Below are 144,179 nucleotides of genomic sequence, written 5' to 3' on the forward strand. Positions count from 1 at the left end.
CACCTCGATGTGCCCCACCTTAGACCCCAAGGCCTTTTTCCATCTCTTTCCAGGTTTAGTATTCTTGCTCTGCTGCCATTTTAACATGATACAACTGTGGCTTTTTTTCAGTTATTCTTCCTGGGTAGAATGCAGTAGATCACATCAAGTCAACAAAGTTTGCAACCGCTAATAAAAATAGATGACTTATATATACCCTATTTTGAAAGACATGAGAGAGTGCAAAACTAATGAGAACTAAAATGAATTAAAATTCACGGAGAAGTGAACTTGGATTTTTGATGTGTTGAAATTCACAGGAGATTCTCTCCCTTGAAGGTATTTTTCCATTCTGGATGTGAGCCAATAATCAGACTTGGCAAAAGCTGAGGGTGTCTACTAAAGGAAAGAGAAAATAGTGTTTTTGTTTTAATACACAGGTTGATAAAACAGATTAGAATATAGTACAGCCCCCAAACACACAGCTGGATCCTCCCACGGGCATTTGCTGAATTTGGGGTGGCATGGGAGTATGGGTAGCTAGATCAAAAGCTGCAAAAAACAGCAAGAAATCTATTATGGTCTCACAGTGTTTTAAAAATAAAGTCCAACCTGAAAGACACAACCCATGACTAGTCTCTACTGAGGAATTTGAGTAGGAAACTGAATAACTAAAATTAAAACTCTAGAGGGTAGTAGAGATCCTCTCTGTTTTCCAGACCTAGGTCAAAAGCCCAAGGATGTCATATTCTGCAAACAGAGATAACTCAAAGGTGAACAGAGCCTTATGGAGACTACAGCTCAAGAAAGAACATGTGGACCCCTGGTTGTAGTGATCAGTTGCTCATTCTCTACCAATAGGTTAAACATTCCCTGGGGGAATATAGCATCATTTCCAGTTTCTATGGTTCTTTTTACCTTAAAAAAATCGTAAACATGAACATGTTTAAGAGGCAGGACGATGTATCTGAAAATCAAGAGAAAAGGTTCAATGGAAACAGACTTGCAGATAATCTAAATAGTGGTTTCAGGTGACAAATACTTTATCTGCCTATTTTAAACACATGAATCTTCTTAGGGTTTGTTGAGTTTCTTTGGTATCTGTCAATATTTCTGGAATTTGTTTCAACTGTTGTCATTTCAAATTCTACCTTTTGCCCATTGTTGGCTCTAGAACTCTGTTTAGATATATGGTGGTCTACGCTCTTTATGTTGAAGTCTTGAAGTCCAGTCTTATCACCCAGGCATAATGCCCCTCTCAAAACAAATACTCCAGATTGTTTCAATGAATTGTATAATGACCACCTAGCACACACCCACATAGCTGTGAAAACATGTGAGTAATGGGCCTTCTCCTCTCTGAAGCTAACCATGAATGGAAGAAGAGAGAGAAACCACTCCATTGAGTATTATAGTTTTGTTTGGTTTACTCTTTTGTTTTCTAAATGGACTAGTTGCTGATCTGACTGGTTCTGCAACACACCAAAGGGTAAACCTGGTGACAGACGTGGGAAGGTGAGGGGGTGGGGGAAAAGGGTTGTTCAGTGGATTTTCCCAAGGAAAGTCTATGTATCAACAGTAGCCTACCCAACTTAGGGGAAAAAAAAAAAAAAAGGAAAAATGAACCCTCAGCATTTTACTGCCTAAGCAATGCAAAGGAGGCCATTGGCTCACTATTTCAGGACAGGAGAGGTGCAGTGTGAGGTCACATCTACTTAATTGGAGAGTACAGCTTATCCTGGAAAGGGGTACACAGGTGACCTGCACAGCAATGTCTTCAATATCATGGGTGTTAGAAATGCCAACTTCGCTTTGACTTTCATGACACATGCTGTTCCTTTTCCTGCAAGGGCAAAAATTTGGAGCAAAGTATTATAAACAAGACCCTTTCTCCAGGATGATCCTGCAAAAGTGAACTCATGGTTGCTTTAAAGTTTAAAACAGCTCTTTAAAGAGGCAGCCTATGGAATTCTTAGAACTGTCATGAACAAAATGGTCTTTTCATTGGAATATAGTGGAGAGATTATTCAACTCACAATGATGGGATTTTTCTTTATGCCACATCTAGTGATGGCAGCCTGTATTCTACTCTGTGAGGATCTTGGGTTTTGTGTAGACATTTATGAGATGAGACAGGAGAGAGCTGTACCTGAGGACATGCATCTTAGGACGAAGCTCTAATTTGCCCATTTACATTAATCAGCAAGCAGCAGAAATGGTTTATCAAAGAGGTAGCCCTACATTTCTCTTCCTTTCCATATGTTTTGCACTTCCCATAGAAAATGCTCCTCCCCTGGTTGCAGCTTTCTGTAGTCAGAGGGCCCTGTGTATACTTTCTTGCCTTACTTTGTACATCCAGCTGAGCAAAGTTTATTCTGTTTTATGTACCATAATCTGTCATGGCTGAGTTTGTTATAACAAGATCTGAACAGATGGGGAATGGTTTGCTCAAGAATTACTTGCATATGAGTGACCTACAGAAAAAAACTGGAAGCTGGAATGCAATCCCTGCAATAAAATCCCAAACTCGTTATCCTCCCCACAGGACGCCCGTGTATCTCGCCCCCACATGAAGGTGTTAATGACTATTCCAAAGACCTAGAAAAGAGTGTAGTCCTCTGGTAGATAGCATACATACAAATAAAGGAGTCATACAGCAACAGAGAAAGGCAGCAACAATTTTTTGTCATAACTTGCCTTTCTAGTACATATTTTTTTTTCCTATCAAGTGACACATACTTGAAAGATACAAACACAATCAGTTAACAAGGGAATGAAAATACTGCAAATAAAGCAATTTCCTTAGAACTGGAAAATCTCCAGAATTAGATAGATTCTCATCAGCATTTAATAAACTTTTTTTAACACCTACTGAGTCCAATTTCATAGTCCTCCAAAGTTCTTGCTAAGCATAACAGAGAAGATAATCAGAAATCCTTATGGACAATATGCTGTCTAAAAGAGTATTAAAAAAAAAAAAAACAGTTCAGGCAATGAGGGCGCCATTAATCCTCTAATCCAACTGCCTGTATTTCTGTTGATTTCAGGAAAAAAATGCCATATTAAGTTGTTAATGCCCTCTACTCCAAAGAGATCATACAAATACATTTTAAAAATCCTTGTCTGCACAAGTTCTTTGTGGTTTAGTATGTTTTACAGTGACTGCTCAATTAGATCCAGCCTGAAGCCATTTCTACATTAAAAAAACTACAGCATTAACCATATGATCTTTCAACAGCATTTATGGTCCAACTACATATTCTCTGCAGGATCTAAAATAACATGAATGGAGAAAATGAAGAAAATAAAGAGAAAATGAAATTTTACTTTTTATGAGATTCTTTCATGGGCTCCTCCTTTTGAAATGTACCATGTCTTTTAATCTACTTACCCACATCTTGGGTACTTTTCATCTCTGTCAAACCTGCTCTGACATCTGTTTTACATATCAAAACTAGGGCATCGTTTTTTTGCCAGTATCTCAAAAGTTAACACTTGATTAAACTAAACCTCTATTGTCCTTTTCTGTTTTAGGTGAAATAGTTTCTTCTGTACAAGTAACATTGATTTCTTGAAGGTTAAAAACCATTGACTTTCATCTTCTATAGTTAACACTAAATATCATGGAAATAAATAAGTGCTAATTTCCATAGTTAATAGTAGAAGACCGATGTCTAAATTTCCTGTCTTATGGCCAAACAATTCACACCACGCCTCCTGAAAAACAGCACAAGGAATAGGAAGCTGTTTACTGAATAATTAGAACTGAATATTTTTCATGAGTTTTGGCAACAGCAGATTTGAAGGTGCACTTTCTAGATTTCGCACTACTCCACAGGTAGCTTAATGTTTTCTGAAAAGTTGAGCTTCAAACTTAGCATCTTGAAATTTTAATTGGTGCTCTACACTCTGAGTTCAGCATGGTTAGAAATCCAGAGTTTTAACACTGGAAACTTTCCCCACTGTGACTCACAAACTTTGCCAATCATATTCCAAAGCTACTCTAAAAAATGAGTCACCCGGGTAATGACACTTAACATTTCAACAGCTCTTTGTCCCTGTTAGTTAATTATCCTGCAACACAGAAAATGACAATGGTTCTTATTTAAGAGGAAAATGAATGGTTTTGCTAAATTGAGAAAGTTGGTGAAATTGGACCCTAGAACACTGGGCATTTTGCCTCATATAGTCCTGAGGGGATACATTTGCTCACTTCTTCATTCTCTCCTCCCTAGCCATCCTAGCAACAAGAACTTTTCCTCTCAGCTATGCTGGCCTCCATTTACCAAGAATTCAGGCAATTATTCTTTCATCAAACTTTTCTTGCATTGCTTCCATGAACAAAGTAAATGACAGTGAGCAACTTTAGCATCAGACCAATGATTCTCAGCTTTGCCTAAAATTAGGAAAACAATCATGGCTTAAACAGAAGAAGCAGCTGAAGGAAAAATGCACAAGGGCTTGCTGGTTTCCCACCAAATCTTTCACCTACCTAAGCACTGTCACTTACTCATCAACCCACCATCATCACCATCCCCATGGCTACACACAGACACATATACACACCGTGAATTACATATCGAGGGTTTTCAAAATGTGCTTTAAATATACATACTGTATCATATTCTATGTATTGTTTTATAACTCACTTTTTTCTTAACATTATGCACTATAAATTTCTCCAGAAGAGAAAGAGAGAGAGAGAGAAAGGGAGAAAGAGAGAAAAGAGGAAGGAAAGAAAGAAGAAAAGGGAAGGGAAAGGAAGGGAAGGGAAGCAGGAAAAAATAGAGAAGAAAGGAAAGAAGGAAGAAAATTTATTTATTTCAAATGCTCTAAAGTACTTCACTGTGAGACTCTGTTACATTTTATTAATTAAAACTTAGTGTCCTAATAATTCATCATTAGGTTTGTTCCAGGGTATTTTCACAATTGCATACAATGTGTCCATGCTGGATGTGATGTGTGACCTTTTTAATCCTGCATCATTTATTAGTTTATCTTTACCTCACTGATTTACTATTTTATAAATAAGGAAATTTTTATGCCATTATCTTTTTAAATATTCCTTCTTCCCAGTTCTCATTTACCTCATGTTTTTGAACTGTAAGAAATGTTTTGGATCTTCCTAGATATCTTCTGTCTCTCCTAACTTCTTTTTTCTTTCTTCTGTCTCTTTATATTTTAGGCTACATTCTTGATGATTATTCAGATCTATGATCTAGTTCATTAACTTTTTCTTTAGCTGTGATATTTTTCCATTTAACTCATATTGAGCTGTTATTTCTTTTCTTCTTTTTAAAATTTAACTTTCTTTTTTAAAATATCAACATTTATTGTAGGATGGGGGAGTACATGTGCAGGTTTGTTACATGGATATCCTGCACACAGGTAATGAGCATAGTACCCAATGGGTAGTTTTTCAACCCTTTTCCCTCTAGTAGTCCCAGGTCTCTTGTTCCCATCTTTATGTCCACATGGACTTAAATGCCTGGCTCGCACTTCTAAGCGAGAACATGCACTTTTGATTTTCTGTTCCTGGGTTAATTCACTTAGGATAATGACTTCCAGCTGCATCCATGTTGCTGCAAATGACATGATTTTGTTCTTTATTATGGCTGCGTAGTATTTGATGGCATATACGTACCACATTTTCTTTACCCAGTCCATTATTGAAAGGCTTCTAGATTGATTCCATATCTTTCTTGTTGTAAATAGTGCTGTGATGAACATATGTGTGCATGTGTCTCTGTGGTAAAATGATTTATATTTCTGTGGGAGTATACCCAATTATGGAATTGCTGAGCTGAATGGTAATTCTGCTTTGAGTTCTTTGAGAAATTACCAAACTGCTTTATCCAATGGCTGAACTAGTTCACATTAACACCAGCAGTGTATAAGCGTTCCCTTTTCTCTGCAACCACACCTGCATCGGTTATTTTTTGACTTTTTAATAATAGCCATTCTAACTGATGTGAGAGGAGATCTCATTGTGGTTTCGATTTGCATTTCCATAACAAATAGTAATGCTGATCATTTTTTAATATGTCTGTTGGCTGCATGTATGTCTTCCTTTGTAAAGTGTCCGTGGCCAGGCGCTGTGGCTAACGCCTGTAATCCCAGCACTTTGGGAGGCCGAGGAGGGCAGATCATGAGGTCAGGAGATTGAGAACATCCCTGCAAACGTGGTGAAATCCCATCTCTACTAAAAATACAAAAATTAGCTGGGCGTGGTGGTGAGCACCTGTAATCCCAGCTACTCAGGAAGCTGAGGCAAGAGAATGGTTGAACCAGGGAGTCGGAGGTTGCAGTGAGCCAAGATCGTGCCTTTGCACTCCAGCCTGGCCACAGAGCAAGACTCTGTTTCAAAAAAGGAAAGGGAAAGGGAAAGGGAAAGGGAAAGGGAAAGGGACTGTCCGTGTCCTTTACCCACTTTTTAATAGGGTTGTTTTTTGCTTATTGAATTGTTTAAATTCCTTATAGATTCTGGATATTATACATTTGTTGCATGCACAGTTTGTGAATATTTTCTGCATTCTGTAGGGTGTCTGTTAAATCTGTTGATAGTTTCTTGTGCTGTGCAGAAGCTCTTTAATTTAATTAGGTCCCACTTGTCAATGTTTTGTTGTCGTTGCTTTTGAGGACTTAGTCATGAATTTCCAAGGCTGATGTCCAGGATGGTGTTTCTTAGGATTTCTTCTAGGATTGTTATAGTTTTATATCTTACATTTAAGTCTTTAATCCATCTTGAGTTAATTTTTGTATATGATGAAAGGTAGTGGTCCAGTTTTATTCTCTTGCACATGGCTAGCCAGTTATCCCACCACCGTTTACTGAAAATGGAGTCCCTTCCCCATTTCTTGTTTTTGTCAACTTTGTTGAAGATCAAATGGTTGTAGGTGGGTAGGCTTCATTTATGGGTTTTCTATCCTGTTCAGTTGGTCTATGTGTCTATATTTGTATCAGACTGAAGCCTTTTAGTATAGTCTGAAGTTCGGTAATGTGATGCCTCTGGCTTTGTTCTTTTTGCTTAGGATTATTTTAGCTATTATTCAGGCTCGTTTTTGTTTCCAGTGAATTTTAGAATAGTTTTTTCTATTTCAGTGAAAAGTGATGTTGGTAGTTTGATAGAAATAGCATTGAATCTGTATATTGCTTTGGGCATATGGTCATTTTAACAATATTGATTCTTTCAATCCATGAGCATGGAATGTTTTTCCATTTGTTTGTGTCCTCTATGATTTCTTTCAGCAGTGTTTTGCAGTTGTCCTTGTAGAGATCTTTCACCTCCTTGGTTAGATGTATTCCTTTGTATTTTTTTTTCTGGCTATTGTAAATGGAATTGCATTCTTGATTTGTCTCTCAGCTTAAACATTATTGGTGTACAGAAATACTACTGATTTTTGTACATCGACTTTGTATTCTGAAACTTTACTGAAGTCATTTAAAAATTCTAGAAGCCTTTTGACTGAGTCTTTAGAGTTTTCTAGGTATAAAATCATATTATCAATAAAGAGAGATAATTTGATTTTTCTTTTACTATTTGAAATCCTTTTATTTCTTTCTCTTGCCTGATTGCTCTGGCTAGGACTTCCAGTGCTATGCTGAATAGGGGTGGGGAGACTTGGCATGCTTCTCTCCCTCCAGTTCTCATGGGGAATGCTTCTAGATTTTGCCCATCCAGTATGATGTTGGCTGTGGGTTTATCATAGATGGCTCTCATTATTTTGAGGTATATTCCTTCAATGCCTAGTTTGTTGAGGGTTTTTATCATGAAGGGATTTTTTTTTAAATTTTATTGAAAGCTTTTTCTGTGTCTGTTGAGATGATCATATGCTTTTTGTTTTTAACTCTGTTTATGTGGTGAATCACATTTGTTGATTTGCATATGTTGAACCAATCCTGCATCCCAGGAATAAAGCCCACTTGATCATGGTGAATTAACTTTTTGATGTCCTGCTGGATTCGGTTTGTTAGTATTTTTGTCAAGAATTTTTGCATCTATGTTCATCAGGGATATTGGCTCATAGCTTTCTTCTCGTGTTTTTTCCTGATTTTTGTATCAGAGTGATGCTGGCTTCATAGGGTGAGTTGAAAAGGAGTCCCTTCTCCTTGGTTTCTGGAAATAGTTTTAGTAGAATATGTACCAGATCTTCCATGTATATCTGGTAGAATTCAGCTGTGAATCCATCTAGTATGAGGCTCTTTTTGGTTGGTAGGTTTTCTGTTAGTGATTCAACTTCAGAACTCAATATCGGTCTGTTCAGGGTTTTAATTTCTTCTTGATTCAGTCTTGAAAGGTTGAGTGTTTCCAGGAATTTAACCATTTCCTTTAGATGTTCTAGTTTGCATGCATAGAGGTGTTCATAATAATCTCCGAGGATCTTTATTTCTGTGGGATCAGTTGTAACGTCACCTTTGTCATTTGTGATTGCAGATATTTGGATATTCTCTGTTTTTTGTTAACCTAGCTAGCAGTCTATCAATCTTGTTTATCCTTTCAAAGAAACAGATTTTGGTTTTGTTTATCCTTTGTATGGATTTTGAGGTCTCACTTTTATTCAGTTTTGTGAACGCTTCAAATCTTGTCTCTTATTTGTTTTCATTTCATTGGCTGTATTTGTTATTGGTTGAAGTTTTTTGCTCCTAATATCCTCTTTTTTGGTTAATAGGCTCTATTTTCTTTATCTCATTGAAAATTAGAAACATACTTTTTTCATTTTCTCTTTATTGTTGTTCTTTTAGCTCTGGTGTTAGCTTGTAAATTCTCCTGTTTATTGAATCTATTACTTTTTGCCCAAACCAATGGTATTTCTCATATGTTTCTAATTATTTTCTCATGAGCTTTTCTTGGTAGAAGATATCTTACTTGAGAATAGGATTCTGAAGTAAATCCTATACTTGTCCTTTCAAGTTTTGAATCCTGAAGGAAAAGTACATTTGTTTTAACACAAGTAACTTATTTTTCACTCTTGGCCTAGGCCATGTGACTTACTTTTACAGTGTGTTCAAATCTCAATGGGCAATGCTTCTTTATGCTACAATATCTAAAGGGCTATAATTTATACAGTAATCCGAGTTCCCACTTCTTCCTCCATACAGTGCCTGCAGCATTGACATCTACACCAACATAGGCAGACATCCTTAAGTATGAATCTATAGTCCTCTTGGTGCTAATGTCTAATCTTCATGAATTTAAGTTTCGTCTTCATTTCTGGCACTAGAAATATATTTTAATTAATTTGAATGTCTTCTATTAGTTTAAAATTGGGCATGTGGGATGGAGGCTTTCTTCCCAGATCTACTTGGTTAGTTCTTAGTCTCTTTTCCTCCCCACATCCTTATATAAATCATATGCCATTTCCCTATAAATGCCTGGATCAGCCTCTTAACTCTTTTCCTTTCTGCTTATGTATTGGTTACCCTTACATTATTACCATAGTGTTTTAATTAATATACTACATAATATCTTAATATTTGAAAGGGCAAGATTCACTCACCCTGCTTACTGAAAATTCCCTTGGCTTTTCTTAAACCTTTAGTTCTCTGTAGGAATTGTGGAAAAGTCAGTTTGTGGTAGATTTATTATAATTTATTATTTATTGTTATTTATTATAATTATGGTAGCCATAACCACAAAGGTATAGGAAATCATACCCAGATAAATAGTTGTTGATGGCACCATGACCAATCCCACTCATAAGACTGCCTCATTACTAAATTAAAACAACAGGCTACTATGTGTGGTTTAACTTGAACTTTCTAAAGCAAATTGAAGTTCCACTTCTGTCCTCGTGTTCCTTAGAAACATAGCCAGAGTGGTACTGAGACAAGTGAGTAGGTAGCCTATCCATCAGTGGGAAGATGGACCTTTCAGAAATGAGCACATTATTCCTATAGAAAGGTTAGGACCTGAAAGTGCCAAGGCCTCGAAGAGCAACTCTATGGAGGAATCATTGCCATATCCACTTATTAAGGAAAGACAAACACCAGGATTATCCTCAGTTAATATTTGTAAGCTTCCAAGTTAAAGCAGTAACTGAGATTTTTGAACCCAAGAACAGTTCTCATTAAGTGCTTGGACATTGATAAAGGAAACTTGGACTGGGAGGTGTGGGAAGTTTATTCCTTTCACTGCATCATACCGCACCCCCCCCCCCTTTTTTTTTTTCCTGTACCTGTTCAACACAAGCAGCAAAACATCTTCCAGACTGCGACAATAAGAAAGGCGTCAGCCCGCACTGGGGTCGCAAGTGGAGGCTTTGTTCAGCTCTCAGAGCCTGGCTAATGTCTCAGTTCTGGGAAAAGTGGGGGTGTGTGGAGAATGTCAAGAAGGAGAATGAATCACCACGCAGATCTTCATCAATCTTACCCATGGCTTTTTAGCACAAATAGGAGCAGGTAACTGTGGTAACTCTAACCATGTTACAAGGACAGTGTATTATCACAAAATTACTAATTTGTTGAGGCGACAGTACAATTTACACATCTCCAGTCCCATCTCTAATTGTCTGACACTTATTTGGTGCTGAAAAGAAGCACACAGCAGGAGAGGTCCTGAGAGGCGAGCCAAACAGGGACAGCTTTCAGAAGCCACAGTGGGCTTACAGGACTTCCCAAGGAAAGGTGGCAAAAGGGGAAAAAGCCCCATTGCTGATGGGAAAAGAGATTTTTGAGACAGAAAGCAGTGTTTGATAGAGGTAATATAAAAATTGGGACCATATCTGCTTTTTCTTACTCATAGGGCTGCTGTGAGGGAATCTGAGATCCTGGAGAAATGCTTTATAAATCCAGAGTGTTGAGATGGGAGGGAGGCCGACGTATTTTTGGGGGCTTCCATCAGGGATGGAAGGTTAGCAGCTCCTCCATCTTATGGATAATTCATTGATTCCATTCTCCCCCTTGCTTTTATTGATTTTTTATCTTTTAAGACCTCTAAGTGGCTGATCAAGCCTAGGCTTCCTGCTTTTGTCCTGTAAATATTTTGGCAGACATGCAAAAATGACAAGTGGTGACAGCCGTCATCCGTTGTCACGAAGGCAACTGAGAGCTTTCCAAATTAATGGAATCTCACCCTAGATGGATTCAAGTCAGACTGAGCCATATGCAACAAAGAACACGGCCTCTTCTCAGCCCCCCAAAACCCCAAAAGTAAGGGGGAAAATAAACTTGGAACATCTCACCTTAGAAGTTAAATGCAAACAGCAGCCATTTAATGTTGCAAAGCAGAAAAAGATTCAAAAACCTATGACAATGTATCGCATGAATACTTGGTGGAATTAAAAGATAGCCCCTGCTAATAAGGAACTTCCAATATCTTACTGGAATGTATACACATAAGAATGCACACACATCTGTGCGTAAAGAAATTTGACATGACAAAGCAACATTATTCCTGATCAACTGTCAAATATAGGATGCTCACATAAAAATATGCTCTGAAATTTCACAGAAATTCTTTTCTGTTGATGAAGAAGCAAGCAAACAAGGCTCTGTAGAGGAGGCCTCAATAAAGAAGACCATGAAATACCTACATATATATGTTGTTGTTGCATGTTTCTTATTATTTGTGACTCCTAGGATACATATTGCTATGAATTCATATATATGTATGTATATATGAATGTATATATGTATATATGAATATATACATACATATATGAATACATAGCAATATATATCCTAGGAGTCACAAATAATAAGAAACAAACAAAAAAGAAGGCATTTAATGTCTTCATTTAATAATAAGAAACAAAAAGAAGGCATTTAATTTAATATATATTGCTATATATTAAATATATAGCATATATTATTATATATAGCATATATTATATATTATAATATATAATTCTATATAACATATAAATATATTGCTATATATTAAATATACATATATTGCTATGTATATATATGAATTCATATATATATGAATACATAGCAATATATATTCTAGGAGTCAAAAATAATAAGAAACAAACAAGAAGGCATTTAATGTCATGTCAAGGAATGGTAGGTTCCTTGAGAAAAAATTAAGCAGAGTGGGAGGGTAGAGAGTTACAGAGTCATTGTGATAAATAAGGTGGTCAAAGAAGGCCCGTGTAACATTTAGGAAGGAACTAGATTGATGTGTAAACAAAGAGAGGGGATGGGGAGGGGAGGGCAGATATAGACAGATCATTTGGAGATATCATTAGTGAGAGCTCTACAGTGAGGCTGAACAATGCTTATTAAGAAGACAGTGGAATCACATAAGTGGAAACAGAGGGTCTGTGGAAGAGAAAAGAGAAAAATTTTCAAGAGTAATTCAGTGAGATTGTGGAACATCCTCATACCAGGATACAAAGAAGAATCAAACGAATTAAGGAAGATATCAGTCCTTTGTCAGACACATAGTTTGCAGTCATTATATGAAAAAGACACTTGCACACACATTTATAGTAGCACAATTCACAATCACATTGTGAAAACATGGAACCAGCCTAAATATCTATCAACCAATGAGTGGATAAAGAAGATGTGTTATATATACACCATGGAATACTACTCAGTCATAAAAAGGAACAAAAATAATGGCATTCACAGCAACCTGGATGGCGTGGGAGGCCATTATTCTAAGTGGAGTAACTCAGGAATGGAAAACCAAATAATGTATGTTCTTACTTATAAGTGGGAGCTAAGCTATGAGGTTGTAAAGGCCTAAGAATAATATAATGGACTTCAGAGATTCAAGGAGAAGGGTGGGGGCACGTGTGGCGAAGGATAAAAGACTATACATTGGGTAGAGTGGACACTTCTTGGGTGATGGGTGCACCAAAATCTCAGAAATTACCACTAAAGAAATTATCCATGTAACCAAATACCACCAGCTCCCCCAAAACTATTAAGATTTAACATAAAAATAAAAAAGAAAGAATTAAGGAGGAGAGATTTAGTCATCATACACAGCACCAAGCACCCCCAACCACTGGTGGCAGCAAGTCAATGAAAGGAAGATGAGTCTCGGGCATATTAGAATTGATGCTTTACCCAGAGGTGGCTGGTCAATCATGTGTGATTTTAACTAAACGTTTGTAATTTATTGTAATATTTAGTGTTTCAATAGTTCTTATCAAATAAGCTTGTCGACAATATGCTTCACCTGGTGACAACTTCGTTGAATCATTTTTACTGCATCTCTGTAAGAGAATAAAGACTCTGGAGGAATCTGCAATGGGCATGACTTTCCATAACTTCAACAAGATTTTAATTCATTTAGAATGAAACTGTCAAAAAAACTAATTGGAAAAATAGTTTATATCTACCTCCTATCAAATTGTTAGTCATCAAGATAATTGAGGTTAAAAAGGCCAGCATGATGTGTAATCTAGGGAGATATATATGGGTTGCTGTGGCTCCCAAGCTCACTCTGCATTTTGCTATGCATATCACACTTTTATAGTGGCCATGAGCTAGGACTGAATAACTAATTAAGTGGCAAATGAAAAAATCAGAAACTATTCAATCTGTACTGGCTAAATTGCAATCATTAACTTGGCTTGCATTAAAAAAATACAAGAAACTTAAAGAATAGACAAAAGAAAAGTATGATTTCAACAATGGAAGACAGCATCTAAATGTTAATTTATTAGAATTGTTTATCCAGAGAGTTATCAAATAATATTTATCAAAAATATACATAAATTTAGCTAGAAATCCTAAGCAAATGAGCCTCCCCCAAATAAAAGCTGAGAGTAAAAATGATATTAAATGTTGGGAACTACATTTTAAGCTACATATTCACTTTATCCATAGATTCATTCATTCAGTAAACACTTATTGGTTGACTGTCATATAGTAATTACTATTTTAGGTATTGGACACACAGCAATGAACAAAAATAGTCTTCACATGGAGCTTATATTCTAGGAGACAAAAATAATAAGAAACAAATAAAATGAGGCATTTAATGTCATGTCAAGGAATGGTAATTTCCTTAAGGAAAATTAAGCAGAGTAGGAGGATAGAGTTAGAGGCAATTTATTAAATAAGATTGCCTAAAAAGGCCTGTGTAACATTTAGGAAGAAACCAGACTGAAGAGGGGAAGGTGGTCCTGAAAATACCTGGGGGAAGCTTATTATAGGTAGAAGCATTAGCAAGTACAAGTGTCTTCATAGGATCATGATTGCTGCAATGGAAGAGAAAAAAAGCCAGTGAAGCTGGAGCAGAGTGAGGAGGTAGAGAGTGGTGGATGAGTTACCCAGAAGCCCAAATATGGGTCATTGAATTCATGTTAGGACCTGGAATTTGAATGTAAATATGGCGGGAAGTATTAGAAAAGTGTTATGTAGAAGACTTACTTGATTCTTTACAGGTAGTTCATTCAAGCCTTTCTTTGAAAAATAAACTGAAGTAGGCAAGTATGAAAGTAGAGAAATCAGATATTATTGCCATAGTTTAGGTAGTAGGTTGTGGAAGCTTGAACTGTGGTGGTAGCTGTGGATATGGTGAAAGGTCTAAGTGTGGGAACAGATTTTGAAGTTAAGACCAACAGAATGGATCGATGCTGAGGGAGTGAGAAAAAGAAATAAAAACTGATACCAAAATTTTTGGTTCAAACAGGCTGAGCATCATATTTGGTTGGGAACCCTGAAGGGAGAGATCAAAGCGGGTGTGGAGGGAATTGATTGCTTGCTATGAAAATGTTAAGTATCTTGGAGAAAATACTCCGAGTGTGCTCATTTCTGAATGTATTCCTCTTTCTTTGATTTTTGTATCAGTCATTCCATTGCTTTTCATATATACCTGTAAGACATCCAAGTGGACAGACTGAGTAGGCACTTGATTATAAATCTGCAGGGGCCTATAGGTCTTCGGGAGATAGAAACATTTAAGAGACTTCAGCATGAAGATGCTAATTTAAAACAACGCAATTGGTTGAGAAGACATCCAACGTAAGCGTAGACAGAGAAGCAATTACGTGGCCAAACCCAGGCCATTTCAAAATTCACAGGTTGCAAAATTAAGCAGAAATCAGTCAAGTAGACTGCAAATATAGACCAGAAGATTAAAAGAATTGGTGAGAGGTGTCCCAGAGGCCAGGTGAAATGCTTCAAGAACGATGATGTGATAAATTGCACCAACTATAACTGATACATCAAATAAGAGAAGACTGAGAAATAATGATCCAGTCTTTAAATGGGAGTCATGGGTATAAGGGGAAAAAAATGTCAGTAGAAAAGTGAGTACAAAGGCTGAGTGCAGTGAGTTCAAGAGATAGTGAGAACAGAAAGTCCAGGAAGATTTGATGTGATAAAGAGAAGTGGGAAGATAACGGAAGGCAGAACTTGTTTTCTGATTCATTCTGTGTGGAAACTGGACAATTTATTGCACTTCAGAAAATGCAAGTATATCTCATCAAGTGGATAAAAACCCAACCCAAATTGGCTATTGTTCAATTACAGTAATGAATATCAGAGGTATTCTTTTAAATTTATTTTATTATTAAATCTATCAAACAGAAATGTGAGTATATATGTATTTATATATGCATTATATATGTACATACATATATATTTATATGGGTATATATGTATATATGTACATTATGTGAGAGAGAAAGAATGCATTCACATTTTAATGTAAAAATAAATACCATTGGCCGGGCATGGTGGCTCATGCCTATAATCCCAGTACTTTGGGAGGCTGAGGCGGGCAGATCACCTGAAGTCAGGAGTTCGAGACCAGCCTGGCCAACATGGTGAAACCCTGTCTCTACTAAAAATACAAAAATTGGCCAGGCGTGGTGGTGGGCACCTGTAATCCCAGCTACTTGGGAGGCAGAGGCAGGAGTATCACTTGAACCCAGGAGGCAGAGGTTGCAGTGAGCCGAGATCGTGCCACTTCACTCCAGCCTGGGCAAAAGAGCGAAACTCTGTCTCAAAATAAATAAATGAATAAAATTTAAAAATAAACACCATTTACCTTTCTCCGACCTTTAGGAATATAACCTCAGCAGCATCTAAGATATTCCAAGTGTGCTCATTTCTGAATGTATCCCTCTTTCTTTGATTTTTGTATCGATTATTCCATTGTTTTTCAAAAAGTTTTATCACATGTTAATTATCCCCAAAACAATGTTATTGTTTAGTTTGGTTTACTGTAATTTTACTTAAAAGAAAATACATAAGTTGACTTATGACTTACTTTTTCAATGGACATGGTATTTTTGAGATTAATTTATTTTGATTCATATAGCTACAGCCCATTAAACCTCACTATATATAATATTTATTGTGGTATATGAATGTAACAATATTTATATATCAATTTTATTACTAAAATTTTCAGTTGTTTCTAGTACTTTGCCCCGCAAAAAAAAAAAAGAATATTGCTATGTACTTTTTTGTATATAGCTTCTGATACACATGTACCACTTTCTCTTGGGTTTATACCTGTAAATTAAATTGAAAAGCCACAGAATTCACCCATTTTCAACTGCTTTTCAAAACTGCTGTAATAGTTTCCAGTCCTTGGCAGTTTATGGTGATTCTCATCACTTCAAAACCTTGCCAGCACTTGGTACTTTCAGACTTTAATTTTATTCATTTTGTGGGTATGAAATGGTAACATAATATAAGTTAATTTGCATTTCTCCTGGTGTTAATGACATTAAGCATCTTTTTCCATTTTTATATCCCATTCAGGTTTTCTGTTTTGTGGTGCCTGCTTTTTTTTCCCCCTGATTTTTCTCTTGGACTTTTAGTTTTGTGAGAATTCCTGTAATTGTAGCATCTAATCTCATTATGAATTATTCTATCTCCTACAACTTCTAAGTGCAGTAAGAGTGCAAGTCTGTGATAATCCTTCACAGGAAAAAAGAAAAAGGGCACTGGAAGGTTTTGCTCTGCTGTTTCATATTATTAATTGGGATGGTTTCAACTCCCAGAAAGAGAAAAGCAAGGCATGAGCACCCATGCTTATTGACTTTCTGGGCTCTAAGTGCAGTGGGTATTAACTGAGTGGATTGACTACAAGACTGCAGCCTTCTCTCGCCTTGCACTTCATCACTCGAAACGATGTCATTCCCAGTGCAGGACTGACAGGCACTCATGTCCAGCCTCGGCTCTATATCCCTAATCCATTAGTATTGGCTCGAGGTCAGCTTTTTGAAGACAAGATCAATTCTAATATAGTTACATTGACTTCTTTGTCTATCAGGGAGTAGATAGAAAGTTGAGAGGGATCAATAAATTCCAAACAACAAATCAGAAAATACGTAGCATATATAAGCCAGTTAGCATGCATGGATTTCTCTGTGCTAGTCATTGATTCAAATATAGGTAGTCCAGAAATAATGTGTTTGGATCCATACCTGAAAGCCAAAATGGAAATCAACTGTTCAAGCTACATCTTTAGCTGAATAGAAAATAGGAAACGACAAAATCCTTGGCCTTGGCCTCAAAATCTTACCTTTTCTGGGTCAGTGTTATCATTTCAGACTTAGTTTATGTCTTTTTAAAAGTGTTTTTCTCAGGCTAGTCTAATTTCCTTGTACAAGGCAGTATATGGTTCTTTGTACATATTTTCTGGACTTCACAAATTATTGCCCTTTACCTGTCAACTCCACCATCATCATAAATTCCTTCCCATCTCTTTTCTGCCTATCGAAACCATCCTCAACCCAAGGCCCTGCCCAAATCTGCGTCTTCTATGAAGTCTTTCTTCAACTTCATTGCTGTGAATAGACACTCAAGCTGCCAAAATCCTGTCGCACTTCTTATCATTAGCACTAATTTAGAGCATGTCTGCCTTATTATTCCTGCCTTGCATGGTTAGTTTTCTGTCTTTGTTTGTTACCCACCAAAATAAGGACACCTGAAAGTCTGGGACTGTATCTGAGGTATTGATGTATGTCTGACCCACATAGAATATTGCCTGAATAAAAGTACACGCCTAACTAAAACTCATTTGTTTGTATAGACATGAGCTTACTCTCATACCTCTCGGTGATAGCATGTTAATTAAAATTGACCAATCTCTTCCACTAAGATCCTGCTTTCCTTTTAACCTGAGGAGCCAAAGCCTGGCAATTTCTATATGCCTGTTCTGTTCTTCTTCCATCCATCCAGACTGTAGTTTTCTCTGTCAAGGTGAGTATTCTCTATTAAACAAAGAGTAATCAAGCTAAAAAGCCTATGTAGTCCTGGCTGAAATGTTTGACCTAACAAGCACCCTATTTCTTCCTAAGTTCTAGTGACACATCCTGGTATCTCAGTTTCTTAAATAAGAAACTCTAGTGTCCTATTTCTAAATCTCATTACAGATACCCTAAACCCTTCTAAAGGTAAGACAATCAAGTTCTTGTAGAATCTTGAGCTGTCTCTGAGTCTGATAACTCATGGAGATGATCGTTATTGTAATAGTAAACAACTTCTGTAAAAAAAAAAAAAAAAAGCTTCATATAATGCTTACTATACACTAGGTACAATTCCTAATGCTTTAAAAATATTAACTCATTGAATTTTCATTAAGAACTCCATTAGGCAGGTACTAGTACTGTGCTGAATATTCCCATCTCCCCCATTCTTCACTGGCTTCAGCCCCCCGGAGCCTGACCTCATCAACCAGTCTTCTTGGTTCTCTGACTCGTCATTGAGTTCAGCCTGTAGGAGACACCAACAGTATATGGAGGGTGGGAGGAGAGAAGAGTCAATATTTTACTTCATTAGCTTCCTTTCTGCAGCTGTACTTCATACTTTTCTCTGCCAAAGTCCACAACTCCATAGCTAGCCCACTCCTACAGTTACAACTCTTCTGAGAATCTATTCGCCACCCTCTCCCCTTGCCTCTTTAGACCTAGGCAGGATAAGATGTTTTTATTGTGAAAGTACTTTACTATTCGTTACTAGTTTTTCTTAAGCCTGCTCACAACTTTATGAATATTCCTTTTACTAAAATCTCTTACATTGCCCCTTTTATGATACTGTCTATCTGAACCCCAATCATTACAAGTCAGGAAACTGAGGCACAACAATATTAAGTTCCTTGCTTAAGATTATAAAACTAGTGAGTCACAGAGTAGCATTCAGATCCTGGCTGTGTGGTTCCACAGTATGTTCTCTTATCAGTACACTATGTTGTCTCTGAGTCTGTGTGTCTCCAAATGTAGGCAGACAACTGTCTTTCAGCTCTGAGAGAGGCCTCCAATTTCTCGTTGCCAGCTGAAGTCAAGAGTAAAGTAACGGCGTCTTCTTTTGCCAGGAGAGAAAGATCATCAGATCTATTTTAGAAAGAAATGTGGGCAGAGTTAACCATGAAAAAGGAAAGTTTCCCTTTGGGCAGTGGTTTTCTTAAAATCTTCTGGGTTCTACTGCTACCTGTTTTGCATTTAAACAGGACAGATAGGAACAAATTTAAGAATAATTAAGCAGAGAACAAAATTAAAAACAAGAGACAAGTGAGTAATAGAGAGCTAGAGTTGAAAGTCAAAATCCCAACTGGACACGTCAAAGGCTCAACCAGTCCTTAGTTCAAACTAAAACCAATAGTGAGTTTGAATTTTAATCTAGAAAGGGACTTTGGAAAGGAAACTCCCATAAAGTTACTCAAGGTGACTGATGAAACATTCCATTGAAATCCTACAACAAATCCCTCAAATTCTACAATTAAATTACAATGAACCACTGCAAATCAATTGCAATGGTTCTTCCGGCAATTTACCAACAAGACAATATTGTTTTAATGCCACTGTGTATTAAATGCCTACTCTATATGAAGAACTTTATCCACCTGCATATCATTGTTAAATTTCTCCACAGCCTTGAAAAGAATGTAAAATTAGCCCCATTTATCAGGTAGGCAGTGGAGGATCAACTTATTAAATTACTTTCTTAAAATCAAAATATGAGCACAGAACCAGGATACAAAATCACAAATGACCTTAAATATTGTGTGGTGTATGTGTTAATTATTACTATACTCACAGATGGAGAAGTACACAATCATTTAAAATCTGATGCCCTGGGAAAGATGAAAACCACTGTGAATTCTACTTAAGCTTTTTCCCAGTTCTGCAGTACATATGCCATTTTGCCTGACTTTTGAGATTATGCAAATGCAATAAAATGAATGTTTTATTGTTGCCTGAAAACAACCACAAGCAAGGTAAGAATAAAGCATTATTCCTTGTATATAGTTGCAATCTTCACACCTGAAAGCTAAAATAATTAAATGTGCTAGCTCTACCAAACTCTGTCAGTTGCAGGATATACTTGGCGTTTTGCAATGCACAGGTCTCTGAAATCTTTTATAACCTGAGTCTATCGGGAAATCCTTTCCTTTCCCTGATGACTTCTAAGACCACTTAAGAGTAAGCAGCCTCAATTTTTGATAGAACTCCTCTCATATTCTTTCCATCTTCTTTCCCTCATCCTTAGCAATGTGCTCAGCAGTAAATCAAGCACTTTATTAAATGTCATTTAATAAAAAATTACGGTTAGGTAGGCATAAGCCAAGAGTGCCTACATTGATTGTTCAGTTTTGAGAGATTTCAATAAACATAACCACAAGATCTGGTACACCGGCTTTCTCTTGCTGCATACAATTTTCTACCCAGAGGTAGAGAGATTGTAGACTTCTGCTGTTGTAGGCAGGGCTGCTAACAGTGTTTACAAAAATGGTTGAGAAAACCCATGTCTCTCTGACAGCTTTTTACCACATCAATTATAAATGCATTTTCCCTTGGGTGGTATTATCTCTCGCCCAAGGAATTTTCCACTGTCCTGGAGCATTTGCTGAGGAGAATTGATTAGGAAGGCGGCTTCCCGGTAGACGGAGAGAAACTGCAAATGCTTCTTTTTGTTGATGCTGTTGCCCTCGTAGCATAAGTACTGCAAGAATGTGAACAATTACAGCTGAAAATTCAAGCGGAAGCTGCTATGATAGAATTCGCAATTCACCCCTGAGGAGTGGAACAGACCCAGATATGTGAAGCTTGAATATATCTACCTGAGTAAAGTGATATTTGCTGGTAAGGGAATTATAGACATCAGTCATCTGTAGGGGCAGGAGAAAGGCACGTGTTTTGTTTGGGGTGGGATGGAATTATCTGGATTGGCCACACTGAACAATTTTTTCTCTGATTATGTTTGTATAGATCCAGTTTTCTTTTATTTTAAAAATTATGGTTATGTGGTATTTACTGTAAATTAATTATGAAGATGAGTTCCTATAAAAGTAATTTAACCAACTATGCATGTATTTTTAACCCTTTCTGTTTATATATGTGACTTTTAAAATTAGTAAATTTATTTACTTACTTTGATGATATAAAGCTAAGTTGAATTTGATTCTAAAGTAAGGTAATCGCATCTCAATCTTCCTTGCCACTCAATATTGGATTAGGGTGACAAAATTTTGTTTTATGAGACTTTCTCCATGGTATGTGGCTCAGGATCAATACATAGTAAGTGTTGAATTAATTAGCTTTAAAAATGTAGCTTAAGGTTATTGACTTATTCGAAAAAATTAATAAATATGAAAGCAAAAGTCTTGAAATTGTTCAACTTTTAAACTAGTAATCCCATGACTATGAACTTCTCTTCAGGAAATACACCAAAACTGTTGCCCAACACGGTAGCCACAAGTCACATAAAGCACATGAAATGTGATTAGCCTACGTTGACATGTGCTATTAGTGTAAATACTGAATTTAAAAGACAATACAAAAAATATGAAATATATCTTTAATAATTTTTACTTTCATCACAGTGGAAATAAAACATTTTGAATATATTAGATTATATAAAATATGTTATAAGAATTAACTTTGTCTGTCTCTTTTTACTTTTTATTTTTTTTTCTTTTGAGATGGAGTTTCACTCTGCCACTCAGGCTGGAGTGCAATGGCGCAATCTCGGCTCACTGCAACCTCTGCCTCCCAGGTTCAAGCAATTCTCCCACCTCAACCTCCCAAGTAGCTGGGATTACAGGCACCCGCCATCATGCCTGACTAATTTTTGTATTTTTGTAGAGATGAGGTTTCACCATGTTGGCCAGGCTGGTCTTGAACTTCTGACCTCAGGTGATCTTCCCTCCTCAGCCTCCCAAAGTGCTGGGATGACAGGTATGAGCCACCACGCCCAGCCTCTTTACTTTTTTAATGTGGCTATTAACAGTAGGATATTAAAGGAAATTTAACATTAGGTATGTGGCTCATATTTGTGCCTAGCATTTTATTTCTATTGAATAGATGTTCTAAAAGAAAGGACTACATGCATATAAAGATGCCTGCTATTACACTGTCTATCATGCAGGCATTTTAGCATGCAACTAAAATATTTATCAATGATAGAATGGCTATGAATATTATGATATTGATATATTGAATGGTATGCAGACAATGGGAATGGTAATTTAATGACTGTTGCAATATGAAACCTATGTAGGATGCATATATAAATAAGAAAGTAGAAAGAAAACTTGTATGTAAAATAGGTATAGAACTTTTTAAAAATATGTATGTGAACAGAAAAAAAAACTGAAAGCAAATATAAACAATAATACTTCTTATAAAGTAAGGTTTGGGAAGAGTTGCTTTTCTTTTTAAAAGCCCCATTATTGGTATTATACTATCATTTTCACAAGTAATACAAATGGAGTAAAAAGATAGAACTGGTATAGAAAGGGGTTTTAACCACAATCAAATCTTCTGGGTTAGGAGTTTTCAAGAATCCTGCAAACCTGGGTAGTCAATCATTCCTGCCAGGGAACAATTGGTACTTCTGGTATGGGAATGCAGTCTACATTTGATTCACCTTTGGACCTGATTGTGGAAATGCTAACCCTCCACAGCACCATCAAAGTACAGTTTGAATGATCTAGAAGAAATCACTTTCTTCACCCCCGCCAAACACAAATAAATTGTTCCATTTTAACCATTAAACTCACTAAACACAAATTCTCCCGCTAGCTGTCTCTACCAATCATTTCTATTTCAATTGCAACCCCTATATTTAAGCCCAATTATCCCATTGTCTCATGTTTTTATGACTTGATAATAGCATTCTCACTGAACTCCCTCCCTCTATTCTCCTATCACTCCAGTCTCTCCTAGACATACATAAGATCGGTTTCCCTAAAGTACTTCTCTTCCAAAGTTTTCCCCTTGCTATTAGGAAAAAAACATGAAAACATAAACAACGCTTTCTTATCTTTAGACTAAAAACCAGTTGCCTTTCTATGGGTTTTTATTCAATTTCACCATTCCTGTGCTCTCTCACCATGACTGCACATCAATCCCGATCTCCAGCTAACTGGGTCTGACTATGCTAGTCTACTTTCTGGTCTTCATGAATTAACACAATTTTCATCCCTTAAGTCCTAGCCCAAGTGTCACCTTTTAATAAAATACTCCATCTACTACATACCAGTTATTAATATTTGGGCAAAGATATAAAAATGAGGCACTTAATTTTAACAAACACATTGTATCTTTATCACTAAAATCTATTTAGACCTCATCATTCGAACCTGGAGCTCAAACCATTCTGCTGTCTCCTTTGATGAGTGCCCTCATGAAAGCACATTGTTTTCTGTTGGTTTTCTTCCAAAGAGCTTTCCATTTTACCTCTTCATCTCTACTTTTTGTCTGTTTTCCGCCTACCATCTTCATTATGCCTGGATTCTGGCGACTGCCTCTTAAAGCGTCTTATGTCCTCTGATCTTGTTGCATCAACCAAACCAGTCTCCGTGTAACCACTAAAGAATTATTCCTAAAACACACGTCTGATGAGTCATTCCGCTCATTGAAGGCCTTTATTTACTTGAAATCACCTTCAAGGTGATGTTTGTAGTGGTTTACGAAGCTCTTCATTATCAGCCCTATCTATCTAGTGACCTCTCTCAGCACTTGTTTTATAGTTTAGGCTCCAGCAACGACAATATGCTTGCCTGTTGCTAAATACAGAGCGTGGTTTTTAGATTTTGTGTCTTTGCTCCTGATCTTCTCTTTGTCTTTGACCTTCACCTCTCCCACTCCTTATAAACAAACTGCACGGGACTTATTCATCCTTATCATTTGAAATTAAAACGAGCATGGTTTTCCCTTGGAAATGATTAGAAAATTAGTTCTGATTGATACACTGACAGCTGGTTTCACTGCATTCCCTTTATTCTCTAAACCTACTGCTATTTATTCATTTCCACAACATTTCAAAAATATTTGGGTTTATCCTCCGACAACGAAAACCTTGAGAGGAGAGAATACATTGTATCCACTTCTATCTCATCAGTTCCTAGTGTCTGGTGGGCACTCAATACCAGTTTGCAGAATGAGCTAGAGAAGAAGGCCCCCCTGACTCATTGCACTTAATAGGGTTATAATGACAAGAGTGCAACAGAGTTTTTATTTGTATGTTTCCAGTGATGAAACTGATATTTGTCTATTTAATTGCAGGAGTCTTTTCTATTCTAGCCGAAATATTAGCACTAAGGTAGACAATCATTTTGGCTTCTCCGGCACGTTAGGTTCCATATAACAAAAGATCTTGACATAGACTACCGAGAGAGACACAGAGGGAAGGGGTGTATAGGCAGAAATCACCTTACATCTGTTTGGCAACTTTCAAGTTTATAAGCTCAGTCAGTTGTAGCTTGCAAAGGTGAGTCCAGGTCCAGGTAAATGTTAGTATTAGATATTTGAGTTTTGCAAGAAAAACATTTTCTATTGGATTGCTCCTTTTAAATACCATGACCAGAAGTGTCTCTGGCCCACAGGGAAATCAAAGAAAAGTGTTTGCCTTTACTTCTCCTTGTTATATGTGCTATCTATTCCAGGATTGTGACATCGTACTGCTTTTGTTTGGTGAGTATGGATTTCCTAAGGGGCCCTGGTATCTTTTGAAATACTAGAGAAATAAATTGTCATCTTATACAATTAACTGAGTAAGAATTTATGTTACATTTACAAAATGCATTCTGAAAGGACTTTTAAAAAATCTAACCATATTTACATACTTTTTCCTCTTCTTATACAATTTATTGTAATAGGAACTAGAAATAAATTTTTCCATAAAATGAGTAAGTAATGCGTTAAGACCTGGTTCTAAGTGACACAGAGGTATTTCAAAAGAAAACAAAAGATGTCTTGTCAACTAAAAATATATTTAGACTATAATTCTGAAAGCTACATGTAATCGTGAAATGGCAGGTTTTGATAGTTTGATAATTTCCTTTGTAATTCTGTATTAAGGAATAGGCCACTCTTGAGTTTTACCAAATAACAACTGAAGTGAAAAATGTATTGAAATATTGATAAGGTACAACATTAATTTTTTAAAAGAAATATTTTATGAAGACCATGACCCTATATTTTACAAGTGAGTTTATTAGAGTCATTCTGTTTCATGTGTTGCCCTCAATAAGCTTGATCATTGACCAGCTAACAAATATATTTTAAATATCTATTGTTACCAAGCTAATGTACTAGGATATAAGAACACTCAGAAGTACACAAAAATTCAAAAAACTTTTTAGGATGATTGAGACAAGACTCCAGTGAAAATACTCAGCAAAAATCACAAAGACTACTTGAGGGATTTACTTTAAGGCCACATCACATCTAGTTATCAATGAATAGCATTAATAAAACAATTAATGAAAATACAGCAGTTTCCCCATTCACCAAAAATCTATCATAAATTTAAGTTGCCATTTAAAATCACATGTTGGCATTTCTCTAAAATGTTTAAAAATGGAGGCAGTACAGTGATGGGTGGAAACAAAATAAAATCATTTAAATATTTTAAAGTCTGTCGTTGCCAAGACCAGAGTGTGTTGGGGGTGGGGAGTCATATGCTATTGGCAGAGCGGGATCAGTTGTAGGAGAGATCCTCTCCACAGCCCCTGCTCTTACAGATGGCCCCTTCCAGACTGAGGAGCAAAGGCTGCCCTTCTGGCCAGTAGCCACCCCCTGCTGTAATGCCGTTAGATGGCACTAACTCAGGCTTTGCATAGCAGCTGATGGCCAAATAATCCAAGTGTAATTAAAAGTCATGTTCAGAAAACAAAGAGAAATCCCCACAGAGCAGTTTCCAGGAGGAAAGCTATCAGGCATCCACATGGAAGGCCAAATACAAAGGATATACGAGCCAAAAGTGAGTTGAGAAAGAAAAGGGACCTGGCTAAAGATGGAAACAGTAAGAAGAGAAGCTAGAAACTCACAGGCTCCAAAAGCAATGGCTGCTCAGGGCTGATTAGCTCACCTGAAGCGACAGGAAAGGAAAAGAAGAAAAATCCCTGCCTTGGACCTGAAACAAGAGAAATGCCCTAAGCTCATTAGCATCAGGAAGCCAAAAGGCTTTGTTCCCACACAAAATTAGCAGAGAGAATTACAGAATAATGACCGTCTTTGGTAAACAGATTGAAGGCGTGGACCTAGCTCTGGTGCCCCAGGTCCACTGTGTCTTCTATGGACAAAAGGGAGCGTTTGTATTGAAGTCTCTGACGTCAACTAACAAGCTTGGCTGGATTTTCCCGAGGGGGGCATGAGGAACTTATTGAAAGAAAAATCAGAAAGTGGTAGAAGAATTTTGATAGAAAAACTCTTTAGAAAAAAAAAAATACTCTTCCTTCATCAAGGCAAGTTTCTGTGATTTGGGTGGGAAAATAAACATGTGAAATGTGCTCCAGGAAAATCGTATTACCTGAGTCTCCTTATTGGGCAGGTTTATAACTCAGTACAGAAGGATGACTCTTCCAGACATTTCTTCTGGATTATCTCAATTTTACAGAAGACATGATCCCTTAATGAAATATTTATGCTGTAGGTAGGGAGGTAAATTTGCCTCTGTATTAGTAGAATCATTATCTAAAATTCCTATCCGACTATCTGATTTCTACCTGTTGAAGAGGAATAGGGCATTATTTGGATAACCCATCACAGAGAGCCGAAGCTGACACAGAACCTGGATGGTTGTGTGCAGAGTGCAGGATGGTGAATTTTGGTTTTCAAAACTGCTGAGTTTAAATATCTAAAGAGTACTTAGGTACTATGCACGTAAAGTTATTATTTTTCATCTAACACTGTTTCAGACCAAAAAGCTGGGTAAGTTGGCATCACATTTGGAGGACGTGTTTAGCGTGGTCTGGCTTAAAATATAAACTGTGTGGCATTCATGATGTTCAAGTGTTTTGGAGGCCCTAAAAAAAAATGCCACTTACCTCCAGAGCAGCTGAAAGTAAGGCCCAATGAGAGGCTTCTGTCACCGTCAACCAGCAGGGAGGAATCATTATAATGGCTACAGCAGTGAAGCAGGGCAGGAAGTAAAATATAAAAATATAAAACAAAACTATGACCTTTTCTTCGACAAGTTACGTTTCCACTCTGGAAGGAAAGACTGTATATAATTTCAGATATTTGAGGAAGCACTTCCATTGGCTATAGGCAAGAGTAGTCTTTTTCTTGTATTTTTTTCTTGAACTACTCTGAATCATACATAATAAAATACTGAGTATAGAAAACACAAACAATGTAAATTCTAGGCTGGAAATTACAAACATATTTTAAATCACAAGCAATGATGTGTGGTCTAGCTATTTTTCATACGGGCAACTGTAGCATGAATGGCTGTATCTTCGTTGGGGTTTTAAATGATACTTAAATAGTCTGAAGAAATCTTACACACCCCAGATATTTTATAGTAATTATATTAGTTTTGTTTATATATATATATACACACACACACATACACACACACACATATATATAGTTTGTTTGTTTGTTTGTTTTGAGATGGAGTCTCACTCTGTCACCCAGGCTGGAGTGCAGTGGCGTGATCTCGGCTCACTGCAACCTCCAACTTCTGGGTTCAAGCGATTCCTCTGGCTCAGTCTCCCGAGTAGGTGGGACTACAGGTATAAGCCACTACGCCCAGCTAATTTTTATATTTTTAGTAGAGATGGGGTTTCACCATGTTGTTTGGCCAGGATGGTCTCCATCTCTTGACCTCGTGATCTGCCCGCCTTGGTCTCCCAAAGTGCTGGAATTACAGGCGTGAGCCACGGCGCCTGGCCTGAAAATTATTTTATATTGAATAGAACCACAGGATTATCTGGTACAGGTAGCTAGGTCCTGGTTTTGGTCTGACCTATGCATATAGATATTTCCGTGGGAGGCATTAAATTATAGCAGATAAAAACAATGATTATAAAGTGAAATAAATCTAGAACAAAATCCTGCTTCAGGCTGCATATTACTTAAGTTTTCAGAACTGCATTTTCTTCATTTATGAAATACAAAATAGTAATAGTACCTACATTAAGAACCATTGTAAGTATTAAATGAGATAATGTGTGTTCAATGCTTAGCACAGCATCTGGCAATGGATAATCATTTAAAAGTCACACAATAAAATAAACAAAACAGACTCAATAAATCATGGATGATTTTCTATTTAGTGAACTGCTTTGGAGATTAACAGTGACTGACATTGAGTAAAAGGTTTCTTGGACAAGGAAAACTGTTGAATATAAAGTCCTATTACTCCACGGAGAAGTAATATTGCAGCAGCTACTACTTTATGAGGATAACCCAAGAACACAAATGAGCAGAATTATTTTATCTGCAACCCTGTACCATGTGACCTTCCCTGTTCTTTCTGTTGTTTTACCAAGTTGCTTTAGTGTGCTTCTTCCATGACCTTGACAAGGCCCACTACCACCTCTAAGTAAATTTTAGACAAGTTATTTAAATCTCACAGCCAAAGGGAACCAAACAAAACAGCATGGAAAGCCTCTTCTACGTTGATGTGATACGGTGAAGTTTGAAATTGAGGGAAATGAGAGGAGACAGAGTCAGTGAGAGGTAGGCTCTCTCAGTACTTAAGGAAGACTTTATCTCTGAGTCAAGCAAGAAGGGGCATTTCCTGACCCCCCTGGCAGCCTGCTGGATACCATGTGACACTGGAGTTTTCCCATCCAAGTGGATTCTTCTAAATTAAGCTGAGATGCCCTAGATGGCCACATATTTTCAGAAAATGCAATAATTTATGTGTAAAACATGATTTTTGTGCTTTGGTGAAGAAAATTTATTGTTATTCATTATTTTCTAGAGCCACATAGTTTGATTTAAACAAATCTTGGCTTATTGCCACACAAACGTTCTCTTTATGGGCCTCAGACCTTAAATCATCACCATTTAAGATAACTTTCAAGAAATTAGAATAGAATGTGAATATTACTACTGTACAGATATCATTTGACTTACCAGGAACATTCTGAAAACATTTTAATGAGTTTCAAGTACATTTGCCTTTTTTCTCTCTCTCTCTCTCTTTGAGGGAGAGAGAGAGAGAAAAAAAAAAAAATCCATTTCTTAAGGCCTACTTGACCCTGTGAGTAAAGCAAAAATTTCAGTACGCAACCTGGAAATCATTGTAATGGCCACAGCAGTGAAGTAGGGAAGGAAGCAAAATATAAAATATAAAAACATAAAACAAAACTATGATCTTTCTTAGAGAAGTTATGTATCCACTCTGGAAGGAGAGGCTATAAGATTTCAAATATTTGAGCAATCACTTCTGTTGGCTATAGGTAAGGGTAGAGAAGTCTTTTTCTTTTGTTTTGTTTTTTCTTTAATCACTCTGCAATCAGAAGTCAGCTATGTCTAAAATCAACTTTCAGAGGTTACATTCTGTTAAATAATTTCAAGATTTAGATAGATTTACAGAGGTAATAAATCCAGGTAATACATTGTAATAATGTATCCAGGTAATACAGAGGTAACAAATACAGATAACATCGATGGTATAGACCTTGCCAAAGTTACCTAATTGGCTTGAGGACAAAGAAAGAAAATACTGGCACATGAATTCAACCTGAAGGATTTTAAGAAATTTTCTTATTCCTTGAAGAAAGCCTATTTCTCTCTGCAGTGTGAGCCATGAGAACTCTGATACTCTTTGCTTATCCTCATCTTTGTGAGTCAGAGCTTTCAGTATTTGTTGGTATCAAAATAAAAAGTCAGAATCAGCCGGATGTCAAAGTTGACATCTCATTGAAATTTACTTCAGAACCACAGAATAAGTTATATTTTGTTTATTTTGTACAGCTTGGGTTTATTCGCCCTATTTGAGGAAGAAGGCATTTTTTTTTTTGCATGAAAAATGAGAAGTATAATATTTGTGAAAATTTTTATGACCAATATATGTGAAGGAAATATATTGCCAATGCAAAAATAAGTTGTGTGAAAAAAATTGCTAGCATATGTTTATGTGCATTTTTCTGTGAAGGAATTTTACAGATTTTTATCAAATTCTCAAAAAGTCCTGAAAGTAAAAATGTGTTGAACAGATTACCTGTTGGGAAACTATTCTGAATAGTTTAAAAATATATTGAGTAGGCCGGGCGCAGTAGCTCATGCCTGTAATCCCAGCACTTTGGGAGGCCGAGGCAGGCGGATCATGAGGTCAAGAGATCTAGACCATCCTGGCCAACATGGTGAAACCCCGGCTCTACTAAAAATAAAAATAAAAGCCAGGCACAGTGGCTCATGCCTGTAATCCCAGCACTTTGGGAGGCCGAGGCGAGTGGATCACTAGGTCAGGAGTTCGAGACCATCCTAACACGGTGAAACCTCGTCTCTACTAAAAATACAAAAAATTAGCCGGGTGCGGTGGCGGACGCCTGTAGTTCCAGCTAGTCCAGAGACTGAGGCAGGAGAAGGGCGTGCACCCGGGAGGTGGAGCTTGCAGTGAGCTGAGATTGCGCCACTGCACTCCAACCTGGGCAACAGAGCAAGACTCCGTCTCAAAAAACAAAAATAAATAAAACAAAATAAATTAATAAAAATTAAAAATAGCTAGGTGTGGTGGTGCACGCCTGTAGTCCCAGCTACTTGAGATGCTGAGGAATCACTTGAATCCAGGAGATAGAGGTTGCCGTAAGCTGAGATTGCACCACTGCACTCCAGCCTGGTGACAGAGCAAGACTCTGTCTCCAAAAAAACAAAACAACAACAACAACAACAAACTATATATATATATATATATAATAGTTGAGAAAATAAATACAGGAAGTTTAGATTTTGAAGAATATTAGACTTGCAATTCATGTTTTTTAAGTGCTCTTATTAATAGAAGGGAAGAGAGGTGTGAGATTATCTTTTCTAAAATTGCTTAGGAAATGTCAAGGGTTAGGGCACTAGGTATCCAATATCTCAAATAAATGAAACCAATCAACTTTCTATGAAGAAAAATATTTTTTCCAGGCTACATTTGAATTTGAAAGTACATCCTTCATTAATCAGAGACAAATAATCACCTAGAAAGTATTAAGATGCAGATTGTGATTTTGCAGGTGTGAGTGGGGCCTGAGATTCTGCATGTTTAGCAAGCTCACAGGTGAAATCCCTGTTACTGCTAGGTCCTGTATTGAGTAGCAAGGCCTATGGCTAACAGTAAATGTTGTGGTGGGCAAAGAATATGTTACACCGTGTTTTTCTCCTGGTGCAATATATTCTTTGTCCTGCTGATTTATCTTGTCTTGGTGCTTGGTTGACTTTTCTCTATTGCCTAATGCCTACAGCAAGCATCAGTAATTTATATCTACATTAATGTAATTAATGGCCTACTAACTGTTCTCCCTGCACCATATCTGTGCCTTTTCCAAAAATAAATTACTATTACTATTATTGTTATTGTTTTTATTCATGCTGTGTGCCAAGTACTCTTTTAAACACCTTGTAAGTATTGAATCATTAATTCCTTCTACTGTCACATTAATCAACTTCCAAAATATTATTCATATCATATTACTCTTATCCTCTGAACTTGTCAGTAGTTGCTATAGTTATTTTAGACCTGGTGCAGATTTCTCCCTTGAACTTTCCCAGTCATCCCCATTATTCTAGACTCAGCTTCCTAAGTGAGACAAATTTCAAGTGACATAAATTTGCAAGTACTCATTGCCAACCTCATGAATTCAAACTAACTTATTTAGATTTTGAGATCTTCTATTATATTATTTGTGAATGACTCAATCTCATTTAACATAATTTCCCAAATTTAATCTATGCTTAATACAGATAAATTATCTTAGAAGTGCATGAGTATGTCGGCAGTATTTTAACTTCTATACCTTTCCTGAAGCTATGAACTCAAACCTCTATACTCCACCCTCTCCATTAAAGATATTCTATCCATTTTCTAAGTCCTCACTAAAGTTACATTGGTGTTTTGCCACTCTTTTCTGAAAGGTCTTGTTTCCTTCTGAACTGGTGAAGTATGTCCAACCCAAGTCAAGGATTTTCTTGACTTGCCTTCTCAACTAGTTCATGATAAAAATACCTACCTTAAACCACCTGAACATAGACCCCTAAGGCCTACAGATGTTCAAATTCTGATATCCCCAATGCAGGCATTGCTGGGACTCAATCAAGATGGTATTCCCTGCCATGTGACTCAGCAATTCCTCCTCTGTTCTGAGCATATACCCAAAGGAAATGAAACCACCACCTTGTAAAGACATATGCACCCCCATGTTTATTGCAGCATTATTCACATTAGGCAAGATGTGGAAACTCCCTCAGTGCCTATCTACAGGTATAAACTGTTTTACAGATACATATATAGATAGCAATAGAATATTATACAGCCCTAAAAAGAATAAGATCTTACCATTTGCCACATCATGGATGAGCCTGGAGGATATTATGCTTAGTGGAATAAACCAGACACAGAAAGAAAATTGCATGATTTCACTTAAATGTGAAATCTGAAAAAAATGCAGATATACAGAGATAGAAAACTATGGTTACAGGGTGGGGTTGGGGTTGGGTAGGAAATGAGGAGATATAGGTCAGAGGATACAAAGCAGCAGATATGTAAGATGAAAAGACTAGAGACCTAATACACATCAGGAGGGCTATGGGTTATAAAATTTTGCTACAGATGGGGTCCATACTACATGAGTAGATTTTAGCTGCTCTTGCCATAGAAACAAAAAAAAATGGGTAACTGTGAGATGATGAATATGTTAAACTGCTTCATTATAATAACCTTTTTACTATCTACATGTATTCCATAACATCATGTTGTATTCCTAAATATATACAATAAAATTTATTCTTTTAAAAAGACACCAAGTCTTAAATCATAACACATTATTACTAAGGCTGAGCAAATTAACTCAGCCAATTGACCCTTCCAAAAATAAATTACTTATTAAGGTCTAAAAAAAGATGGTGTTTTCCCTTAATGCAGTAAATCTTAATACATTTAGTTTTTCTTGATTAGCAGCTTTCTAGGGATAATTTAGGGGGCTCAACATCTGAACATATGGACGGGGCTTTCTTACGCTCTGTTCATGTACTGAACCCTGGTAGATACAGAGAGATGTACTTCATAGAGGAAGGAAGGCAGGGAGGCAAGACTTGCACGTGAAGATGAAAAAAAAGAAAAAAAGAAAAAGAAAGCAATAGTCCTGGGTGTCATTTGTTCGACAAATTTCATGATGTGAGCCATCATTGTGCAGCAGCATGTGCTACTAAGAGCTACGGTTTAAGAAGAATCTAGTTGTGAGTTGAAACTTCTCTTTTAATTATACACACAATTATTAGCCACCTTCTGGGACATACATTTTCAAATTGATAAGTCTCTTTCCTGGAATTTTAAGGTAATTATTCTTAAATTGTAGCATAACTCTCTAAGGAAACTAGGATCCACAGGAAGACCTCCCGAAGGTGCAATGAAGAAGCACCTCTGGAGTGCGTTCTCTCTTGTGGGAGTGGCTAAGTGGGTTGCAGTGTTGACATGACGGGTCATCTACTGATACCTAGAATTCTGTAGAGTGAATTCATATCTAGTTAACATTCATATCACTGATTATTCCCAATTACATCCTTGTGCATCACTGGTGATAACCATATGGATTATCCTTATATTATGGCCTGAAAATTAAAGAGAGGATAAGGCTTATAAGTAAGGAAATTAGCAGACTCAGAAAATGATACATATGGGAAACCAGCAATTCTACACTCAAACTTTGAATGGAAAAAGTCCTTAATGATGCTATTAGGAAAACCTTAGATTTATCACTAGAGAACAAATTATAAAACATCTTGCATTACTGTATTATGAGGGGGAAAAAAAGCCTATTTAGACAATAGGCTAAGTCCCACCCACAAAACCAGTAAGCAGGAGGGTAACAGCCTTTCTGCACTTGGCCTTTGTCATACAGCATAGCAGGAGACACTGCAGTATGTGCTGGGTGGAAATCTCCATCCATTGTGGGTGAGTACTATGCCTCGGAGAGTATGGTATTCTATGAAAACATGTCAAAGGACCCTTTGTTTTCCATGATAGCTTTCTGCTGCCCTTATTACAACATTCATTGTTATGTAATAACAATAACTATTTCTTTCTTTTTGAGAGGGATTCTCCCTCTGTCGCGCAGTCTAGAGTGCAGTGGCACACAGTCTCTGCTCACTGCAAGCTCCGCCTCCTGGGTTCACTCCATTCTCCTGCCTCTGCCTCCCCAGTAGCTGGGACTACAGGCACCTGCCACCACGCCCGGCCAATTTTTTGTATTTTTAGTAGAGACAGGGTTTCACCTTGTTGGCCAGGCTGGTCTCAAACTCCTGACCTCGTGATCCGCCCGCCTCAGCCTCCCAAAGTGCTGGGATTACAAGGGTGAGCCACCACTCCCGGCAACAATAAATCTTATGTAGTTGCTTATTTATTCCAACTCGATTCTGAGTTATCTAAGTTTGGGACCTTCTTTATACATTGCTACATTCAAATACTTCACAAAGTATCTGGTATTTATAGATTCTCAGTCATATTTGTTACACAAATAAACATAATCCTAACTCAACATTGGCTTTTCCTTGGCTTACTTCACGAAGCCTTAGGATTTCCAAAGATACTTCATGAAATATCTGGAAGATTTTATAGCCACTTTTCCCCTAATTACTAATAATACAACTCTTCTTCAGGCCTGGAAATCTCCATTGCAGGGGCTTATTCAAAACTTCTCATTTCCCTATAGCTCACACACAAAAATGGAGCTATATAATGCCATCACAATATTTTGGGAAAACAGAATAAAAATTGTTCTTCTAATAGTTGGTCATAAATTAAATAATAAATCAACATATAATGAATAAAATAGAGAAGTGCAAATACACCTTTTTAAAAAGCTTCCAATTAAATTCTATTATAACAGTAACTGAATACATTGACATATCTAGGAAAGACAACATTGGCTAGGAGTATTTGTCCCCAAAGTGTGCTTCATGTTAATGTGGCCCAGAATTATTTTCTGAAGTTCTATAACTTACTTGGATAGTTCTGTGATTGTCAACTGGCTTCCAGTGCAGCACGTTTTACTGAAAGAAGCTGACAGTTTCCACAGAAGTTCTGACTTCTCTCTAACTGTGCTACTTCTCAGCACATCACTGGGCTCCTTGTTTAGATATACATCCCCAATAGCTTCTTATTGTGATGTCTCTGAAACAGTGAACTGTTTTCAATGGTGAAATCAGGGTTCTTGGCCTACAAATATGAAGCCTATAGGTCACTCTCCACTTTGAATTCTTTTACATCATCACTTTTCTCTTCAATATCACCATTCTCCTCAAATGCTTTAAAGTTTACCCTGTCACTTTCCAGGTTATAGAAAAAAATAGAACTCCTTTATCGCCCGTTTCAAACTCATCAATTTATCTATACTTTTATACCCATGTTTTCATCCTTCCCTATGGTATCTATCTGTCTATCTATGCAGGCAGGTGTGTGGTGTGTGTCTGTATCCATCACTCTCATATATATGTGTGTGTGTGTGTGTGTGTGTGTATAAAATCTTTGTGTGAGTATATGTGTATCTATGCATCATGTATGTCTCCATATATGTGTGCATGTGTGTATCAATTATCTTTCTACTCCTTTAAGAGTAAATATTTTCACTGTGCTTTTGATTCCATTCTATCCCTTTTAACCCTTTGTGTTACTAAATTTTCATTCAACAAATTTTAATAAAATGCTTACTATATTACAGGTAATATTCAGTGTCACAAATTTCCTCTTATCCGCATTACAACCTTTCAAGGTCAGCATTTCTATCTCAAATTTGCAGAGAAGGAAATAGTCACAGCAAGATTAAGAACAAGACAGATGGTAAGTGGCACAGCTGAGATTTGAAACCAGGCCATTCTAACTCCATCACATCGTTTTCCTGTTTGTTTATCTCTTGTATTGCTTTTTTCCTCCATTGGAATATCTGCTCTACAATAGCTGGGCTGTAGTCTATATTGCGAATGACTGTATCTTCAAATCTTAGAATAGTGACTGGCACATAATATGTTTTCCATTAAGCATAGTTGAATAAATTTATGGATGAATAAGTGAATTCCCCTTCTACTCTCAAGGATACAGAGGCTGAGGATCTGTTTCTTTGATCCTTTTGTCCTCTATAACCTGAGGTTCCCACTCTACCCAATACCTTGTAAATGACATGATTCTTCCTTTTTCCTTGGAGTTAACTGGGCCAAAATATGGCTGGTTTTCATTGATAGTTTTCGTTTTATTTCCAATTATTTCTCCTCTTGAAAAATGCTGGCCATTTCTGACATCTCCTGTGCAGAAGGCCCAAGGGGAACAATTTGGTACCATTTTCAGCCTCTACCCGACCTTGTTGTTTCAATCACCCCCCGAACAATTCTAATGTATCTTTTGCTTCATGGGCACATATTACCCCAGTTTTCAGTATTCAGTAGCTTGGTGTATCTTAAATTGAAGTGCTTTAACTAACAGAATCTCTGTGTTCAATTAACTTCCTTAGAATCTCTGTGTTCAGTTAACTTCCTTACTATATTTTCTTCTAAGCAAATAGGTTATATTTTTGAGGATAGAAATATCCGGTAGGCATGCTTTCTTCTTATGCCTTCTTCCTCTACCACCAAGAGCTATGGAACTGTGTTTCCACAGGACTATTTTCCACCTCTTCTTTACTCCCTCCCTAACCCTAGATCTCATAACACTAATCAATAGATCATTAGATATGCTTTTAGGGAAATTTCTAAGCTGCCAGAAGTCTGCAATGCATCTTTCCTCTTACTACGCTGCTTTTTGGGGCCAGATTCATGGATTAGCATATTGTTTTAAATGTTTGATCTGTAGCAATGTGCTCCATGGAATTTTGTACCACCATCCCAATCTTCGTTGTCATGACTTTTTGTATTGTATCTAGTAGCTAATACAAATTGTAAGAAATGTTTGTTGTTGCTGCTGCCATTTTTTTGTTTGTTTGTTTTTGAGACGGGGTCTTGTTGTCTCCCAGGCTGGAGTCCAGTGGCGCGATCTCGACTCACTGCAAGCTCCGCCTCCCAGGTTTACGCCATTCTCCTGCCTCAGCCTCCTGAGTAGCTGGGACTACAGGCGTCCGCCACCGCGCCTGGCTAATTTTTTGTATTTTTAGTAGAGACGGGGTTTCACCGTGTTAGCCAGGATAGTCTCAAACTCCTGACCTCGTGATCCACCCATCTCGGCCTCCCAAAGTGCTGGGATTACAGGCGTGAGCCACCGCGCCTGACCTGCTGCCATATTTATTTATTTATTTATTTATTTATTTATTTATTTATTTTTATTTTTTGAGATGGAGTCTCGCTTGGTCTCCCAGGCTGGAGTGCAGTGGCCGGATCTCAGCTCACTGCAAGCTCCACCTCCCGGGTTGACGCCATTCTCCTGCCTCAGCCTCCCGAGTAGCTGGGACTGCAGGCACCCGCCACCACGCCCCGCTAGTTTTTGTATTTTTTTTTTTTTTTTTTTTAGTAGAGACGGGGTTTCACCGTGTTAGCCAGGATGTTCTCGATTTCCTGACCTAGTGATCTACCCATCTCGGCCTCCCAAAGTGCTGGGATTACAGGCGTGAGCCACCACGCCCGGCCGCCATTTTTAAAATACAGAATCCCAGGGCCTGCTCTTGGAGAGTCTGACCACAGGTCTGAAGTTGCATCTAAAAAGTCACATTTTTAAATGCTCTCTAAGTGATTCTGGTGGATGCCTTTTCTCAGCAACCCCTCGCTACTGAGATAAATGTTCTTCATAGAGATGAGCAAAAAGGAGAAGGGGTCTATTATTGCTATCTTAGTTAGAAAGTAAATTCTTACAGGGGCAGAGACTTGGCTTTATTTGTCTTCCTTTCCAACACATGGCTTGTGAAATAATAGTTAAACATCTCATCAAAGCTTTCATGAATTTACTGAGGCCCAGGTTTCTGTGTAAATAAAGAGAAAGGCTGGAAGGTAACAAGTTAAGTCAGTTTTCACCTAAACATAAATGAGGTAGAGGAAGAGAACGCAGGATCTGTCCCTGGAGATTTGAAGGACTTAAATGTTAGCACTAACATATTGAACCTAATTCTCAGCTTCAGAGGTAGTCAGGGCAATCACCCAAGAGATCAATGCTTGCTCTCCCCTGAGGATGAATGCACTCCTGCCTTTCCTATTCCATACCCCAAACCTCATTTCTGACCAACTGCCCAAGACAGAGAATAGTTGTTATTTTGTTCTTCTTCTTTTGCTGTGAAAAATTCATTTAGGACATAACATCATAATTCTCCACTCCCACTCGTTTTTCTTCTATTGTGAAAATCAATAACCTATGGGGCTGGATTTTATGAAAGCTGCAGCAGTTAGAAGAAAATAAAGAAATGAATCTTTTGATTCATTATATTTCCCACACCCACCTTCTTACTGCCTTTGTGCCAGCCAGAAGATACTCAGGGAACACTAGGTAGGGATGCCATATGTCTGGGCAGTGTGCATGACAGAACAGACGAAAAGCAGATCCAACAAAGAGAAAGAGAGATACAGAGACAGAAAGAGCCAGCCATGGACTCAGATATCTGAGTTCTGATTACAATGCTTGCTCCATGAGTAGATGCCAACCGTTAAATATATTTTGACTAGGTGGCTGCTAACTAACTTAATAAATGAATGCATAAATTAATATAGAAATAGATATTTGGTGGTAAATGATAGAATTCCAGCTTCAAATATACTAGAAACACACCAGAAATCTCTAACTTTTATATTAATGGTCTAGAGAGAAATTTTACTTCTCTTACCATAGGGTGCTGTGATCAAAACAGTTTTGAAGGTTCCTTGACCTGGCAGAGGTGTGTAGGATGTATTGGACTACATTGTAATAACAACGAGCAGTCCCATTTAGAGAACAGTGTTGTACTCTAGGAATGTGATGAAGACGGGCCCTAGTTTAAGGATTACAGTGGTGAGAAGGGGGAAGTAAGAGGTAGTATATTAGAAAACAAAATGAGAGCGTTTAGAAAAAATTAGAATCTGAGATGAAAGACAATGAAGAATCTTGTAGGAAGACACTTCCCTACAATTCAAGAAGTTATTATCCCTTCTGGGATAAATTTTCCATATGGTTAATTACTACCTTCTCTGGATTTTTACTATAATTTGCACATGTTTTGTGTAGAGTTTTCATTGTAGGTTTAATTTCTATTTATGGGCTTTTATCTTTCTTTATACTGAATTGTCGGCTTTTGGGGGAAAGTTATCTAGTCACAAACAAACAAGAACCAGTACACTGGTTCCAGGTACGGGTCCTAGGAGTCTGGGTTAGTTATTAAGGAGGGACAAGACTGGCTTGGTGTCTGTCAAGTGTTTCAAAAATGGAGACAGATTGATTAGAGGGAAAAAATACGCAGTTTGGTGAAAAAGGTAAGACCTACTATTTGATTTGATAGATCAGTAGGGTGACTATGGTTTACAATAATCTATTGTGTATTTCAAAATAGCTACAAGAGAGCAATTCACATGTTTCTACCATAAGGAGTAAAACAAATATGTAAGGTGATGGATATCCCAATTATACTGATTTGATCTTTACAAGTTATATTAGTACATTATTATGTGTATCTCCAAAATGTGTACATCTAGTATCTATCAGTAAAAAATAAAATAAGAATGAAAAGTCAAAAGACAAGTTACAAGGATAAGTCACAATTTAGAACCAAGCATTAGAATCCAATGGAAGCACCACTGCAGAATCAGGGTGAATAAAAGACAGAAGGGCTGTGTAAGTAATAATGATCATATATTTTGAGCATATATGATATGTGCCAACACCATGCTAAATACTTTCACTGGCTAATTCTCCCATCCATACCAAGAAAAATATATTCAAATAAACAAGCCTAAGTAACAACTTTTATTTTACCACTTGTGTGTATCCACTCTCTCTCCTAAAGCGTATTAAAGTTACCATAAAGACATTTGAAAATACGTCAAATAGAAACATAGTGAATAACAAAGAATTCAGCAAAAGGAAAAACTTTCTGCATTTTTTTTTCAATTATGGGAAGAGGTTATGATCTAAGTAGCTAACTTCAGAAATCTCTATCCTTCCCCATTGTGGTATGTTGTCATTATAGAAACAGAAGTGATTACGTTGAGTGCTAAGAAATGTACTCAAAGGTGTTGTCAAGTGATTCTGCTAAAGTTAAACCTGAAGTAGCTATTAGAGGGGAGATTGGGAGTTACTTCATGCAACCCCAAGTTCCTTTTTTAACTTCATATTCAGTACTTATTGTGTATATTTTAGATATAATCATACGTATTCCTGAAGACATTCCGTTCTAATTGAACAGTCAGAAATATAAAATCAGGGTTTGCATGCAGAGTGGTGAGATTCATGAAAAAGGAATCTGCGAATGTGATAGGAACCCAGAAAAGAACCATCTAATCAGACTGGGAAGGCCATTGATAATTGTGAGGATCTGATTTTTGAGCCAATTCTGAAATGGCCTATGTAAGTTAAATAAAGCCCATGAACAAAGAATACCTCAGAGACACTGGCAGAATAGCAAATTTGGGAAAGTCCAAATAGCTTGTTCTTTTTCTAGACTGAGAAGTTTCTCCTCCATCACTGTTCAGAAAATCATAACATCTACAGCAGGCCACCAATGGAGTGGGAGACAAGTTGTTCAATTGACATATCATTAGTGCAATTGTTAAGATAGATAATTTTGCCTTAACTGCTCTGCCAAAGTCATAAAAAGGATGTCATTTTGTTAAAACAATGTCATTTTCCAAGATGAAGAACTACATTAATTCTGTTGCATTTAGTAACATACAATATTGTTACCATAACACCAGTGGTTCGGTCTAAGACCCATTGCTCATCACAGAAAAAGACAATCACTTAGTCAATGAATATCACCAGGGAAGAAAGGCTTTATTCAGGAGACAGCTTGGAGAGACCAGAGCCAAACCTCAAATCCCTCTCTCCTCAGCAACCAAAGTTAGGGGGTTATATAGCAGGGAAGGAATGTAGCTATGTGCAGGATTGTTCAGTAAGAAGCAGATAACACTTTGGGAAGCCAAGGAGGGTGAATCACCTGAGGTCAGGCATTAGAGACCAGCCTGGGCAATGTGATGAAACCCCGTCCCTACTAAAAATACAAAAATTATCTGGACATGGTAGCATGATCCTGTAATCCCAGCTGAGATTACAGGGATTACATGGGATTACATGGGAGACTGAGGCAGGAGTATCTCTTGAACCCAGGAGGCGGAGTTTGCAGCGAACTAAGATCGCGCCACTGAACTCCAGCCTGGGTGACAGAGTGAGACTCTGTCTCAAAAAAATAAAAAAGAAGCAGGTGATTGGTGAGGCAGCTATGAGGTATGAGGGATCCAGAGTCTCACTGCACAGATGCAGTGATGCAATGGGCTTCAGTTCCTTGATATTATCAGAGAGGCCTGAGGGTCAGTTCGCTCTGAAAAGAACTCGGAGAAGACAAATGTAAGTTTCAAGCTTTAAGACTGAGAGGGGCGATTTTTATGTTTATTTTTAAAAAGAACATAAACATCAGTTCTATGGGGAAATTGAACCAGTTTCAGTGTTTCTAGTAAATAACTACAAAAACCATTGTACAACTTTTGCCCTAATCCCAAGCATTCCTTTGTTTCATGGTGAGTTTTGGGTTCTCAATCTTTTGTGTTATGATATTCCTCAAATTATTTGTGAGAGGCATTCACTTGAGTCTACCTGCAATATTAGTTCTATCACCCATTGAATATTTTTCTAAATGAGTGTCCTTATCCCCCAAATTTTTATCCTTGGGATTGAGGTATAATTTTTCTGAATCATGTGACTTTTCGGTTGAGAAAATGACACAGACTTGGTCCACATAAAAAGGAAATGCCTTTTTGTTCTACTTCTTGAAAATTCTTCTCTTCTCCAAGCTCCTGTATGACCCCTGCAGCCTCCACTTTGAATCACTAACATGCTCATAATTTGGTAATGAGTCCGAAGATCTAGACTTTTACAGATTTGATTAACTTAGGTCTGTGGAAATGATTATTTTTAAAAATATATTGCCTTCGGATATTACTCTTCATGTGGTTGTGACTTTATACATTTTGCCGTGAACTTCATTCCTAACAAATAAGGCAGGAACTTCAAGTTCAATGACCATCCAGTGTATAGCAGGAAGAAAAACAGTGGATTATGTTGGCATGCAATTATGGAAATAATGGTAAGTATGAAAGTTAGTAAACTTGGAGAGAAGCTGCTAAATACTGACTTCCCTAAGTCTCAGTTCCAGGCTGGTTGAAGCAGAAAGTTTTTGAAAATCTAGACATTACATCATGATTCCCCATTCTCGCTCTCATTCTAATAATTGTGTTAGGATTTTCCTTTTTATAAACACAAGCCCTCAGACTTTGGGGTTAACCACAGTATGACTTAACAAGGATAAAATAGAAAGAGATAAATAATGTATTTTTCCTCTCATGTAGTATATCGTATTTTGATAATTTTATAGATTTTTTCTATATTTGTCATCTATACACAAATTATCTGTAACATGCTATTTGGAATATCAAAAAATTAGAAACCCCTATCATCCCAAAAAATAATTTGTTAGAAAAAGCAGAGACTTCTCAAAAAAAAGAAAAGTTAAATCTATTTTTTGCCTTTACTAAACATGTTCCTTTCTTCCACAGCCTCACCCCATTATTATTGTTAGATGGTTGCATTCCAGGTTGAGGAGGCAGTTGTAAATATAAGCAATTAGATAATTTGAGAAGTTACTGTAAATATAAAATGTTTGGTTAAGGCTAACTTTGTTGTATTTAAAATTTTAAAAGCCAAAAAATAAAAATAGTACCTAAGTCATATATTTTCCTGTCTGGATGATAACTCATATGTCACTTAGTTTCACCTGCTACTATTATCCCTGGTAACTCACTAGTACCCCTAGCTAGTCTTAGCATTTTGCAGTGATGAGAAACCCCACCCCCATTATGGAGGTGCAGTGAAGATGGCTTTAAATTGCACAGTATTTCATTTCTCCTTTCTTGACACTGAGATTATTCAGTCATTCAACAGACCTCGATTAGTGCCTCTTCCACAGCAGGGCTTTCTCTTAGCATGAGAATTCAAACATAATGAGTTTTAAACAATAGATGGTTCAATGACAGTTTCAACATTGACAACTCTTCCTGTCTACATCTACATCTTCTGTACAAGGGTCTTGATGGTTTTTAGCCATGAAGAATCTTCTGTCAACGAGATCTCAAGCTCAAAGTAATATCATAGGATTAAGATTAAAGCAATCTCTACCATAATACACTTCAAGATGTATTCATTCAACAGAATGCCAGGACAGAAAGACAAATATTGCATGATCTCACTTACATGTGAAATCTAAAATTTGAAGTCACTGAAGTAGAGAGTAGAATGATGTTTCCCAGAGATCGAGGGGAGTGGGAGAGAGAGGGTACCAAAAGTACAAAGTTTCAGATAAACAGAAAGAATAAGTTTTAAGATCTTTTGCACAGCAAGGTGACTAGAGTCAATAACGATGTATTGCATATTTCACGATTACTAAGAGAGTAAATTTCAAATGTCTCACCATGAAAAAATGATAAGTAAGCAAAGAGATGGCTATGCTAGATAGCTTGATTTAATCTTTCTACATTGTTTATATATTTCAAAACATTACATTACGCTGTATCCTGTAAATGTATGCACTTATGATTTGTCAATAGAAGGGTGCAGGATCTCAAAGGCTTTGAGATGCAGCCCAAATTACAGGACTGTGGTCCTAGAACAATCATCGTTACTAGTATCTCCTTTCACTCCCCAAAATGGCGCTTTTTGAACGACTAATTTTATAGGCACCCTATCTATACTCTGATTTCCACAGGATTTGCAGAGGTGGGCAACAGACACCCATTTTCTTATTAGCAGAGTCTCAAGCAAAGCCATGATGATAGATTAGGGTATAGCTGCAGAAAACAAAACAAAACAAAAAAATCCTCCCTAGAAACTCTGTCATGGACAAGAAGCCCTCCTATGGTTTGAACAGATAAGCTGTTATCATGTTAGTCTAGCTTCATTCTAGCAGATAATATTTGTCCCCGTATACATTTTGTTTGTGTTCTTAACAGTTATCAGCTGTCTCACATTTAGATTAGAAGCATCTGGAAAACAGCTACCCATGTAGCATAATCAAGATGGTGGCAGTGATGAGCAGTGGGCATGTGTCTCATTTTGTCCTTCACAAAGAATCTATGACAATTATTTAAACTGATTCTCAAAATTCTGTGAGTTATTTTAATTTTACAGGCAAAGAGACTGAAGCCCGGTTTATGATTAAGCACTAGTTGACTTTGCACCAATGGTGCTAGGACTAAATTCGCTCCTCTGAATATAAAGTTTAATCTCTCTCCACCAGACTACACCTCACTGTTTTTGTTGATGAGAATTATGGTTACAACCAGCACCATGATATCAGTGGAGTGGCATCAAAAAACCTATTGAGCTGCACTTAGCGGCGTTTTACATTCTCTCAAGGTTTCTTCCCTTGCTGGCTCCTGATGCTCACCCAGGTTTTTCTGCCAGTCACTTGATCCAGCCTGAAAAGGTCTTCCTTCACCAGCCTCATACCTCCCGCTTGTTATTCACGATCTCACCTCCTCCAAGAAGCCCTCATTGGTGCCTCATATCCATGGGATGTCTCTTTTCCCTGGTTTTTTATTCCATTGACTTCTAGAAGCACTCACTTAGAAATTCAGTTGTTGACTGTTTTTATGTGACTGTTTCTTACCTCCCTAGTATCATTTAAACTCACTGTGAGCAGAGGATCGTACCTGTTTGTTGCACATTATGACCAGGACTCAGAGACTTGGCATGCAGAGTAGACACAGGCAGAAAGTGTTTGACAGTGATTGAATCCTCTGGCTAAACTCTGGCAGTGCTGTCTCCAACTGTAAAACTCATTCCCTCTAACCAAGATCAGGCTCCCTGACGGGCTGTGCAAAGGAATAAATCAGGCTCAGGGACCTAGCCACAAAATAGGCATTGCCCTTTGCCCTTTCTACTCCCGTCTACCTCCGGAATCTAAAAGGCTTTTGCTCAGGTCAGAGAGAAGTAGGCAGGCCTGAACAGATCTCTGCATGGAAACCTCTTTTCCTGAGGCTGGAATGTGTTAATAACTGTGACAGTTTCTGAGTTCTGATGTGTTCAAGTCTCTAACCATCATGAGGGCTAAGCCTTCTTTCTGCCACAGGCTGTGATATCCATTCTTGTGGGGTTTCACATCAATCATGACAGGCCCTATCATTTCAAACTTATTAATTTAATTCATATTTCAAAGAGTAGGAGGAACCTCAGAGGGAGAGAAAGAGGCAGGGAACACCATTATTAAAATATGTTACATCATTTAAAAACTATATATGTGAGTATATTCATATTTTAGAGGCTTTTTCCTGGATATTTTCTCTTCCTGGGATACTCATCCCCAGGAATCCACATGGCTAAAGCCCTGTCTTCACAAGGAGTCCTATCTTTACCACTAGACTTAAAATCACTAGCGCCTCCACCCCACTATTTCTCCCTGAACTCTTTTTCTGAACCCTGCTCATTTTCTAAATATCTATAGATGTTTCTATAAAATATATTTATTCTACATATTATTGTTTCTTCCTTTACTGTTATGTAAACTCTATGTGGGCTGGAATTTGGGGTTATTTTTGTTCAATGATGTATTGCAAACACTTCGGGTAGTTCCAGGCACTTAGTAGGTACTCAGTGAATTATTCTTCTCTGAATAGAAAGAATGAATGACTATTGCATCCCTACCAAACTTTGAGGATTTAAAGATTAGTTCACCTAGAGATAGTACAGTAAGAGCTGGTGTCAGGAGACCTCCAAGGGTACAGTACTACCTGGGAATAAAGAAGTCTACTACAGATGATATGGTCTTTAAGAATGGGTCTCAGAATCCTCTCTGCAGTATGGGACCCCATTGGGATCTTTGCTGTTACAAGCTGTGAACCCAACTGGGAGCACTACCACTTTCTAAAGACCCAAGAGTTTGAGAAGTTCACCTTGAAAAATTACATATCATCCTCAGCTACCTCTCATGGAAAGGAAATATGTGTCATGTTCCTCACATTGGGTTCTACTTTAATGAGGAAAAATGCAAAAGGGCAACCATTGACCCTGACATCAAGGTATCTACAGATAGGATACAGGAGACAATAAAGGAATAATGAGAAATAATGACATGGTAGGAAAAGTACACAGAACCCACGAATTCACTAAATCTCTGTTATGATTCAAGCTCAATTCTGGATATTGCACATATGATGATGACAACATATGATTTCTGCCAAGGATCTAGGTAGGGCCTGTAGATGCATCACTGCAAAGCAATGCTGTAAGATTTGTATCTAGAGAGTGCTATGGAATACAGAGGTGATGGTGAATAAATTTTCCCATAAATGTAAGGAGAGCTACAGTGATAGAGTAACATTTTACTTGGGCCTCAAAGGATAACTAAGTGTTTTTCAGAAGTGAAGGGCACTTCAGAAAAAAAAAAAAAAAAAGGTGGAGGCAATGTCTGCATATTAGCATGACTTGCATTTGGGAAAGGCAAGACCCTGAACGTCCTCAAAAAGCCTTCTTTACTCACAGTGGCAGAGCATGTCTGTTCCTCTCAGTCCCTCTCCCAGGACATTGGACAGTGCCTGCTTCACAAGACACACTCAAGTATAAATTTAGTAAATGCATGAAAGAATAAAAGCAATCAGGTCATAGTCAGATCATCAATCAGGGATCCTAGCCCATGTCCTAATTTTGATAGAAGGGCTGATGTTTTTGAAGATCCACTCTTATAATCCATGGATTAATCCATGTAATCCATCTGTGCTCTGATTTTGCCAGTTTCCCCCTCCACTTTGAAAGTAAAAAGATTAGACCCTGCAATCAGGGGTCGCATTGCTGCATTTGACCCTGGAGGGCTTGGCACAAGTTTGAGCATTCGAGCATGGGTTGATCATCAGAAAATGATACAGAGGAAGGATGACTCTATGGAGAGGCATTAAGAGAGGGAGACAGACTGCTCGAATCCTTCTCCTTCCAGCTACCAGTGTGTGGTCTTGCACAACTACTTACTATCACTATTAATCTATTTGTAATACAGGAATAAAAGAGTCTAAGTGCTATTGTTGTTAAAGATTCAAACGGATAATACTATATGAATGCTTTGAACAGCACTTGTTACTAAAATAGGCACTTGGTAGTTAGATGTTGTTATTAAATTATGACATTGATTTCATGCCTCCTTGCCTGTAATGCTGCTCTGACAGATGTCTCATCAGAGAGAAGGAGCTGTGGACCAGGAATCAGGAGGCCTCTGTCCCACCCCTGTAGCCATCTCATCTAATGGAAATAACTCTCTGCCCTTTGGGCCCCAGCATCTTAAGAGAGCTATCGTTAGGCTCAAATATAACTACAGGGACAAAAGAATGTTGCACACATTTTATAAGGCTCTGGGTTTTCAATTTTTTCTCGACTCCAAGATAGATGCCAGAGTGTTAATAAAAGTTCCACAAAGGGCTTGTGCTTCTTCTTCTTCTTTTGTGAGTCAGAGTCCCACTCTGTCACCCAGGATGGAGTGCAGTGGCATGATCTCAGCTCACTGCAACCTCCGCCTCGCAAGTTCAAGCGATTCTTCTGCCTTAGCCTCCGGAGTAGCTGGGACTACAGGTCCCACGCCATGCCACCACGCCTGGCTAATTTTTGCATTTTTAGTAGAGATGGGGTTTCACCATATTAACCAGGCTGGTCTCGAACTCCTGACCTCAGCCTCGTAAAGTGCTGCGATTACAGGCGTGAGCCACCGCACCTGGTGGGCTTGTGCTTGTTTACAACTGGCTGAAAAACAGGGCACAGAGAAAAATCCTGAATTCTGGGCTAAGAACCTGGCGCTACGCCCAACAGAATATATGTGGAGGCTTCATTGTCAGTCCCCTTGCTGTGGTTCAACTGCACTTTAGACCAACTAGGCACAGGGAAAAGCAATCCTCTCTGCTCCTGGCATGGTGCTAAATGCAGGAGAAACTTCCTCCCAGCAGCAAGCACAAAGTGATGGGAATGTGACAGTTAAAGTATCTGTCTTCCCCTCCATTGAGGCACTTAACTTTTTGAACTATAATTGCAGGATTTACTTATCTGTGATTCCTGCCAGATCATGAGCTCAGTAAGGGCAGGGACTGCATATTCTTTGTATCTATATCTGTAGCATCTTGCAAGCTACCTGGGACAATAAGTATTTGTTGAATATATAAGGTAACAAATAAATGAAAAGTAGTAATGTAGTAGTATCCACAAGAACAAAATTGACTACAGCATTTACTCTATGTCAGTCTGTGCAAACCTATATTATGTGCTACGTATAAATTGTTCTAATTAATCTTTGGTGCAAGACTATGAGGTCATACAACTACCCCTGATTCAGGGATGGGAAAAGAAAGGTTCAGAAAGAGTAAGGAGCACCAACAAGTTTACACAGTGAGCCATCAGAAGAACCAAGATTTACACTGACGTGTGCATGAACCCAAAGCACTGGTACAGTCAGACGTAAGGTATTTAGTGTGTGAATGGACTAATCAGAGCTGCCACACCTTAAGAAAACCTGAAGCTGAACTAAACTTGGATGTCCACAATTTTCTCCTTTTCCACTTTTTTTTTTTTAAAGTAAAGCACATATTGCTAAAATCTTTGAATTCCTAGTTTTTTCAGCACCATGTCTTTATCTGGTTTTATTGGCAAGTCCAGGAGGCAACAGTCGAAATAAAACCATCATTGGCAACCACCTCCAGGAGGTCAGACCGTGTCCATCTGAGGGGAAGGATACAGGACTTTGAGCACTGAAAAGTCAGCACGGGTACTTTGCTCTTTCAAAGACTTCTCTTGAAAAATCTGTCTAACTGAATCTTAGTTTAGCATCACGTTGCAAATCAGAGTTTAACTGGAGTTGTATGCAATGTTCTGCAAAGTCCACTCTGGTAAGAAGCCTGACTTTTTTTATCCTAAAGCCAAAAATCATTATTATCCTATTTGCTAACAGGACTATTAACTGGACACCATGCAAACAATAGGGCTCTTTAAAGCAGCGATTTGTTTCTTAGGTGCCTGATAATTGCCGACATTGGAAATTCTAGAATAATGTAAAAATCTACTGACATGATGGACTAATTTTATCTTATGGCAATTAACTTGATTAATCCCAACTGAGAGGCTGGAGGAAGAAAGAAAGAACAAAATGATCAATTTTTAAAGAGCTTGTCATAAAATAACTGATTTGGGACTATTTATTTGCACAGTCACATTATAATCTAAAAAGGTAATAAATGAAACAAGAATTATTATTTCTTGGGGTTATTGTTTCTGTTATTGTTTTTATGTGGACTAAATACGGAGAAGGGATTGACAACCTCAGGGAATTAAGACCCACAAAGTTTCAAAGAATAGGAGCAGAGATGCAGCAGGTGCTCCAGGATAAAAAGACTAAGAAGGAACTCTCTCAGGAGAGGCGAGAAGATACAAGGCTATGCTCAGAACTCTCTCCTGCCCAGGGACCATTAAGGAAAAGGGGCCCTGCTTCATGGGCTATATCCAGATTGCAGAATATTAACTTCCCTGGGTCATGCCAATTAGTTGAATAAAATCTGGGTATTGAAGAGATTAAATGTCCAAAATCCCTAAGCATCAAGACAGGTAAAGTGTCAACAACCCTAATTAAGAGTATTACTGAAGCAGAGATAGCTAGAACCTAGGGAAAGACTGAATACTAATGGAGGCCTTGCAGGTCATGAGAAATAAACTCAAAGTAAGGGAAACACAAGTGGAGGCCTCAACAATGAGCAGAATCAGCACACCCGCTACCCAGCCTGACACCATTTTGGACTTGAGGCCCAGGTTCAAGTTGGTGGCCGGCTGTTGATTTATCAGTAATAAAAGCTGAGAATAAAACACTGAACCTCACATAAGTGGCCCTGTTTCTCCTGAAGTTGACATGATAGTGGAGTACACAGAAAATACAAAATATATAGATAATTGCAGGTTGGGAGAAGTGACTCCTGACAGGTTAATTAGCCCTATTGCTTCTCTTCCCTCAATATTTGAAAATGTGGAGATAATAATGCCCACCTTGGCTAGATCCCAGTGTAGGGTGAGAAGGAAATGGAAAAGTTCCTGAACTATGTTAACGATTCTATTAAAATAGATGTTGCTTCATTGTTTTAAAATTGCTTTGAATAGGATGTAAAAGATAAAGGCAATTAAAATAATAGAAAAGATTCATGTAGGTATTGGCTTGGAACGATGAATGCTTACAATGGTTGAGAGAGAGAGAGAGAGAGAGAATATTCTGGAATCAGATGAAGAAATCGGGCATCCAAAAGGGTGAGAGATGACTTAGCTAATACCAGTGACCAAATTTTAAAGCAGCATATGCTTCCTTCAACGGGAGAGCTGTCACTTTTGGAATCTTTGAGTCTCTCTGTGCCAGTGGGAAATGACTGAAGAAGGCAATTTACAAGGTGGCCAAGCACCCAAGATTGGGAGCCAGTGTTACCAGGAAACAACCATAGATGGGCTTTCATTAGTCTCTGAGATATCAAGGTATACCAGAGAGCGGAGAAATGAAGAAAAGTCAAGAAAGGATACTCCTGCGTGTCAGAGGAAGGGGTGTGCGTGTGTGTGTGTGTGTGTGTGTGTATGTGTGTGACAGAAAAAGAGAGAGACTGAGAGAGAGAGAGAGAGAGAGAGAGAGAGAGAGAGAGAGAGAGAGAGAGAGAGAAACAGAGAAAAATAGGGCCAGAACAAGAAATAGCCATAAGAACAGCACTGTGGGACAGATGGTCATTGATAAGGTGTTTAGTAATGGGTAATAGAAATAATGGAGACACAAAAGACTACACAAGGAAGAAGAAATGGAAGTTGAGGTGTTCTTGAAGGTTTTACTAAAATAAGTGGAAATAACATTTGTTAAAATTAGGTGATGGTTGTTATATGAATGTACACATATAAAAACTTATCATGCTATTTACCTTTTTTCCCTTTATATACTTCACTCTATGTAATTAATAACTAACAAACATGTACTAGAAAGGATGTACTAGAAGGTCAACACCCTTTCTGGGTTTCACAAAATATATTGGGTTACTGCCACAGGCAGTCCATAGAAGAGCTGGACACATCTTAGGCTATATATGACTGTCCCATGGACAAGACAGTGTTTGTTGGGAATGAGCGGGCCATCTAGGTGTTAGCTAGTGTCACCAACGCAGCATGGACCCAGTGTTTGTGCACTGTTGACACCAAATACTCTGAGGGGAGGAGAGAGAAAATGACTATTCTTCCAGGTCTTACCACACGCTTTGCAAATTTAATCCTCCCTCTATTTAACATTGCAGTGCATGCAGAGAGGTAAATTTTCTCAAGGGAGTAATAAAGTGCCAGGAAGAATCAGAGAAGAGAATGTCCCTGGCAGAAAACACTTCTTCACCCCAACCTAGGATACTATGTGTTTCTCTTTTTATTTTTCTAATTTGAGTGATTCTCAAGAGATTCTAATGGTGGTCAGAAGTTTCTTGTATAGACTGTGGTCTCCTCTAGACTGTTGGCTCCTGGTGTTACTGAGCAAAGCGAACTCTTTCCCCTGGAGTGGAATTCCTGTGTGACAGCCATTTCCCACCCCAACTGCCTCCATTACTCACCAGATGAGAAATATCGTTAAGTGAGGGAAACACAGAATGGAGGCTGGGAGTAGGAGCTTTAGTTCCTCCTCCATCCCCGTGCACAACTCCCATTAGCAGTAATGGCCATGGTATGAATAGGCCCCTGGAACACTCCCCTTTATTAACAAGTAATGATACGTACAGTTACTTGTGGAGTAAAATGAAACAACAGAATTGCTGTTTGTCAGCCAGGTGTGGTGGCTCACGCCTGTAATCCTAGCACTTTGGGAGGCCACGGTGGGCCGATCAATTGAGGTCAGCAGTTCGAGACCAGCCTGGCCAACATGGTGAAATCCCATCTCTACTGAAAATACAAAAATTAGCCGGGTGTGGTGGTGCATGCCTGTAATCCCAGCTATTCAGGAGGCTGAATCAGGAGAATTGCTTGAACCCGGGAGGTGGAGACTGCAGTGAGACATGAGACTCCGTCTCAAAAAAGGAATTGCTGTTTGTCGATAGGAACTCTTTCTTATCAGTGCATATAAATGCAAGTAGATGCTTAAAGAGATTAATAACACATGGGTTGAGTGTGCCACACTATCTGATTGACTAAATGCCAACTTTTAAAGGAGAGCTATGGCTTTTCCCTACATTTGTGGTAAGAATTTCCCAATCTTAGAACCACAATTCTACTGCTTAGTATACAGAGTAGAATGCAACATTTCTGGCTTTTAAACAAATCTGGAAGGCAAACAGCAAAATGTGGTGAGCTAAGCATGTTTTCTCTCACCTCTACCTTCTCTACTAAGCAAAATAAGTTAATGAGTCAACTCATCTCCAGTCAGCATGTTATTTGCCAATTGCTGCAATCAAATGAGAAGCTCTTTCTAGTGCAGGACTCAGAGCTCATGTGAAAGTTGTCAGATTTGATAAAGTAGATTTGTTCTAAAAGAAAACACTCCTTTTCTATTTTCTGGGATACATCTGTTTGCCACAGTGCATTTCCCAGCTAATACCAGTTTGTCGACAGAATTTGCAAAGAACTTTAATTGTGTGCTTTACCTGACAGTCTTAATTGTAATCTGACTTCCTTCAGGTAGCAATCAGCTGAGTGAAGTAATCATATCTCCCTGAAGGCCAAAAACACAACCACCTGCGCCTCTTCTGTTTTGTGTTCCCCTTTTTAACTCCAATGTCACATGGAGAGGGGATACAGAGCCTGAAAAGGTACGGCACGCTCAAAATAGCTGCTATTTTCCTATCATTACAGTGGTGTATAATTAAACACAGAGTAACTGAGGACAAAAATAACCCTATCATTTTAAAATTGTAATAGCAAAGCTGCTGTATAAGCAGAGATTGCCTTTTTTAGTAGGGGAGAAATTGGTTCTAATTCTCTTGCCTGCCTTTGTAGGTTTCTCTGGAAGCTCCTCTTGGTATGTGGATTTCTGTCTGAATATTAGGAGGCTTCCTTTCATACATCTCATCTGGAACCTCCACCCTTTTAACTATTCTCTATTCCCACTGCTTACTTCCCTGATGCTCATTACCTCTCTCATAGATTCCTGAAAAGGATTGTAGCTGGTCTCCATGTGTGCAATTTATCTCTGTCCAAACTACACCACTTGTGATACTTGAATAATCTTTCTAAAATGAAAATCATTTCAGGTCACAGATCCAGGCAGAAGCATTCAGTGAGCTGAGTTGCCCAGAAAGATGACACTGTAATTACCAGTTTACAAATTATCACCACTCTCTGCCCAAAATCCACAGAAATGAACAAAAAAACATAAAGGATCAAGAAAAACTTTGTCAGGGTGAAAACTAATAAATGGACTCAAACTGATGCAAATATCAAGGACAATAATTCCCATTTTTATAATTAAATGCATATGTAAAATATACGCATTTTTAAAAGAGAACACTACCTACTTAGCATCATGAATTCATCTATGTGTATTATAAATTTTTAAATTAGATATTCATCTACAATTAACAGCATTTTACTGGTTGAATGTAATATAATTACCTTTCACAAGCAATTGACTTAGGCAGTTTCCTTTCTTCAACATTTGTTTTTTTCCGATGTTCAGAAATAGTAGAGATAACAATGTAGGATTAAAAGTTTTCAAGCATAATCAATTATTTCCTTGAGGGAAAAAGTCCTTAAGACAAGTAAAAGAATAGGCATATAGATGAAATTAGTTATATCTTCTCACAAATTGCTCTCTAGAAAAAAAAAAATACTTCGAGCAATATCAACCAGTGTGTTAGTTTTCTTAGACTAGGATTGAGGTTAAACATTATTTCATTTGATTATTGGCCATCTCTCTATATACATATATTTTATGTGTTTACTGTAAATACAAGTTCTATCGCATTTTTTTGGCATGTTCATCTATTTCTTGTTCAACTATTGGAACTCCATATATACATAGATATATATATAGTTATATATACACATATATACATAGTTTTATATATAATGAAACTCATATATATATATAAAACCCCTTATATATAAATAGTAATCACAATACATTTCTCTAGTCTATTAAGTCTCCCAGTCTTATAGATGACTATTTTAGTTATTTTTCATTTTGGCAAACCTACAATGCTTCCTCCACTATCCTTACTTTTACCCAGTGTCCTTACTCCCTAATTCATGGAAAACCTGAAGCAATTAGAAGAGAACTTTTATAAGTCACCATGTGTGCATTTACCAATATCTGCACTCACACAAGTGGCCTTCTCTCCCCTTACTACAGACGAACTTCCTGCTTTCAGCTAGAATCAATCCTTTCTCTTCTGCACTAGCTCTTAATTCCTTGAGAACTAATCAAAAAGATCACATTAACAATTTTTATTTATCTTTCTTTTATAACCAATGCTGGATTATTCTGCTGGTACATAAAAGTTTGTTTTATTTTTCCCATGTAAAAAATTGAAAGAAATACTTGTCTGTTGTTCTTCATTTCTACCTCCAGCTACCAGTTCATATATTTTCTCCTCTTTCCAGCAAAAGTCCTTGAAAAGTTGTCTATATTTCTATTTTACTGTCTCCAAATTCTGTTCTTCTATTATTTCTTAAACTAGACCCTAGACTTTCTTCCCCGCAACGCCACCGTAAGTTTTAACATATTAGTATACATATTAGTAGAATTTTTCTTTTGAAACATTTTCAAACAATATCTCAGGTACCACAATCTTCTGATTTTCCTCCTTTCTTATTGACTCACTCGTTAGTGGGAAAAACTGAAAATCTTTGCACTGTTGTGTTGTCATGCCACAAGTCGCAATCTTTTTTTTTTTTTTTTTCCTTCCTGTAATCCTCCCCTCTCCTCTCTTGTCTGTTAATACTCGGCCTCACTCTCAGAGAGTTCCTCAGTTGTTTGGCTTTATATACTTTTTAAGAGCTGAACAGTCTCAGGATTATATCAGTAGTTCATACTCAGATTTCCAACAGCCTCATCCATGTGGAGATCTAGCAAGCATCTCAATTGTAACAGGTCAAAACTTGAGCTTGTATTATTTCCCCTCAGACTTACTTTTTTCAGTCTTTTCTAGATCTGTTATGGCATTTCAATCATTTCATTTGCTGAGGCCAAAATTTTCCTTGTTTCTACATTTTCTCTTTTAACCCACATCTAATCCATCTAGATCCATCTGGATTAGATGTGGATTAAGAGAGAAAAGGAGGAAACAAGGGGCTAAATTAGGGTCAAATTCACTTGACCCTACCTCAAAATATGTTAAGAACCATACTACTTCTGATAGCCTCCAAGTGCTACTACCTGTTTTAGGTTGTTATCATCTTTAATCTAAAATATCTAATAGCTTCATAACTGGTCTCCCTGGTTTTTTTTTAATCTTTTATTAATTATTTACAATAGAACAATCAGAATGATCTTGTGAAACATAAACCCAATCAAGAAACTCTTCTACCAATCCTGGCCAACATGACAAAACCTCGTTTCTACTAAAAATACAAAAATTGGCTGCGCGTGGTGGTGCATGCCTGTAGTCCCAGCTACTTGGGAGGCTGAGGCAGGGGAATTGCTTGAACAGGGGCGGAGCGGCGTGGAGGTTGCAGTGAGATGAGATTGCACCACTACACTCCAGCCTGGGTGAAAGAATGAGTTTCCATCTCAAAACAAAGAAAAAAGAGACACCCTTCTACTCAAAGCCCAGTGGTTGACCATTTCTTGTAGATTACAATCTAGAGACTTTTAAAAGGACTGGAAAGTTTGACACCACCAGACCTGTAATAGCTCTCTGACTGCATATCCTGCTAGTGTCTTACTCGTCTACTCCTCTACAACCACGGTGACCTCTTTGCTTGTATTCAGATGTGCCAGATACAATACTATAACACAACTTTATAATTTGCTGGTCTCTGCCTGGGACCTTCCTCCCTATAGATACACATTGCTCACTCTCTCAAATATTACCTTCCCTGTGAAGTTTTCCCAACTATGTTTATTAAAATGTCCACTTCAGCAAAAATTGCCACTCCAAATGTGGGTTTCCACCCTATCCTTTCTGCTTTATTTTTCCTCATAGAGCTGTCATTATATAAACTGCTCTACAATTTACTAACTTATTTTGTCATCCAAACAATTTTCCAAATTTGACTATAAATTGCATGAGGGCAGGGTTTTTCTCTGATGTATTCACTAATTTATATCCCATGTCTAGAACAATATCTGGAACATAGGAAAAGTTCAATAAATATATGTTGAATTAAAAAAATGGGTGAATGAAATAGATAAGTTAAAACCCCTGAGTCACAGGGCCCTTGAGCTGACCTCAACTCACACACACAGGCCTATTGTTTGAAATTTAAAAAAAAAATCACTGATAAGCAGAAGCATTTAGAAGCTACAAGGGAGAGAAAAAGAAGACCAACAGTCAGGTTAACGCCAGTCTCTCTCATCAGAACGGTAGGTGCCAGTGCTTGAAGAAATAACATCTGAAAAGTGCTAAGAGTTTAAATTCCTCAATCAGTTAAACTAGTATATGAAAGCATGAAGTGGAAATAGACACTGATGACATCAAAATTCTAAAGGAAGAAAAATAATCAAAAAAATATATAAACGCTGTTATTCCTTTAGGGAATATAATTAGAAAATTTGTCCCAAAAACAGTTGGAAGAACTTCACAGACCAAAAATCACAGAAGCAAGTACAAAGGCAGCTGTATATTTACCCATACAATAATATTATATCCAGTTAATTTCTAGCAAATAGTTCATTTCAATTAATAAAGAAATATTATTAGACTAAAGAATGAAGACTCTGGTATTGTGCGATTTCCTAATTGTGTGAGACTTTCCAAGTTACTTAACATCTTAGGTGTTATTGGTTAATAAGTGGATAGTTATATTATTGTTTTATTGGGCCTGTTGTAAGAACTCAATGAGGTTATACATGCAAACTTTTTTAGCATATTCTCAAAATTTGGCTGTTTTAGATCAGTATTATTTTATTATTAGAAAACATTGAAGTCTCTTTACCTCATTTCACAAGCTTATCATAATCCTAATATTCATCTTAGCTACTAAATGAAATAAAAATATATTAATTTCACATATTACTCTAGATGAAATATTGTAGATAAAATAATAGCAAATCAAATGTACAAGTGTGTCATTACCACGCAGGGTGTATTCAAGGAATGCAATGTGTGAATGGATTAACCTCAGGAAATCTATTAATATAATTCAGTATATTAAAAGATTAAAGGTGAACAACTATATGATTATTTCCATAGAGTGCTGATAAAATGAAACATTCAATCTTGACAAAATCCTCAGTAAACTAAGAGGAACTTTCTTATCCTGAAAAGCTTTTCCAGCATACCCATACAATCCGGAGTTAGACTCCCTAAATCCTGGATTCCACTCTCTGTCAATGCTGTGCAACATGGAAGCTGCATATTTATTCTGTACCTTGGTTTCCTCATATGAAATGTGGATGCTCTATACTCAGAGTATCATTGGATAGTTATGAATATTAAATTTAAAAATAATAAGTATTCCCTAAATGATGGCTTAAAAATGTAATTGTAAAACATGATTTCCACTAAATTAGTGATGAAGGCAACTTAATGTCAATGCCTATTTGATGTTTTATTGAAGGTCCTAGAAAAGGCATTAAAATAAGAAAATAAATGGGAGGTACAAACATTGAAAATGAAAATTTAAGATTCAAAAAAGTCCTAAATTGAAGCCAATATAAATATTTACAAAATAATTTGAAAGAGCAACCAACATACTGTTAGAGCTAATATGAGAATTTAATTACCTGAATACAAAATTAATGTAAAATATTATACAATTAAATTAGTAATAATTTTAATGTGATTAATAAAATCCATTAACAAAATCTATAGAAAGCTATTCATTCCTAGGAACAACATTAACAAGAAGCAAACTAGATATCTGTCAAAACTGATATAGACATTTATAAAAGACCTAAATAAAGACTTCTCATTAGGAAGATAGAATATTGTAAATGTGTCAATTTCTTCCACACTCATTAGCAAATAAATCCCAGTACATTTTATAATATATCCTTTTATGCTGATTCTACAGCTGATAAAGAAAAGAAAATTCACAACAATAAAGAAGTTTACAGCAAAGAATAATGAGGTAAAACATGACCCAATTCAAACTATGGAGTAACTTACAAAAGAAATGGAGATGTGTACCAATAAAGTTCAGATCTAATAGACGTTTACATCTTTAACTTAGTGAAGAAAAGGTAGACAATTTAACATGCTTTGGAGATAATTGGTCATCTTTTTGCAGAAAGCATACAAGAACCTCATCTACTTGCTTTTCTACACATCTACCTCCATACTCCATTTCCCAACAGCAACAGTAGCAGAACAATCTTTGTTTTGTTTTGTTTTGTTTTGTTTTGTTTTGAGACAGAATCCTGCTCTGTCTCCCAGGTTGGAGTGCAGTGGCATGATCTCAGCTCACTGCAACCTCCACCTCCCAGGTTCAAACGATTCTCATGCTTCAGCATCCCAAGTAGCTGGGATTACAGGTGCCCGCCACCACGCCCGGCTAATTTTTGTATTTTTTAGTAGAGACGGGTTTCACCATGTTGTCCAGGCTGGTCTTGAACTCCTGACCTTGAGTGATCTGCCTGCCTCAGCTTCCCAGAGTGCTAGGATTACAGGTGTGAGCCATGGCGCCCAGGCTAATGTTTTAAGATGCAAATCTGACCATTTAGATTTCCTGCTCAAAATCCTCTAATAGCTTCTCACCACACTTGGAACAAAATCTGAAGTTGTACTTATATTCTGATTCTGATAGCCTCCTGACTCCTGTTCTAGACCATGTTTCATCTCCAGCACTCTGCCTCTTCGTCACACAGCTCCAGCTTTCCTGACCTCCTTGCAGGTGCTGTGCCTACAATGTCGTTCCTTCAGATCTTATCATGGCTAATTCATCTCATTCTGACCTGCACACAAATGTCACTTCCTCAGAGAGCACTTCTTTGAAAACCATACCTAAAATATTCACCCATATCACTGATTTATTCTTCTTGAGTTCACTTTTCACTATATCATATCATTTTTTTTATTGTCTGACTTTCTGATATGGTTTGGTTCTGTGTTCTCACCCAAATATCACCTTGAATTGTAGTAATCCCTATGTGTCAAGGTTGGGACAGGATAGAGACAAGTGAATCATGGAGGACAGGTTCCCCCATGCTGTTCTCATGATAATGACTGAGTTCCCATGGGATCTGATGGTTTCTTAAGGGGTTTCCCCATTCGTTCGACTCTCATTCTCTCTTGCCTCCCTGTGAAGAGGTACCTTCTGCCTTGATGTAAGTTTCCTGAGGCCTCACCAGGCATGCGGAACTGTGAGTCAATTAAACCTCTTTTCTTTATAAATTACCCACTATCAGATATTTCCTCATAGCAGCATGAGAACAAACTAATACCATAAATTGGTACCACAAAGAGTAGGGTGCTGCTATAAGGATACCCGAAAACATGGAAACAGTTTTGGAAGTGGGAAAGAGGCAGAGGTTGAAACAGTTTGGAGGGCCCAGAAGAAGGCAGGAAAATGAAGGAAAGTTTGGAACTTCCTAGAGGCTTGGAGGGCTCAGAAGAAAGGAAGATGTGAGAAAATTTGGAATTTCCTAGAAACTTGTTGAATGGCTTTGACCAAAATGCTGATAGTAATGTGGACAGTTAAATTCAGGCTGAGGTAGTCTGTGATGGAGATGAGGAAATTTTGGGGAAATGGAATAAAGGTAATTCTTGCTATGCTTTAGCAAAGAGACTGGCAGCATTTTGCCCCTGACCTAGAGATCTGTGGAACTTTGAAATTGAGAGATAATTTACGGTATCTAGTGAAAGAAGTTTTTAAGTAGCAAAGCATTCAAGATGAAGCAGACCATGAAAGTATGGAAAATTTGCAGCTTGACAATGCAATAGAAAAGAAAAACTGATTTTGGGGGAAGAAATTCAAGCTGGCTGCAGAAATTTGCATTTGCAAAAGTAACAAGGCACTGAATGTTAATCATTAAGACAATGGGGAAAATGTCTCCAGAGCATGTCAGAGACCTTCAAGGCAGTCCCTCTCCTCACAGGCCCAGAGCCCTAGGAGGAAAAAATGATTTCTTGGCTCAGTCCCAGGGACCACTGCTGTGTGCAACCTAGGGACTTGGCACCCTGAATCCCAACTGCTTCAGTCATGGCTAAAAGCAGCTAAGGTACAGCTTGGGTATGGCTGCAGAGGGTGTAAGCCCCAAGCTTTAACAGCTTCCACGTGGTATTGAGCCTGCAGGTGCAGATAAGTCAAGAACTGAGGTTTGGGAACCTCCACCTAGATTTCAGAAAAGGTATGAAAATGCTGCATGTCCAGTCATAATTTTGCTGCAGGGGTGGATCTCTCATGGAAACCCTATGCTAGGGCAGTGGAGAAGAGAACCATGAGATCAGAGTCCCCTGACAGAGTCTCCACTGGGGCACTACCTAGTGGAGCTGTAAGGAGAGGGCCACCATTCTTCAAACTCCAGACGGGTAGATCCACAAATGGCTTGTACTGTGTGCCTGGAAAAGCTGCAGACACTCAACACCAGCCCATGAAAGCAGCCAGGAACTGGGCTGTACCCAAAGCCACAGGGGCAGTGCTGCACAAGGCCATGGGGAGCCCCCTTCTTGCATCAACATGACCCAGATGCAAGACATGGAGTCAAAGGAGATCATTTTGGAACTTTAAGGTTTAATGACTTCCCTATTGCATTTCAGACTTGCGTGGGGCCTGTTGCCCCTTTGTTTTGGCCAATTTCTTCTATTTGGAATGGCTGTATTACCTAATGCCTGTACCCCCATTGTATCTAGGAAGTAACTAACTTGTTTTTGATTTTTACAGACTCATAGGGAGAAGGGATTTGCCTTGTCTCAGATGAAAACTTTGGACTTAGACTTTCGGGTTAATGGTAGAATGAGTTAAGTCTTTGGGGGACTGCTGGAAGGGCATCATTGTGTTTTAACATGTGAGGATGTGAGATTTGGGAGGGGCCGGCTGAAATGATATGTTTTGGCCCTGTGTCCCCATCCAAATCTCATCCCGAACTGTAGTAATTTCTATGTGTCAAGGGCAGAACCAAGTGGAGATAATTGAATCATGGGGGTGGTTTCCCCTATGCTGTTGTCATTATAATGAGTGAGTTTTCACAAGATCTGATGGTTTTATAAGGGGGTTCCCCCTTTGCTTGACTCTCATTCTCCCCTGCTGCACCAGAGGTGCCTTGTGCCATGATTGTAACTTTCCTGAGGCCTCCTCAGCCATGTGGAACTGTGAGTTAATTAAACCTCTTTTCTTCATAAATGACCCAGTCTCAGGTATTTCTTCATAGCAGTATGAGAACACTTCCCCAACTATAATTTAAGTTTTATAAGAGAAGCGATGTTGTTTCATGCTTGTATCATTAGGGCCTAGAACAATGGAAGACACACAGCATGCCCTTAGTAAATGACTGTTGAAAAAACAAATTAATTAAGTTGCCTTATGTCATATTTTTTTAAATCGCTATTGAACTGGAACACAGAGTTAAATGTATAAAAAAACAAAAGTTAAAAAAAAAAAAAATGCTAGCATAGAACAGGAATCAATCAGCCCTATTTTATACTGGGGAAGGGCTTGAGAATACAAAATTCAGAATCCACATAGCAAAGAGAGAGATTTCATTTAAGGAAAAAGTGAACAAACAAATGTAAGAAAACCTCACACATTTAAAGAACAAAGTTTATGTGACAAGGAAGGTGGTGAAGTACAGACTGAAAAGAAAGTATTGACGTCATATTTATATTGACAAGCAAATCACTGAAGAGATTCACATAAGAGATTTTACATTTCAGAAAGGATAATACAATGAAATAGAAAAAACAGAAATAAATAAATAGAAAAAAAATAGATGAACACTATGTATAGCAGATTAAGAGAAAAAGACATTGAAATAGCCTTTAAATGTGTTCAAGCTTACTAACAAATATAGAAGTATAAATTGCTCACTACCATAGCCAAAATTAAAAAGATTAATAATTTCAAATATTGGTAAGAAATACAATGAAATGAATATTCACATACACAACTTGCAAAACTGTAAATTTTTGTAATTAATTTGGGATGAAAATTTTACTACATTGCATTCAAAATTAAAAGGGCAAAATTTAAACATCCCACAAAGACAGAGGAAAATTGATTATAATATATTCATACCATGGTATTCCATGCCGTTATCAAAAAGAAAGAACAAAAAATATTTAAAATTATATCACAAAGATAAAACTAAGTCACAATATAAATTATATGATAAATGATATTAGGGTACCACAGATATGCATATATACATATACAAATATAAAAATAAAAAATCATTAAAAATGACATGCTATTCATACTAACACTTTAACAACAGTTATCTCTTTGTAAGAGGGGGAAAAATGATTAGGAGGCTGATATGTTTTATTTTATATTTAAAAATATTTGCTGGATTTGTTACAATCATAAAGTATGCATTTTTGCACTATGTGTCACAAAATAATTTAGAAATGAAGACACAAATGTTTAAAGCAAGCAAGATATGAACACAAGAACTTGAAGGAAACTAGTATGTGCTTACTACTTTTTAGACCCTACTGTGTGGTAGGCACCATAAGACATTCTTTGCAACACTGAACACTTCTGCTCCAACATCAAACTTCTGAGTCAGGTATTTTCACTTTCAGTTTTCAACTGGAGATCTCAAGGTTTAGAGAAACCCAGTAACTTTTGTCTTCTAGTTTAAACAATATTCACCTAATGGCAAAATCATCTGCAAGAGTTAAAGAAAGGCCGGGCGCGGTAGTTTAAGCCTGTAATCCTGGCTAACACGGTGAAATCCCGTCTCTACACATACAAGAAAAAAGAAAAGAAAAAAAAAAAAAGCTGGGCGTGGTGGCGGGCGCCTGTATTCCCAGCTACTCCGGAGGCAGAGGCAGGAGAATGATGGAACCCAGGAGGCGATTTGCAGTGAGCCGAGATGGCGCCACTGCACTCCAGCCTGGGAGACAGAGCGAGACTCCCCGTCTCGGGGAGGGGGAAGAGCAAAGAAAGATGGCACAATGGCAAGGAGGGCTAGTGAGAGGACAGACACAACACTTGCTTGCCCTTTACCCATGCTGTTGTTAGCCAAGCCTAATCGCTGGCCAAGGTCCTGACAAACATTCTCCAGTAAATAGTTGCACACAGCTGGGGCAGACCAAAATTCTCTTGCAAGAGGATGGCCTGGGCTTCTGGAAATGCAGGTTCAACAGATTGTCTCAGAGGAAACTCGCTGCCCCTGCTCCCTACATCCTTCACCCATACACCAGCCAGATCAGGGAGCCATGGAATTAAATTGCCTACAAAAAGTGAGAATTTTATTTCTTTGTATTTCCTATGATCCCCTGTAATACTGACTCAGGTTATTGCCATTTGCAGAGAGTTAAAATAGTTACTATCTATAAATGTTTCTCAGAAACAATAAGACACCTCAAAATAAAATTTTGGTCCTTAAAACATTAAATATTTAATTCCTTTCATTCGTAAAGGCAAACAAACATAACCAGGAATAATTTAAGACATTAATTTATCTTCAATTATTTTTATTATTTAAAAAATCAATTTAAAGTGGATCTTTTTAAGAGACATTTTGTAGCCACATGTCATAAAATACTTAGTGTGGTTTTCTTAAGGATAAGAGATCTTTGACAGTTACCTTGCTGGTGAAGGAACTTGAAAAGCAAAGGCTTAAAAGAATAAATTATTTTTGCTAATACTGCTGCAATAAACATATGTGTGCCTATGTCTTTATAGTAGAATGATTGATATTCCTTTGGGTATATAGCCAATAATGGGATTGCTGGGTCAAATGGTATTTCTAGTTCTAGATCCTTGAGGAATCACCATACTGTTCTACAATGGTTGAACTAATTTACATTCCCACCGACAGTGTAAAAGTGTTCCTATTTCTCCACAGCCTTGCCAGCATCTATTGTTTCCTTTTTTTTTTTTGTTTTTGTTCTTGAGACAGAGTTTCACTGTTTTTGCCCAGGGTGGAGTGCAGTGGTCCAATCTTGGCTTACCACAAACTCTGCCTCCTGGGTTCAAGTGATTCTCCTGCCTCAGCCGCCCGAGTAGCTAAGATTACAGGTATGCACCACCGTGCCTGGCTAATTTTGTATTTTTAGTAGAGACGGAGTGTCTCTATGTTGGTGAGGCTAGTCTCAAACACTCGACCTCAGGTGATCTGCCCACCTCAGCCTCCCAAAGTACTGGGATTTCAGGTGAGCCACCGTGCCCGGCCTCTTGACTTTTTAATAATCTCCATTCTGACTGGCATAAGATGGTATCTCATTGTGATTTTGATTTGCATTTCTCTGATGATCAGCGATGTCGAGCTTTTTTTCACGTGCTTGTTGGCCGTGTAAATGTCTTCTTTTGAAGAGTGTCTGATATCTTTTGCCCACTTTTTGATGTTTTGTTTTGTTTTTCTTTGTAAATTTGTTTAAGTTCCTTGTAAATTCTGGATATTAGACCTTTGTCAAATGGGTGGATTGCAAAACTTTACTCCCATTCTGTAGGTTGCCTATTCACTCTGATGACATCTGATGATAGTTTCTTTTGCTGTGCAGAAGCTTTTTAGTTTAATTAGATCTCATTTTTCGATTTTGGCCTATGTCCTGAATGGTATTGCCTAGGTATTCTTCTAATGTTTTTATGGTTTTGGGTTTTACATTTAAGTCTTTAATCCATCTTGAGTTAATTTTTGCATAAGGTGTAAAGCAGGGGTCCAGTTTCAGTTTTCTGCATATGACTAGCCAGTTTTCCCAGCACCATTTGCTGAATACGAGATCCTTTCCCCATTGCTTCTTTTTGTCAGGTTTGTTGAAGATCGGATGGTTGTAGATGTGTGGTGTTATTCCTGAGGCCTCTGTTCTGCTCCATTGGTCTACATGTCTGTTTGGTTCCAGTACCATGCTGTTTTGGTTGCTGTAGCCTTATAGCATAGTTTGAAGTCAGGCAGCATGATGCCTCCAGTTTTGTTCTTTTTGCTTAGGATTGTCTTGGCTATGCAGGGTCTTTTTTGATTTCACATGAAATTTAAAATATCTTTTTGTAATTCTATGAAGAATGTCAATGGTAGTGTGATGGGAATAGCATTGAATCTATAAATTACTTTGGACAGTATGACGATTTTCACAATATAGATTCTTCCTGTCTATGAGGATGAATGTTTTTCCATTTGTTTGTGTCCTCTCTTACTTCCTTGAGGAGTGGTTTGTAGTTCTCCTGGAAGAGGTCCTTCACATTCTTTGTTAGCTGTATTTGTAGGCATTTTATTCTCTTTGTAGCAATTGTGAATGAGAGTTCATTCATGATTTGGCTCTATGCTTGTCTCTTGTTGGTGTAAAGGAATGCTTGTGATTTTTGCACAATGATTTTGTATCCTGGGATTTTGCTGAAGTTGCTTATCAGTTTAAGCAGCTTTGGGGCTGAGATATGGGGTTTTCTAAATATAAAATCATGTTTTCTGCAAACAGTGACAATATGACTTGCTCTTTTCCTATTTGAATACCCTTTATTTCTTTGTCTTTCCTGATTGCCCTGGGCAGAATTTTCAATACTGTGTTGAATAGGAGTGGTGATAGAGAGCACCCTTGTCCTGTACCAGTTTTCAAAGGGAATGCTTCCAGCTTTTGCCCATTCAATATGATATTGGCTGTGGGTCTGTCATAAATAGCTCTTATTATTTTGAGATATGTTCCATCAATATCTAGCTTATTGAGTTTTAACATGAAGGGATGTTGAATTCTATCAAAGTCCTTTTCTGCATCTATTGAGATAATCATGTGGTTTTTGTCTTTGGTTCTGTTTATGTGATAGATGATGCTTATTGATTTGTATATGTTGAACTAGCCTTGCATTTCAGGGTTGTACCTGACTTGATCATGGTAGATAAAATTTTTGATGTGCTGCTGGATTTAATTTGCCAGTATTCTGGGGGTTTTTTGCATCGATATTAATCAGGGATATTGGCCTGAAATTTTGTTTTTTTGTTTTGTCTTTTCCCGGTTTTGGTCTCAGGTTGACATGGAATCAACCCAAATGCCCATCAATGATAGAATTGATAAAGAAAATGTGGTACATGTGTACCGTGGAATACTATGCTGCCATAAAAAGGCATGAGACTAAAGAGTTGAACAAGGAGAACACATGGATACAGAGCAGGGAACAACACACAGCAGGGCCTGTTGGAGGGTAGGGGATGAGGGGTGGTAATTAGAGGTTGGGTCAATAGGTGCAGCAAACCACCATGGCACATGTATACCTATGTAATAAACCTGCATGTTCTGCACATGTATCCCATGTTTATTTTAGAAAAATAAAATAAAATGCATTTTTTTTTTTTACAAATTAAACTTTTAAATTTTTATTGCTAATCTGATTTAAATTTTTAATGTGGTAGCATATGTAAATCTCTAACTCTTTCAAAATAACATTTTAATTTTCAAGAAAAAATAAATGATTTTTTTAAAACTTAATTTAAACGGAATGCTATTAAAAAAAGTTGGATTGCAGTATTTATTCAACAAATGTTTATGAATTTCTGTTGTGTACCAGGCACAGGGCTAAGCATAAATGATGTGTTTAGCAAATGATAAACAAACCAAATCTGGCTCCTGCCTTAACTCAATTCACTTTTGGTGAATTGGCAATGATAGTGGAATTTTTTAAAGACAAAATAGAGTTTTCAAGAAAACTGCAAAATAATAATCTCACTTAAAAACATAAATCCAATTATTCAAAGTAAAGTGCCAAACAGAATAATAAATATAACAAAATAATGCACATTCTAACTAATTAAGGTTTAATCTAAAATTTTTAAATGTTTAATAACAAGAAAGTATTAGTGTACTTATCAGTAGGGCAAAACAGAGGAATTATCTGATCATCTCTACTAGTCCATTTTCACACTGCTGATAAGGACATATCCGAGACTGGGTAACTTATAAAGAAAAAGAGGTTTGGTAGTCTCACAATTCCACGAGACTGGGGAGTACTGACAATCATGCACATCTTACATGGCAACAGGCAAGAGAGAATGAAAGCCAAGTGAAAGGGGTTTCCCCTTAAAAAAACATCAGATCTCATGAGACTTATTCACTACCACAAAAACAGTATGTGGGAACCACCCTCATGATTCAGTGATCTCCCCCAGGGTCCTTCCCACAACAGGTGGGAATTATGGGAGCTACAATTCAAGATTTGGGTTGGGACACAGCCAAACCATATCATCATCTCACTAGAAATAATAGATTTTAATAAAATTCTACATTTCTTAGCAAAAAACTCTTAGTTGTTGTTTTATCTCAGTTTATATAAACTAAGAATTGAAGAACTTATCTTAGCATGATAAAAAAATATTTGTATCATTGATATAGTTTGGCTCTGTGTCCCCACCCAAATCTCCTCTCCAGCTGTAATTCCCAATGTTGGCAGAGGGACTGGGGTGGAGGTGATGGGATCATGGGGGTGGTTTTCCCTCTTGCTGTTCTCATGACAGTGAGTTCTCATGAGATATATTTGTTTAAAAGTGTGTAGCACTCTGCTCTTCATTCTTTCTATTTCCTGTCGCCATGTGAAGATGTGCTTGCTTCCTCTTCACTCTGCCATCATTATTGTAAGTTTCCTGATGCCTCCCTAGTCATGCTTTCTGTGCAGCCTGCAGATCTGCGAGCCAATTAAACCTCTTTTCTTCATACATTATGCAGTCTCAGGTCATTCTTTATAACAGTGTGAGAACTAACTAATACAATCATACTAACAAATAATGTCATATACAATAGTAAAGTGCTCAGGGAATTCCCATTTAACACAGAACTGATATACCAGGTACCATCATATGATTTCGTTTTCATCTGGAAGTGTAGCTAATGCAACATGGTAAAATTTACTTTTCTCCATTGAATGAAAAGAAGAGGCTAATATACAAATATACAGAGATTAGATGATTAACAAAGTATTTAAGAAGGCAAATAATTTCAAAATAAATACCTGAAAGCAATTACATTCATATGTACCATAAATAATTGATTATAAAAATATAATAGGAGAATATAAGTTTAAAAGGTCTGTAAATATTTATCAGTTCCCCCATTGAATACATTGCTTTTTTTTCCAATATTTTATTTCAAACAGAAATATAGTGAACATATTTGAACATATGCAATAGTATATGTTTATATTTCCATCCTTTTATAATAATCTTTCAAAGTAAGTTTTACTGTATGGATGGCACTTTTGAATAGAATGTGGCTGGATATATTTTATTTTTCTAATCTCATTTTCTGATAAAACTGATAGCAAATAATTTAGTAACTATCTCTGATTGTGATTACTGGTATCTTAGGGCAATTTATATCATATTATTTTTGTATTCATAACTGTTTATTGTGTCTTTCTTATTTTCTGCCTTTTATTCAATTGGCTATATTTTTGTTTTGTTTTTCCTCTACCTGTTTGAAAGCTATACATACATTTTCTTCAATTGTTGTAGCTACATTTAAATACTTAACAAAAATACTCAAAACAGTGAAAAGCTAATCTACTTTTCTTGCCTCCTTTGTTTACAAGAACTTCAGAATTCTTTAAAAACATTCTCCCCCAGATTTCACCTTCCCTATAATTGCTTGGTATTTCAGTTCTAATAGTTTCTTTACCTTCTAACTTAGCACTATTATTGACAGTCAACGCTTATGTCGATGTACTCACATTTACTGTTTCTTTCATCTTACTCTTTTTTTGGGTTCAATATACTTCTTTTTGAAGCATATTTTTAATAGCTCTTACAGGGAGAACTACCAGAAGTAAATTCTCTCAATTTTTGCTATGAAATTTCCTTATTTCACCATAACTTTTAAAATTTAATCTTGATTTGAAATGCTAGACAGTTATTTTTCTTCATTATTATGAGGATCTTTTTCCTAGTGTTTTGAACCTGCCATTATTGGTAAAGTATTTTTGTAGGTCCATTTACTTTTGCTTTGTAAATAAGTTTTCTTTCAGGAAACGTAATTTTTTAATTTTTAATATCATGTGATCTTATTTTAATTCAACCAGGTGTGGGTGTTCTATTCACCTTATTTAAAATTTTGAGGATTCAGTCAATCTGAAAAAATCAGACTTTCATGTGCAAGGCTCTTGTATCTGTTCGAACCCCGAGAGTACACCAACAAACAACACAAGGCTGTGTGGAGAAACATGCTGTTTTAATAAGTGCCTGGGTGCAGGCCGGCTGAGGCCTAAAATGGCATCAGCACCAAATGAGGACCAGGCAGGGATTTTATAGTCTCTTGTAAACAGGAAGTATCTCAATCTGATGTAACTGCTACACAGTACCTGAATGGCCTCTCTCTTGATCTCCAGGGGGTACATGTCTTCCAGTCAGCTCTCTTCCTGTTTCTGCTATCTTGCTGACACACGCTGCTGGCACAAGTGGCCTTGTGCCCTGGGACTGGGCCTGAGAAGTTAGGAGTTATTCATTCCCTTAAGCTTTCAGGCCCGAGGGAGAATCTTTCATCATGAAGATGAGAAATGTCTGAGTACTATATTTTGCCTTCCTCATTCTCCCTCTTCTTTCATTTGAAACACCCTTACTTCATCTATTACTCCATATCTCCTAAAACCTCTTTCCCATGTCCTTATCATTTTGTACAGCCACCGCTGATTTCCTGACCTCTGTCTTCCAAACAAGATATTCACTCTTTAACTATATCAAATTTCATCATAAATCAAAGAGGATTTATTATTTTTATTTCAATCATTTTGTGTTTTGGTTTTTAGAAATGTATTTGGCTGTTTTTCAACAGTGTCTCTAGCTATAACATACTGTATTGTTCTTAGAACATTTATTATTTTAATCATCTAAACATTTTTAAATCCACTTATTTTAAATTCACTTTTGAATTAATTATATCTAGTTATCTTCTATTTGGTATGCTTGCTTTCTCTAGCTCTCTCTCTCTCTCTCTCTCTCTTTTCTGTCAATTTTTCACTTCATGCATCTTTTATAATTTTTAAAATTTAAAGTTCATCTGCATCAGGAGCTATATTCTGTGAAAGTTCTGTTTTTCCTGGGTTGCAAGAATGTCATTTCAGGAATAGTCAACTCTAATAGACCTTTTCATTGAACTACTTTGGGGTGTGGATTGTGGATTGTGAACTCTGACTTCAATGAAGGGAAGAAAGCCTGAGATGATGGTTGCTTTTGGGTCTCTCTTTCTGCCCACGATTTCAGGCAGGCTGTAAGATTTTGAGCCATTTTTCCTGGGTTTTAGGAGTTCATATAGTTTCAATTTTATAAATGGGTCAGACCTTATGAATCTTGGTTTTATGCAGCAATTCATTTCTAATTCTCAACACAAAGAGTCTCCTTCACTTACAATGGCAGAGTCCAAGGCTCGAGCCAATAATAATGCCCACGAACCCCTGGGCATCAGCTTCCACTCACCCTCCAATGTTAACTTCCCTCTATTTGGAGATTTTTTTCCTTGTTTATATTTTGAGCTCAACTGTATATTTAATGTGTATTTGTTATATTTTAAATGGCATTTCTGTGTGTTTGAAATAAGAAAGGTGATTTTCTGGATCAGTTCAGTCCAGCCATTTAATGGAAATCACCTTCATATTTACATGAAATATTCTAATTGTCAATTTAAGCTTCAGTCATCCATGTAGAATGATTTCCTTGAGGGCAAGGGCTATATTGTATTGATCTGTGTTTCTATTCCTTAAATGGAAAAACATATCACCTATGTCCTCATCTTACTTTTACTATTTTCTGGTGTTTCTAAATTTGGCTGGCAGCTGATCATTTTTGCAACATTTAGTTGCTACAACACAAACATATGAAAACCACAGTGACCTTTGGTGTTTGGTGGGTTTAATGAAGCTTTGTCTGAATGATGGTTTGAAATCCAGATGTAGAAAGCAGACTTTCCTAGTCACTGTTATTAGGAGGAAATGAAAACAGAAGCATAATTATAATGTATGTCTTTAGTAAAGCTGCCGCCTGGGATTAGAGGTAGGCTTCTTTTTATTGAAAATGTTAAATAGTTGCTTCAAAAGTTCAATGAATCAATTAACATTTCTTCTTTGTATTTAGGTCTGTATTTTTGGGGGGAAGAAAGTTAAAAGTACTTTGCATATATCCTGTTCTTAGCAAGAAAACACAGGTTTTCATTCTTAAAACAAAATTGAGCAATATAATTTTATTATTTTAAGAAAGTCTCAATCCAGTAGAATAATATTGTTTTACTTTGTCAACTCTATTAGACATTTCTATGTTTATGGTTACCTATAAGAACTCCTACAAAGGTTCAAAAGATATAAGCATAATTATCCTTTGGTTATAGCATGTGGCTAGATTATGATTATGTCCATTTAGAAGATAAGTAGCAATATAGTTTTGTGCTTTGTCTAGGATGATGATGAAATGAGTACAGTTTTCAGGTAACTACTCCCTTGAATTCTACTATAAGAGTTAAATTAGAATTTCTCATTCTCGTCTTAATCCACACCCCTTTCAATGCCTTCTCAGCTGCCTGCATGTTCCAATCAGCCAAGATGATGTCATAGAGCATTTTTTCTATACCCTGTTTAAGAAGGTGAGTACATTGAAAATAATTTTTCAAATTATAACTCTGTCTCTCAGAATATTTTTCACAGAACTAACAGCTTTAAAATAAATACAGTTGGCCTTATAATGGAATAAGACCCAACATAAACAAAATTGTAGTTTGTATCCACTAGTGAAACTTCTTTGAACAAGAATAGATAAAACTCCAGATCTCAACAGGCTATGCTAAATTTCTACTCTAACTAGACATAAATGAATCTCTTCTGAGATTGGTAAATGGTCAGCAAGATAAAATCCAGTCCATGGATGTTTTTGTTAATAAAGATTTATTGGAACACAGATATGCCTATTTGTTTCTGTAATAACTAGGGCCACTTTCTGGCTATATTAGTGGTCTTGAGAAGTTGCAAATGTTGCAACAGAGACTGCATGATCCACAAAGAAGGAAATATATACTATCTGGCTCTTTACAGAAAAAGTTTTCAGACTCCCACTTTAATTTACTTACAGCTGCATTGGGGTCAAATTTCATAAATGAATTAATGCATAACGGACTCTCCCACTGGCACGGTTTTGTAATTCTAGAGCCAACATTAGCAAACTACTTGAACAGATGTGGTGATAATATTATTGTTCAAAATATTTGCTGTACCTTTCTGGGAGGACAATTACATTTTCTGGTTTCTTTAACATCAACCCTGGTCATATAACTTCTTTGTTCAATGAACTGTGAATTGAATAATGTGTTTCACCTCCAAGAAGAAGCTTTAAAATCCAGTGCTTAACTTACCATGCACCTTTTTTCATCTGCAAGGAGACTGGTGATGTCAGAGGTTGTTCTGTCAGACTGAAACCCCAGTGACAGCAACGTGGAACAGAGCTGCGGAAGACCCACAGCAGACATCAGCGTGGATGAGAAATAAACCTTTATTGTGTCAATACCACTGAGACTTTGGGGTGTCACTATACAATAACTAAACTACAGTTGACTAATAACAAATTCTTACAAAGAGGAGGTTTTAATTGGTTCCTTGAGACAACAGAAAGCTACAGAGGTCAAATCTGCAAATCAGCACCAAATAAATGAATGGATTTTTTAAAGTCTGAACCTAAATGAAAAACAATTTAAAACTCTCTCTTCAATATGCCATTGCATCTACTAAACAGTATCAGGATAAATTAAACAGAGAACACAACTTTAAACCTGTGTAACGTAAGCTGAAATAAAATTAAGAATCACTATGCTTCAGCAACGCAAAGTGAAAGATAAACCTAACTTTTCACATGTCTATTATACATATGCAACAAAGAAACAGATGTTTAATTTTGTTATTTGACTAGCCAGATAGGTGTCTATTTTATTCCTCACTTATTCATATACTTACATCTAAAATAAATTTAAACTAATTTTAGAAATATCATAAATTTAGAAGAGAGACATCTCTGGACCAATTGTCATAACTGACTTCACAACTTTAAAAGTGAAAAACTAAAATATCAAATAAAACTATGAAAAGTCTATATATAATAGATATATGAATTAATTAATGAGAAGATACCTATTTCTCCTAAAGGATAGGATATAATCTTAATGCTTAATATCAACAAACATATAGAAAACATGTACCTGGCCAACGCCCTGCCAACCACCACACATTGCTGGTGAAATGGTAAAATAGTAGAATCTTTCTGAGAGGCTATATGATGTTTTGTATCAAAGATTATTAAAATGTTCATTACATTTGATCAAACAACTCCACAACTAGGAATTTATCTTAAGGAAATAAGCATATGTGAAAATATTAATTTGGAAAACAGTCACCTGATCACAATCAATAATAAAAATTTGAAAATAACATAATATTTAAAATATGGAACTGGTTAAATCATCATGTCAGATCTTTTCATGGAATTTTATTTAGCAACTACAAGTGAGATAATAGAAAAATAATAAAGTGGAAATAAGATCATGGTAGATTATTAAACAAAACAATATACAACAAGGTAAAAATCATTATAGGTATTATGACTACATATTAGCATAGGAAATACTCTAGACGATATGTACAAAAGAGTGACAAGTGACTAACTGTGAATTGATAGATTAAGGATGATATTTAATTCCTTTTTCTTCTCTTTATTTTCTAATTTGTCCTTAATGTGCAAATTTCTTTAGGTGAATAAATACAATATAAACTAGCAAAAACCAACGAAAGTAATTAACAGTGTAGCAGAAAAAACATGCGTTACATATAATATATAAAATATAATTTTTCTCTATATATAATTTTTCTGTTTATATATAATTACTTCCATATACACACATATGCATATGTGCACATATATACATATCTCCCAAAATATTTCCAGAAAGATTACAAATTATATATATTTAAATCTGTGATAAGAAAAGCAGTAAACTTATGCAAATAGAAAAATAATATTTAGCATATCAAATTAGAATGTATTTAAATATACATATTTTAACTTTTATTTTAGAATTAGGAGTACATGTGCAGGTTTGTCTTACGAGTAAATTGTGTGTCATAGGGGTTTGGTGTACAGATTATTTCATGACCCAAATGATAAGCATAGTATCCAATAGGTAGTTTTCTGATCCTCAGCCTCCTCCCTCCACCCACCCTCAAGTAAACCCCAGTGTTTTTTGTTCTCTTCTTGTGCTCATATGTAGTCAAGGTTTAGCTCTCACTTATAAGTGAGAACATTCAGTATTTGGTCTTCTGTTCCTGTGTTAGCTCACTTAGGATAATAATGGCATGGTCCAGCTTCATCCATGTTGCTGCAAAGGACATGATCTTGTTCTTTTTTATGACTGTGTATTATTCTTTGGTGTACATGTAACACATTTTCTTTGTCCAGTCCACTGTTGATGGGCATTTAGGCTGATTCCATGTCTTTGCTATTATGAATAGTACTGTGATGAGTATATGCATGCATGTGCCTTTCTGGCAGAATGATTTATATTTCTCTGGGTATGTAACCAATAATGGGATTGCTGGGACCAATGGTAATTCTGCTTTGAATTCTTTCAGAAATTGTCAAACTGCTTTCCACAACGGCTAAACTATTTACATTCCCACCAGCAGCGTATAAGCATTTCCTTTTCTCTGTAGCCTTGCCAGCATCTGTTATGTTTTTTACTTTTTAATAGTAGCAATTCTGACTGATGTGAGATAGTATCTCACTGTGGTTTTGAATTGCATTTCTGTAATGATTTGTGATGTTGAGGATTTTTTTATATGCTTGTTGGCATATAAAAAATTTAAAAATTTTAAGGTAAATAAAAAAACAGAAATTTTCTCCAAACTAGGGAAAGTTATATATAAACATATAAATTACATAATTTTAATATTTGTTGAATATGCTAATTTTTATAACAATTAAAATTATCCAGTAAAATAGTTATGTGTCCAAACATATATTTTTACAATTTAAAATAAATTATATTACCTTTTTTTCTTAAAAATCTTCTTAAAATTATATTACCTTTATTGAGGAATGATTGACATACAGAAGGCTGGACATATTAAATATATGCACCTTAGTGAGCTTAGAAATTTGCATAAACCCCTGAAACTAACTTTACAATCTATGCCATAAACCTATCCAATATCTCCAAAAGTTTTCTCCTGCCCTGTTTATTTATTTGTTTATTATTACTTGTGGTAACACTTAACATAAGATCTACTCTTTTACCAACTTTCAAAATCTATAATACAATATTGTTAATGACTGATAATATGCTGTAAAGTAGATCTCTAAGACTTCTTCATCTGGTATATTGAAGCTCAATTCCGACTATATCAGTACTTGGTTCAAAAATCCCCAATGGCTTTCCATTAAATACTGACAAACCCAAAAGTCTTTGCCTACTATTCAATATTTCCCAAATTATTTTTCCAATTTTAATCCCCATTACCTCCTTTTATGCACCCCAGTGCTGAGTAACAGCAAAGCATTGCTTCTTATACATTCCCTTTGAGTTTTTATTGCTTTGTTATTTTTATAGATTTCCATAGAAAATGAGGGAAATCAGTACAGGTACAGATTCCTTATATGCATCTACAAAGTAGTACTGAAGTCTGGGCTTTTAGTATACCCATCAGTCAAATGGCTAATCTTGTACCCCAATCAGTAATTTTCACTTATGCCAAACGTATCATGGTTAAAAATCAAGTAAAAAATATTTGTACATTTAATAAATCGATTAAATAAAAACTCTCTTTGACATAGGACAGAACTAGGCAGTTCAGAAAAGATAAAATGTAACAAATAGAAAAATGCTCAACTCAGAAAAGAAGCATAAATTTAGATTGAGAATTATAAATATATTAAAGCAGCAACACGGATGATGGAAATCAATAAAGAGCAGGTTGCAAAAAGCTAGCAGGATAATTTACATCTGTGTATATTATGAAGCAACCTTTCTGGAAGATAAATTTGGCACTATGTATCAACAGCTATGGATACAGAATGTACCTACACCTAGCAATCAACAATATGGATTTTTAAAACACTTTAATTTTTTCAATATGAAAATAATATGTGTTTGCATTATCAAATATTGAGAATAACGAGTAAAGTAATGAAAATAAGGAAAAGCATCTGTAACCACATGTCTGAGGTGTATTTATCACTGCCAATCTGTTAATAATATGATGTTTTTCCTTCCATCTCTTCATGTCTCTTCTTGCTCTTTCTGTTTATTCCAGTCTCTTCTCCCTTCCCTCCCTTTCTCTTACCTAGCCTTTATTTACATGGCATCATGTTAGGAGCATTAATCTTTGTGATATGCCTTCGGATTTCATCATACAGAAGTATTGCAAGATTTAACCATTCCAGTAATGCTCAATTCTGTTGTTTTATCAAAATTTTGCTAACTATAAATAACCAGCCAGTTAAATTTTTGTACATAAATCTTTATATTCATATCTCTGTTTCCCAATAATAAGTTTTTAAGAGTGGAAACGCTGCATCAAATGGTCTAAATACATATTAATACCAAAACAGGTATATATAAAAATACATACAAAGATAAATACACATATATAGTTATAAGATATATCAATAGAAAATGTAACAAGGTAAAAAGTCTCCCTTCATTCCCCACCCCATTCCCTTGTTTCTCCATTACTCAATCATGCTACCCAGAGACAATTGTTTTGGATAGGTCCTTGTGTATTACATTATCAGAAATGTCACACACATACACACGCATGCACACAAAAGATAATACAAAATTAATCTGTGACATGTTTTCTGATTATAAAATGTGTCTATTTTGTTCTTCTTCCTGATTTCCTGATTATAGAACATATGGTTTAGGATGATCTTCCTTAATATATCCCACCTGCCTGCTGAACAGTACGTTTTTAACTTTCCATACCATGTCCTCTCAAGATTCTCACCAATGCAATTACATATTTGAATTGCCAAGAAAAAGAATATGACTCTCTCCTAGTACTTGCCAAACTTTTTCCAAACTGAAGACAATCTTCAGAGATTCACTAGAACTCATAGGACCTGGCATGCAATTGTGCTTAAGGCTAGGATTTCTTATGTTCACATAGTGAGGGCACGCTGTTGGAAACTGAGGACAAAGACACAGGTAGAGTCTGGAGAGATCTAGGTACAGGTTTCCTATTTTGTCTATTATTTACACATTTTGTATTTAACTAACATTTTCATTTGGTTAAATATATGTGTGTATGTGTATATGCCCCTAAGCATTTAAAAAGAAGAAGTTTGTTTTCACTTTGTTTTAACCTTATATTCATTTTTTAGAGGTAGATATTTCAACAATTAAACATCTTTTTATATTTACAACCTCTTATGTTATTATTCTCATCAATTTTAGGAATTTACATTAAGGTAATACATAATTTTCTATATTCTAAACTAATAATGGTTTTAGGACCTGCCATCAATTTAATACATCTTGTTAATAATATGTAACAAGCATATTAAATACACATATAGATTTTAAAACATTTCCTGATTTTAATGTAGCCAAGATCTCTAAAAATACTTACTTTAGGATTGTTTATGGCCACTGATATGATGAAAATAGAATGACATACACCAAAATATTTACAGCAGAATTATTTAAAATACCAAACTGATATTTTAATAAATACCTAAAATTAGAGAAACAACTAAGTTAGGTATAGTGAGTCTAAATCTTATGCAGCAATATAAAATAATTATTAACATATAATTATAAGGATAATATTTATGAAAAATCATGGAATGAACTAGAACAATAAAGAATATAACTATACTACAGATAAAACTCTCTAAAAGCATGCTTGCCTACAGATAAACACTGGAAAGATACACAGGAAAAAAAATTGTAAAAGCACTTTAAAAGTTACCAACAATAAGTTTGGAGGGAATTCTACCTTTTGTTTTCCTACCCTTCAACCAAATTTTGTTCTAAGGCTATTTGGCAATAAATAGAAATAGAGAAAAATGTTAGTAACTTCAGAGATATAAAAGCAAGCAGCAAAGGCAGTCTTATTTTATCTCCCTCTTTTTTCTACCTAGGGCTGAGAAAAGGACAGGAGAAGAAACTGGGTGCAGAATTGGCTTTTGCCTCTTCTTCCTACCTGAGCCATCCAGACAGCACAGCTGCCCCCCAGGTAGGTCTCAACTAAGCTGTGTACACACGGTTGAGGCTACCATAGAACACAGGAGCTTTGTAGAGCACATCAAGTCCTCGATTCACTTGAAATAATATTACTCTCCTCTTTCAGTGATCTTCTCTGTTAATAAGAACCTTTAAGCTAATAACTGAAGGAAGATATAAAGAAGTTTTGGGGAATGGGCCATAATTGTCTTTGTTATCCAAGAAGCAATTATTTCCCATAGTTGGCTTTTTCCAGAATCACTGATATTACTACTTTCTTTCTCTGGTATCTCACTTTCTTTCTCTGTTTTATATTGCTATGCTTTGCATTTCTAATACATTTCATATCTTTGAGGAAAGGCTTATGTCTTTTTCTTTTTAATCTGCTATGTGCTTTTAAAAGTTTGGTTTATAGTAGATACATAAATTATGTATATAGTGGATATATATAGATAGATACATATAAATACAGATATTGCATTGAATCAAATTTACTTGTGTCATCTCTTAATGAGCATTTCTCTTTTTTAATGGTCTCTTAACTTCCCCCAAATAACCCATTTTAAGGTGGAGCTTGAATCAAATAGTTCATTTAAAAATGCCTATAGAGTAATGCTGTTATTTTTTTAAAATTTGCAGTGATACTGAAAGAAGAATATCTCAACAATGTCAGCTTCCCACCAACACCTCAGAGTCTGCCCACCCTTTTCTTGTTCACCTGTTTCCCGGCCTGCAGGCATTCTTATTTAATGTACTCCATATTGACAAATTCATCACTTTCCCACTGACACCCTCACTGTTGAAATCTTATTTTCCTCATTTGCCCCATCTTGTTTTTGCTCAAACAATTATATGCAAAATTTAACGTATACTCTTTAGATTAACCCCAACCCCATCCCTACTCACAGACAGACACATTTGGTTTTCCACATCAATTTTTTAAAAATCAAATATAACATAAAAATAGATTTTAGGGGATCTGGATTACTTCTGCATTTTTCAATACTTTTAAAACATGATTATACAAATTAAATATATGTGAGTTTTACTTTGCCAAAGTATATTTTTCAAAAAGCTAAAACAACAAAGTATATGCAAATATAAAGTGAGCACATGTCAAAGAGTTTTTTTAGCTCATTAATGATGAAACCACCAAGATGCTAAAGCTGGTCCCAAAAGTACTGGAGATATATATAGTGACTACGAGAAAAACAAGATTTCCAGTTCAGGTACAAAAGAACTTAATGTTCATAAAGGACAATAAAACTATAATCTTTCATCAAACATTATTTGTATCTTGCACACAACATTCATTTCTAATGCTATTTGATGAGAATCATCTATATTGCTATCCATTTTCTGAGAGCTAATAGGTACCCTTGGAAAGTTATAAGGGTTATTATCCTGAATAATAGTAAATAGCAAGTCAAGTAAGACAGGAGAATTAAGTAATCCCTTGGCCAGGCTTCTAGACAATGTCTTAGAGGATATGGAAAAGAATCAGTAATCCGGCTGGGCACAGTGGCTCACGCCTGTAATCCCAGCACTTTGGGAGGCCAAGGCGGGCAGATCCCCTGAGGTCAGGAGTTCGAGACCAGGCTGGCCAATATGGTGAAGCCCAGTCTGTACTAAAAGTACAAAAAATTAGCCGGCCATGGTGGTGCACACCTGTAATCACAGTTACTTGGGAGGCTGAGGCAGGAGAACAACTTGAACCCAGGAAGCAGAGGTTGCAGTGAGCCAAGATCACACCACTCACTCCAGTCTGGGCAACAGAGTGAGACTGTCTCAAAACAAAACAAAAAAAGACTCAGTAACCCTGTATTTTGGAAAATTTTTCTTAACAGTGCAAATTTCTTAGTAATGAACAATTCTTCACTGATACAATAATCTACCTGTAAACATGCCCACATTTGGTACATAAAGACTGGTGTGTTCATGCCTGACTAGAATTAAGTATCTCAAAGTTCAGGGCCTTTTAGCCTTCATCTAGGCAGCCAATCGGAACGGCAAGGACTATTTCAAGTAAATATCCTTCCTCCAAGAAACACTTAATCGAATGCCTGCTATGTGTCAAGTGTTGTGTTATACAGAAAAATATCCAATTCTTCTTCAAAGCTGAGAGCTTAATTAGAAAATATATGTACAATGTATTATGGTAGAGCCTAACAAGTATCTGCAAGGTGCCATGGGTCTCTCGGGGTACAACACATGATGTAAGCCTTTGGAGTGAAATCTGCCTGAATTTTACCTCTGAATATGTTGTTTATTGACTGACAAAATAACCAAAATACCCTTTTATATCTCAATTCCAAGCTTGAAAAATTTTTTAAAAGTGTATGACACAATCCTCTGACTTTTTATAACCTGAGGTTATAAAGAGAACTTAAACTGATGAGATAACTCTGGGTCATTATGCAAAATACACAATGCTGTGCTGCACTGTCACTCAGCAATGACCCAGAAAGCAATGAGTCATAAAGGACATATTTTTCTTTATGATAAATAACCCCAACCTGCTATATTTTTAAATTACTGTATCTGATTTATATGATTTTATACCTCTTACAGTTCTGTTCAATATCACTTTGATATGTACAGCAAAAATATTCATCATAGTTATGTGGTATTTTGTATAAAATGATGTAAATATGTGTCCATTGGACTTTTTTTATGTCTTGATAAATTAGGTTAGGTCACAATATGAAGGATAAATTGTTCTTTATTTTTGTCTTCCCGTCTGAATAATGGGCAGACTGCAAGACAATAATGATAGGGTACTAAACTACTACAGAGCCTCAAAGAAGTTCAAAGAATCTTATGTAAGACATTATGATGCAAGAGCAGTATTATTTTAACTTTCTAAGAGATGATTGTATAGTTAATCTTCTATATTACATTGAAAAAGCTTTCAACACTTCATTGTGTTCAATTATACTCCTGATTACTCAGATGGAGAAAATTTGGGAAAGTTTGGAGATGCTTAACGATGAGTTGCTGATGAAGTGTTTTCTCACTGCCCTTGTCTCCTAAAACGGAAGTATTTGGGTTTTGGGAATTTTAGTTATCCTTTTAGCCCTTGGTAGCAGCCTTCATCAAAGATTCAAGGGCCAATTTTAATTAAGAAAGGTTAATGGCAGGTAGTGGCTCATGCCTGTCATCCCAGCACTTTGGGAGGCCAAGACAGGTGTACCACCTGAAGTCAGGAGTTCGAGACCAGCCTGGACAACAAGGTGAAACCCCATCTTCACTAAGAACACAACATTAGCTGAGCATGGTAGTGCATGGCTGTAATCCCAGCTACTCGGGAGGCTGAGGCAGGAGAATCACTTGAACCCAGGAGGCAGAGGTTGCAGTGAGCCAAGATAGTGTCACTGCACTCCAGCCTGGGCAACCAAGCAAGACTCCATCCAAAAAAATAAAAAGATTGCCAATGAGCTCCAAAGAGCTTCCTTTCATTCCAGATATCACTTGCAGCAGAGGCATCACCAGGCTACCTCAGGCAAGCATGATGGACAACTGCATTTTCGATCTTCTCTGCACCCCTTTTCGTTTGTTCCTTCCCTCAGAAATTATACCCCAGAAATCTACAGTTCCGATGTTCTTTAAAGAGCAGTGGTTTTTCTGGAGAAGAATATGTCAAACAGAATTCCATTTCCTGAACCACATTTCTCTTCTGTCTTCCAGGATATAACTGGAGATGAACTCATTTAGAAAAAAAAAAACAAAAAATACATACCACACAGTTTGATCTGGAATGCAAATAAAAGCTTTTGGTCCATGATCTGAATTTCTGCCTGTCAAGTAGGGAGCAGATTCAAGATCTTTGCATTTGCTTTCTTTATCAGAGAGATAAAGGAATACTCAAGAGCAAGGGAAAAATATAGGCCTTTGATTCATTCAATTCATTATTACTTTTTGTCAAACATGTAGATAGAAAGTTCTTGTCATCACTGAATTTATAAGTCAGCAAGAAGGATCAACATTGGGCAAGGGTAGTTAATGCAATTGGTGCTTGCAGGAGATGTGTACCAAGGATATGGGTACGTAGACAATGAGGGCTTAGTATGGCCTTAGAAAAAGGAAATGATGTGTTAGCTGAGACACAAACATGAATTGGACAGTGAGTAAGGTGGATGTCTCTCTAGGCAGAGAAAACTGCACATGCCAAATTACAGAGAGTCTGTCAGTTAAGTGGCATTTTTGGAAATTCTGAGAGAAAACACATGAGGACAATGTCAAGAGAACAGTTCCAGGGAATTCCACAACTGAGTGTGGGTCACTGGCTGAGGAGGGCACTCCGAGGGACTAGGATAAGCCAAGATAAATCCTAGGAAGAGCCTATGGCATAAGTCACAGCAAACCTCCTACTGAGTCAGGCAACTCAAAGCACAGAGCTGTCCATCAGGAGTAGGGTCAGCGAGAGAATCATCCCTGACAGCCTTCTTCCTGCCATATGCTTCTTCTGAAGCCCTGGGCTGGGACTCCAGGTCTCTTCTCAATGCTTCTTGAAGTGACAGGCGCCTAGGGCAAGCCATGGGAGTGGTGGCTGACATCTATATGTTATGCGTTAGTTACCTGTCACATATTTTTAAAAAATGAATTGTTTCTAAGGGCAGGATAGGTATTTTGTCTATGAGCATAGTCAATGTCAGTAAATATTTAATTAAATCAAGTATTTCAAAAGCCTCACTCTTGCTCTATTAGATATATAGGTAATTTTAGATAGCAAATTCAAACACGTTTGTCAACCCACTTTTCTATCAGCAACTTCCTAACAAACATTTGGATGAAAAATCGACACACTGAGAAGTCAACAGATAGTTTTTGTTTTTCTGAGGCAAAAATCTTTAGTGATTCACTATCCTTTTCTACTTCCCCTTTTTTCTTTCCTTGGCACACATCTCTCCTTTTAATTTTCATCCCTATAGATTACAAAATCTTGCAGAAAATTAGGTCGCTATATGCCTCACCCAAAGGGAAACTCCAAAAATGTAGAAAAGAAAATTAGTTCACCTTCAAGAAGTAATTTTAACTTCACTCTAAAATAAAAACTCAGAACTTTATATCGACAAAAGAAAGTTGAGCTGTCTCTCCTCTCAGTTTTTTCCTCTGTTTTCCCACGTTTCAGGACAGAGGCTGCTGCCACAGAGCCTGCTCTTTGGGTTCTGGAGGAAGACGCTGTGTAGAATGTAATGCTAGGGGTTTGCAGGAATATTACTGACATCTTCCCAAATGAAACCTTGGCCATTTATTTTAATCATTGTTACCTCTGTATCTGAAGCATCTAGAAGAATCAACGGTACAGAGCAGACACTCAAGCAGTATTGGCCGAATAAATAATTGAGTGACGCATTATCAAATCAATACCTACTGACTTTAGACATTTGGGAAAATACGTGTGTGCACATGCATGTGCAATATTACCATCCTGATTATCACCGTTAACATTTCAGTGAAATATTTTTGGAAGATTCCATATCAATGTTATTGGAGCTCCTAAAGAGATCATGATGATTGAATCCTGGAAAAGTTAATCAAGGTATTCAAGAGGGCCAGGGACAGGCAAAAAACTGATTTGAAAGAGAAGCTGAGAGGACACTTTAGGATGAATCTTTTCAAATAAGTTCAAGCAGACCAATAGAATCATTTACTCCAGAAAATCTCACTAAGATGCCTTCAGGAACACAGTACAAAGGAAAAGAAGATTGTGTCTGACTGTATGAAAAAAAAAGTTGTAGGTCTTGAAGTTTCTGTTTATGGCAGATAATATATAGTACTTGACCTCTCTTACCCTGTAATCTATGAATCTCTATTATTTCCCTTGATATGTACCAGCCTCAAATTTAATTCTACTTTGACTGGCAGTGAGAGTTGTTCACACTCCAATATTTACAGAAAACATCAATTTCCATAAGCCTAGATATTTATGAATTACATTAGAATTATTTGTGTGATATACGGCAAATGTATTGCTGACCTAGTTAGAATTCTTTCAAAAGTGCTTTGTTAGTGCATTTGAGAAGTTTAATATGCAGGGTGGCCTGTTTAGAGTAGGTTCCACTTAATTCATCATGTCCAGCTATAGTGACAGCTACTTTAAGTTTTGGGCCAAGAACAAGTTTATTCAATCCCAAATCTGTACATCCATTCCGCCTAGAAAGTAACCTCATTGCATATCACCTAGCAGTGGCCACAGTCCCCTGGGCTGAGCAGATTTCTTCCCCTTCTCCAACAACCTCCCTTTGCTCACCACATGTCTGTATTCTCATTCCTGATCATCACAGATCTACTCTAAACCTTATTTCAAAATCCCTGATCCTGTCCAGGAGCGATGGCTCATGCCCGTAATCCTAGCATTTTGGGAGGCCTAGATGACTGGATCACTTGAGGCCAGGAGTTTGAGACCACCCTGGCCAACATGGTGAAAACCCGTCTCTACTGAAAATACAAAAATAGGCCAGGCATGGTGGTACACACCTGTAATCCCAGCTACTTGGGAGGTTGAGGCAGGAGAATTGCTTGAACCTGAGATGTGGAGGTTACAGTGAGCAGAGATCATGCTACTGCACTCTAGCCTGGGCAACAGAGTGAGACTCTGTCTCAAAACAAACAAACAAACAAAAACAAAAGCAAAACAACCTCATATTTTTCTTTGTTCATTATGATCCCATCCATTTTCCAATGAGGGAGTTTCCAAAATTATAACTTCCCAAATTATTGTGCTTTGACTAACCAGTAAATAAATCTCTAAGCAAAGAATGGCTTAAGAAAATATGTGTTCTAGGACAGGAAAGTGCCTGGCCACAGAGACAAAGCTCAAAAATATTAAAACAATAAAGAAGGAAAATAGAAGATAAAATCCACATCAGTAACTCGTTCAACAAATATTAATTGATGGCTTACTATATGCCAGATACTTGGGTCAGGGCTGATGGTACAAATAGTGAGCAAAACAGATGGAATCTCTGCTCTGAGGAATCTCACAGTCTACGGTGGACAGAAATATCAATCAAATAACTGAAAGAGAAATGTAAAATGGCAAAATGTACAACAGTTTAGATGTGTTGCTACTGTGACAGTATTTGATTATAAGATGTGATATAGACAAAAAATATTGTTAAAGGAGTAGCATGTATTAAGGCTATGAGAAGAGAGGAGCAGCATTGTGTATTTGAACAAAGAAATGAAGGCTGGTGTGGTTGGAACTGAGAGAGATTAGGTTAGAGAGGAAAATAGGGACCAGACAATGCTGGGGCTTTTAAGACATGTTCAACTACATGCAAAGGGAAGCAGATTTACATAGGATCTCAAACTGTACATTCAGTCACATGGTTCACCTGCACCCTTTGTCCATACATGGTATCGATACTTCTTTTATGTTAGAGATGCTGATGAAAGGAAATGCTTGAATAGAAATGGGGTGAACTAATCTGTATATTGAACTTCAACACAAGGTCCTGGTATGAGTGGTCCAAACCCAATACCTTGTATTCTTCTTCCCATCTTGTTTCTTTTTATTTTTAAATTTCAACTTTTATTTTAGATACAGCGGGCACATGTGCAGGCTTGTTACCTGGGTATATTGTATGATGCTGAGGTATAGTGTACTCAACCTGTCACTCAGTTAGTGAGTATAATACCCACTAGGTAGTTTATCAATCCACTCCCACCTCCCTCCCGCTCCCCCTCGGGCAGTCCCCAGTATCTACTGTTCCAATGGTTATGTCCATGTGTGCTCCATATTTAGCTCCCACTTATAAGTGAGAACATGCAGTCTTGGTTTTCTGTTCTTGTGTTAATTCACTTAGAATAATGGCCTCCAGCTGCATCCATGTTGCCACAAAGGACATGATTTCATTCTTTTATGGCTGCATAGTATTCCATGGTGTGTATGTACCACATTTTCTTTTTTAAAAAATAGATTTCTGAGTCAGCTTAGCATGCAGTGATGCACTGCATCATTTGTTTGTGGTTGCAACAACAGGTTGCTGTACACTGTCCGTGGCATTAGCTAGAGGTGGCCCCTTGGAAGTACTTATGTCTCGCAGTTGACAATCACAGTAGAATTAGCTTGAGACATTCACAGAGATATCCTGGCACATTATTTGATTTTCAGGAGGTCTAGAGTTACTGTGGAGGAAAACAGATTTGAAACTTGTTTTTAACTCATGTCTGGAAAAGTATAGAGAAAATGCAATAGGCAGAATTCAGATTTTAAATGTGGCAAGAGCCTGAGGGTAATAGAATTCAAAGTTTTGGAGAGAGAGGGTGCTGTAGTAAAGCACAAATACTGCATCTTTTAGAGGCCCATCCGCTCTGCTTGAGACTCACACTTCAAAGAGGGGTTTGTGGAGAGTATTCTCCATTCGACAGAAAGGTGGAGCTGGAGAAATAGTGAGAAATAAAGCAGATAAGTCAAGGGGCCTTAAAAGTTAGGAAAGCAGGCCGGGAACAGTGGCTCACGCCTGTAATCCAGCGCTTTGAGAGCCCGAGGCGGGGGAATCACAAGGTCACAAGTTCAAGACCAGCCTGACCAACATGGTGAAACCCCGTCTCTACTAAAAATACAAAAATTAGCTGAGCATGGTATTGCGCACCTGTAATCCCAGCCACTTAGGAGGCTGAGGCAGCAGAATCGCTTGAACCCAGCAGGCAAAGGCTGCAGTGAGCTGAGATTGCACCACTGCACTCCAGCCTGGGCAACAGAATGAGACTCTGTCTCAAAAAAAAAAAAAAAAAAAAGCGAAATAGGTAGGAAAGTAATAATCAGGAGGTTGGCCCAGAAGGACTAGAGAGACCTCGGCAGACAGACAGACCCCCACAGCAAGGGAGGACTGCCAGTGGGAGGGGAAGTAGGAGCAGGAATGAAGGCACAGACTAGAGCTTAGAGAACAAGACAAGGAAACCTGTCCCGTGTTCCTCTGGGTACTCCAAGGTACATGATCTGCTATGTGAGCATAGAAGCTGTTGATCTAGTACATGCAGGACAAAGTAGACAGTCGTCATCCTCAGACCTTACCTGCTAGTGGGATTTATGGGACAGTCCAGTTGTGTTGTGCTGGGCTATCTAGCTCTATGCTTGAAACATACTTAGATAATATTGTTCATGTGTGCGTATGTGTGTGTGTGCATGTACACGTGTGTGCGTGTACATGGTCAGTGTACCAGCAAGAGTAATTTAATGGTTCAAAGATCCTCATCTTGGAAAATGTCTCATGCTATAAAGTTGAATACTGCTTATCACCAGATATCAAATTCCCAGAAGAGGGTAAAATCACCTTTAAATGGAGAACTGAAGTTATATTTGTGGGCCCTCTTCTCCTATATCTCCTTGTGATACATCCTTGTGCTAATTTGGATGTGAAACTTGCATGATAGGAGAAGACATGCTGAACCGGAAGGTCTGTGCAATGTGGAAGGAGGTGTGCTTTTCATGTCTCTTGTACTCATTGAACCGTGAGTGCAGAATGGCTTCACCTGTGCCACAGTACTTGGCGGGATCATGATGTCAATTAGGTTTCATGAGACTCTGTAAAGCAAATTTGTTTATTTGCTCACTGAGTTATCCAAAGACAAAAGGAGGACTGTGCCTCCAGCACAATAATTAATTATAAAGTCATCACACATATTGCATTAATGTTGGCTGACTTCTCACAAGTCCCTCTCAGAGGGCAGGGGCCATGTGTAAATATAACTCTATTTAGCATCCACTAAAAAGACACTTTGATTGGAATCTGTGTGATCATCAACTTCTTTACTAGGTTGTGTGTTCCTTGAAGGAAAGGATTTTATCTTTCATTTATTCAATAAATATTTATAAAGCAGTAAAAAAATAGCAAAAATATCTTCATGCAGCTTATGTTCTTTTTTAAATTTAATTATTTTTAATTGGCAAATAATAATTGTATATATTTGTACAATTGTATATAAATTGTACAATTTGTGATAGGTATACAATTGCAGGATGATTAAATGAAGCAATTAAAATATTCATCACCTCATATATTTCTCATTTCTTTGTGGTAAGAATGTTTAAACCTAGAAGGACCCTATAAAATTGAACTTTATATTCTTTGACCAACACCTCCCCTTTTCCTGTTCACCTGCCCCTGGCCCCACAGCCTCTGATAATGACCACTTCACTCTACTTCTTTGACTATTTTCATTCCACATATAAGTAAGATCATGCAGTATTTGTCTTTGTCTTATTTCATTTAATGTAATGTCCTCTAGATTCATCCATGTTGTCACAATGACAGAATTTCCCTCATTTTTAAGGTTGAATGATATTCCACCTGTGTGTATATACCACATTTTTTTAATTCATCTTTTTCCTGAACCCTTGGGTTGCTTCCATATCTGTGCTATTGTGAATAATGATGCGATAAACATGAGAGTGCAGGTATCTCCTAGACATCCAATTTCAATTCCTTTGGCTTTCCACCCAGAAGTGGGATTGCTGAATCACAAAAATGGTAATTCCATTTTTAATTTTCTGAGGAGCTTCCATACTGTAGTTCTGTAATAACTATATTAATTTATATTCCCACCAATAGTGTCCATGGACTCCCTTTTCTCCACATCTTGCTGATACTTATCTTTCATCATCTTGATAGTAGCCATTCTAACATGTGTGATGGGAATATTGTGGTTTCAATTTGCATTTCCCTGATAATTAGTGATGTTGAGCATTTTTTCATATATCTGTTGGTGATATGTATGTCCCTTTTTTTTTGAAATATCTATTCAGGTCTTTTGCCCACTTTTTAATCAGGTCATTTGGAGGTTTTTTTGCTGTTAAATTCCATATCGATTTGGATATTGATCCTTATCAGATGCATTATTGGAACTATTTTCTCACATGCTGTGGGTTGTCTTTTCACTCTGTTGTTTCCTTTTCAGCAATTTTAAATATGATGTAATCATCCCATTTGCCTATCTCTGCTTTTATGGCCTGTACTTTTGGGGTAGTATCCAAGAATTCATTGCCCAGACCAATATCATGGAGCTTTCCTCTTTCTTTTCTTCTAGTAGTTTTATAGTTTCAGGTCTTACACATCGAGTATTTCTCTAACACTTCTATAATGCTTACTGTATTCCAAGCACAGGTCAAAGCTCTTGACATATATTAACAACTTAAAGCAACAACCCAATGAGTCAGGTACTAGGCTATTTCTATCTTATGTATTGAAGGAAACTAAAGCTGAAGCAGTTTAAGTGTTATCCAAGGGTGCAGAACTAGTAAGTGGTGATGCTGGAATTTGTACCCTGGCAGTTTGGCTTCAAAGTCTACCTGCTTTTTCACTTTATTATCTCTTTCCTTTTAACTTACCTTTTTATTACTAGTGCCTAGCATAGTTCCCTGCAAAGAATAAATGAGTGCTAATTGCATAAGCCAATGAAACAATGACATTTATCATGCTAATGGTGATGATGGTGAAAAGATACTGATAATAATGATTTATATTCATTGAATTGCCACCCATACAATGTTTCATAATTTGTAAGCACCATATCATGTGATCTTTTTTTAAATCATACTTTAAGTTCTGGGATACATGTGCAGAACGTGCAGGTTTGTTACATAGGTATAAAGTGCCTTAGTGGTTTGCTGCACCCATCAACCCATCACCTAGGTTTTAAGCCCAGCATGCATTAGGTATCTGTCCTAATGCTCTCCCTCCCCTCACCTCCCACCCTACAACAGGTGCTGGTATGTGATGTTCCCCTCCCTGTGTCCATATGTTCTCATTTTTCACCTTCCACTTATGAATGAGAACATGTGGTGTTTGGTTTTCTGTATCTGTGTTAGTTTGCTGAGAATGATGGTTTCCAGCTTCATCTATGTCCCTGCAAAGGACATGAACTCATTCTTTTTTATGGCTGCATAGTATTCCATGGTGTATATGTGCCACATTTTCTTTATCCAGTCTATCATTGATGGGCATTTGGGTTGGTTCCAAGTCTTTGAGACTGTGAATAGTGCTTCAATAAACATACGTGTGTATGTGTCTTTAAAGGAGAATGATTTATAATCCTTTGGGTATATACCCAGTAATGGGATTGCTGGGTCAAATGTAATTTTTGGTTCTAGATCCTTGAGGAACCACCACACTGTCTTCCACAATGGCTCAACTAATTCACACTCCCACCAACAGCGTAAAAGCATTCCTATTTCACATCGTCTCCAGCATCTGTGGTTTCCTGACTTTTTAATGATCGCCATTCTAACTGGCATAGGATGGTATCTCATTGTGGTTTTGATTTCCATTTCTCTAATGACCAGTGATGATGAGCTTTTTTCCGTATATTTGTTGGCTGCATAAATGTCTTCTTTGGAGAAGTGTCTGTTCATATCCCTCGCCAACTTTTTGATTTTTTTTTTTTTTGGAGATTTGTTTAAATTCCTTGTAGATTCAGGATATTAGCCCTTTGTCAGACAGATAGATTGCAAACATTTTCTCCTTTTCTGTACATTGCCTGTCACTCTGATGATAGCTTATTTTGCTGGGCAGAAGCTCTTTAGTTTAATTAAATCCCATATCTGAATAGCAATAGTGTCAGTGTTTAGCAGCTTCCCTAGACTGATAGTAAACCTGAGACCTAGAAAAATTAACCTAATCACGTAATGTTAGACACCTGGTAAGCTATAGAACCAGCACTTGAATCCTGGTCTTCCTAACCTTAATAGCCATGCTCTTTCACTACAGCTAAAAGTCACCAAATCTGGGATTATTTCTGCCATTTGTTTAGTGGCTTGAGAACAAATATTTATAACATATTGTTGTACATGAATCTCATCTTATAAAATAAGATTAAAATATACTTTGTCAAGCAAAGATTGTTGAAAACATAAAAATTCTCGAACAACAAAATAAAAACCGGTCTCTCTCTCTTTCTCCACATACATACTCAAAAGTGCATTCACACACATATATGCTCTTACCCCACAGGATAGAAAGTTGAAAGTCACTATGCATCAACCATAAATCCCCATAGATCTAATCCAAAGAGTCTGAATGAAATTGAGATAAATATAGTAGGTGCAATGGATAGAATACAATTTGTGATTTAAAATCCATAAAACAACTCTAAGGGCATTGTGATTTATTCTATATTAAACCCATTTCCCAAGCCTAATATTTATGCCCACATGTTTTTAATATGCTATTTAACCACACATTTTACAGATATAAACATCACCATATGAGCTTTCAATTAGCATTGATTTTCTTCCTGAAGACGTGCCTATTGGAATGAAATGTTAGGAATGGCTGGGAACTGATGTATGTGGAGTTAAAGTGCTGTTAATTCAATTGCTTTATCTGATCCAAAGTCACTTAGATTATATTAAATTAGCCATCTGCTTGGCTTTCACCTTGGAATGTCTGCCAGATGCTGAATGTGTTTACAGAGTTCATTAGCAGACCCAACCTTAACAACAACTTTCTTGTGGTGTAACACCAGTGACCAGAAGTTTCCCTGAAAAGACATCATAGGAAAAACAAGTATAAGCTACACTTAAATAAATGTTTTTTAAAATGGAATGTTTACATTTATTCTCAAACTTAAACATCTTTTTAGTGGAAGGGAATTTGGACAAAGGATTCTTACTAAAATACCAACTGATCTTTCACTTCTCTTTTGACAGGCAACGACAATTGATCATACTCTAATATTAATAAAAATACCAATTTTCACAGATCTAGATATTATTAATTATATTAGAACTATTCATGCAATATACACCAAAGGGAATCTTCTACCACTTTACACTTTTAATTTAATTGTGTTGAGTGAATTCCCACGAGCAGATGACTATTCTACCTTGTAGTATATTATGGTGCATTAGAGTCTAGTGATGGAAATTAAAACGTATAATCTAATTTTATTACCATGACAAAGAAACTATTAGGTGAGGACCACTACATTTTGAAGGAGTTATAAGCAGCAACATTGGAGTTGGTTCTTTAACATTTTAGAATAACTGCATGTAAGGCATCCTAAGCAAAGTAAACAATTATGAAAAGGCTTTTTCAGCTGGGGAGTTAATAATAGAATGTGGCAACTGGAAAAAGATGAAGCTGGAAAGACTCTCAGAGGCCAGATAATGAAGATCCTTGATTACTATCTAGGAAATTTGGTTGTTAATTGATAGGTTATAAACAGGGAGCCACTGAATTAGTTTTAAGCAGAGAAGTTACATGGCATAGCATGTCATGTAGAAACATAATAAAAGTGTAAAATATATGAAGAAATTAAGCAAATCAAAGTCACCTAACTTAAGCGATTATTGTAAAGGTACAGGAGAGAAAATGAAAACCTTATCCTAAACAGATAAAGTGGAGATGGAAAGGGGAGAGATGTAACAATGTAACAGTTAATTAGGAAATAAATGCAATGAAATGTGTTTCACAATTAGAAATGAGAATGTAAACAGAGGAGGATATTGCAGATAACTTTAAGATTTCTGATTTGTATAATAGATGATTATGAGTTCAAATTTAGGAGGAAGGTTATGGAAATTAGAGGGACTATGGGACCATGACTTTATCTTTGGACATTTTGGATTTAATGTGACTATTAGATATTCTTGGAGGAATGTCTGTAGATAATTAGTTTGTAAGTCTGAAATTCAAGACAGTGATCTGAGCTAGAGATACAAAGTTAAAGTTCATTGCTGTGTATTCTAAATTTGGGATGGTAAAAATTAAATGAAGCTATCTAGGAAGTATATGTGTAATGAGAAGATAAGGATACTCAACATAAGACTCAATATTATTGTCTAAGGCATAGGAGGAAGAAAAGATTGCAAAGGACTGCTCAAAGAAGTAAAAGGAAAACCAGAAGAAGGTATGATGGCAGAAGACACCGGAAAAGAGAGTTACTACAATAAGCAAAAAGGATCAGGACAGTCTCATGTTACAAAGACATATTCTCTTTTACTCACAGTACTATAAAACCCAAGAAGTCAAATTAAAGTACCGAGGAAGAGGAAGAAAAAGAAAAGCTGGTGGCAGCTGAGGAGGAGGAGGAGCAGAAGAAAAAGGAAAGGAGAAGGAGGAGGAGGAGGAGGAGGAGGAGGAGAAGGAGAAACAAAAGAAGAAGGAGAAGGAGACGAAGGAGGAGGACAGGCACAGAAATTAATGAAATGTGTTGAAACTGTCCAAACCTGGTTATATATAAAATAAATTCTACAAATTCTGAGACTAGGCTTCACACCTTAGTTACTAATTTATCCATCCACAATGAGAAAATCAGAGGTGGGAGAGAGTAGATAACATTTAATAAACTAAGAACAATATTAACATGTTTTATCTAGAGTAGTCAAATGTCTTTCCAGTACATAATGTCACTGAAAGTTTAATCAGCATTATGAACTACTTGGAAAATTGTTATTATATCATCATTCTCATCCTCATTTTATTGTGAAAAAAATGAATACTTAGAAATATAAAAGTTAAAAAACCTGCTTATTCACATACAGTCTGTGATGAGACTATATGAGAATAGGACATTTAGGACCCAAGCCCAAATGTCTTGGCTTCAAATTCCAATCTGCAGTAGACAACTAAAATGCATTCTGGGTTCTGTGATGAACACTGCAACTGTCTTGGCCAGATCATCTCTCTCCTTCAGGGAGTAAATGAGAGACTTGAGATGAACTCCCTCCCAGCTCTGTGAGTCTGCATTTCTATTAAATATTCTGAAAGTTTTGCAATTGCAAATGTCCCCCAGTATTAATAGTTACCCAAACCTACAAAAATACTACTTTAAAGTCAATTAATTTTCTAAAGAACTAAAGTTTATATCTTGGAGCAAAGTATTTCATTTTGATTATCATTCAATATTTATAAAAGTTCACATTTCTGCTAGGTTGGAGCACTAGCTCCCATAACAGGCTATAATAAATGATAATGGATAATTATTTCAATTACCTTGCTCCTTTTCTTAGAGATACTCACTTGTATTACAAATTGGACAATGCTCATTCATTTTGATGCACTAGTTCCAAAATAACTTGTAGGCTTTCATTGATAACGGTAATGTATTTGAGTCGAGGGATATTAATTGACAGCAACTTACTCAACACATCAACTCTACACATTTCACCTGATTTCTTTAATTTTTAATAGACATTAGTTTTTAGAACAGTTTTAAATTCATAGACAATTTAGATGGTGCAGATAATCCCCATATGTCCCACACCCACAATTGACATCCTACAGAAGTATGTCACATCTGTTACAACTAACGAACTAATTTTGACATATTATTAACTGAAGTCCATAGGGCATTTAGTTTCCCAATGTCAACACATTTTTATTAACTCAAGGCCATTTTTCATTCAAATTTCCTTAGTTTTCTCCTAATATCATTTTTAAAATTTTCTTTTTCAAGATCCCTTTCAGGATGCCACACTAGTTAGTGTCATGTATCTTTAGTCTCCACATATTTTTGACAGTTTTCTTGTTTTTGATGACTGACAGTTTTGAGGAGTACTTCTCAGGCACATTATAGGGTTTTTCTTTATTGATAGTTGTCTGATGTCATTTCTGATGGTTAGACTGAGACTAGGGGTTTTGTGGAGGAACATAACAGAGGTAAAATGTCATTTCCATCACATAATATCAAGAGTACAAACTATCAACATGATTTACGACTGCTGATGTTGACCTTGGTCACCTTTTGACTGAAGTCATGTTTGTTGTTTTTCTCTACTGCAGTGTTCCTCTCTTTTCCCCTTTCCATACTATACTCTTTGAAAGAATGTCACGATGCAAAGTACAATTTAAGGGGAGGGAATTTATTTTCCCCCTCTTTGCAAGTGGAATATTTCAATAGCTTAATTAGAATTTTTTCCGTAGAAGATTTGTCCCTTCTCCTCCATTTAATAATTAATTTAATCATTTATTTACATCAATATGTTCTGATGGATATTTATTTCGTATTTTGGCTAACAATCCAGTACTATTTCATTTGTCACCCAGATGATTTCAGCTTTTGCCACTGGGAGCTCTATTAGTTGGCTCACTTGCTTTATTTTACTGGAACATCAGTGTATATTTATATGCTTTGGAAATAGCCTTCCAAGTAGGGACCATGGGAAAAAGTTAACAAAGAGAAAAAACAAGTGTTTAAAGTTAAATATTATAATTAAATAAAAAAAATAAACATATTAAGTCAGTATGTAAAAATATTTCTAAAGTATTTAAACAAATGCCAAAATTTAAGTTAATGATACAATACAAAGATATTTACTTAGCATTATAAGTAATTATGATACTATATAAAAAATCTACTGAAAATTAGAAAAAAATCATTACCTATGACTAACATAACTTCATCCCTAGAAAAATCTAAGGAAATCCATTTTTAAAAACTATATTTGATAAAATAATTTTAGTTAAACAAGCAAATAAACCTCAGTAACATTCCTGTACAAGAATGGGATAAAGAAGGGATAAGATAGAACAAAAAATTCCATTTATTCTCAAAAATAAAGCATAAAATCTATTTTTATGAGAACACAGTTTTGTTATCAAGATAACTAGACTTCTATTTCTAACTGCATGGTAGACCAGATACCATGAATGGCCTTTCTTATAGCAATAATAAATAATAATAACACTGATTAACAAGAAAAGCAATTATTAAAAACACATTGTCAATCAGGTACAAATTGTAAATATGTGCAAAGGCCAAAGACAAAACCAAATACCAGAAACTCGATGGGTAAATTGTACCTCAAAATAGCTTTTATCCAGAACATTTCTGAAAATTCCTGCAGATCTTGAGCCACACAAATTTCTGGGATGGAGGAGGAGGCCTAGGGCCATCCAAGACAGTCTGTCAGGAAAACTTCACAGACACCTGCATTCCTGATGTGTAACCTCAGTCTAAGTGTACACAAAATCTAAACCTACTAATACACAGAAATAGCATGCATATTTTAGGCCTAGATTTTGAGGCTACATGTAGGGGAGGACATCTTCATTCAGAAGTCCAGAAAGCAATGAGTTTATAATCCAAATTACTTTGAATCCAAAACATTCAAAGCAGAATTTCACTGAAGTAACCCTAGTAACTCTAAGTGCTTGGAAAAGCTAAAAAGTGATTGTCTCTGGGGGAGTAAAACTTCTATTTGAGTCTGAAACATTTTCTACAAATGAAGTTTTAGAAAAAAAAAATCAGTTCATTGTCTACAATTTTAAAAAGAAAAATGATAGACAGAAAAGAGTTATCTATATTCGTCCAACATGTACTCCAGATATTAAAAACACCAGAATATATCGCATAAAAATGTTGTACTTTTTATAAATGACTTCATGAGCTAAAAAACATCATAGAAAGGAACAAATTGATTTGAAAAGGAGTAACAGAACTCTGTAAATGAAATTTCTAAACACTTAATATGACCAGTAAGCAATAGCTGAAGGAAGAATTGGTAAATAGAAAACACATTTGATGAAATTATGTATGATACAGCCTCGTGAAACTAAGATATAGAAAACATAAAGTATAGAAGAAGAACTCATAACACATGCCTGATAGAAGTTCCATAAGAAGACAGTGGTACAGAGAAAATAGCTGAAGAAACTGTTAAAATTAAGAATTTCCGTTCTTAATCAACAGACATTAATAATGCGAAAGGCAAATCAAAAGTGGGAGAGAATATTTAGATTGTATATGATAGAGGACTTATATCAGGCAGATATGAAAAAGTCTCATATGTATCAATTAGGAAATGACTTATAATCCAATTTTTGTTTAAATAAATAAAGAAAAGGTTAAAAGACATGACCAGGCATTTTACAAAAGAATATATTAAATGGCCAAAAGACATATGAAAAGGTGCTCGTTCCCATAAAATATCAGAGGGATACAAATCAAAACCATAATGACACAACTATACACCCATCAAAAAACAAAACAAAATGCCTATCCATACCGAGAGAAGAGCAAGAAGCAACTGAAACTCTTATACATTACTACGTCAGGATTTTTTAGCCACTTCTTGAAAGTTTTTGCAGACAATATTTGAATATCTGACATATTTTGCAGACAATATCTGCAAAAGCTCAACATATGCATAGTCTATGCTATCACATTTTCACTTATACGTACATACCCAGCACAAATATATACATATATACTCCAGAAATTTGTATAGCTATGTTCATAGTACAATTTTTCCTAATAATCAAAAACTGGAGACAAGTCACATGTTCATCCATATAGATACATAAATTACTAGAATTGGATAATATATAGACATAATCAATATCATCATCATCACTCTTAAACCAAAAAAGCCAGAGACAAAATGGTGTACAGGATAATTCTAATTATAAAGTTCAAAAACAGTCAAAATTAACGTATGTTACTAGAAGTAAAGACAGTGGTTGGGATTTTGTAGGAAGGGATGATGAAGGGAAAATTCCAAGGGGAGAACTTTGGTAACTAAAAGGGGGAAGAATGCTGTTTCCAATAGAAAGAAAAATTATAATCGACTTGACATAATGTTCTACATGTGTCTATGCACAAATTACTTTTAAAAATTATACACTTTTAATGATATTAAAGAAGACCTAAAAAATAAGAAATGTATTCCTCCATAGGACAAGAAGACTGAATATGAGAATGTAAATTTTTTCTATTTTTACTTTTAGATTTAATGAAATTCCAAACCAAGTATCTACAGAATTGTTCATGGAAATGACAAAGTTTTTCTAAAGTTTGTATGATAATACAAGAACAAGGTTCTCCTAAAAGAGAAACGGGGTGACTTGCCCTAACAGGTAGCAAGACTTATTATAAACTGTGCTACTTAAAATTTATGCACATGCGCAAACAACATTTATAGTTGACCTGACCCTCCAGATCAGTGAGAAAAAAAACAGACTACCTAATTTTTCTTCAGTGGTGGGTTATCCATACAAAACAATTATTTTTCTTCATCCCCTACCCTATAAATAATAATTTAAGTGGAATAAAAACTTAAATATAAAAAGCAATATTGTGAGGAGGCAGGCTGGTGGCTCAAGCCTTAATCCAGCAGGAGGCTGAGGGCATGCCTGTCACAGGAATGGAGATCAGAGACCATCCTGGCTGACAGTTGAAACCCCATCTCTACCTAAGCCCCAGAAACTGAGGCAGGAGGTGGTGGTGGCGAGGAAGCCTGTAATCCTTGGGAGGGCTGAGGCAGGAGAATGGGGCGTGAAGCCGGGAGGCGGGGCATTGAGCTGAGATGCAGCCACTGCCTCAACCTGGGCGACAAGAGAGAGACTCATCGAAACAAAGCTCACTTTGGGAGCAGAAAAATAAATGTGTTCATGACCTCATGATAACAAGGAATTTCTTAAACACCCAAAATGTGTGAACATTAAGAGAAAATATCACAAATTTATGAAGTTCTGTTATAACCCAGTCAGTAAAAGGTAAGCTTTACTTTGGAATGATATTTACACATCATATGATAAATTATTAAACTTTTATATTAAAAGATTACCTCAAAGCAATACAAAAAGCCAAATATTTTTACAGAAACATACACAGAAGGCATGAAGACAAGAGGAAATAAGAATGAGCCATAACTGTCTGAAAATAGTTGGTGTCTCATTGACAATGAGAAATGTGTAATTTTTAAACACGGCATGTTAAAAAAAAAAAAAAAAAAAAAAGCTACCATTTCACATCCCTGATTGGTAAACATTAAAAATTTGAACAGTACCAGATGTTGGAGAAATTCCTTAGCAAAACAAACTCATGTATTTATTGTGGTGCAATTGTACACTGGCAAAACCACTTTGGAAAAGGGTTCAACATTACTGAGTAATGCTCCATTCCACTTCTAGAGAAACATGCCAGAGAAACTCGTAACCACATGCAGGGAGAGATGTATACAAGAATGTTCGTATCACCCTTTTTCACAAAGGCAAAAAAAATGGAAATGTCCAAATATCTATCAATGACAGATAAACTCTAGAATATTCTTATAGCAGTTAAAATGTTAACGACACTAGGACTACACAGTGACTTGTACCCACACGGATAAATAATTGAAGCATTATATTGCTGCAGATAGGCAAATCAAAGAAGCATTCAAGCCACATGTTCTTGAAGTGTGCATGAATAGAAGATAAACTACCTTTAATAAAAGTGTGAGGCTGATGCAAACAGAATCCAAAATCGTGGTTACCTGGGGGACAGATAACACTCTGCTGTCAGTGAGGGACACCCTGACCATTTCTAAAGTCCTGGTGACATTCTTTTTATTGAACTGAGTTTTGACTATGTGGGTAACCATATCGTTATTCTTGAAATTTTACATATGCATTTTCTAAACTTTCTCTGTTTCACTAGAATTAGTTTAAATTATTAAGATAAAAATACTATGCTTTTTGAACTATTTTAAAGAACTGAATAAAATAACACATAAATCTTTTAGATTAGAAGGAAAAACATAAAAGATGTTTGAGATTTCTGTACAGATCTAAATTGCAGAAAACAATTCTTCTTTGGAATCTGACTATATACAGATACATATATATTTTAAGTTGCATATATATGTTGCATATATATTATATATAAGTTGCATATATATACACACACGTGTGTATGTGTGTGTGTGTATGCAACTTATATAACCAAGAATATTCTGGAAAGACCAGAACCTCAGTATATTCCTTTCTGTGGCTCCATAGGTCTCCCCAGGTGGGAGATGGAAGGGCTCAAGAAAAAGCCAGACATTTTGCTGGGTTCTATATCATGCCTCCATGGCAGCCACTACCTCTTTTTTCTCTCCGTTTTTGCTTTTGCCCAGCTCATACCAGGTCTCCTCATATACCACTGCTAACCTCCTCCAGGTCACAAGCATCCTTTCCATCACATACTCCTGACCACATTGCTGCCTGCTACCTATTTCAATCTGAAAGCCGCCATGTTTAGCTAGAGGTGCACACGTGGAGACCCTGATCTGTCCTGCATCCCTGGAGCATCCCGTAGTGTGTGTGTGGATGGGGGAGCCTCAGGGGGCAGAGTGTGTTTTTTAATATGTTGCCAGCTGGGGCAGCTTGCCAGTCTCAGATGTCTATAATAACTCCTTTGTTCTAGATAACTGTGTCTCTTCTCACTGCAGAATATTTCAGAGGAGGGCCACAGAGCAGAATTAAGCCTGTTTGCCTTTTTATTATAGCTTTTTCCTTTCAAAGATCCAAATTCAAGGAGTGGCAGGGCCCGGCAGGTGATTCTTTCATGCACAAGAAGAGACAGACGCATCTGCACATTTTCTGTGTGTCTCGGCATCTCTGAGCTGCTGTCACGCTTAGCCTCCTCTGACAAATTTCCTCCTCTTTGCCAGTGATGTTCTTTTCAGGGCACATTTGCTTCTTCACACATGTTGGCTTTCCTTGCCACCATCCCACCCCACGTTTGTTAAACACCTCTGCATGTGTCTGTACTAAAATTATCCAGATATGGAAAAAATTAAAGACTATAATAGAATAAATTACTCCAATATATCAGCAAAAAATTTACCTGAAAACACTAGTTCTCTCTAGAAATACCAGAATTCAAATTATAGCAAATGAATGTTATAGATGTATTAACATATGAAGATAAAGATAATATAATTATCTAATGCAAGCACAATTACAGATAATTGATAAACTAATTGCAATACCATTTAACAGTACTTTTGAAAGCAAAATGACATAATATAAAGCCATAGAGATATTGGTAAAAGAAAACTATATAATATACATAATATATGCACACAATATCTTTTGGGGAGGGGCATTTTACTGTAACCTGTAAAGATCAGACATTTCACTCTAACCTGCTAAATCTAAAGCAAACAAAATTCAGTCTACCCACCATCAACAACAACAACAAATTAGGAAAGTAAACTATGTATTTAATATTAAGATATTTTAATAAATTGTGGTATATCAACAAATAAAGCATAATTTAAAAGTTACGATATTTAGGAACAAAAATATGTAACCTATAAAATATTTATGGCATATTAATAAAAATTAGTATTTAAAAATTTACAAATGCACATTCTGCATATTGAATCTGAAGTACATATCTGAAAATAGTTATTTTGTCTTGGAGTGCAGGTGGATTACAAACTTGAAGCTATCTGCTTAAACAAAATGAGATTGCCAAGTTTCAACTGTTTTTGACCTAGATAAAAGGAAATGGCACATGGTAATATCTAACATATTAAAAGTGCTATACCTTGGAAAAATGAGAATACTAATTTGCTCTCAAAGAATGTATACAAAGGGTATCTATAAAGGTAGGAAGTGATAGATCCCACAGATTCCTTAACCCTCTTCAGTTGAATAGTAAGCCCTTTGACATTTTAAGATGTATTTTAAAAGTTCTTTGAACCCATATATTTGTGTATTTGCTACATGACACTAAATATTTTCTAGTCTTCCCCTCACCCATGAAGCCACAAGCATAAAACAGTGATGAACAAAGGGCACCTAATGGCAGTCAAGCCCATATTTCCAATAAAATTCCAGTGTGCCCTCCAACACAGGGGCTTCAAGCCTACCCTGCTGTCTTTTAGCTTCTCCTGCCTATGCAAATCCATTTTGGCTGAAACTACCTGAGAAAACTAGAATTATTTGCAGAATCACTGCAAGAGAGTTCAAGCATGGAAGAATCATTATTCATAATTTGCTGCCTATGGTAAAAATCAGTACCAGTCTGTTCACTTTCACTTACTTATTCACTTGATAAATCATTGAGTAGACATGATTTTCGACCTCCCCCAAGAAAGACAAAATTCTTTCAGAAAATAATCACTCAATGATTTAAGCTGAAAATATAAATGTAGTGCACACAGTACATAGAAATCTCTGTCAGCTATATAAATCTTATACACATCCTCCTTCTTTTCTGTGGCATGACAATGCTAAGAAACCAAAGAATGTTTATAAGCAAAGATTTTCAAAAATTCTCAATATCAAGAGTTTCTCATGACATTTTCAAAAATAAAACAAGTTGGATATAAACTCCACCCAGTGAATCAATTTGAGGAAAATGACTTTTTTTTTTTTTTTTAACTCTGGATGAGACCAGATTTCTGATAGAGCCATTTTTAAAGGAAATGGGTTGATAAGTCTAAACAACAAAAAGGCACAAATGAGCAGAAAATCAGATTTGAAGAAGGAACAAAATGGGCGGGTAGAGGACAATGGATAATAGTTTTTACAAATGAACGTAGACATAAATGGTGAAAGAGGAAATATGTGTGTGAATGCCCATTGTTGATTCTGTGTTAATCACCTGTGTTAGGCTATGTCATGGTAACAAACAACTCCCAGTCTCAGTGGCTGATGAGGACAAAGGCCTATTTCTCACCTTTGTTGGTTGGAATCCAGACTGAAGCAGCAGCCTGCCTGCATCTAGAACACGTAGTCTCATGGCACAGGGAAAAGAATCAATGGTGGACTTACGGAAGGGCTCTTTGAACTTCTCAGATGTAGCCAACTTAATTTCTGCTGGCCTTCTATTGGCCAAAGAAAGTCACATGGCCAAGCCTGACATCAGTGAAAGGTGATACATATTCCTCTTGTAGGGAGGGGCCCTTCAATGAAGGATCTAATAGAGAAGGGTAGCAAACACTTGGGAAGAATAATGCAATATACTGTAATTTCCTACAACATCTGCTATCTGTCTCAGAGGGAATTTTCTAGTTAAACTTAAATCAAAGAAAATGGAAGTTTAGTACAGGGATTAATTACACTGGATATAAAATAAACTATTGTGAAGGGGCTGGAATTTTTTTAACCATATAGCAAGCTCCTTAATTTGTTTATGTTTATATTTGAGATAGGCATTATAGTATGAACTAAAGTTGATTGCTACCTGCATAACTGTATTCTTTTCATCTTATGATTTATGGCTGGGGCTGTAAGGAGCTAGTAAGCATTGCCCTTTTCTTCACTCCCTGAGATTGGAACCAATTGTGAAACACAAAAGACAGAAAAATAGAAATGAACATATTAGCTGCATTTACAGTAAAATCAGCTGGACAATGTAGCCTTAGATCCTCCCATAAAAGAGTTTAATAATACTCACTGCCCTAATGTTAAACAGACTGATTCAACTATGACTGGCAAAACGGGACAAGTTTCAGTCTCCACTTCAAAGAGAGGCACTTCACTGCATGGATTATTACAAACCAACTTTTACTCCTTCTACAGGTGAACCAGCCTGAAAGAGGAGACCTCAGTTAGCCTTTGCAGAGCATGCTCAACTACTACGTCCAAGGACATCAACCAAACAATTTAGCACAAACAAAGTAGGCCAGGAATTTGAGTTTAGATGAAAGGAAAACATAAAGAGTATACAATAAGTACCCCTTTATAACACTTCAGCTTTCTATTCACTTAGCTGTTGATCTTACATGTTAAGTCTATCGTTAAGCAGTGATGGAGGTATCCACTACTTGCATCTTCATTAGAATGTTCCCACTGAACTGAGTACCTGGTTTTCTACATCTTTTTGATACAACTGGTGGGGAATTTAAAATGCTTCCAAGAAGGCTCCAAAATGAGACAAAACAGTACATTAATTGATTTGAAGGCATTTCTGTACCTAAGAAAAAGAATCACTTCCTCTTATATGTTCCATCACTTAAGTAAGATTCAGTTGTTGCAGCCTGGGATGTTACTCATTGGAAAGGGTTTGTTCCCTCAGGATCACCTGAGCTGGTTTTGTTCAATATCATGTTTCTTATAGGCTTCTTGCATTAAGGAGTCCAAATAATTTAGGGCTATCACAGTACACATAGAAAACACACCAATCGTAACTCTAGTGGATTTATCTGAAGCCAAGTTATGTCGCCAGAATCCAGTACTTAATAAAGCCAAAGAGCCCTTTATCAGGAATGATTAAAAAAAATCATAATATGTTATCTTTAGCTGGGAGATGCAAAAGAGGAGAACAGAATGGCATAAGCTGAGCATGCTAAACTCTTCCAAACCATCATTCTGATAATGCACCCCTCTTCTCTTGCAAGGATGAGGGGTGGAGAGAAAAGCCAGAAGTGTTAGTCAGCTGGAGATCCTCCACATGTTGATATGAGAAGTTAGGATTCAGTATTCCTTCCTAACACATAGATATAATTGCATGGACAAGGTCCAGTCTTTACAAAAGTAAACAGAAGGATAGCTTTTCTGTTTCCTGTCTTACTGAGATCCAAATAATTCTACACATCTGCTCAAAGGTCCTCTGCAAGATGCTTCCTCTCTAACCATAAATCCATAGACCACAGATAATGCAAAGTAGACTCTAATTAATTCAGACCTGGCAGTGACTGAGTTAGCACTTCTCTTGGGATTCAGTAAAGGCCATTAAGCTGGCAAGACAACTCCTCAGGCAGGAATTAGAGTAAATTAAATATATACCATATTTATAAACACCATCTTCTTTAATAAATAACCTTCAATGAATCATATTCAAAGTATATGGTAGATTTTTGACTTATATATGAGGGTCAAAAATGACATTTATTCATATGACAAGGTCCTAGCAAATATAAGAGGACTTATGAAAAAATGATAAATAAAAGAGGATTGTAATTCCAAGTTCTGGTTACACTACCTGTAATGATTAATTCATTTTTGGCCATACTTTAAGCATCTCGATTAATTATCACAGACTGAGAAAGGCCTCAAAGGAAAAATTTTCTGCCATAGAACATCTGGTTTATAAGCTATTTATTCCAGTCCATAAAAACTTAAATTCCATCTATTGTATTTCGATTCCTCCTATTATATTTCCACTAAAGAGTCATTCAGACCATTCTAATTGGCCATGAGTAAGATAATCCAATCACACCTGAAATGCTAAGTAAATATGTATCTAAATCCTGTCTGTGTTTCATGATCCACTGTATATTTCTTCTATACAGGAAAGTTTCTCAAAGTCTCAAAAATTCATGACCAACTATTAATGCAATAAATTTGCATGGCTAGATATCACTATAAATGCATATGTTTTGTCACACAAACAGATGTGAGCATTGTATGGATATAATGTATACTAGGGCTACTTTTAAGATATTTTGAGGCCATTTATAATAAAATTACATTTAAAGTAGAATATATAAACATCTTGGAAAATATTTAGAAACTCAAGAACCATCAAACAACATCAATTTGATATCTGATGCTGAACTGTAGATATCTGTGTGTTTTTGACCAATAAGATGAGCAAGTGGCAAAGATGACACTCAATTATGCAAATAAAAAAACCTGACTTATTTTTTTGGCTACATATGGGAGCATCTATTACCATATTGTATTCATAGAAGCACATTTTCTTCTTCCTAAAGTTGTTTTTGCGTTCTACATCTTAGGGTAGGGGTGTTACAACAGGGGTCTGAACATATTTTTTTTTAAATCAAGTTAACTGTCTGCCATCTCAGAGTGACTTTTGTAGAACATATGCATCTTGACTGCATATTTTCTAAATGAGTAATTGTAAAATCAGTCCCTAGTAGATAATAGGTGGAATTCAATGCTTCTCATTTCAATGTTGGGGAATGGTAGACAAAAGTAAATTTTGTACTTTTGGTCTAGCTGTTAAAATAATAAAATACTTTGTTGTTCTAATTGTTTCTCTTTACATTAGTAGTCAGAAGAATAAATTCTGGAAAAGATAATTAATATCCTAATCCATTAAATAAATACTTGTTACTATATAAAGACCATATGTAAGGTGTTGGTCTTCAAAGACACAATGGATAAGAGCAAAGGTTTAGTAAAGAAGAAAAACAATCAAATATATAATCATAATATAATGTGTTTAATTCTTTTTTTTTTTTTTTTAAAGATGGAGTCTCGCTCTGTCTCCCAGGCTGGAGTGCAGTGGTGCAATCTCAGCTCACTACAAGTTCCACCTTCTGGGTTCATGCCATTCTCCTGCCTCAGCTTCCCGAGAAGCTGGGATTAACAATTGCCCGCCACTACGCCCAGCTAATTTTTTGTATTTTTAGTAGAGATGGGGTTTCACCATCTTAGCCAGGATGGTCTCGATCTCCTGACCTCGTGATCGACCTGCCTCGGCCTCCCAAAGTGCTGGGATTACAGGCGTAAGCCACTGCACCTGGCCTATAATGTGTTTAATTCTTAAATAATAGTCTGTATGGTGAAATTGTGAATGGTCTACTGGAGGAGTCTCGATTTTCTTTGTCATGACCAATAACCATGCTTGCAATATATCTAAAAGCTGAGTCATATTATTTAAGGATATGTTAATGTGTTAGGGATTTGAGGGAAAATCTTCACTATATTACTTTATAATTACATGCACACAATCAATGCACTATTATTTCTCAGCCTGATTCTGGGAGATATATAAACATACAATCCTTAAAGCTACACTAATATCCTGGAAACTATGACTAACAGCCCATGTAATATCCTTTTCCTTAAATCCTACTTCAAGCTAGTCATATTGTCAATAATCAATATATAGACATACATTGTATACTTAGGAAACACACAAATATATATATATATATATATAAAATATTTGATTATTTATTGGATGACCTTTATAGAAACTATTTGGATATTCATTATCATTTTCCACTACTTTTGTTTTAAATTCACCTTCAAGTATGTACAGGGAACATTGTGACAATCAAAAGCTCATTAAGAGATTGAATATGGATTATGTAAGTTACAAAGCAGAATATTAATCAGATTTTTAACAGATTTGCCTTTTAAAAACATTGAATTACTTAGAGAATTCTGCATCATGTCTGTTAACTTTCAAAGTGTCCTTCTACTGCAATAAAATTAAGACTGAGAAATTAGCAGTGTATATAGTTATACCATTATTCTGGCTTGATCCAAAGATTTGTACTTCAAATTAACTATTGTGCATTTAGCCCCAACCGACACTCAATCCATAGCTTTTTAAGAAATGTTTATCAAATAAAACAAGAACATTAATACCCTCAAGCCATCCACAACCCTCCTCCTGCATCACTATAGTAAGTATGGGATCACAGAACAAGAAAGCCCAGACTTGCAACCCTGGCCTCGCAATTATCCACGAGCATTTTGGCAAGTGTCTGATGCAGGCTTTGCCCTATGCAAGCCAGGGAGGTGGGTGAGATATGACACAGTGCTTATTTTGATGGCGCTTAAATTTTTGATTCCTCTTTTTTCCTCCTCTAACATAAAAACAATCATCATGTTCATTGAATGATGACTGTAAACCTTGCATAAAGGAATTCTATCATTCAAATTTCCACTTCTCATTATCCACATGAAGTATGCTTAATCAAAATTATTGATTAATTGTACATGTGAAAAAGTAAATGATTGACTGCAGCCACTGTGATACACTGGCATGCCCATTCCCCTCAACTTTTCGTACAATGGATGCTTTCTAATGTGAAAGCAATTGCCTTCCAGAACTAAGATTTACTTGAGTATACAAATAATTACAAAAGAAGAGTAAAGGGTTCATTAATTTACCAAGTAACTATTAGTCTATGTTGGTCTTCATCCAGAAAACATTCACTAGTGGGAGGTTATAAAGTATGCTTTTCTATGTCCAAATGACACGTATACTCTATTAAGTGCTTAGAGCCGCACTGGTGTGCCAGCAAACAATACTAACCATCACTCACAAGATCTGAGATGTGACAAATGATAATGAGCTAAAGCTCTGTTCCATCCCCACATTCAATTTGAGGATCTTTCTGGATAAAAAGGCTATTACATCCAGAGATGTCATTGCCATCACAACAGTCAATAGAAAAGTCATTTATTTTTAAAGAGCTTTACTTCATATGTTAACCTTTCCAGATTTAAGTTCTAAATTCTCCAGGATCAATTAGAATTAATCCAAAGCATAATATCAGACTATGCTTCCCTTTTATTTATTTATTTTTAATTCTTCTACCAGAAACAGACAGGCACACCAATTGTGCTGTTGAATAGCCCTATACAAAGAAAAACATTTCCTGCCTATGATCATTATACAATGCAAATATTTTCCTGGAGAATCTTATAATTCATCATGCTAAACAGGAAAATGGCATGGCCTTTGTGCAGTCAACTGTAAGTACCCTGAAGAAAGCTCACTGGTCTCTTGATGAGTTGGGACCAATGATGAGTTGGATAGGAGCAACTCCCTCCATCTCCATCTGCTGCCACTTCATTCCACTAGGGATTAATTGACTTGAACAAAATTAGCAGATACTCTCTGTGCAATTGCTTGATGACTTGATGATGATTTCAATTCAACCACTGATTAACTTGTTGGAATGCCCAGGTGAAGTGATAATTGTTTTAGAAATCTGAATTTAAAATTTAAAACTAAATTTCTGCTGACAACATAGAAGAAACAGAACTTAATCAGGGAAAGCCTGTACTAATATGTATTTGCTGCAGCAGTAAGGAAACTCAAAAGATTGGTCCTATCTTTGATGCATGTGCTTTAAAACATCAGTGGCATGTCTGCTGTCCATTTTTCATTCTCAGAACGACAGGAATGGTTTAAAATATTATGTAAAGAATGTATAGCAGATTTTTGAATCAACAACTGTGAAGAAACAATGTGAATAACCAAATTAAAGATGTGACAGTTGAGAAATTGGAAACAAGTTATTATGGAGCATGTGTACACTCAAGGTTCGTAAAAGGTTCTTAAAATAGAATTAATCCTTACAAGCCACTAATGTTTCTGTACTAGATTAATGCTACTATTCACAGAGGCTGATCATCCCCAAGGAAGTTCACAGTACATCAAACTAACACTGTTCACTAAAGGGCAATTATATTTGGTAGAAATAATCCTCTTGAAAGTAGAAAAGGAAAAGAAAATCAATCACTTCATGATTTAATGAACTACCCAAAGCAATGCTGGCCATTACCAAATATGAACTACGGTGATAATAATTAGAACTCACCTCGTTAGGGAAAAACATTCAGATTTTAGACTGCTTTAAATTAAAACTCATTAAAATTTAGTTCATATTCTTTACCAAAAAAAAAAATCCTATCAGCAATTTTGAAAATGCATCACAAGTTCTAGATATTCATTAATGATGTGATTATTCATTCATTTAAGAAATATTTTTTACTTTTAAATAGGCAGGTAGTCACTGTAATACATATTTTAAAAGTTTTTTTAAAATATGGATGCACTTCCTTCTGATCAATGTTTGTCTCAATAATGACGGTTAAATCTTATATTAACAAATGCAGGAACATGTTAAATGGAATGGAGAAGTTGTCTTTAACAACTTGTTTTGTGTCTAGTAAAATCCTAGCCTTGTCTCTAATCTTCCTTTCTGTATACCCTACTCAAAGTCTTGACCAAGCATATTTTATGCTAAGCATGGTTCCATTAGCTAAGTTCACACCTTTGTTTATGTTCCCCGTTTGCCCTACGATTCAGCATTTCTATCTCTACCTGACATCCAGGCCCTAGTCAAGTCCAAGTAGAATTAGTAGGTATTTTCAGTCTCTCATGTCCTTTTTATGCATATCTCTATTATAGCACTTTTCAGGGTTTTTCACAGCTGGGAATTTATAAAGGTTTCTTCCTCCTAGACCTGGAGATCCTGGAAGGAAGAGTCTACATCTTTGTTAGCTCAGAGACGGAAACCTGGTAGAAAATTTGAATTAGGGAAATTAGTACAGAAAGTTGCAAATCCATCTGGGAAAGAATCCATCATCTCTCACTGATGGTTTCAATTAGTCTGACTTTTTACAAGCTTAAAGCAAAATCAACAGATGTGAAATATAATAACTGATCCCTTTATAAAAATTTGATCTTTACCATATTCACAACCCAAAAATTATATTTCTATGAAGGTTTTTGTAGTATAATTAGTGGTTAATCGATGTTATTCATGGATATGGGGTTCAAGGTCTACCTATGCTACTTAATTACATGAATATGGAGAAATTCTGTAAATTCCCTAAGGCTCAGTTTCCTCATGGGAAAATGGTGATGACAATAGTGTTATCTTACAGGACTTTTAAAATAATTAAATGAGTCGAATGCATAAAAAGCAAACTGTAAGGAGTATATTAAACATATATTATTACTGGACTGGAACTCATGAGCACCCATGCAGAATACTTGAAAGCATAATGACATCTTAGTGGATTCTGAAGCTATTACCTAAGAAGTCTTTGATAATTTTCTAAACTGCCTAAGGCATCTAGGAAACCTTTTTATTCTGTCTTATGGAGAAACAATTAAAAAAAAAAAAAAAAAAAAAAAAAAAAAAAGAAGCCCAGTTGGAGATTACATATTCTGTAGCAGATTTTCTGCATATTTTTATTGATTATCATCATTTTTATCTCAAGTAACAGACATTCCAACCAGTAAAAGTTTTAGCTCTAGTTGCAAAACCAAAGGCAAAACTATGTTTACAACTCTAGACAACACAATCATGGTATCTAGTGATAACCAAAACTCTCACCTACTTCCCCAGACATGGATGGATTCTGCCAACTCTCCCTATCTAACCGCCCTGGTTTCTTTTTGCAATATGGTGAAATTTTAGTCAATAAGAAGAATATTTATTATTTATAACTATTAATATAAAGAAAGCAATTTTTATTGGTTTTTATTTTCCAAACACAACTCCTAGATCTATCATTGATGCACATATGCTCTAGGAACACTTTGGTAACATGGCAACAAGGAAAGCCCAAATAATTCTGGAATTAGATATAAAAGACATAAACAATGCTTTAAAGTGAAAGTAAATCCCATTTTTTCAATATTAAAACTTGTCTCAACATTTCCGTAGTTACAGAAAGCTTGAGTGATCTTGGAAAGAACTCTATGCACAGAGAGGTTTAATTGTTGTTTCTTTTAAACTAGGGGCCATTTTTCTAATTCTGGAAATATACAACTCTCTTCAGCATTAAGATTCTTGATTTATGCTCATGCATAAATCCCCTCCCTCATCTTCCTAATGAGTAAAGCCTGGTAGGAAAGGGAACACATTTTGATTAATAGTGCTTTGATAGTTATCACTTCTTTGTTTAGGAGAAAACTTGCTAGCTGCAAATTAGAAAATGATACTTCAGTCATCCAATCTGCTCTAAGGTTTCTAAGGGAATTCAGTTCTAGTTAATTAGTGTTAATGAGCTGCTATTCTTTTCCTGGTACTGTATTTAGTGAGTGTAAACACAGGAATGACCATGGTGCCTGCCCTGAAAAAGCTTATAGTTTAATCAGGGAGACAGACATATGAAGATACAAGTGAAATAGTGTTATTGAAATGTGGCTTCTATACGCTATGCAGACAATGGGAAAAGATGAGGCACTGCAGAGAAAGAAAGAAATTCTATTGTGAATGAGAATGGGTAACAGGTGAAACTTCCAAGCCCACTAGATTGTGAACAGAAATGTGGTCACGTCAGCATATCAATCACCCTAACCTGCTCACCATGAAGTCTCCTCAGGTGTTGCTGAGAGTCCCCAGGTAGTGTCTTATAGCCTCCTATTTGTTTTTTTTTTTCCTTCTGCTCCTGCTTTGCTGTTAATGTTCACTATTTACAACTTGAGGAATCTCTTCCTCACCTACATGGTGAGAAGTGTCCTCCACAGGACATCTGCTTTCCTGCTCAGCATGAGAAATCCACATGCCACTGGGACACTAAACAGCAGTGGACTCTTCACACCCCACTTTGTGGGACACATACTGAGTTCTATGTCTCTTTCTAATCTCTGTATTACAGTTTCCCAGCTGTGGCTGAAGCACAACTGCTTGCATGATTTGCACAATGTCCTGCATGGATTTTCTTCTTTATATTTTACCTGTAGCCTCTCCCTCTAATGAATGCAATCTTCAACACTGGTATGACACACACTCTAACTTCTAGACATCTGACCATCAACATTTTCTTTATTAAGCCTTCTCTGCAACTCTCCTATTCCTTGATTATGAATGATGGTAAGTGGATGTTACATGGGGAATACTAGCTTACCAGTTCATGAGACAGAGCCAGACCACGAACCCTACTTTGACTTAATTCCTGCTTTCACTTCTAGGAGAGATGAAGCCTCAATTTAAACTTAATAACTAGACAGGAAAGGACGAGGAGCCACACAGACGAAGGACAGAATGTGAGTCAGTCCGGAGTGCTTTAGGAACTGTGAGGAAGTGTCACATGGATGCAGGAGGAGCAGGACGAGATCGTAGCGTCTTGAGTTCTCTGCTTGGAAATCACGACTCACTTGGCTTAATATCAGGGAACCATGACTCCATTTTACCTGAAGGAAATAATATAGTGTTGACTCTACAACACGATGATCACTGTGATCTACAAAAATGTGGAGGCTTAAATGGAGACTGAAAATACTAGAGAGAATTAGCATTTGAGAAACAATTATGATAATTGATGAGTGAGTAATTACTGAAATGCAGCATTGGCTGTGAGATAAATATAAGAGACCTTACAGGGATATGGGCAATTAGGAGAGAATAACATCATCACCAATTTTCTAGGTTGCATAACTTAGAAAGTGTTAATACTATTAACCAAAACAGAAAAATAAGCTAGAGAAGCAGGTTTGCAGGTGAAGTTGGCTAGTAGGGAGCATAGTAAACATAGTTACAGATGTGTTGAGCTTAAAAACCCTGTGGTACATTGTGAACAGGGGACCTGTAAGAATTTGGCTATATCTTAAGCTGGAGCCCAGCAGGCCACTGAGTTGAAGACATAGGTTTGAGTCTTCAGCATGTACATGGTAGTTTAATCAGATTCGTGGGCCAGATTACAAACCTAGGCAAAGTCTGAATGAGAAAAAAGAACCAAAAACAGAACTCTTAGGAAAACGAAAAAAATTATAACACATATTTGCTGGACTAGGACATAATAAAAAATAATTTGTCTTATGTTCTCTGTTTTATTCACATGATTTCCTATAAGAATCCTTTTTCTATTTCATTTTTTATTATTTTGTCATTTTTTTTTTTTTCATAAAGAGGTAAGTGTTGTGCTGTTACTTGTCCTGAAGATGAATCCTCTGTTCAGAAATGAGGCTGAAAACATTGTCAACAAGATTAGGTATCTGGAAAATAACACTAAATTTCATGAAGCTGTTCAAATAAAAGGCCCTAGAGTTTAACACATTTCCACTGCACACTAATTGCCATAACAACACATGTAGATGCATTTATTGAAATAAAGTTTCAAGGCAGAGGTGTCCAAACTTTCTCCTCATGGTACTCTAGTGCCTGGTGCTTTTTACAGTGTCTATGCTGTGGGGGTAAATTCCAGCACATCTGAAATTTGCCTAAATTGTTCTGTTGAGATAAGAGATGTGCCTTCAGGGTGCTGACTGACCCTTGGTCAAGGCATAACATCCATTGATTAATAGTGTTATTTTGTAACAATGGGTCCAAGGATGTTTGTGTCAATTTGATGGCATAGTTTATTGATAAACAGTAAGATGATGGTTTGCCCCTAGTTTCAGTGAGAACGCCCTAGGGTGTCCTACCATGGGAGCCATTTATGTAACAACAAATATGCCTAGACAATAAGCAGGGTATAAGAAACCACAGCCAAGCCTCCGTTATGAACTCCCTGGTTCTGAGGTGCACATGCACACGAGATGGTCCTGATCCAAGAGAGGAAGTGTGTCCAGTATGGTCCCGAAGCAAGTGGACAATTTCACTGATGCCTGGTCTCTCCACACTCTTTGCTGTAGGGCAGCCTTTGACTGCAAATGCATATTCTTATTTTAATGCTGTTTTGAAATTATGTCATTTTCCTCCAATAAATCATGGATTTGTAAGTACTATCATTTTGGGTCCTGTGAATCTTCTTTAAAAATTGAATCACATCTGGCTGCCACCATTAACACAGTGCCTCCAAACCAAATTAATTAATTAGCTAGGTCCAAATAATTTAACAAGTGTTTATCAACAACTTACTCATCATCCGAAAGAAAACAATATGCACACATGGAAAGAACACATACAACTTTCATCTCATGTTTAAGTAACCACAATTAGTCACTAATGAGGTATTTGTACCTGAGGATGCTGTGCAAGTCAAACCTTGGAATCAGATTGGGCGCTGCCACCCTTGTGTCCTGTCCCATGATGGTTTTCGAATCATGTTTTCTTTGTATCACAGCAACCTCCCAAATCCCAGCTGGCATCACCTGGAGGAAAGTTGCTCAATCTAATACTGAAACTGGGAGCTGCCTTGAGAGGATTTTGTGGGATGTCTAACAAACATTGTTGCATTTCGCTGAAACATTTAAACGATCCCAAAATACCCATATGAATTTTCCGTGGCACCCAAGGGCACTTCAACAACTTTCGGGATCCACAGATATAAGAGAATGACAGGAACAAATCCCTTGTTCGCACAGTCTTCCCGTAAGAGTCAACAGTTAGGGCTTGGAGATGGTAAATTGATAAGGGTCAGTATAGAAAGACTATATATATATAGAGAGAGAGACGGAGTCTAGCTTTGTCGCCAGGCTGGAGTGCAGTGGTGTGATCTCGGCTCACTGCATCCTCCACCTCCTGGGTTAAAGCGATTCTCCTGGATTCTCCTGCTTCAGCCTCCCAAGTAGCTGGGATTACAGGCATGAGCCGCCATGCCCAGCTAATTTTGCATTTTTAGTAGAGATGGGATTTCACCATGTTAGCCAGTATGGTCTCGATCTCCTGACCTCATGAACCGCCCACCTCTGCCCACCAAAGTGCTGGGATTACAGGCGTGAACCACCACACCCGGCTGACAATACTTTTTTAAATCCCAGAATTCATTTTCTAGAAAAAGAGATGAAGTGTGGCTGAAATCAGAAACTTAAGACACACCTGAAAAATAGCTTATAAGCAGTCTTGTCACCTAAATGAAACAAGTGTTATTTCCTTGTACTTTTTTCTCTGGAAAGGCTGTGGGTCATCTCTTCACAGTGCCTCTGTAGGGTAAAGAAGCCAAATCTGTCAGGAACAGGTGTTTTCAGCAGGGGAGAGTCATATTCCAACCAACAGGGGTTTCCCTTTGTGAAAATTTACCATTGAAAGATGGAGAAGGTAATTTTAGGTCTACAGATTTCTAATCTTTGAAAAGTCAGTAGAGAAACTTTCTGAATGAGATTCTTTATTACACAGTGTCTGGCTGGTTCTTGTCCTCCACTGCTCCCCAAAGCAGCTATCAGCTTTTCCTATTCATTCATTCACTCATTCAGTCATTAAGCATTCATTGACTGTCAGCTTTAAGCCCCGTGTACTATTCTAGACATTGAGGAAAATTCAAGAATGGGATGCTGAGATGCGATACCTGACGAATTGAGAGAGTGAGCCACCAGTGAGCCACCTTCTACTTTTTAAAATACTGTGTTTAATTCTATAAGCCAGAAGGGACTTAAGAGTCGAGTTGCCCCCAAAAGGTGATAAAAACAAATTTTTGGTCAGTGCAAATGCTCTTTGTTCACTAAGGTGTTGATGGACATAAATCCTCTTGGTCTTGACTTCCAGGGCAGTGATTCTGTGGCATTAAAAATGAGTGCAGGTTGGGCACCATGACTCACACCTGTAATCCCAGCACTTTGGGAGGCTGAGGCAGGAGGACTGCTTGATCCCAGGAGTTCAAGACCATCCTGGGCAATACAGAGACATCTCATCTCTACAAATGGAAAAAAACAGAAGTGCAGTCATGTGTTCTAAGGGTGTCACTGAGGCACCAAAGTGGCACAGGAAGCCTTTCATCCCCACTTTATCTATGGCACCATCATTTTAATCTGTTCTATCTATTGGACTTAAATAGGTTTTCAAACAAAAGAATTATCTTGATAAGAGGAGGAAAAGCTCCTCCGCCTCCCCCCACAAAAAAACACCCTATTACTCTCTATTCTGCTAGCTTCCTTTCACCTGAGATAAAATAGTCTCCGGTAGGAAAGTTCCAAATAAATCACATGCCTCTGAGCTTTCACACTCTTGTTCACATTTGTTGGCTGTTAGGGTCATGTTATGCACCATCATGCATGTCTCAGTCAGAGTACTTTTTTTCTAGTTATGTGGAGACAATTGATACGAGTTTACTAACTAAAGCAAAGGAGCACAACATAGCAGGATCATTCTCATTTTATAGGAGGAGCATTCAGAAAAGTCCAACAAGAAGTTATAGGCAAAAAATCAAGGCTAATGAATCACACCCCCACCTCTCTATCTCAGTTTGATCATATTTAAAGAGAAATGACTCAGGAAGACAAAGATGAATAAATCACATCTATTGCTGTCAAAGACCGGGTGGGGGAATGCGGATTTAGGCCTGTTAACTAGTTAACATTTAATACTATGTCCTTGAATGTAAATTAGCCATTCCATTACAAGCATGGCGGGACATCATTGGCAACTCATCTGCAAGTCAGCACAACACATGGCCAAGGGTAGAGAGAAGCTTAAGCTCTTTGCAGGCAGGAATATCCATTCTGAGAGAAAAAGGAGAGTATATAAAGTTACTGCACCCAAACTATTAATCAGCATTCACTCCTATTCTTTTGGAAAGGAGTAATCGAGTGGCAGGGCACGAAGCTAGGAGTGTAAAGGGAACATCTTTCCAGGTGGAAACCAGAGGAGGGGGAACAGCTCCCCACACTGACATCACATAACACTGACATGAGTTGGGAATCAGTTTGAAAAGTCTCAGTGTGTAGAGGAGTGGAGGCTTGGAGGGAATACTTAGATCAACATCCAGATGATTAGAACTGTGACAGCATAACTGTAATACTGAGCTCTGCAGCTTGCACTCTCATAGCTACAAGCAACTAGATCAGCCCACCAAGTAACACCTTTAGAGATGTGATCATGAAGTCACAGGTGATAGAATTCTTGATAATGGAAAGGCAGAGAGAGGAGACAGGTTAATACTGGGATTAACACGTTCCAGTGCTACTCAGCAGTATCTCCAGAATGAATTTGTGTCTCAATACATTAAATTAGAAAGCACATTTCTATAATTAAAATAGAATAACTACACTTATAGTAAATGTGAAAGGTAACATTCAGGGAAGATGAGGAAGGGGATTCAAGCCAAGAATTGTAATGGGAAAGACCCACTTTACCTTCTTCTTTCCCCACATTCTTGATAAAACTCAGGAATTTTCCTCATTTCACATTTACAAGTCACTCTCTTTTGAGAAGAGAGGTTTTGAAAAATAAATCATCAATTTATTTTCATCACTACCCGTTCCTTAAGTATAATCATTCTGTTGATTTACATAAGTAACAGTCTATAAAGAAATCTGAGTCAAATTTACATTTTCTTTAACACTTGGTGGAATTTGTTTCCAGTCTATAGAATAGTGCACTCCAAATGCACGTGTAAGGCCTTCTAAAATCTCCAACTGCTGTCCAAAGGCTGATTCTGAAGGCAGGTCCAGAGGTAGAATTGCCTATCTCTGAAATGTCCTATGTGTTGAAGCATCGTGCTGGCCACTTGGGTTTATTACAGAAGGACTTCCTTATGACTTGGGACTTGGTCTATGGCCTTTTGTGATCAGGTGTATCTTAAGGAGAAATATGTACTTCTTGGTGCTCTTGATCTTGATCATCCAGGAGATGTTCAGGTTGAAGCATTAAACAAACAATTTCTGAGAAATATGAAATTGCCCAGCCAAAGGTCACAGAACAAAGAATCTATATGTCAGCTTACAGAAGTAGTTCAAGACTTTCAGAAATTTCATTAAATCCATCTTTTAGTTTGATCCACTTATATTGCCCGTTGGGAGTAATTTCCCCGACATCAGAGTAAATGCATAGGTTCTTTAAACTGTCAAACCCTCAACTTTTTTTTCTGCAGAAGGGATTCAGACTTCCCACATATTATAGTTGCTGTGGGTATCAATGTTATAATGAAATGTACACGAAAATGTTTTGCTAATGGGAAAAATTAAATGTGAAGAGGTGTATCATTTCCTCCACACCAATCACAACATGATGTAAGCAAAATACATAATGAATGTCTTTACTCCAAATAGACCAAAATTCAGAGATAAGGTGAACAAATAAAATGGTAAAGTTACATATTTATGATGTAGTTGAAATGGTTTATAAAGGCAAATTATATCTAATTCTATAAGTAAATGAATGGGAAGAATAGGTATTTAGACTAAGACTTTTGGGCAAAATAAATGAGATGATGCAATCTCAATAAAGACAGTTTTCCTGGTGAAAGGATCAGTTGGACAAGGTCTATTAATCCATTCCATTAATCCATTCCTCTATTCCTCAATGTTCTAGTAATATATTAATTAATCTATTCCTCTCTTAATCTTTTAATCTCTTCTTCTTCATCATGATTTTCAAAGCCTGCATGCTGTAGTCCATCATCTATGATTCCAGCCAATTTTCCAAAAACCCTTGTATGAACTCCCTCACACTTAGTTTTCTAAATAGTCTGGTACATGTGAACAATCTGAATGAATATTCAGCAATCAAGCGCTCAACATTAAAAAAAAAAAAATTGGCCATATGGTAGGTGTCTTAGAGTTTTAAGAGAGTATGTAGAAATGAAAAAGACACACAAGACTTCTGTTCTCACTAGAGTCCAGATAGTCTATCTTACACATACACTAAAAAACCTCATCAGGATTATACTCTATTTGAAATCCTTCAACAACTCTCCATGGCTTAAAGAACAAATGCCAATTTTCTTTCTATGACATTCCAACTCCTCCTTTTACATTTTCAGCTTCATCTCTCACCAGTCTTCTGTATGTGTCCCAAACTATGAGCCACATTCAATTACTCACTGTTCCCCATGCCCGTCATGTAATTTTATTGCTCTAGGTCTTTGCACAGGGTGCCCCTTCTGTCTGAAATGCCAGTCTCCAGTCACTTCATCTCTTTCTAACAAATGCTTAATCATTACTCAAAATTTCTGAATGAATAAAAAAGAAAGAGAAGTTGAAAAGGAGTAAAGGGAAATACATACATTCTCTTTCCAGTACATTATTTGTCAGAATTCTGGTTGTCATTTAGACAATAGGTTTTTCCACTACTCACTCACTCATTCAGTCAATGAATATATATATTAAAAACTATGAATTCCCTCAAAGATGACCACCAACACTTCTTTCCATCCTAGAACTGGTTGGCCACTCCTTCCTTCCAGAGGTGAACTCTATTTCACTTCCACTCAAATCTAGGCTGGCTTTGACAAATGAAATGCAGCGAACATGACACCATGCCAGTTCTGGGCCCAACCTGTAAAAGGCTTGGCAGCTTGAGCTTCACTCTCTTGGAACCCAGCCTCCATACACTGGGGAAGCCTATCTAAGCTAATGGAAGAAGAGGTAGACCATGTGGAGAACGGATGTGCAGCCAACAGCCAACACTGTCAGACAGATATATGAAGAAGACCATCTTGGACTTCCCAGTCCTGGCTCAGCTCCCAGCTCAGTGCAGGACTGCTTACCAACTCACAGAATCATGAGAAACAAGAAAGTGTTGTTGTTTTAAGCTACTAAATTTGGGGGTATTTTGTTATGTAGCAAGAGATAATTGAAACATTATGCCAGTCACAAAAGATAAAAGTTAGAAGTATATATTCTAAAATAACTCACTAACTAGCAGAAGAGATGAATGTATAAATATTTAATGACATATTACAAACACAGGTATAAGTATGATGGAAACTGTCTTATTACTAACCTATTTTTTTGTGGAAAACATTAAGACATATCTTTCTTTACAGTGGTGAGAAAGTAAAAACAAACAAATAAATAAGTAGTGAGATGGCCCATAGACCAGTAGAGGTTCCTTGGAAGAATCCCGTAGGTTTTCAGATCCATCTTTCTTTCATTATTAAATGACCATGATAACATGAGTCTGAAAATTCCTTGTTTTCATTTGGCAATATGAGAAGGCACAAAGAATTGTGAGAGAATTTCTCATTTTTCTGTCTTGCAGTTTTTCCAGAGTCCTCCAAATTAGTTTTTTATTAAATGATTATTAATATTTCCAGTCAAGTCCTCTGGTGCCACATGGAAATTTTTCTTTTTATTCAGTACATATGTGAAAGTCTGGACTGTACAGAATAGGAAAAAAATCATTTCTTAGCTGGCATTGTCATCCCCAGAGAAAGTGTAGTTCTCAAAGCTAGAGCATCATGTTAAGTACCATCTTTTTGCTCAGTACTGTGCTGCTCATGAAGACAGAAGTAGAGGTGAGTGAAATATTCTAGAAAAACACATATGTAAAACTCTCAGCAGATTTATCTGCCAGAAAGGGCTTTAACATGCACCTGTGAGGGTCCAAGAATGGTATGGAAAGGCACAGGATGGAATGAGAGACGGATTCCAAAGTATATTAGGCATAGCCTTTACCCTCTATGACGTCACTCTCTAGTGGAGAAAACAGGACTTATATGCAGAATTATCCATGTGCAGCTGTTATTACTGTTACTACTAATAATAATATCATAACAATAAGAGTAATTGCATAGAAATGTACTTTACATTTTAAAATAAAATAAAAATTACAGTAAATTTTTTTTTTTTTTGGTCAGTTTTCAAATAGTTTATCTCCCCTTTTTAGACTATCAGTCTCTTAATTGCCTATTATATCGTGGTAAATAGTTGTTAGCTAGACAACAGCAAATGTGCACTTTCTTTTTTTATTTATTTATTTTTTTATTTTTTATTATTATTATACTTTAAGTTCTAGGGTACATGTGCATAACGTGCAGGTTTGTTACATATGTATACTTGTGCCATGTTGCTGTGCTGCACCCATCAACTCGTCAGCACCCATCAACTCGTCATTTACATCAGGTATAACACCCAATGCAATCCCTCCCCCCTCCCCCCTCCCCATGATAGGCCCCGGTGTGTGATGTTCCCCTTCCCGAGTCCAAGTGATCTCATTGTTCAGTTCCCACCTATGAGTGAGAACATGCGGTGTTTGGTTTTCTGTTCTTGTGATAGTTTGCTAAGAATGATGGTTTCCAGCTGCACCCATGTCCCTACAGAGGACACAAACTCATCCTTTTTTATGGCTGCATAGTATTCCATGGTGTATATGTGCCACATTTTCTTAATCCAGTCTGTCACTGATGGACATTTGGGTTGATTCCAAGTCTTTGCTATTGTGAATAGTGCCGCAATAAACATACATGTGCATGCGTCTTTATAGCAGCATGATTTATAATCATTTGGGTATATACCCAGTAATGGGATGGCTGGGTCATATGGTACATCTAGTTCTAGATCCTTGAGGAATCGCCATACTGTTTTCCATAATGGTTGAACTAGTTTACAATCCCACCAACAGTGTAAAAGTGTTCCTATTTCTCCACATCCTCTCCAGCACCTGTTGTTTCCTGACTTTTGAATGATCGCCATTCTAACTGGTGTGAGATGGTATCTCATTGTGGTTTTGATTTGCATTTCTCTGATGGCCAGTGATGATGAGCATTTTTTCATGTGTCTGTTGGCTGTATGAATGTCTTCTTTTGAGAAATGTCTGTTCATATCCTTTGCCCACTTTTTGATGGGGTTGTTTGTTTTTTTCTTGTATATTTGTTTGAGTTCTTTGTAGGTTCTGGATATTAGCCCTTTGTCAGATGAGTAGATTGCAAAAATTTTCTCCCATTCTGTAGGTTGCCTGTTCACTCTGATTGCTGTTTCTTTTGCTGTGCAGAAGCTCTTTAGTTTAATTAGATCCCATTTGTCAATTTTTGCTTTTGCTGCCGTTGCTTTTGTTGTTTTAGACATGACACTACAGGAAAAAAAATTTACACTAACGCAGACACTTTTGAAATTGACCCTCATTTCAGATAACATATTTCTGTATTAATAAAATGCTGTAAATGTTAGAATGCATATTTTTAACCTGAATATTATGAAATATTTTTCAATAGCAAACACACAGCAAATCAGACATAGTATTGCTGTTATTGTTGTTCAGCATTGCGCATGTGAGGTCAGTGGGTTTTAATACTCTTTTAAAAAATATTTCTACTGGCCAGGCAAGGTGGATCACACCTCTAATCCCAGCACTTTGGGAGGCTGAGGCAGGTGGATCACGAGGTCAAGAGATTGAGACCATCCTGGCCAACATGGTGAAACTCTGTCTCTACTAAAAATACAAAAAATTAGCCAGGCGTGGTGGCAGGCACCTGTAGTCCCAGCTACTCGGGAGGCTGAGTCACGACAATCACTTGAACCCAGGAGGTGGAGGTTACAGTGAGCTGAGATCGCACCACTGTACTCCAGCCTGGTGACAGAGCGAGACTCCATCTCAAATATATATATATATGGCTACTAATGAGTGTAATCTGCAACCTCCCTAATGATGGCCTGTCTGAAAGGGGGCGTAGACTTCTATAGCTCTCCATGGACCTCAGGCACCTTCATAAAAAGACAGATTTGACTTCTCAAGGGTAATGAAGGATTCAGCTGTTTATGTTGCTGCCAGAAGGGCAGTGTCTTCTGAGCGCTCACTGTTGTCATTTTAAACACACTTCTTCGGGTGTCTGTGTTTAGAGCACATTCACTTTGCTGCTCTTTTCACACCATCAGGGATTTTGCATTATCCTTGTATGTCAAGGTTCTTTTATGGATTTTTTTGTTGTTATTGTAGCCAGGATTAAATGACCTGTTATTACTATTAGAAAAATACAAACAAGCAGGCTGTCAAAGGCATATTTAAGTTGCAAGGTATCAACATGATGCTTCCCTACTTGTCTCATATTGCTTTTTTTTCTCTCTTTACTATTAAAAGCCTTCAAAATTTAAACTTACTACTTCTTCAGAAGGAATTAAAATCTGTTTTTGCCACACACACAAAAAAGATTGAAAGGCTTTTAGATCTTGCGAGAATGTTTAATAGATTTAATTAAATTAGAATTTTACACGTTAACCCATAATTTTTAAAAAGACCGATAAAGACAAGACTTTTTTTCATACTGGGAAAAAGAAATCGTCAAAAGCAGCACAGCTATAGGAGAATAGTGTGTCTCCATGGTATCAGTGGCTTTGCTGCATAACAGACTCTCCTAACATTTGAGAGCTTAAAGCAACAATTCTTTAGGCAGGGCATGGTGGCTCACACCTATAATCCCAGCACTTTGGGAGGCTGAGTCAGGGGGGCCCAGGAGTTCAAGTCCAGCCCAGGCAATATAGTAAAACCACATCTCTATTAAAAAATATGAAAATTAGCCAGGCATGGTGGTACATGCCTGTAGTTCCAGGTCCTAGGGAAGCCAAGGTAGGCTTAAGCCTGGGAGGTCAAGGCTACAGTGAGCTGTGATTGTGCCACTGCATACCAGCCTGTGTGACAGAAAGGGATCCTGTCTCAAAAGCAAAAAAAAGATGAAAGCAGAAAACAATTCTTTAAGAGTTGACTTATGTGGATCAGCAACTTGAACTGGGCTCAGCTGGGCAGTCCTTCTTGCCTAGGCTTCTTTTATTTATACAGTTGCATTCAGATGATGGGTTCTTGGAGGGATAGTTGGTCTTGGATGGGCTCACACACATCTCTGGCATTTGGTAAGTTGTTGGTATGTAGTAGTGTTTCTCCCCTGTAACTGTGACTGATGGTTGGCTTTGTGTCAACTGGGGTAATACCTTTATATATCCTTCATTATCCAACAGTTATTTCATGATCAAAAACAACAAAACAAAACACCTTTTCTAACTTTTGCTTGTATCAGGTTTTCTAGTTTCCCACTGGCCAAATAAATTCGTAAGGCTAAACTAATAGTCATTATTCAATGGGCGGAGAAAGAAATAGTTTTTTTTTTTTTAATTTTTATTTAAAAAAAAAAAAAAACAGAGTCTCTTACTCCTCACTCACTCTGTCACTCGGGCTGGAGTGCAGTGGCACAATCTCGACTCACTGCAACCCCTGCCTCCTGGGTTCAAGTAATTCTCCTGCTCCAACCTCCAAAGTAGCTGGGGATTACAGGTATGTGCCACCATGACTAGGTAATTTTTGTATTTTTAGTGGAGACGGGTTTCACCATGTTGGTCAGGCTGGTCTTAAACTCATAACCTCAAGCGATTTGCCCGCCTGGGCCTCCCAAAGTGTTGGGATTACAGGTGTGAGCCACCATCAGAGCTTCTTTGATGAGAGGAACATCAAAGAATTTGTGGTCGTTTTTTATATTTGAACAAAATACTTACTATTTCCTCTATATTTTCACATCTAATTATAAGACGTAAATACCTAGCATTTGTTTTACACCCAGCATGTTTCTTATTATGTGACAAACAATTCTCTGTGTGTTACCCTATGTCACTTTCACAGTGTCATTTGGTATTAAATGATGAAACTAAATGACAGAAAGTAAGTTGTCTAATATCGGTGAAGTCAGTATCCTAAATGGTGAAGTCCAAATCTAAAGTTCATTTTCTTAATCAGGACTCTATACAGAGGTTGAATTATTTCTGTTTTCAGTAAGATACAAATTGAACACTACTAATATCACAAGAGTATTGGAGGTAACCATTTAGTTAATCCTAAGATGCATATTTTCACACTTTAATGTGTCAAAAATTAATCTTTTATATGCTGGCATGTCATCATGTAGTCAGTAGTGGTACTTTTTTATTTCTTAATGGTACATAAAATAATGATGCATCTTGCAATCTATACTATCTTACATTCAATAAACATGATAGCATTATTATATGTTACTTAGCTAATTTATAACATTGATACATTCAGCAACAAAGAGGCATTTAACAAAGAAAGCTCAGTATAAGGCCAGTGGCTTAGACACTGCTTAGTTTACACTAAATTATGAATAAAATTTATTATATGCCCAAGTATTGGCATTTCTTTGCATTTTATAATAAATGACATCATTACTGAATGAAAATATTAGTTTTTGTAATCTGTTGTTATATGAAGCCAAGCAAGTTTCCAGAAAAGGCACTTTTACGAACATATATCATAGGGTATCTGTCTATTTTATACACATCAGTGGTTTATCCACTAAACATTTTGTTCATTGAAAATATTTAATGAAAACTCAATATATAAAACTAATGAACTAAAAACTGCACTATTTAGTCAGAGTTTGGAGATTATTTGGGAGGGTATGAACAACACACTACCTGCAATTCAAAGAGGAAAATGATTAGGATTGGGGTATCTGAAGTTCAATTTTCATTTGAAATCTTCTTAGCTTGAACAAATAACTTTACTGTTATGCTGTAATCTCTTCATATGTAATATCTGTGGCTAAAGGTATCTGACCATTAGTTTCAATGTCTGGTAAACAATCAGCAAGTATTAACCATTTTTATTATTATTGGCAACTACCTTCTTCTTTATGAGAGCTGCTAGGAGGAGTGTCTGAAGGTAAAGTTTATAAACTATGGAGTGACATCTTTTAAAGTTAAGATTTTTGAATCACAGTACAATAACCAAGCCAACAATATCAGTGAGATTAAGTGGAAGCTATATACTAAGCAGATAATGACTCTGTGCTATGTAGAGGAAAAATAAGTAAAACATAGACATTGCCTCAAGAGACTTATAGTAGCTTGAATTGTAGGCACAATGTCTTTGAAGTAATGATCTAAAGAAGTAATGACCTGAAGAAGTATGGTCTTTGAAGTATGGTTATACAGCCAGTGATGTGGTTTGGCTCTGTGTCCCCACCCAAATCTCATCTTGTAGTTCCCATAATTTCCGTGTGTGGTGGGAAGGACCCTGTGGGAGATGTTTGAATTATAAGGGCAGGTCTTTCTCGTACTTTTCTCATGGTAGTGAATAAGTCTTATGAGATATGATGATTTGACAAGGGGAAACCCGTTTCACTTGGTGCCCATTCTCTCTTTGCTTGCTGCCATCCATGTAAGACGTGACCTGCTCTTCCTTGCCTTCCTCCATGATTGTGAGGCTTCCCCAGCCACATGGAACTGTAAGTCCAATTAAACCTCTTTCTTTGGTAAACTGCCCAGTCTCAGGTGTGTTTTTATCAGCAGCATGAAAATGGACTAATACAGTAAACTGGTACGAGTAGAGTGGGGCATTGCTGAAAAGATACCAGAAAATGTGGAAGTGACTTTGGAACTGGGTAGAGGTTGGAACAGTTTAGAGGGCTCAAAAGAAGACAGGAAAATGTGGGAAAGTTTGGAACTTCCTAGAGACTTGTTGAATGGCTTCGACCAAAAACTTGATAGCAATACGGACAATAAGGTCCATGCTGAGGTGGTCTCAGATGGAGATGAGGAACTTGTTGGGAACTGGAGCAAAGGTGACTCTTGTTATGTTTCAGCAAAGAGACTGGTGGCATTTTGTCCCTGCCCTACAGATTTGTGGAACTTTGAACTTCAGAGAGATAATTTAGGGTATCTGGTGGAAGAAATTTCTAAGGACCAAAGCATTCAAGAGGTGACTTGGGTGCTATTAAAGACATTCAGCTTTAAAAGGGAAGCAGAGCATGAAAGTTCAGAAAATTTGCAGCCTGACAATGTGAAAGGAAAAAAAAAAAAAACCCAGGTTGGTCTCAGTGGCTCATGCCTGTAATACCAGCACTTTGGGAGGCTGAGGTGTGCAGATCATGAGGTCAGGAGATCGAGACCATCCTAGCTAACACTATGAAACCCCATCTCTACTAAAACTACAAAAAATTAGACGGGCATGGTGGTGGGTGCTTATATTCCCAGCTACTTGGTAGGCTGAAGCAGGAGAATCACTTGAACCTGGGAGCGGAGGTTGCAGCGAGCCAAGATCTCACCACTGAACTCCAGCCTGGGCGACAGAACAAGACTCTGTCTCAAAAACAAACAAGCAAACAAACATTTTCTAAGGAGAAGTTCTAACCAGCTGCAGATATTTGCATAAGCAACAAGGAGTCAAATATTAATCCCCAAGACAATGGGGAAAATGTCTCCAGGGCATGACAGAGGTATTCACAGCAGCCCCTCCCATCACAGACCCAGAAGCCTAGGGAAAAATGGTTTTGTGAGCCAGGCCTAGTGTCCCTGTGCTGTATGCAGCATAGGGACTTGATGTCCTTCCTCCCAGTCACTGTAGCCATGGCTGAAAGGGGCCAATGTAAAGATTGGGCTGTGGCTTCAGAGGGTGCAAGCCTCAAGCCTTGGCAGTTCCTATGTGGTGTTGAGTGAGTTCACAGAAGTCAAGAACTGAGGTTTGGGAACTAGATTTCAAAAGATGTATGGAAATGCCTGGATGCTGTGGCAGAAGTTTGCTGCAAGGGTGGGGTGCTCATGGAGAACTTTTGCTAGGGCAGTGTGGAAGGGAAATGTGGGGTTGGAGTCCCCACATAGAGTCCCTACTGGGGCACTGTCTAGTGTAGTTGTGAGAAGAGGACTACCATCTTTTAGCCCAGAATGGTAGATCCACTGAGAGCTTGCACTGTGCACCTAGAAAAGCCGCAGACACTCGATACCAGCCCATGAAAGCAGCCAGAGGGGAGGTCGTACCCTGCAAAGTCACAGGGGCAGAACTTCTCAAGACCATGGGAACTCACCTCTTGCATCAGTGTGACCTGGATACGAGACATAGAGTCAAAGGAGATCATTTTGGAGCTTTAATATTTGACTGCTCTGCTGGATTTCAGACTTGTGTGGGGCCTGTAGCCCCTTTGTTTTGGCCAATTTCTCCCATTTGGAATGGATGTATTTACCCAATGCCTGTACCCCCATTGTATCTAAGAAGTAACTAACTTGCTTTTGATTTTACAGGCTCATAGGCACAAGGGAATTGCCTTGTCTCAGATGAAACTTTGGAGTGTGGACTTTTGAGTTAATGCTGAAATGAGTTAAGACTTTGGGGGACTTTGGGGAAGGCATGATTGATTTTGAAATGTGAAGATAAGAGATTCAAGAGGGGCCAGGGGTGGAATGATGTGGTTTGGCTTTGTGTCTCCACCCAAATCTCACCTTGTAGCTCCCATAATTCCCACATGTTATGGGAGGGACCCAGTGGAGATGTTTGAGTTATGGAGGCAGGTCTTTCCTATACTGTTTTCATAGTAGTGAATAAGTCTCACAAGGTATGATGGTTTGATAAGGGGAAACCCATTTCTCTTGACGCCCATTCTGTCTTTGCTTGCTGCCATCCATGTAAGACGTGACTTGCTCTTCCTTGCCTTCCTCCATGATTGTGAGGCTTCCCCAGCCACGTAGAACTGTAAGTGCAATTAAATCTCTTTATTTTGTAAATTGCCCAGTCTCAGGTATGTCTTTATCAGCAGCGTGAAAACGGACTAATACAGCCAGACTCACAGATTCAGCATGATCACCTGGGGGCAAATTATAGTGGTAGTGGTAGTGGTAAGGGTAAAGGTGTAAGAGTCAGCCCACTTGATGTCATTTTCGCTTTACCTATACATTTTCCCCTTTGCTGCACAAAAGTGCAATTTTGACTTTTTCTACTTATGTTTCTTAGTAGAAAAATAAAAGATAACGTAATTGACTTCTTCCTGTTACAACTTTCCATCTGAAAGTCAAATTTTGTTTCAGAGAAAAATAATCCTCACCAGTTTTACACGATATATTCATCAGAAAGGTCCTGGCCAAGTCAATTAACAGCAGGGGATGAGATCAGGACTTTGGGGTTGATCCCGGAAAATGGTCCTTCACAAAATGTTACGTTGTTCTTAGTGACAATTAACTTAGCAGAGCACTTTAATGAAAGTGCAAACAAGGTCAATCTGCAGTTGGTTCTTTCTCCTCCGTTAAATGACACATGGTACCTACATTTTAAAATTATGCATAGGAAGGAGCAGGCTCTTTAATGCATTCCAAAATGTATCACAGACCAGGTGTTAAAGCACATTGCTATTAAGCTCAAACCATGAGCTAAAATCACAGCACATAAAAGTCAGAGACTTTCCTATAGATATGTAATACATGGCATAATCCTTTTTTCTTGTATTATACAGATAAAAGCAACCATCATTCCAAGACAATCTGTTAGTGAAAGATGATGAAAATAGCAAATAAAAGAAGAAAACTTCTGTAAGTGTAGAGGGTATGAAACCTACAAACCCATAGTGAAAAACACTGGAAGGAGTGACCTTTGAGGAACCAGGAAGCTGAGAAAGCCCCTTTCTTGGTTTAATTACTATATACCATGCAGGCGTCTATTAGAGCAGTACTTCCCAAAAAAGATGTGTGGTCCAGGTCATCAGCATCCCTGGAAAAGAATGTTATTGTTCGCGGTGGCAGGCGCCTATAATCCCAGCTACTTGTAAGACTGAGGCAGGAGAATCACTTGAACCCAGGAGGCGGAGGTTGCAGACAACCAAGATCATGCCACTGAACTCAGCCACAGGCGACAAGCAGACTCCATCTCAAAAAAAAAGAATGTTTTTTGTTTTTATTTTTAATTAATTTATTATTATTATATACTAAGTTGTAGGGTACATGTGCATAGCATTACGGAGTTTATTTACATATGTATACTTGTGCCATGTTAGTCTGCTGCACCCCATCAACTCGTCATTTACATCAGGTATAGCTCCCAATGCAATCCCTCCCCCCTCCCCTCCCATGATAGGCCCGGTGTGTGATGTTCCCTTCCTGAGTCCAAGTGATCTCATTGTTCAGTTCCCACCTATGAGTGAGGAACATGCGATTGTTTAGTTTTCTGTTTCTTGATAGTTTGCTAAGATGATGGTTTCCAGCTGCATCCATGTCCTAGGGACCGCAAACTCATCCTTTTTATGGCTGCATAGTATTCCATGGTGTATGTATTGCCACATTTCTTAATCAATCTGTCACTGGTGGACATTTGGGTTTGATTCAAGTCTTTGCTGGCAGAATAGTGCTGCAATAAACATGCGTGTGCATCGTCTTTACTTAGCATAATTTATAATCCTTTGGGTATATCCCCAGTAATGGGATGGCTGGGTCATATGGTACATCAGTTCCTAGATCCTTGAGGATAAGCCATACTGTTTTCCACGCCAATGCGTTGAACTAGTTTACAATCCCACCAACAGTGTAAAGTGTTCCTATTTCTCCACATCCTCTCCAGCACCTGTTGTTTTCCTGACTGAATGATCATCATTCTAGCTTTGGTGTGAGATGGTATCTCATTGTGGTTTTTGATTTGCATTTCTCTGATGGCCAGTGATGATAGACGCATTTTTTTTCATATGTCTGTTGGCTGTATAGATATCCTTCTTTTGAGATGTCTGTTCATATCCTTTGCCCACTTTTTGATGGGGTTGTTTTTCTTGTAAATTTGTTTTGGAGTTCTTTGTGGGTTCTGGATATTAGCCCTTTGTCAGATGGAGTAGATTGCAAAATTTTCTACTCCCCATTCATGGGTTGCCCTGTTCACTCCTAGTGGTAGTTCTTTTGCTGTGCAAAATGCTGGATTTAATTAGATCCCACATTTGTCAATTTGGCTTTTGCTGCGTTGCTTTGGTGTTTTTAGACATGAAGTCTTTGCCCATTACCCTATGTCACAGATGGTACTACCCTAGGTTTTCCTCAGGATTTTTATGGTATTCGATTGCGGTTAAGTCCTCCTAATCCATCATCCAGATTGAATTTTCATTATAAGGAGTAAGGAAAGGATCAGTTTCAGCTTTCTGCCGCATTTAGCCAATTTCCCAGCACCATTTATTAAATAGGGAATCCTTTCCCCATTTCTTGATTTTCTCAGATTTGTCAAAGATCAGATGGCTGTAGATGTGTGGTATTATTTCACTGGGACTCTGTTCTATTTCCATTTAGTCTATATATCTCTGTTTGGTACCAGTACCATGCTGTTTTGGTTACTGTAGCCTTGTAGGTATAGTTTGAAGTCAGGTAGCGTGATGCCTCAGCTTTATTCTTTTTATTAAGTTTATCTTGGAATCACGGGCTCTTTGGTTCCATATGAACTTTAAAACGAAGTTTCCAATTCTGTGAAGAAACTCATTGGTAGCTTGATGGGGATGGCATTGAATCCTATAAAATTAGCTTGGGCAGTATGGCCATTTTCACGATATTGATTCTTCCTATCCACTTGGGCATGGTATGTTCTTCCATTTGTTTGTGTCCTCTTTTATTTCACTGAGCAGTGGTTTTGTAGTTCTCCTTGAAGGGTCCTTCGATCCCTTGTAAAGTTGGATTCCTAGGTATTTGATTCTCTTTGGAAGCAATTTGTGAATGGAAGTTCATTCATGATTTGTCTATGTTTGTCTGTTATTGATGTATAAGAATGCTTGTGATTTTGCACACATTAATTTTGTATCCTGAGACTTTGCTGGAAGTTGCTTATCAGCTTAAGGAGATTTTTGGGCTGGACAATGGGGTTTCTAAATGTACAATCATGTCATCTGCAAACAGGGACAATTTTGACTTCTTCTTTTCCTAACTGAATACCCCTGATTTCTTTCTCTTGCCTAATTGCCTAGCCAGACTGACACTATATTTGAATAGAATTGGTGAGAGGGCATCCTGTCTTATTATACCAGTTTTCAAAGGAATTTTTCCAGTTTTTGCCCATTCAGTATGATGTCCAATGTGGGTTTGTCATAAATAGCTCTTATTATTTTGGTCACGTTCCATCAATACGAATTTATTGGCGTTTTTTAGCGCTAGGGCTGTTGAATTTTGTCAAAGCCTTTTTCTGCATCTATTGGAATAATCGCTGTAGTTCTTGTCTTTGGTTCTGTTTATATATGGATTATGTTTATTGATTTACTTGAATGTTAGACCAGCCTTGCATCCCAGGGATGAAGCCCGCTTGATCATAGTGGATAAAGCTTTCCTGATGTGTTGTTGAATCGGTTTGCCAGTATTTTGTGAGGGATTTTTGCATCGATGTTCATCAGGGATATTGGTCTAAAATTCTCTTTTTTGTTGTGTCTCTGCCAGGCTTTGGTATCAGGATGATGTTGGCCTCATAAATGGATTAGGAGGATTCCCTCTTTTTCTATTGATTGGAATAGTTTCAGAAGGGATAGTACCAACTCTCCTGCACCTCTGGTGGAAATTCGGCTGTAGAATCCATCTGGTCCCGGACTTTTTTTTTGGTTGGTAGGCTATTAATTGTTGCCTCAATTCCAGAGCCTACTATTGGTCTATTCAGGATTCAACTTCTTCCTGGTTTGAGTCTTGGAAGAGTGTAGGAGTGTCAGGAAATTTATCCATTTTCTTCTAGGTTTTTCCCAGTTTATTTGCGTGGGGCAACATGGTATTCTCTGATGGTAGTTTGTATTTCTGTGGGGTGGGTGGTGATATCCCTTTGTCTCATTTTAATTCGCGTCGATTTGATTCTTCTCTCTTGCTTCTTTGTGGTCTTGCCTAGTGGTCTGTCAATTTTGTTGATCTTTTCAAAGAATAAACTCCCTGGGATTCATTACAGTTTTGGAGGGTTTTGTCTCTATCTCCTTCAGTTCTGCTCTGATCTTAGTCATTTCTCTTGCCTTCTGCCTAGCTTTGAATGTGTTTGCTCTTGCTTCTCTAGTTCTTTTAATTGCGATGTTAGAGTGTAAATTTTGATCTTTCCTGCACTTTCTCTTGTGGGCATTTAGTGCTATAAATTTCCCTCTACACCTGCTTTAAATGTATTACAGAGATTCTGGTATGTTGTAATAACACAACCTCATTTGGTTCAAGAACATCTTTATTTCACCTTCTTCATTTTAGATTGTAGTACCCAGTAGTCATTCAGGAACCGGATTTGTTCGGTTCCATGTAGTTGAGGCCGGTTTGATTGAGTTTCTTAGTCCTGAGTTCTAGTTTGATTGCACTGTAGTCCTGAGAGACAGTTTGTTATAATTTCTGTTCTTGTACTTGCTGAGGGGTGCTTTACTTCCAATTATATGATCCATTTTAGATAGAATCCCCGATGTGGTGCTAGGGAGAATGATAATATATTCCTGTTGATTTGGGGTGGGAGAGTTCTATAGATGTCTATTACAGGTCTGCTTGCAGAGATGGGTTTCCAATTCCTGGATATCCTTGTTGAACTTTCTGTCTTGTTGATCTGTCTAATGTTGACAGTGGAGTGTGAAGTCTCCCATTGTATTATTGTACTTAGAGTCTAAGTCTCTTTGTAAGTCTCTCTAAGGACTTGCTTTATGAATCTAGATTGCTCCTATGTTGGGTGCATATATATTTAGGATAGTTAAGCTCTTCCTCTATTTGAATTGATCCTTTACCGTTATGTAATGGCCTTCTTTGTCTCTTTTGATGCTGATGGTTTAAAGTCTATTTATCAGAGACTAGGATTGCAACCCCTGCTTTTTTTGTTCTCCATTTGCTTATTAAATCTTCCTCCATCCCTTTATTTTGAGCCTAGCATATGTCTCTCGTGTGAGATGGAGTGCCCTGAATGCAGCAGACTGATGAGTCTTGACTCTTTATCCAGTTTGCCAGTCTTTGTCTTTTTAATTGGGCATTTAGTCCATTTACATTTTAAGGTTAAGATTTATTTATGTGTAGACAGTCCTGCCATTTATGATATTAACTGGTTATTTTGCTCGTTAGTTGATGCAGTTTCTTCCCACAGCCTCGATGGACTTTACATTTGGCATGTTTTGCAATGGCTGGTACGGTTGTTCCTTTCCATGTTGAGTGCTTCCTTCTTCAGGGTCTCTTTAAGGTAGGCCTGGTGGTGACAAAATCTCTAAGCATTTGCTTATCTGTAAAGGATTTTATTTCTCCTTCCATGAGCTTAGTTTGGCTGGATATGAAATTCTGGGTTTAAAATTCTTTTCTTTAAGAATGTTGAATATTGGCTACTCTCTTCTGGCTTGGAGAGTTTCTGCGAGATCTGCTGTGGAGTCTGATGGGCTTCCCTTTGTGGGTAACCCGACCTTTCTCTCTGGCTGCTTATGGAACTTCCTTCATTTCAACTTTGGTGAATCTGGCAATTATGTGTGTCTTAGGTTGCTCTTCGAGGAGTATCTTTTGTATAGTTCTCTGTGTTTCCTGGTTTGAATGTTGGCCTGCCCTACTAGGTTGGGAAGTTCCTGGATGATATCCTGAAGTGTTTTTCCTTGGTTTCCATTTTCCCCCTCACTTTCAGGCACCCCAATCAGGCCATTAGATTTGAGGTCTTTTACGCTAATCCCATACTTCACTTGCAGGCTTCAGTTACGTTTCTTTTTCTTCTTTTCTTTGGTTTCTCTTCGCTTCATTTCATTCATTTGATCCTCAATCGTGATACTCTTTCTTCCAGTTGATCAGTGAGTTACTGGAAACGTGCATTTTGTCCAGCGTATTTCTAGAGTGTCATGGTTTTCCATCTCTTTCATTCGTTTTATGACCTTCTCTGCATTAATTAGTCCCTGGCCGTCAATTCTTCCACTTTTTTTCCAAGATTTTTTAGTTTTCTTCTTTACTTCAGGTGCAAATTCCTCCTTTAGCTCTGAAATTTGATGGACTGAAGCCTCTTCTCTCATCAATAAGTCATTCTCCGTCCAGCTTTGATCCGTTGCTGGTAGAATGGTCGCAGCTCCTTTGCTGGGGAGATGTGCTCTTATTTTTGAATTTCCAAGCTTTTCTGCCCTGCTTTTTCCCCATCTTTGTGGTTTTATCTGCCTCTGGTCTTTATTGAGTGGTGATGTACTGATGGGGTTTTGGTGTAAGAGTGTCCTTCCTGTTTGATAGTTTCCTTCTAACAGTCAGGGACATTATTCCCCTCAGCTGTAGGTCTGTTGGAATTGCTTGAGGTCCTCCAGACCCTGTTGCCTGGAATTGTATCAGCAGCAGGGCTGCAGAAGATAAGAATATTTCTGAACAGTGGAGTGTACCTGTCTGATTCTGCTTGCCTTGGAAAGCTTCCTCTCGGGGTGGCCTCCACCCCACATGAGGTGTGGGGTCTCAGACTGCCCCTAGTGGGGGATGTCTCCCAGTGGGGCTACTCGGGGGTCCAGGGACCCGCGCCGGAGGCAGGCAGTCTGTCCCTTCTCAGATCTCAGCCTCCGTGTTGGGAGATCCACTGCTCTCTCTTCAAAGCTGTCAGACCAAATTAGTTTTGCGTCTCTTGCAGGTTTCTGCTGTTTTTGTTATTGTTATTTATTTGTTATTTGTTGTTGTTGTGTGGCTGTGCCCTGTCCCCAGGGTGGAGTCACCACAGAGACAGGCAGGTTTCTTGGGCTGCAGGCCACCCGGTTGGGGCTTCCCAGCAGCTTTGTTTCACTTAAGCCTCAGCAGTGGCCGAGCCTCCCAGCCTGGCTGCTGCCTTGCCCATAGATCACAGACTGCTGTGCTGGCAATGAGGGAGGCTCAGGCGTGGGACCCTCCCGACCCGGAGTAGGATGTAAGTCTCCTATGGTGTGTTTGCTTAAAGCGCCAATATTGGGGTGGAGTTACCCGATTTTCCAGGTGTTGTGTGTGTCTCGGAACCACTGGCTGCGGAGAGGGATTTCCCTTGCGCTTCCCAGGTGAGAGCGTGCCTGGCCTGCTTCGCTCTGGCTGGTGGGGCTGCAGCAGCTGACCAGCACCCGGTCGTCCGGCACTCCCCAGTGAGATGAACCCAGTACCTCAGTTGAAAATGCAGAAATCCACGGTCTTCTGTGTGGCTCATGGGAGTTGGAGACTGGAGCTGTTCCTCTACATGTGGAATTTTCTACTTAGGGCATCATGACAGTGCTCAAAAGGGATTTCAGGCCAGGCGCTGTCGAATGTTTTTATTTTTAAGGCAGAATTCCAAGTCCCACTCTAGAAGATTCTCTTTCAATATATCTGGGGGAGGCCAAGAGATCTGGATTTATATCAAATATCTTGCATAAACCTAATTCAGAGACAAGTTTAGAAACCAACATCATCATATTTCATTATAGTTGGACCATATATTTTATATACTTCCCTAGACTGAGTCTTGAAGTTCAAAACCTAAGATTTTCTACTCTTGGGACCGTCAAAGTACCTAACACAGAATAGATACTTGGTGGGTATCTGCTGAGTGAAGGAAGCTATACACAAAGTGAGTCATGTCTTTTCCCTTATGCTCTCTAAAGGCTTATTTTCTCCATTCCTGATTTAATGTCCTCCTAAGTTTTTGGGTCAGGGATTAAACATCAGGGGCAAGCCTGAGAGGAGTGTAGGGTAGAGAGGACAAAGTACAGTAAGAAGGCAATAACTAGCAGCTAGAAGAACACAGGAAGGACCTTGGCCGAGGGTCTGCAGATTTGGTCTACTTGGAGGACATACACTTGGAGGACCCTTAAGACAGACCCTGAGGATGCAGAGAAAGGTGATGGGCAATGTAACTGAAGAATCCACTCCCCTTTCTTTGCTTGGCTAGAGCTCTGCATGACGTGGCCTCATTTGGATAGCACCTGATTGTCAGCCCCGTGTATTCCTCCCCTCAGATGTTTAAAAAGCCTCCACAATGGAACATTATCCAAGTTCAAGTGTATTCAATCTGATTCTTATATTCTTCATTCATATTTATAGCCTCCAGCTTTAAGATTCCATTTTAAGACAGAATCCTGTGTCTTACTCAAGTCATCGACTTCAGAATTTCTTTTGCACTTTTCCCACCTCCAAAGGGGTTAAAGTCTCTTTGGAAAATAGTTCTTAGAAAAAACGATCAGGCTCAATTTCCTGTTTTATCCATGGCTACATGCTGGATTTACATAACTGAAAACATCAATAAACTGTCAATTATGGTAAATGAATATTAGCTTTTCACTACACAATAATCCAAGACCTGTAAGTTTAAGAGTATTAGGAAATCAGAAAGTTTAAGAGTATTAGGAAATCAGAGCTTGAGTTTTAGATCTTCCCCATGAGCTCATCTTCAGTTCAGGTTATATGCCCAGGGATTAGGGGTAGCCTGGACAAATGGGCACACTGGTATTGCAGTAAATCTCTCATCTGCAAACCAGGTATTGAGCTGGGTAGAAATGTCTTTACATAGCCAGCCTTGTGCTTACTTTATTGTACCCTCATCTCTAGGAAAATAAGGACTTCAATAAAATAAGTACGTTTTACTCATTACTTTATGCTACTGCCCTATTTCTCAATTACAGAGATAGTTGTTTTACAAATATGGCCCTTTTCCATTGCAACCCTTCTAAGTGAACTTCTTTCAAGTTTACCATATCCCCCTACTACAATATCAGCCAGTCCTTAATCATTATTAGCTGAATAAGCAAATGAAGAAGGCAAATGTTACAGTGTGAGCAATGAATCAGTCAGTTCCCAAATACTTATTAAATACCTATTAATTAAAAAACCATCTCTACCCTCATGGGACCTGGAGTCTTAGAAAGAGGCAGGTAGGCACAGTGGTGGGAAGAGACAGAAGGCAAGAAGAGATAAGTCAACAATGTAAGTTTATCAAGTGATAAATGATACAAGAAAATGAATTATGATGCTGTTACAGAGTGTGATAAGGGAGATGGGGTGCTTCTTTACATAGGGCGATCAAAGAAGTCCTCTTTTAACCCTAAGATGATCTGAGAAACAATATTCCAACCAAAGGGTCAGGACTTAAGAGACCTCAAAGAATGAGTGAGCTTAACAGTGTGTATTAATGGAAGACAGTCTTTACCCTCCCAGAGCTTATAAGTTCTCCTCATTCCCACTAACTAGATTCCCTTTTCTACATGGCTGCAGCAATTAGATCTTGCCTTGCTGCTTGGCTTCCTTGATTTCTGATTCGTTCTTACTAATCATTTAGAAAAACTGCATCAGATGAACAACAGTGTGATGTTCTCTGTCCCTGGAAGTGGGGAGAGGGCATAACAAATGGCATTTCTAATGGCAGTTCAGGGTAGAAAGCCATTGTGAAAGGCATTTCAGTTATTTCAATGGAACTACTTCTATCTATCCTCCTAAGACAGGTCTGAAAATCAAAATCATGCTGGGCTTGCTATTATCTAAAGTTGAATTTAACTAATGGGATGTTTTTCATTTATTCATTGATTCACATGTGTTTTCGTCAGGCATTTATTTAGTATACCAAACATAATTCTGGAAAGTTGGAATACGGAGATAAGTGGAATATTGCTCTTTCCTTGCAGAGGTGCACAGACAAGTCTAGGGATAGACAGGTAAGCACAAATCACAGCAATGTTATTTGTGCTCTGAGAGGTTTGCAGCAGTTGAAGAGATTTTTACAGAAGCATAAGTTCTTAATTCAGCCTGGGGAGGTTAAGACAGTTTCATGAAGGAGGTGGTGCTTGACTTGAGACTTGAAGGTTGAAGAGAATTTCGTTAGGTGGGTAAAGATGTAGGAAGGGATAGGGATACTATAGAAAAATAATGTCATTAGGAATGCTGGTGTGAACATGTATAATGTGTTCAGGGAGCTGAAAGCCTATCTACAAGAAGCAAGAAAACTTAGTGAAATAGGAGGAGGCCATTGCCTTAAAGGCCAGTTTCCTATAGCCACCCTTTTTTTTCACTAATTTGCACTAACAGTTTGACGTATTCAAGACAGTTATTTCATTAATGTTCTGGTCTTGCCTGGGTTTGGCAGAGAGTCTCTTTATCGTTGAGTCTAACAGTTCCTGGTCCTCTGTGCTGTCCCAAAAGATAGAACGTGCCTCCAGTTGGCAGGGAACATAGAAAGTGCTCACCAGCCATTATCTCATATTCTGACTGTGCAAAGTGGTTGCCATTCTGAGAATGGAGGTGAGGAAACTGAGGCTCAAGGGTGAAACTGCCTTGCCTAAGGTCACACACCTAGGAACTGACATGGTTATGATTCAATTTCAAACCTGGTGCTCATCCTATAACACTGGGACGGAGCTGGTTATAAATCAGGCTGGCAGTCTATTGAGCCTGTGGTTTTGGCTAGTGTGAAGATGTTGAAGGAAGGTTTGTATTAAGATACTCTGTGATTTTGGCACAAGAGTTGTGGAAGCATATGGGCCCCTGGAGAGGTTAGCAATATGAGCAAGAAATAACAGGATGAGATTCAACTGGAAAAATGCTAACGAATACATCTGGAGACAAACAAGCAGAAGCACACATGGTTAACGGGAAGCAGAGCAGCAGGGACCATGAGGGTTTGGAGAAAGTGGACATTTTATCATAAAGACATTGCCAAGAGGAGATGGGAGCAGGCGAGAAGAAATCACTTGGGTTGTGGACAAAAAGGCCTCATCGAACCAAGGAGAGAAAGAAAAGGCCTTTGGCATGCTCCATGTTTTGGATCTGCAGTGCCATTTTCACTTCAGGTCCTCGTATTTTAAACATAAGCCAACCAATGCTGGGGAATTCAGAAAAGAGAATCACACACATAATTTAATACCAGAGGGGATGAACTCAAGAGGAACAAACAAACAAGCAAATAAGATCATGTTACATCTCTACAATTCTGAAAAAGGCAACAGCAAAAAAGGGCTGAAATGAAAATGCTCGAAAATGGAGGAGTGGGCAGGTAACATGGCTCATAGCAGTGTAACTTATGGCACTAGCTACCCACAGTTACTTGATCTTCTGCCAAAGTCCTCTCTTTGGGAACACTGTCTCCTAGAATGTGGAAGCTCCAAGACTGAAGTCCAGAACTAACACTGTAAAGACTGATTTCATGCTGCCAGAGGACAGGGGCTCTGGACCTCAGAGGGCAGCCTGTTGCATTGCTGATTGGCTCTCAGTCTTATTTGATAATCACTCATGAATGATACCTATGGATACCTTGTGGTGTTTATTCTAGATGTAATACACAGACTTAAATTCCTGAGTTAAATTCATGGGGCAGGAGAATGACATCATTTCTCAGTTTTCACGCCATTTTTTCCTCCTTTTTGTCATCGGACACTGGATGGATTATAAATGACCTGAGTGTGCTGTCTTAGTAATTCCTCAACCAAATGTTGTTTTCCAATAACCATCTATCTTCGAAAGTGTCTCTCCCATTATCTTTTTCCTAACTGTTCGAAACAGATGGCACTTTATACTTTAAATTCATGTCCAAGTCATTTCAACTAACACTGCCCTGTGATTTGGGACTCTACCTGAGAGGAAAAAGCACATTCAAACTGTGATGTGTGCAAAAATGTATTTGATTTTGTAGAAGAACAGAAGGTTCTAGAAATTTTTGTGAGTTGTGGCATGTGCCTGTGAGTAAACGAGGGTAATGTTTTTGGTGGAAATTCCCTGAGCGAACCCTACCAGTACTATGTTAAAATTTGAGATTCCCAAATGGAATGTTGGCATAGACTGATGTATCCTGTAACTGACATGAAATGAATTGAATCACCACCTGCTATAAGCATTCAGCATCTTTTCATTCATTTAAGGCTCTCAAAGGCAAGTGTCTCCCATTGAACATAAGAAGTACTTAATAAACATTTGCTGACTGAATAGATGAGTAACCTCAATGGAAAAGCAGAGTTATTACTTTGTTAGTTTGGTGCAATGAAAAGACCCAAGTCTGGACTTCAAGTCAGACAGACTACATTAAAATCTTCCCTTGTAATCTAACAATTGTGTGATTTCAGAATAGTAACTTCCATTTTATGTCCTTGATTTTTCTCATTTTTTTAAAAAAGGAATGATTTTAGTTAACTCCAGGGGCTCTTGTAAAGATTAAATGCAAAATAGCGCATTAGATGACAACTCTAATTCCTGAGGTATAGGAAAGAGGTACCAAAAGTTATTTTGTTCCTGCTTTGGGACCACACCAGTGACATTTTTCTGGCCAACATCTCATTCCCTTAATTCTTATCCATAGCCCAGAGACCCAGAGCAACTTTCTTGAGAAAGTTTTTCTATGTGGCTTTCCAAGAGCTTTCTCCAAGCTCTTTTGGCACTTCCTATCTGTACAACTCAGTCGGACACTATGTGTGTCTAACTTGTCATACCATAGTATTTATTGAATTGTTATTTCACAGATGGTGCAGATCAGTCATGTGTCCCAGGGTGAGAATTTGAGAACAGGATTTGCAATAGGCTCATTCTATCACAATGCCAACTCCATGGGAGGTGCATGTAGATAAGCCCCACTGAACACAATATGTCACTGCTAATCCTTTTGAGTTGGAGAATCTTCATTTTAAAATAAGGATCTCATATGCAATCTATCTACTTTTTAGTTTGGTTATAAGAATCAAATGAGATAACACATATGGAAAAATTTTGTAATTCTTAAAACTTTTATGGATGAATATAATTCTTCTCTTGTGGTTATTTAATCTTATTTGTTATTTAACTACCATCTTAGGAGGCAAAAAGAAAAGATGCTTTCATACTTAATTTTGAAGAACTAAGCTTAGTTAGGCAGGCATCAGATCAGGAAAGCATAATTACATAGGCAGTATCAAATTCCCTATATCCAGACATCTAGCTTCCTTATACCCAAACATCTTTGTGCTGTCCATGCTTCTAGTGACCATGTTATTGGAACAATACATCAGGGTATGGGGTATTTTCTTAAAGACTGTGTCAGCACAAAAAAGAGATATATATTGCATGCTCCTTCCTTCTCTTCAGCACCCAATGCACATCTCTATTAATGGACTTGTTATATTTTATTGAAAAGATCTGTGAAGATCTCTCAGCTGTGGCCCTGATATAATATTTATGAAAACGTACACAAACAAATGTTACCAAGTTAAAAAAAAAAAAAAAAAGTGGAAACTTGAGATTTCTCAATGCTCTGCCAAAACCCCGGAGGAATTTTTACTAACCAAAGCTCAGATAAAGTTTTGAGGGAATAAAAATGACCAGATGAAAGGATCCAATGTGAAGATCTAGGAAAATAATCAACTTTCTGAGTTGTAGTTTTGATTTCTGCTTTATGGCAAGAGAATAACTACAGAATGCACCTAATTTTTCAGAAAGAAATATCCCTCTGTACCATCAGTTGATCAAACAGCAGAAGCAAGATTTAATTCTAAATAGAGTTCATATGCATAGAAGTAAAATAGACCCAGATTTGCATGCCAACACCACTACTTAGCAATAGTGGGCTTTGACAAATTTACTTCGTATTTCTAAAATTCAGATTTTTAACTTGTAAAATGAGAATGATACTAGTGGCTCTTTTATGTAGCACCTATGAGAATACATGTGAAGTCCCTAGCATAGTGAATAGAACAAGGGGAGGTGGAATACATCTAGTCATTACTATTTATATTATTATTACTATTATTATTAAATGCTGGAGATTGTTGGCACTCAGCATCCCCAAACCCTAAGCCCACAAAACATACTCTCATGTGCACGTGACCACATGCACAAACACACACACACACACACACACACACACACACACACACTTTTGAACTTCACAACATCTGGAAGCCTAGAAAGTAATTTACTCAGATTTCCTTGAGTTCTGACTTAGATCCTATCAATAAAAGCTGCCTACATACAGTTAAGAAGACAAGAAAGAAGCCATTATTTTCTTCCTCCAGTGGTCTGTGAATGAGAGGGTAGCAGGCAAAAGTGGGGTTTAGAGAATTTTCTAGCCCTGCTACTGTGAGTCACTCACTCTGGTGCTGTGGGTCTTTGAGATTATGTGCAGAAGTTCCTATAATTCCTGCATTTCCTGATTCCCACAAAGCCAGCTACTGACCTTGACTCTTGGCTTTCCCAGCTGTTGCAATGGTTTCATAAGCAGCTAACTTCCTATATTAAATTCTTCCCACTTTAAATATCCAGAGTGGCTTCTGTCCTCTAGACCACATCTTGTCTACTATGCATTACACCCTATATAAGCACAATTGCTGTTTGATACAGCAGAGTCTACTAGGTAATTGATGGGCAGGTATGGACAATTTGCTTATGGGCTGTGCACTTGAGCCAGCCCTCCCTCTTAGTCACTGAATGAGAAGGCATCACTGGAAATGGAGGTTCATTTCTCCCTAGACAGAGAACAGCAAAATTATAAAGATCCTTCCTTATTAATGGAGGAGTAGAAGCAAAACAAACACCACCACCACAATATCAACAACTTTGGCTTATAGAAGGTATACCAACTTGCAACCAAGAGGCAGAGGAAAAGAATAGTTGTTCCGATTTTCACAAAATCTTTTTCCAGTAAGCTCTATTACCTATGCAAATAAAAGATAACATATTTCAAAATTAAATAATACCTCAGAAAACATAAAAGTGAAGAAAATTTAGCTAACAAGTTTTTTCCCCTTCTTCAATGCTCTGAGCAACGTAAGAAGGAAAAATCATGTTTAATTTTTACTTGTATCCCAAGCACCTAGCATGGATTCTGGTGCACACACATTTTTCAAACTGAAGGGAAGTGGAAAATCAGGATTAGCCTGTAGCTTCAGGAGACAGAGAGGCCAGGGTGAGTCTGTTAATTCCAGACAGGTTCCAGAGCTAGGTTTCCTCTTGCCCCACACTGCTTGCTTCTCCAGCCTGCATTCCCCAAAGTTCACCTTTTAAAGTGCCTTTTAGTTTGTCCAGTCGCAACAG

The 144,179-nt window shown here is 37.3% G+C and overlaps 1 long non-coding RNA gene across 1 annotated transcript; it reads left to right on the forward strand.

Moving 5' to 3' along the window:
* The first annotated feature begins 20,439 nt into the window (after positions 1–20,439).
* On the forward strand, positions 20,440–93,917 carry LOC103876778. Its single transcript, XR_636156.3, has 4 exons — positions 20,440–20,984; positions 72,176–72,242; positions 78,782–78,876; positions 93,819–93,917. It is a non-coding gene; the product is annotated as an uncharacterized LOC103876778 (long non-coding RNA).
* The last annotated feature ends 50,262 nt before the right edge of the window (positions 93,918–144,179 follow it).

This window comes from Papio anubis, chromosome 14, assembly GCF_008728515.1.
Source record: "Papio anubis isolate 15944 chromosome 14, Panubis1.0, whole genome shotgun sequence".
NCBI lineage: Eukaryota > Metazoa > Chordata > Mammalia > Primates > Cercopithecidae > Papio > Papio anubis.